The following is a 136,523-nucleotide window of genomic DNA, read 5'->3' as shown; positions in this document are numbered from 1 at the left end:
ATTTATTAACTGTTTTTTTTATATATATTATAAATAGATATGCTAAAAAAATTTTAAATCCATCACTACTTCTATGAGAGGAGTTTTTTACTTTTTTCATATTGTATTAATCTAATTCCAAATTGGCTACCAGGGTCAAACCAAAGTGCAATTTGAATTCTTCCCTCTTGATTAAAAAGTATCATTATATTTCCACATTTCTTATCTGGGATAAGCTCCAGAAATATGCACGTGTGGTTCACGGGTATGTTTTCCTTGGCTAACACAATCCTGCTATCCTTTAGTATGGTCCATAAATTGCATTGTTGTCTTCCGTTTAGATTCTTATGATCAAGATTCTGGCCCGTGTGGCAAGGGATCCAATTTTGGAAATTAAGGTATGTCTCCTGAATAATTAATTAATCATTAATCTACTAAATCATAAAGCAGAAACAGTTTGGCCCCTGCCGTTGTGTTTGAGTCTTCGAGTTCGGTAAGCACTAATACTTGTTATACTTGACCGCGCAGAGACACAACCTGAGACATAGCTTGCCTTTGTAAGATATGATACAATAATATAATATAAAAAATATATAATAAATTATTATATATTTGTATAATAATATTTTTTATTTTAATCGTATAATTATATTTAAAATATAATATTATATGTGTCTTATTCATATTTTATATGTATTATATGCTTAAAACATAATTAATTAATTATATTTTAATTGTATTATCTTGTTAATATGTATAAATGATACATTTATAACTTGAATATAATTGTATTTTAATATTTTTATATATTATCATTTTAATTTAATTTTAAATTATTAATTAAATATTTTAATGTTAATTATGTTTAATTATATTAATCATATATAATCAATTTAATCATATCTTATCGTATTATATTATTTATTTTTAAAATAAATTAAAATATATTAATAATATCATATCACGTATAATATATATAATAAATATATTATATTTATATTTTAATTATTTATATTATTTATATTATTTAAATATTTTTATAATATATATATCAAAATAATTCATATCATATTTAAAATCATATAAATTACGATAAGATAATATATATTAATAGATCTATTTAACAGAAGCCCTGGAGCTTCTTTTCTTTCCTTAATTAATTTTATCCGTCCTGAAGACTGGAGAGTACTTTAGCGGAAACCAAATGGCTAAAATGGGGTCCCAGCCTGGAATAGAGATAGGAATTCAGAATTTTTAGTGCCATGTCGGATTACCATCAAACTTTCTTTTTTTTTGTTTTTTTCTTTTACACAGAAGGAAAAACAGGCTACTTTTTTACTTGTATATTTATACTATCGTAACAAGACTTCACATTTCTTCTTCCTATTGTTTCTCTTATAATTATATTTTCCAAAGTTCCAACATTCTCGTTTCTTTTAGATGAAAATTGAAAGGAGGCAAACACAATAAGATTCGTTTAGGATTTGATTTAATTATGTTAATAACATAAGGCTCTAGCATTTATTAAGTCCTTGCCTCACTTGTTTTAATTTATTGATCTATAAGGAATTTTTTACACAGGAAGTTATAGTTGAATATAATAAAAAAATTATAAATTATAAATTTTAAATTTTAAAATTAAAATTATTAAATATTATCTTTTAAAAAATTATTATTAATAAAAAATTCTTTGAATATTCAAAATTTTAAAAAATAAACCCAAAGCCCCAAACCAATAATATCTTGGATGGGTTTTAATTTCATTATGCTTACATAACCAAAAGGAAAAACTAAAAGAAGAAACTAAAAATGATTTACCAAAAAAGGTCATTTAATGTGATTAACTTTAGAATAAATTGGCGTAATGTTAAAATTAATGTTTAAAAATTACAATTTCAAAAAAATTTATATGTATAATGTTATTTTTAATTAAATAAATATAAAGATTAAAATAATTCGATTAAATTCTTTTATTAAAAAATTCAATTAACCATGAACACGTGTCGGCAATAACACCCTAATTGTTGGGGAAAACAAATAATTTAACAGCATCTTTCTAATCGCAATAGTAAAAAACAAAAAAAGCACTAAAAATTCCAATTAGCCAGCAAAAGGTTCATGACACCACAGCCTTAAATGGTGCCAATTTTGGTCGGATAGAAAGTTGCGATCTCTTACCAAAAAAAAAAAAAAAAAAAGGTTGCGATCATCTGGAAAAATACAACGTCTAAGCAGATGAGGCAAGAAATCATATCTCTAAATAGACCCAACAAGTGTTGGTAAAAGAAAAAAAAAAAAAAGACCCATCAAGTCCTTATCAAGAGATACCCATGTGAAATATAAGTAAATTTTGCCCGTGCATGCACGGAATTTTTAATTATATTTTTTATAATTTTTAATTTTAATTTATATTAATTTTTAGGTTTAAATTAGAATAAAATTTATATTTTTTAAAATATTTAAATAAATTTAAATTTTAAAATTTTTAAAAATTAAATAATTGATTGAATAAAATTATTTATAATTATCCTACATGTTAATAATCTAAATTGTTTACCTAAATGTTTACATTAGTAAACCTTATCAAATTTTTATATATATTATAACATAACATTATATATGATTTTGACGTCTTAACAATTGGAAAACAAACTTTTATAGTATTTAACTTCTAATTAAACACAATCGCAATTAGCATGCCACACCCTACAAAGGTTAAAAAGTTAAAAACAAAAGTTAAAATTTGGTCGCGATTAACATTAAGCCACCTTTTGTCGAGATTAAAGGTACCTTAATTAATCTAACACCATGCTTGTGCTCGTATTTATTTATTTAAATCATGTTCATGTTAGCTAAGGATTGGGTAAATTTTGAGTATAATGGCCGACAGTCAAGATAATAATCAAAGGTAAACGCAATTAGAACCGTAAACCGTTTGCTCGATTTTGGAGAGAATTTTTTTAGTACTTTCTTTTAAAACTTTAAGCTTTTAGAGAATTTGTCTAATTAAAGCACAACATTTATTGGGGGAAAAAGTGTTTTTATCTCTACTCGTATTCGTTGACTTTCAAATTTATGATATGTTTGATCCGTTAGAGCTTCTATAAAAAAAATTGTTTTGAGTAAAATTATTCCAAAAGTTTTATAAAGAAAAATTAAAATAGCATTTGACAAATTTAATACATAAATATTATAAAATATTAAAATAACTATTTGATAGTATTTTGTATATTTTTAATCAATAAAAAATAAAATAATTAATTTTATTAAATTAAATTATAAATTTTTAGGTTAAAAATAATAAAATAAAGAGTTATTTTTGTAATTATAATAAAAAAAATAAATGATTTCAATAGGAAAATGAACAACATAAAAAAAATTGTAAAATAAAATAATCTTTCTTGTAATTTTGTGAATTATTGAAGAGTAAAATAAGAATGTAAATGTAAATATCCCATTTGATCCGGAGATTTTTCCGATGTTTATTAACTTTGAATTTTGCTTTTATAATGGATTATGCAATTGTGCAATTGGACTTTAAATATAAGATGAGATTTTTTAGCCCAAGATCAAAAGCCTAAAATTGTATTTCAAATTATTTTAGTTTTTGTTTTAGTCATTTTTTTATTTTTATCTAAAAAAAAGAAAAATAGAAAAAGGAGAGATTTGAGGGAAATTCAATTTTTGGAAATCCAAGCCAGGGTTTAAGAATAATAGACACATTTCAATTTTGAAAATACTTGAGGTATGAAGGTCATAAAGTAAGGATCCCAGAAAAAAATTCTATATAGATTCGATGGAATCAAAGGTTTTCAAACTTGAAAGGGATTTAATCCCCATATAAATTTCACAATCTATAATCAAACCAACAAGCAATCAATAGACAATCAAGCAATTTAGCACACACTACACGTAGCTAAATCACTAAAAATTTTCTCAGTTTTGGTTTCCAGTTATGGGGATTTAGTTTAAGTTTTTTGTTATTCTTGATATTCATTTTGATCTTTGGAATTTCTAGGCTTTTAGTTTAATTTCTAGGTATATTGGGAAAATTGTTTGATTTTTGGATTTTATGGACTTTTATGAGAATTCTAGTTTTTTGGGGGTTTTTTTTTTATTTTTGGGATTCGATTTGAATTTTTTGACAAAAATTGAATTTTCCAATGAGTTTCATAGTGGTCGATGGATTTTGCAGTGGCCAATTTCTAAGTTTTTTGAATTCTCAGGTGGGGGTTAAATTTTTTAACGATTGGATTTTGGGAAAAGTCATAGGATTCTGGGTTTTTTTAGCTAGACAGTCGAATTTCATGGCACGCTTTTAAAGAGAAGATAAAGAGAAAAAAAGGCTAAAGAGAGAAGGAAAGAAGAAATTTGGAAAAAATGATTTTTTTTCTATTTTACGTAGGAGTAAACGATGTCTTTTAAAGGGGCTTAAGATCCATATATAACCCACGTGCGACCTATGCACTGACTTACTCCTATCCTACTCTGTCATATTTTTTCTTTTTTCTTTTCCTTTTTTTTATTTTTTTATTTTAATTTTATTTTGTTTTATTTTTTATTTTTTTAATTTTATATTTTTTGTTATTTATTTGTTATTTTTAGTTGTAATTGACTTAAATGTGATTAGGAAAAAAAAAAAGAAAGAAAAACTTTGGTAAGATTTTTATAGTTTATTTCGCATTATTTTTTTTTATGATTTTTATTTGCATATTTTTTTATAATATTTTTGCATGAATGATTAATATATATATATATTTGCATGATATTTTGCATGGATCAAATTTATATGCATAATTTATTAGCAAATATTTTATATTTATTTTATTTCCATGATCATGATTTCTTTGCATAACTTTTTGCATGACATTTTTATGATATTTATTGCATGATATTTTTGTATGATTTTTTGTATGATTTTTATATAATATTTTGGCAAGACTTTTTATATTTGCTTGATTTATTTTGTATGTTTTGATTATAATATTATTACATGATATTTATGATTTTTCTATGATATTTTTTATAGTAGTTTTGCATGACAATATTTTATGAATAAATAAAAGCAATTGGAATTGAAATTTGATAAGATATTTAATAAATCCGATGACAAAGCCCTTTCAAATAAATAATGAGCTTATCTTGAATACTCTTGAGATAAAAAAAAAAAATTTGGTGAAAGCCTAAGGATTTTTTTTAATATTTAAATATTGAAATTAATAAAAACCATCTTTGATTAAGGATTAAACAAAATAACATGTAATTAATTTGGTATCAATTTTGAACATTATAAGGGTACCAAAACCTTTTTTGCAAGTAATTAACCCCCAAACTTAGTTTTATTTATGTAGACTAAAACCTATTCTTTTTAGAAACCCTTAGTCAAGTTTAAAATAACCTTAAAATGAATAGATTCATTTAGGTAGCCAATCACACTTAGGTAAAAAAGATTGGTAGCGACTCCATAGTTTTGTGTCTAATGGGTAGGTTTTTGAATTTGAATATTATGATAATTTGATGACTCCACTGGGCATTAGAGAGTCCAACCATTAATTAGTTGTGTGTTATTTTAAACCTTACTTTGATGGTTTTATTATGTAATTATTTATGATTTTTCATGGGTAGTAACCTATTTGTTTGTTTTGTAACTTATGATTTTTTTATATATTAATTTATTTGTTTATTTTGTAGACTTTGACTTTTTATGTGTACTAATTTATTTGATTATTAGGATTGGCATGTCCTTTTGCACATATTACATGTGCATTTATGCATAAACTCTAGACCTAAGTTTTATCTTTTCTTAGGATGGAGCAAGTACTTATACTCTTATAAGGTGATAACCTCCATATGAGTTAGCAAAAACTCTAAACTCGAATTGAACAATTTCCATTTAAGCTTATAATGGTGGGGGAGGATTGTGGTACCTTACTAATTTATAAAGAATGATGATGTAAGGAACAATATAAGGGCCTTTAGATTGTCAAAACTTTTGAGCTCAACATATAAATAAACCTTAAAGATCCAAACTTAAGTTAGAGATATGCCCTTCCTTTTGTATAAAAAATCTCAAAATAAGACAAATAAAAGAACATCTTTTACCTTTTATTTAAGAATTGTATTTCTTTCTCTTCTATATTTGTGTATATATTACATACACTAACATATTTTTTCAATTACATATTTATGCATCATCATAGTTCAATTTTTTTATTATGTTACGTCATACTCGTTCATGCATATTGACTTATAATATGGTGCCCTAATTATGGTAATAAAAGTTCAAAGATAACTTAATCTTAAAATAATCTTAGGCTCTACAGCATTTAATATCAAGCTAAAATCATGAAAGAAGAGCACACTTTTCGTTTCCAAAAATTAGAAAAGGCATACAAGAAACTAAAAAGGCAATTGAAAATTATCATTAAATTGTTAAAAAAATCGAATAAGAAAGTGCTGGAAGATATGATTATCTAGAATAAAAGTGATCTATTGTATCACATTGGTTTTGGCCCATATTCAGTATAAACATTTCAAGGGGCCCAACATCAAGTGCCATTTTCTGGAAACTACCCCTATATGCATATTGACATACCTTCAATTGTTGCTCCTAGTCACATTGCTCTTATTCTTAATATCAATACATCAAATCCAACCCAACTTCCTAACCTAGATGATCTAAAGAAGTTAAAAAAAGTTGAATATAAGCTTCATAAAAAACTAAAAACGGCTCTAGATCTCAACAAAAGATAGACCTCATAGAAAAAAAGTTCAATGCTGTTGAAAAAAAGGTTCAGAGCTATTGAAGAGATAGATTTTTATAGAACAATAAATGTTGCTAGACTATGCTTAGTTCATAGTGAAATGATTTCACCAAAATTCAAGGTTTTTGAATTTGATAAATATGATGGAATTAAGTGCCCTATAACACATATCAAAATGTATTACCATACAATGGTTGCATATGCACATGATGTAAAATTGAATAGGACCCTACCTATGGCTGGAGAGAATTAGCAGGGCTTTCATTGCCCAATACAAGCACATCATAGATTAGGCAGTACAACGTCTATTCTTATAAAGCATGAAAAAAAAAGATACTGAGAACTTTAAAAAATATGCTTAGAGTTTGAAGGATACTACTACCCAAGTTCAATCACCATTCACTGAAAATGAGACTGCTGTCCTATTTGCCAATGCTTTCAAAGTCCTATATTATGAAATGATGATTGAAAATGTCACTAAAAATTTGTTGATATGGTGATTTCTAGGGAGATCAAAGAGAATACAATCAAGAATAGCAAGTTTAAAAGTAGTGATGCAACAATGTAAAGAAATGAATTATATTGAAAAAAAAAAAAAAAAAGATACTCAAATTGTAATTTATGAGGGGCAACAAGTTGGAGGCTTCACCCCTTATTATCCCTATCCGATGTACCAACCTTATAATCTAGCCATAAACAATATCTCTCTAAGTTTTTATACTTATCAAGTAATTATGTAACCCATATTACAGACAAATTTTTAGGCACTTACACCTAACCCTACACTTATAAATTAGTTGGCTATTCAACCCAAGAACTAGGTGAAAAGAGAAAAAGCTCACATAGATCCAATCTCTATAACATACATTGAATTACTCCCTGAACTCATTAAGGGTCACTTAGTTGCATTAATCTATTTAGAGCCTTTAAATCATTTTTTATCTTAAGTGGTATGATGCTAATGCTACACGTGACATCATAATTGGATTGCTAGCCATTTTATAGAAAATTGCACAGAATTGAAGTATAAAGTACAAAGTTTGATCAAATCTAGTTTGGTGAATTTTGATTAAGAAGTAGGGTTGAGCGTCATTTGAAACCCTTTCCCTAACCACACTGAGGCATAATTTTGAGCAAGTTTTTATGAATACCTGTCACTTTAAAAATTTTAAGAAATAATATAAGTATTTAAATACTTATGAATATTTGAGAGTTCTTTTATGTTAGTCTTTTGTCTATCTTTTATCATTTCAATAAAATGACAGATGTATTTTCATCACATTTTTTTATTCCATTGTCTTTATACATTCTTTCATATTTTACCTTTTTTACCCATTTTTGTATTTCAAATAATGAATGTTCAAACAATCATAATAATAATTTAAGATTCAATTTTGAAAGCATCATTCATATTAGTAATTTAAGACTTTTAATCTATTGGGATTACTGAAGTAAAATAGGGCAAATTTTATAAAATAAGTCAAATCTAGCAAGGAGTTTCATCTATTGGGAAAGATAAAGGTAATATGTGAGAATTTCATGGTGGACTTTTAGAGAGAAGATAGAAAGAAAAAAAAAAGCTAAAAAGAAAAAGAAGCAAGAAATTTGGAAATAAATGAAACTTTCTTTTTAGTACTTGTAAACGATATTTTTAAAAGGCCTAAAATTAGCATGTGACTTGCGCATCAACTAGCTCTTGACCTAGCTCGATTGTAAGTTTTTATTTTTATTTTTTTGACTTTATTTTGTTTTAATTTTTTCTATTTTTTATTTTTTCTTTATTTATTATTTTTAATTGTAATTAGCTTAAATATGATGAGGAAAAGAAAAAAAGAAAGAAAAACTTTGGTAAAATTTTTATTATGTATTTTGCATTATTTTTTTATTTTTTATGATATTTTTGCATGAATGATTAATATATATATATATATATATTTGCATGATTTATTAGATAATATTTTGTATGGATTTTATTTGCATGATTATGATTTCTTTACATAACATTTTTGCATTATGTTTTTATGATATTTATTACATGATATCTTTACATGATTTTTGGTATGATTTTTATATAATATTTTGGCATGACTTTTATATTTGCATGATTTATTTTGCATGTTTTGATTATGATATTATTGTATGATATTTATGATTAGTCTATGATATTTTTTATAGTATTTTTGAATGACAATATTTTGTGAATAAATAAAAGTAATTGAAATTTCACTTTGATAAGATATATAATGAATCTAACGACAAAGCCTTTTCAAGTAAATAACGAGTTTATCTTGAATACTTTTGAGGTAAGAAATTTTTTTTTTTTGTGAAAGTCTAAAACTTTTTTTTCAATGTTTAAATATTGTAATTAATAAAAATCATATTTGATTAAGGCTTAAACTAGATAACATGTGATTAATTTGTTATCAATTTTGGGCATTGTGAGTATGCTAAAACTTTTTGTATGCATAATTGATCCTCGAACTTAATTTTGTTGATGTAGATCAGAATCTATTTTTTTCATATTCCTTATTCAAGTTTAGGATAACCTTAAAAAAGATAAATTCATTTATATTACTAATCATACCTAAGTAAAAAAAATAGGTGGTGACTCTATATTTTTTTGTCTAATGAATAGGTTCTCGAACTTGAACGTTATAACATAAAAAATTTTCGTTAAATACTTGTTATTAAAATTAGTACTTTGGGAAGAATTTTTTTATTTATAGCTTCACTTAAAAGCTCAAATTTGCGTTCAACAATGCAGTTCATCCAACAATAAACCTAATCTGAATTAATTATAAAACTATGACACAATCAAACTTGAATGAACAAAATGTTAAATTGAATCGTACCAGTCTCTATTGGGGTTATTACTCAATTTTTTAATTTTGAAAACCAAACATCTAACTTTTGTTTTTACATTAGATACAATTTTTTATAAGCTTAGCCAAACTCTTACTTAAGCTGTAGTATTTGTAAAAAGTTAGAGGGATTGTAGGGTTAGCGCCTTAACGGCTTAAGTAGATTGGATGAAGAGTTCTACGGGAGGAGCTTGGAGAAAGATCAAAAGCCTTTAGAGGAATAAAATTGTATTTAATTTTTTATGCTTTGAATAGTTTTTCTTTCTTTATCTTGGGTTCTGTCTTTTGCATTGTTGTCACTTTTAGCATTTGGTTATACTAATTTTAGCTATACGTTGTTTCCATGTGGATGATTTGTTGGAATATTTTTAAAATATAATGGGAGATAATTAATTAAAATTGATGTTTAATCCATGAAATGAGAACTAGTAGTTAGAAAACTATAACATAGCTTTGGTTAAAATGAAATCGATTAGTCATAGAGAATCAATTACCGAGGTACATGATTATAGAATGAAAATTTAATTATGTTTCAACTTTACTCTATAACAATCGACTGCCTAACTTATCAAAAATAGTCGATTATCATATTTTGGAAAGTTAGACAATCGACTAATTAGGAAAGTCAGACTACTAACGTGAAAAACGTTAATCAACGTTTTTTTAGTTCGTTGTGTGGCCTAGGAACTTTGGACAACATTGGCAAACAGTGTTGTTGACAAGTCGCTTAACGTGTTAAAAGGCAAATTAATCAAGCATTGCCCAAACATTGTTGCATAATACCCAATTTAAGGCAACATATTAACAGTTAAGAAGTAGAAAAAGTTGAAAGCCAAACAATGCAGCCTGGCAGCTCTATTGAGCCGAAAGGCCAAAGGCGACCTCGAAAAGGACTGTTTCCGGTCAAAAGTGGGAAACGATTGTCTATTTGTCTGAGCCATTTTAGGGGGAAAAGCTATCATTTTTCCACAGCATTATTCCGGAAGACAAAAGTGGAACTGCAACAGCTTGGAAATTGGAATGTGTTGGCATATGTTTATCATCACCTAACCCCATAATTCCTATAATCTCATTACCTTTAGACCTAACTCCAAGATATTATTAAATAATCAGTTGGAATATAATCTTATATATAAAAAGCGGGATTAGGGTTGTGATTTGTGCTCCATTATACAACTTGAAGTTTTGTTCTTTAAGTAGCTTTGCTATATTTTAGCAAACAAGTTTGAACCAAACTTGGGAGTCATATGATTAACTGAAATTAACTGTACTTCTTATATTTCAACAACAAAATTCATAAAAAAGTCAAAAGATCTTGGGCCTTGGCTTCCCTGCTTATGCTTCCAGCAGCAGTACGCTTCTCCCATTCCTCCTATATGGGTTGGATAATTGGATTGAACATACAGTCCGGCCAAGAAAAAAAGTCTAGTTGTGCGCCGTGCGCTGTGTGGACTTCTTTTATATACTTGAACCAAGTCTTGAACCTAGAATCCTCGAAGACTTGAACCAAGAATCCGCCAACTGCTAACAAATCGCATCCTAGAGTCAGTGCAGCAAACCCTTTATTGCTTCGGCTTTTACATGACCAATTCGGTGGTAAAAGTAAGAAATTATGATGACAAGTTACAAGTACAGGATTCATGAATCATCTTTTAGCATAAAATCCTTTTCTGCTACCCACCAACATGTTACCCCTGGTGAATGGAAGAAAAATTCCTAAAATGGAACAATGTTTTACATGTTTACTGTGGCAATTGTTTATGCAAAGGCTATTAACGTTTCATTGGCCGTGAAAATCCCGGGGACCCAGATTTGGATTTTGAATCGAAACTAATTCAAAGTGGATATAAGTTTTCAGCAGGTTTCCCATGTCCGAATAAAGTGGGTGATGATAATGATGATTACCCCGAAGACCAAATTCAAGAGTAATTATCCTAAATTGAATCAAATGGTAATAAACTGGAAAGTATGTTGTGCAAAACTGGAGTCTAATCGAATGGGTCTGATTGATTATGAACCCCATTTAGTCATCTGAGAGAATTAGTTTGAGGTCCTCATCATTCCAACCCAAAATAATGGACACGAAGTATTGTTCAAAAGCCATCTGAATACTGCAAATGTGTATAATTTTAAAAGGTTAATAGGTTGATGTTAGCATCAACTATTACAAGATCAATCAAGATAGATTAAAAAAGAACATATTGGTAATGTTGATACTTTAAAACAGACAGAAAAGTTTTCAACAACAATGACATATTAAATCTCATATTTCATATTTTAAGGTCGGCTATGTAAAATTAAATAAAATATTATTTTGATATTTTATTATGATTTGATTATATTTTAAACTGATTGACAACTTGTAACAACCCTCCTTTATTTAGGTTTGGGATTGATAGTGTGACAACACACAAGCATAGTTAAAACAAACAGAAAAGTTTAAAGAGAAAAACAAACCAATAAAATTAAAGCACGAGTGGTGGTCTAATCGCTACATTTGGGTGATTTATAAGAGGGAGATCACTGTTTTTTCGCATAAAATCTATTATTATGCTTTGAATAAAAAATTTTAAATTTTGAAAAATTTTGAAATATTAATATTTTGAAATTTATCAATTCAAATTAATAGAATTTGTATTTTTATTATTTAAATAATTATTTTTTAGAAAGAAAATTTAAATATTGAAATTTGATGAAATAATAAAATAATTAAAATAAAAATAATGATTTTAAATATAAAAAGAACAAAATATTAAAAAAATAAACGTATCATTAAATTTATAAAAATATAAAAATATTACTAATAATATAAATTTTAAAAAAAATTATAATGAATTTTTTATAGTTAAATTTGAAGAAAATAAAAGTTAATGAAAAAGAAAGAAAAAATAGTAATGTTGACTTTTTATTTTAAAACCAAAATTTTCATAAATTCCACTCAAATATGAAAAGAAAATTTGAACTCTTTAAAATCCATATTATTCAAATTCAAATTTTAAAAAATTTAAATTTAAATTTAAATTTTACCTAACAAAATAATTTTATTTTAGAATTTTGAAAGTCTTTGCAAATGAAATTCTTCCTGCACCCTTTGAGAAAGTTGAAGATACAGATAAAAGGAGAAATCTAAGTGTATCGTAGGTTCAAGCCATGAACTACACTTTTCCGCTTCACAACCGATGACAACAGAGGCAATGACACGATTCTACTAATTAAATGGGAACAGTGCGGAAATCCCCCATAATAAGAATATAGAGAAAGCTCTGAAAAAGATTGTTAGTTTCGGCCGAGCCAGCTTGAAACGGTTTCAGCTTGTAGTTGATGGCTTAGAGTGCTAGTTAATTATATGCACAAGAAGTCTCTTACCCAAGTATAATCCAAAAATCATTGATGTTATCGATTAAAATAATTAAACCACTCTTGGTTTATCTAAAAAAAAAAAGTTGTAATTCGTTTTTTCAGCTTATAAGTGTTGGAAATTTTGGAACAAAAAGATTGAATTAAGAATGTCCATGGCCTGGTAACACTGTTCTTAAAGATAAATTTCACCTCTTGATCGGAAAATGAAATTCAGTGCAAAAGGTTCAAGCCATATAACCTCTAATTAAGATACAACAGAGCTTTTTTAATAACTTGGACTAGCAATTAAGAGTTACAGGAACAACATAAACTATAAAACCCAGCAAGGGAAAAAGTATAAGAATAATGGTGAGATTGGGAATGGAAATAGGTGTCTCTATTTGCAGGCCAAGGATGGATGGTTGGGGAGAGATATCCGAGAAAAAAAATTTTCGAAAATAAAAAATATTTTTTAACATTTATAAATCAAGGGTTATAATATCTAACTATACCGGTCATAAGATAATGTTATGAAATCTAATTATAACAGTCAAAATTTTGATCGAATCAATAAAAATTATTAACCAAAATATCTGATAAAAAATTTTCGAACTTTAACCAATTAAACTTAAATATCTGAGAATAAGATCACAATTATTTCAATGTTGTTGGTTTAAATAACCCAATTGGATGGTTAAATTAGCATTATTATTAATGTGAATTAAGAAGGCTGGCAAAAGGAAATGGCTCGACTGCCACAAAAAATGGAACTAGTGGGCAATTAGGAGGATATGGATCGAGCTGAAAAAGTTTGAAGATGAGCACGAGTTAGTGGAGATACTGATGCAACCCGAAAGAAAGACGTCTCCAATAATCAAAGTAATGCACCAAGGAAAAGCAGTCTCAGTATTCGTCCTTTATCATACATGTTTACCTTAATAGCCTTGATTGTCACAAGATTTTCAAGAGATCCTTGTTAATCGAAATGCAACGTGAATTACCATTGAGATTGTTTTACCAATTAAGCCCTTATCAGTAGGATCGTTTTAGAATCTGACAGAATCTATATTGAAGCCTCTTGGAGACTAGAAAAGGTTCAAAATTGCTGATTCAAATTGAGTTTTTCGACACAATTTGCTCAGACATTTGCAACAGGTTGGTGAAGGGTAAGATAGTCACCTAATAAGAGCAAGGCATAAACAATTTGAAAGCTTTCCAATCACAAAGCAACTTTTCATGGTGAAATACTTGAAAAGAAAAAGGGTAAGGGCTGCTTTGGATAATGAACACATGACTTATCAACTTCTACTTCCGAATACGGTCACTAATTCTCAAATCATCAGCTATTTAAAGCCCACTAGCAGAAGGCAAACTCCCACTAGCCTTTGGGGCAGCCTGGATAAGTGGATATCATATAGTACCAAAAAACCAACTTATCAGTTTCTTGAAACTGATAGCTATGGTATTATTTTGACAAGAAAGGAATCCATCCATGGGGTCTTAATAAAGCATGGCGCAGTTGGATTTTGGGATTCCTCATCCTCCAAGAATTAAAACTGTTTGCCTGTGCTTAGACAATAGCTCAGCACCGACGCTCATGGAAGAGGATCCTATAGGGTAGCTAGCTAGCAGAAGCTTTTGGCTAATGCATTGGCAAACCGGCAAGTCACAGAACGGCAATGGGCTCAGTCATGAGTCTTTTTCTGGCTATATATCGTGTTTTATTGTATTGTATTGTATTGTATTGTATTGTTTTTATGGTTGCTGAAATGTAATAAAAACTTGTGCGCTTAAAGCAGAACCTCACCCTTTGTGTCAGGTGCTGCGAATGAATCGAATAATAATTTGATCATCTGTCTCTCTTCAAGTCTCTTTGATGCATGATTTTGAAAAAGTTTGAGTTGCAAAGACACGCGCATGTGTACTAGTCTCATCATTCCAAAATCATTATTTTGAGTTACGCTACTTTTTGGATCTAAACTGCAAATACAAAAGCAAAAGCAAAAGCAAAGCTCTAAATCTAATCGAGGAAGTCTGGAGGGAAATGATGACTCAATGATTGAAGTAAAGAATAAATAGAGTAGCAAATGTGGATTTCCACTAAAAGGTAAAATCTGGTTTTTCCTTCATGTATTTTAACTGGTGCAGAATAAGCGTTTGCTGCAACTCTAGAAGAAAGCAACTCTAGTGCCCGAGAGATCTTACGAGTGAAGGAAATACCTATAATTTAGATGCAAGCATGTAGATTTGTTGTCTGAAATATGGTAGCATGAAAAATTGGAGGCACATTCTTTGGATGGGAAATCCAGCAGAAGCAACATGACATATACCTTCTTTTTAATTTTTTCCTTAAAATGTTTAAAAGTATAGAACCACCTCTGGATAATGCAACTATAATGTATTCTATACCATCTAAGCAAAGGGATAGTCTGTAACAGGAGTTATGCTCCCCTCTATTATTTTTCTGTTAATTACGTTTCAATACAACTTTATGACTTTCACAATTCATGGTCGAGTACAACAAATGTAAATGGTAGTAATGAGTATATTGAAAAGTAATAGGAGGACAATCCCTATATCAGTCTAAAACTTTCCAAATGATCCTGTTGCGCGCATAACCAAGTTCTGAGATAAACAGAGAAAAAATATTAAAAACAGCATATATAAATATGTACGAGTCACCAGAAAAATCTTCTAATTAATTTGAGGTTGAAATCTTGCCTTCGGCTGCAGTCTGGTATAATTCAAGGTTTTTCTCTAAACCTGCAACCAGTGGTAATGTCAATGCAGTAGGTACTTCATATCAAGAGACAAAAAAATTACAGAACTTTACTGTTGCAAACATGAAATTCAATGTAGAACTTGATTAACACTCTACATTTGCCTTCTTCACACCGACTCAATATGCTATTTTGAATATACTAAACCCTTGAATACATCCAAATTACAGGATATTTCTAAAAGAATAACCAATTGGGTCCTGTAGTTTTGTATATAAACATTGCTCAATTTCTTCAAATTCCCCTTCCAGCCTTCAGCAGTGAAGCATATAACAACTCATTCCAAGTGTCGGGTACTCCAGGCAAGCACCAACGACTGCAATCTTGTACTCTCACTGCAGCATTCCTATCTTTTTCTGTCTTATATTCTCTTCTGTAAATAGAAGGATGCGCGTCATTCCTGTAATCTCTAAGCCTGCTTATGTTTAGATATATAACTGGGGTTTTGGTATTTTGAAGTACATGTACTATAGCTCTCATTTTGGCAGGGTACTTTGTCAAGTAAGTTTCATTAGAGATGGGCTCAGTTTCCTGGTGACATTTTCCTCCAGAGTTCCACTGGCCACACCTGCAACCACATTTAAATGCTTTAGATGGTTCTTCTTTATGGCACATAGGATGTCCCTACATGGAATGAAGGTAAAACTTTGGCATGCCTTATTTCTGGTTTTAGCCTGTTAGTTGAAAGCCTTTAGTTGATTTGAAAAGCCAGAAAAGCAAAGATCCAAAGAACCACGAAGGTTCATTTGAAACTATTGGGTTACTTGACAAGTGGCTTTGAGAAGCTGCATGAAGGTTTATAATTACTAATCAAATAAATTGGAATGACTTGGCAGCATTAGGCTATTTTAACAACTGATGCAAAGAATCATCTCATAAACCTGGGCTTGCTGGAAAGACCATTGTTTTCATACTAGCTTGATTGGAGTCTGTTGTTTTTCTTCTTTTTGAACATGGTAAGAGCTGGAGAAGCAAAGGGAAGGTCAGAATTGCCAGGCCAATTTTGAGTTTGCACACCACTGGCAAAGTATCTTTTGCATATATTTCTTTCATAATTTTTGCCATAATTTTAGCAGATTCGCCTTTTCCAATATTTCAAGTTATCTTAACTAATGGATCTCATGCTTCTTAGGGCAGCCTTAGCCATGTTTAGCAATCAGCTTCTACAACTAAGAGCTTAATTCAAGGAAAATGCTACAGCTAGGTTGGCAAACGTTGGGTACAATTTTACAAGACTAGGAATGCATGACCATCTGGTTTTCCTCACCTGAAACGTGCAAAACTTTAACCACTATAATGTTGAAATTTTCATATTTGTTATCTAGAAAAGCTAACCATCAGAGTCAAACTAAGAGTAACACAGTACGTTCAGTCATGAAGATGTGAAGTAGAGCAGAGTGACATTGCTCACATTAGCACACACATTATATGATACATGCATATATGTATATATAAAGAAAAGAGGCCCCCACCAGAAATGGGTAACTGAATATCCCATCAAGAAAACCTGAGTTCGACTGCTATCAACATTCTTGTCTAGCCATCTGGACCAGGTTGTGAGTGCCTTCTGATAAGCTTTCAGGAATTTGAGTCGTGGGTAAACATAGTCACCTTCTTGGTAATAGTCTTCTCTGCATAATCACAAAATGAACAGAACTGTATAAATAATTTGATAGCTTTTTTGGCAGCATAGCTCTTTGCTTTTGTTTGTTTTATTTGTTTTTTGAAGAAGAATTATATGATGGTATGCCAGAACGTTCAAAGTAATGACCCAAAAAAAGAAACATTTTGCTTTCCCTTACAGACTGACAAAAGAGATAATGGATAATCACATAACATCAAAACACAGGGTGTGAATGTTACAAGTACTCTACAAATAGAGTTACTGGTACTCACCCTTTGGAAGTTTTCTCATGGATCCACCAATGACCTGTATTGAAGACCATGAGGTCAGTGTCACAGACTTAAAGAGTAGTCTTGAATCTCACATCGAACATAATAAGAATGTCACTGGAATATATAAGAGTTCATACCATCTCCGCCTTGTGAGACGCCTTTTGTAGGATAAAACCGTGAGGTCAGGAGGGCCAGAGCGGACAATACTTCACAAAAGTGTGAACCGTAGCAAGTAGACTGATTTAGGACGCCGAAAAAGTGAAAACCCAGATCTCGGAATCGCGCGAATTCGGAACTTGAGTCTCGATCCGTGACATCAGCATCATGATACATTGAAGTTGCTGGACCCATCAAATCGAATCTTAGTGTCTCAATTGATCCATTTTCTCGCTTGAAAGATGATTCTTTAACAAGAAATGGAGCAGCAACAAAGTCCACCAAGCAATTATAATCCTGTAAGGACATCAAATACATGTTCTAATGAGATATGCATTTACAATAGGTACAGCTTTTGTAACAAAAACATAAGGATCTCCAGAAACTTGCCTCAAACCTGAATGAATAAAAACCCTTCATTTGAAAATCACTTCCAGAAATTTCACAAACTCTTTTCTTTCTCTTGACGCTATGACGGAGAATACACACCATAGACTCCCACAGGTTCCTATTCAAGGAATCCCAAAGAAAACTAGCCTCTTTCCTCTCAGTCTCTTCAGAAAATCAGTTGCATTCAGCCTGGATGATATCATTGATCAAGAAAGAGTTAAAGAGTTGTTTTGCATAAGTACACTGAAAATATTCAAAATTCCATTCAAGAGGCTGGTATTCGTAACTTCATAGCTGGAACATATCCCATATGACAGCCTTAATAAAATTATGGAACATTAGTTAATTTACCTATTAATACAGTCCAGAAAAACAATATATCCATTTCAATCAAGAAAAGTTCAACTACTACAATTACAAGACTTGCCAGGAAAGCACATTTCACACTACTTTAGTCGCTTAACAACTGAACTAGACTTTAAAAAGTTCTTTAACGATGCCAACATTTGTTATAATTACAAAATGCAACCAAAATGTAAATCAGAAGCTATGTCAATCTTAACAACAGTTTGAAATCAATCTTTGGCCCATTAACATTTATTTTGCAGAACTTTATGTAAATTAGAAGCTATATATGATCCTTGCATCACAGGTGAAAAAAAGGAGAGAAATCTATAATTAAGGATAAATGCACATCAAAATAGATCTTACCTTGGTATGCCACTTCCATTTGGCTACCATTTCCATTTAATGTGGCCATTATCAGGCCTTCCATTGCGCTAACAATCAAAATCTTTATCAATGTAAGGACAAGAACCTGGACGATAATATGGCTTTGAATGATCATTCCTCACCCACCTACCATCAAAATGATCAAAAGTCTCAATAGAGCCATTAGGTTATTTCACAGAATGAGGATCATCACCAGGAGAGTTGAGGGCTTTATTTTCCTCAACCAAATTTGCTTGATCATTCAATCCCATAACCTTCTCTTCTCCAACAGGAAGTCCAACAACTTCCCAATTATTTGACAAATTGCCCACATTGTTGTTTTCAGTGGTCACTTTATTAGCATCAGCAGGATTATCAACAAATTCCCCTTCAATAGCATTATTGGCATTCACATTTTAACCAACCCTAGTTCCATTATTTACCGTCTAAGAGGAATTTCCCAACTGGGTCTTCTCCAAAATCACTCCATCTCCGTTTGAGCCTAAAAGGTTTCCAGTTTCAGGAACAACTGAAACATTTACATCTTGGGCTAACTATTGAATCCTTCCTTCGTCTTCAACACCAAAGTTTCCAGTTTTGGCCCCCTCATCGGAATTCTCCAACTGGGCCCCCTTTATATCAATATCCACCCCATCCTCTAAATCCACCTCATCACCCTCATTCTCACTCTCCTCCAAAAAATCGTGCTTTTTAGCAACCTTTGACGCTTTATCAATTTCAATCCTTTTCTCAGTGTCCACAGGATTCTGCAGTTCCTCAGTAGCATTACTACGGGAAGGTGGAAGAGAGGAATGAGGCGAAACGGTAGCATTGCCAACCGAATAAGACCCTTGGAACAAAGACCCCACAACAGGACCTTTAAGAGAGTTATTAAGCAATAGGCCCGTGATTATAATAAGAGACGCTACCAACCATCAGCCAAGCCTGGAAAAGATTTTTCGCCGGCTGATAATTGCTCTGAAAAAAACATGTTTCTTTACATCCATCGAACTTGAGGAAAAAAAAAAAAAGAAAGAAAAGAAAAATGCAAATGCTTCCAGTTTCAGTAGAGAGACAAAAAGAGAAAGAGGATAAAACAGGCGAACAAGTTGTTTGGTGATGTGAGGTGGTGCTAAAGAAGAGAGGATACCGTGGTCCGGAAGTAACAAAGAAAATGGAGAATGGGCAGCATGGTTAACGTCCGAACAATTTACTCATGTATGGGTCTAAGATTTGGACGGTAAGAGACCTTCTCCTTGTTTTGTTTTGAAAATGGTTAGAACTAGGGTAACTCGGTAAAAGAGTAAGAGGCTATGAGAACGGTGAAACAGAGTTGGAAGTGTGAAAACAAAATTTCTTACTTGTTACTTCCTACGGTTGAGTTTGGCAGTTTCGCTTCACTGCAAGACAAACAAAGATGTTGGGCATGAAGGAACTGTAAATTCTGAGAGTTCGCTTTTGTGCCAATGGTGAATTGAGGAAGTTACAGGCACACGCCATTTTTAAGTTTGGAGTTATTCCTATTAAAAAGAGAAAATGCCTTTTTTTTTTTTTCCCTTGAGCCAAAAAGGACATGCGTTAATTATCAAATGTAACGCAAATATATAAGGAAGTCAATTATCAAATTGTTTTAACAATTTCTTTCATCAAATTTTTAAATCATTGCTAAATGTCATGACAATTTTAGCAAAGAGTATTACTAATACTAATATATCGTAAATCCATTCCGAATCAATGAATTAAGCTTTTTCTCTTTTTAATAATTGAGATTGTTAAAGATTGAATTTTTAGAAATTAAAATTATTTTTTAATTTATTCATGAAATTTCATTAAAAAAATATTGAATTTATCAACGCTAACAAATAGTTATAAGTACAAAGTAAGGTTGTTTAAATTGATCCACATTCTTATAGTCACTGATTAAGAATGTTTAAAATGAAAACTTTAACTAATATCAAGTGATATTTAAAAAGAAAATTTGAAATTATTGCATTATTCTCTTTTGAATTTGATGAAAACAGTACATTGATAATACATTATTTTCATCAAATTCAAAAATTTTTAAAAATAAATTAATTATAGTAATTTTTCTTTAAATATCACTTATCTTATCTATAAACACAAATTAACATTTTTTTAAGTTAAAATTTCTTTTCAAAAAATATTTTTCAAATTTAATACATTATTTTTATTAAATTTAAGAAAAATAAAGCATTAATTAATAAATTCTTTATGTAAGTATTGATGGCTCATGAGTGATAATAATGAAAAAAAGAACAAAGAAGAGGCTGTGAAAAAGTGAGAAACAAATGAAGTACAAGCACAAATTTGACAGATGAAGCAATGACTTTGTGAATCCATACTACTCTCGAAGGTAAAGGTAAATTTGCCCAAATGCTGGAAACAGTACTGTCTTGCAGAAAGTATTAACTGTCAAAAGATCGACCTCTTACCTTCGCCGTAATCTTTCTCACGCTAAGCGTAATGAATGATATATTAATATTTATAAATTATTTAAATTTAATTAAAATAAAATTTAAATTTAATTTAATTATTATCAAATTAAATTAAAATTAAAATAATTTAATTTATTAATCAAATCAAATTTAAATATTTTTATATCTAATTCAAATAATTTATAAATTTAATCAAATTTTTATATTTTAATTATTTTAATCAATAAAATATTTTAAATTTAAATTTGAATATAAATAATCAAAATTTTTATTAAATATAATAATTAATTTATTTTTATATATTAATCAAATATAATCAAACAAATTTAAATAATTTAATTTTTATTTTAAATAATATTCAAATTAAAATTTTAATATTTAATTAAATTCAAATTAAATTTTAAATATCAATTTTTAAATTAAATTTAAATCTAATATTACATCGATTCAAACTTTATCAGTTGTACCTTTAACATTAACTTTCGCGAATTGACCCCACGAAAAGCACACGAGTTAAATGCTCTCGTTTATTTATTTAACCATGCCGCATACGAAAAGCCGGAGCTCATTCGCCGCCGACACTGAATACAGACACGTGGTAACGTCCACAGATACAAAGTTTGATCGTTATAAGGTTGTTTCGCACGCCGCCCGTGCTGACATTCCTCTCGTGAAAAAAGATACGTGGCAACCGCTAACCTTTCAAATGATCACAAATGTGACAACATAGTATTGGTTTTACGCATTTGTAAGACAACATTGATTATTCCGGTTGCAGCTTTACCCCCAAACAATCTAAATTTTCATTTTACACCCTCTCTTTGTTTTTTTGTAAATAAAATCGTTTAATTATTTTTTTTCATGAGTTTTGAATATTCGTTAAATTTTATAATTTATCAAAAATAAATTTTCAAAAAATTATATAATTTACTAAAAATGAATGATGTAGATGAAAGATTAAGGAAAATTATAAAAAAAATTATTAATTAGTGTAATATTATTAAAAAATCAAAAATTTTAAAATTAATAAAAATAGGTTAATTTTACTATTTTGATAAAAAAAATTTTATAAAATCTTAATTAAATATTTCGTTTCTTAATGTTACAAGAGATAATGAAAAAACTAATAGATTCGATCAATATTTAAAAATTAAAACTCTTAGAAATTGCATAAATAATTTTATTAAATACTATATAATTTTGTCAAAATTAAATATATAAATTGGAGAAATTCATTGTGACAAGTGGATGGAGAAATTATTTTAAGTTATTTAGTTTAGTTAGAATTATTATAAAATTTTAAAAATCGATGCCAAAAAAATATTTTTATTAAAAAAATGATGAATTTTAAATTTATAAGAAAATTGTATTTACTATTTTAATTTTAATTGAATTAAGACCTCATAAGATTTTAGTTTTTCTTTAAAATTAAAATATTAAAATTAAATTTTTTGTTAATTTTAAAATTTATGATTTTTCAATAATTTTTTTCATTACACTAATTAATAAAATTTTTTAATAAATTTTTTTGTAATTTTTTAAACTTTCATTTTCTTTCATTTCATAATTTTATTTTTAGAAAGTTATATAACTTTTTAAAAATTCATTTCAAATAAGTTATATAATATTTTGAAATTCTCTTTTCGATAAGTTATAAATTTTATTAAATAAAAATATTTAAAAAATAATTAATAATTTTACTTATAACTTTTTTTTTTTAAACGAGGATGTTAAAAAAAATGCATTTAAAAGCACCCATTCTATTTTAGATCTACTTTCTCTCTCTCTCTCTCTCTCTCTCTCTCTCTCTCTCTCTCTCTCTCTCTCTCTCTCTCTCTCTCTCTCTCTCCTTCTTGCTTCTTGACTAGGGGTGTAAATGATACATTAGTACTCGTAAGTTACTCGGGTTCGATTCGAAAAAAACTCAAATTCGATTCGATTATTGTCGAGTCGAACTCGAGCTCAAGTAGCTCGACTTATTGATCTAGCCGAATTCGAGTATTTTTATATCTGATTCGAGTAGCTCGCGAGCCTAATCGAGCTTTTATATTTAAATATATTTTTATTATTTTAATTAATAAAATATTTCGAGTCCGAGTTCGAGTTCGAGCATGAATAATCGAACTCTTGTCGAGTATACGAATCGAACTTATTTTTACATATTAATCGAGCTTAATCGAGCGAGCTCCAGTAGCTTGAATTCGATCACGAATCGAGCTCGAGCTTGAAAAATAAAACTCGATCGAACTCAAGCCTAGTATCGAGCCTCGAGTTGTAAGTCGAGCTCGAGCTCGAGCTTCTCACTATTCGGCTCGGCTCGTTTACAGCCCTATTCTTGACAAAATGTTTTCTTAAAAAAAAAAAAAGGTATCGTCAAAGCAACAATTTACGGAAAAACATCTCGTCAAAGCAACAATTTACAGGATACGAGGAAACTATGTCGTTTGCCTGAAAAGTTAATGCCTTGTGTCTACCAAAATGACCTTCTAAAATTTTAAGCAACTTCTAAGATTTCAAAGAAAAAACGAAGATATCTAAAAAAAAAAAAAAAAGAAAAGAAAGAATTAATTAAGAGGTTAAGGTTGTTAAGAAATTTTATTAGTAAAAATTTAGAGACCAACAATGCATATGTTATTATACATTATGAGAGTAAAATGAAAAAAAAAAAAAAAAGACCAATGTTGAAAACATTTTTAATTTTAATTATAGTTTATTTTTTTTTAATTTTTAACTTTTTATCAAATAATAAATAATAAAAATATCAATGACACGAATCTTAAAATTTAGATTAGAATGCGGGTATTATTAGGTAGACATGAACTTTGAGTTGATGGAACCAAGAATTGTGGCCATGGCATAATAGAGAGATTAGGTTAGAAATGTCAATTAGTTACAACGAGGTAGCCCAGACCCTGATTCATCGACTTAACTCCTAATATAAACACCGGAGCCCACATGTTAAAGTTTGAGCCTTTTTAAGGCTACGGTTAGCAAGCCCACTTCAAAAATAACGCAAACAAATTAAAACTCCGCTCTGCTGAAAATATTATTGGTGTACTGCTAAAACTATTCTACAGGCTATTATAATCACAATTACACCAAAAACCGCTAACTTTCCCAGTTGTAGAGAGGCCGATGGAATCAATCCATCACCAACAGAGGGCCAACATAGTTTTTGGCTCAAAATGTCTCTCCCCCCCCCCCCCCCTTTTTTTTTTTTTATTGAAAGGCATAGTAATGATAATAGTCAAGATGTGTAAGTGCGGAGTTTCTTAAGCCTCTGCCTTTTTTTTCTCTTTCCGCTGACAATTGGCAATTCATTCCAAAGGTGGATTTGGACGTAACCAGAGGAATCAGTCGTAATAAATAGATGGGGAGACCTTTGTTTAATTAGAATTATTATAAAATTTTAATAATTTATACAAAAAATTTATTTATTAAAAAATATTAATTTTAAATTTATAAAAAAATTAAAATAATAAAATTAATTTTTATTAATTTTAAATTTTATGGTTTTTTTATTTTTTTTTATTACACTAAGTAATAAAAATTTCTAAAAGTTTTTTTTTTGTAATTTTTCTTAAATTTTCACCATCAATCATATGACTTTTCAAAAATTCATTTTAAAAAAAGTTTATAATTTTCCGGAAATCTATTTTTAGAAAATTATGACTTTTTAAAAATTTATTTTTTAAAAATTATAAAATTTCATAAAGTTGTGATAAGGATAATTAAGTAATTTTATTTAAAAAAAATTTGAAAAAAAAATAAGGATGCATTTAACCCCACTAAAAATTTTTGGGTCTATTATTTTGTGATACATAGTTTAAAATCTAAATTGCCCATACTTTCTATCTTCTCTTCTTCTTCTTCGTAGCTGGCTTTATAGTAATTAAAAAAATGCACCAATTTTGTTGCGAGTTTACATGTTTATATAATGGTGTAAAAGTAAATATTTTTCAGTGAAATTGTTAATTAAATTTAACTAATCTAATTATTAAATTTATATATGTATTATTATTTATTCAAATTTTAACCTTTCATTGTCAGCAAATACAAACCTATAACCAAAAAAATAGAAATTGTTAAGGAAAAAAATTTACGCACTAAAAAATCTCTTCAAATAAAACTTATATATGAAACCTAAAAATGACAAAAGTAAAAACAAAAATATAAACTGTAGTATATTATTTCATCAAAGGAAAAAAATCCATTAATGAAGATTACCTCAAAATAAGTGTACCACATATTATAATGCATAAATTTATAGATTTATCGTTAAACATGAATTTAAAAAATCATCATCAATGTTATAAATATTATTATTTATAATTTAAGGAATCACCACCCAGCCATATATGACTTTTCAAATTTTCATTTTCAAATAGGTTTATAACTTTTCATAAATCTATTTTTGGAAAATTATTTGACTTTTTGAAAATTCATTTTCAAAAAGTTATAAAACTTCATAAAGTTGTGAAAAGAAAAATTAAATAATTTCATTTACAAAAATTTAAAAAAAAATTAGAATATGAACAAAAAAAAATAGGGATGCATTTAGCTCTACTAAAGATTTTTGGGTCTATTATTTTGTGATGCATAGTTTAAAATCTAAATTGCCCATACTTTCTGTCTTCTCTTCTTCATAGCTAGCTTTATAATAATTAAAAAATGCACCAACTTTGTTGCAAGTTTACAAATTCAAATTTTGACCTTTCATTATCAGCAATTACAAACCTACAACAACAAAAAAATAGAAATTGTTAAGGAAAAAAATTTAAGCACTAAGAAATCTCTTCAAATAAAACGTATATATGAAACCTAAAACCCAATGACAAAAGTAAAAACAAAAATAAAAACTATAGTGTATTATTTCATCAAAGGAAAAAAATCTGTCAACAAAGATTACCTTGAAATAAGTATACCATATGTCATAACGTGTAGATCTACAGACTTATTGCTAAATATAAATTTAAAGAATCACCATCACTATTATAAATAGTATTATTTATAATTTAAGGAATCACCATCCAACCATATGACTTTTCAAAAATTCATTTTCAAAAAGGTTTATAACTTTCGAAAAATCCATTTTTGAAAAATTATATAACTTTTCAAAAATTTATTTTATTTTCGAAAAATTATAAAACCTCACAAAGTTGTTAGAAGGATAATTAAATAATTTCACTTACAAAAAATTAAAAAAAAATAGAATATGAACAGAAAAAATAAGATGCATTTAGCTCATCTAAAAATTTTTGGGTCTATTATTTTGTGATGCATAGTTTAAAATCCAAATTGCCCATACTTTCTATCTTCTCTTCTTCATAACTGGCTTTATAATAATTAAAAAAATGTACCAACTTTGTTGCAAGTTTACATGTTTATATAATGGTGTAAAAATAAATATTTTTCAGTGAAATTGTTAATTAAATTTAACTCATCTAATTATTAAATTTATTTATGTATTATTACTTATTCAAATTTTGACATTTCATTATCAATAATTGCAAACTTACAACCAAAAAATTAGAAATTGTTAAGGAAAAAAATTTAAGCATTAAGAAATCTCTTCAAATAAAACTTATATGTGAAACCTAAAGCCCATTGACAAAAGTAAAAAATAAAAATAAAAACTATAGTATATTATTTCATCAAAGGGAAAAAAATTTATCAACAAAGATTACCTCAAAATGAGTATACCACATGTCATAACGTGTAAATTCATAGACCTATCGCTAGACATAAATTTAAGAAATCACTACCAATCTTTTTTATTTAAGTGTAATTGGGCACTTAATTGAATTTGTCTCATTTTAAATAGAAGTCTCAAATTTAACTTACGCATTTTTAAATAGTAGATTCTAGTCTACAAACCAGATTTAGATTCAAGAGTACGAGTACGCTTGAGGAAGGTTATAACACCTTCACAATGCCCATTCAAATGATGGTATCAATTCGATTTCAAATTATCGATGCCTTAATACATCATTTTATTTTATCAAATAATTTAAATATTGAAAATTGAACCTAAAACTACTCCAATTGCTTGATAGTAATTTAAAATAATTTCATCACATCAGAAATATTCTTGGAGACTAGTGTTTCACTCTAAAGAGGCTCGTTGTCAGATTCATTTAATTTTTTATAAAAAAAAATTATTTATGATAAAGAGATTTAGAATCTTTGTATCGAAAATTCTTATCTAAATTATCCAATATGTCAGTAAAATATAGAAAAGATTTTCTTACCTAAGAATCTACATACAAATTGCTATTTACTACACCTTTAGTAATTTCATCATCTGAGATTCATAATCTATTTTTTTATAAAAATAATTTATTTTTATAAAAATAATTTATTTTTAGAAATATCTTTCAATTTGTTGGTAAGATTTTTTGTTAAACATTATCTTCCAATATGTTGATAGGATTGAAAATTTATTTATTTCAAGAAAATTCTTTAAGTTCACTAATAATTTGGTAAGATTTTATTCAAGATTTAAATCCTCCAATAGTTTGGTAAGATTAAAAATTTATTTTTTGAAAACCTTTTCTAATTTTGAAAAAAAATCAATAAACAAAAATTATCAAGCAAAAATTATCATGCAAAATAATATCATACACTAATATAATATATCATGCAATAATAATATAATCATAAAATAATATAATATATCATATAATTAAGATAAAAATATCATGCAAATTAATTAAAAATCATTCAAAATTAAATAAATAAAAACATCATAAATAATCTTATCAAATTTCTTTTTTTTCTTCATTCTCTAATTTAATCACTCAATTAGAATAAATAGCAGAAAATGAAAATAACAAAAAAAAATAAAATAAAAAAAAAAGAAAAATCTGCACTCTGGTTCAAGTTACTATGTCGGTTTACACGCTGGTCAGTTGGGTCACGTAGATCTTAGCCTATTCCCAAACGATGTTGTTTCAATATTGCATAAAAGCCAAAATTTTTTGTTTTTTCTCTTCAGACCTACATTCTTCGCTTTTTCTCTAGCCCAATTTTCTCTCTCTTTCTCTCTCTAAAATTCAATTGGCAACTTCAAGTAAATCTAAAAAACGATGAAAATTTCAAGAACCTACAGTAAAAAATTCGATCAGTTGTCGAAAAATTCAAAAACTTAGAATTGCCTAAAAACCCAGAATCCGACCACCATAATGCTTTCCAAAAAATTGAACAAAAATTTCAGAATTGCCCAAAATTCAAATCCTACCTATAAAAAAACCTAGAATTCAACTAGAGAAGAAAAAAAAAATCCAAACCCAAAAAAATCCCAACAAACCCAAATTTCAAATCAACCTCAGAAATTCAACTTAAAACTCAAAAATTAAAATCAAACCCAAAAAATTCAAATTCCAAAAGATAAAAAATTTCATAAATTCAAGACCAAACCCAAAACACCATAATTGAATTCAATAACTCATGAACTTCAAAAAAAATTCAAATTTACCCAAACCCACGTGCAAAAATTAAATCCCAAAAGACTCATAAAAAATCCTAACTTAGAATAATTCTTAAAAATCACTAGAAAGTCAACCTGGAATAAGAAGCCGAAAACCAAAAAACCTTTTAATTGCTTTTAATTACCCCCTCCCTTATGATTTTTGTATGTCCTTCTGTGTGTTGCTAATTGGTTCTTAATAGGGATTGAATCTTTTTTAATTTGAAAAATCAATCAATTTAATTGGATCTTCATTTCTCTATGAATTGATTTAAGTTGATTTTGTTGAAAATTAATTCTGTGATTAAGCCTTAAGAATTTTCCAAAATCATCAAATCACTAATTCCCAAATCCAAGATCTTCACCTTTTTTCTTTTGTTCATACTTTCCACTTTTTTTGTTACTTTCTTATCTTTTTTTTTCCTTTGACTTTTTTTTCTAACTTTTTTAAACTTTTGACTTTGACTCCAACTTTGACTAAATTTAAAATTAAAATTAAAATCCAAGAATCAAATTTTAAATTAAAATTAAAATCAACATTAAAATTGTGGCCTTTTATCCTTTTAGGCTGAAGTTTTCCAATTGAAGCCCAATTTATTCTCGAAAACCTATTTAAATTTTGGATAAATTCTCAGATAAAATAAGATGTCTATAACTGTCCCTCTTTGTGCATTTTTGTGAAACAAGAATTGTACAAAGATCAAAAGACATCAATTTTGTTCGAGTCGAAGAAAAATTGAAAATTAAAACATTCTTAACTTGAAATCCAAATATTTACAATTTGAAAATTCAAGGGTTTATCATTAAAATCAAAGATTTGCAAAATTTCAAAGTTTCACAAGGTTTCAAAGATTCATAAGAATTTAAAGATTCACAAAACAAAGATTTACAAGACACAAAAATTCACAAAACTTTCATATTCATAAGAACATAGATTCACAAGAATGAAAGATTTGCAAGATTTTTAAATTCACAAGAACTTATATTCATAAAAGTGGAAGATTCACATTATTTTTAGATTTGCAAGAATGAAAGATTCGTAAGAACTTAGATTCACAAAATTGAAAGATTTGCAAGAATTTAATTCATAAAAATTTCAAATTTGAAAAAACTCATATTCGAAAGAATTTCAAACTCATAAGAACTAATATACACAAGAATTTAAAGATTCGTAAGAATTTCAGTTTCACAAGAACTTTCAAATTGGCAAGAATTTTCAGATTCACAAGAAATTTAATTTCACAAGAATTTCAAATTTACAAAAATTTTAATTTTTCAAGAACTTTCAAATTCATAATTGTAATTTTTTAGGAATCTACATCCAAAATTTTTAAATTCACTTATAGGATTCAAAGATTTGCATTCAAAAGATTTTTGTTAGTGATTCACATCCAAATTTCAAAACTTCATATTTGAAAAATTCATGGATTCACATCAAAGATTTTAAGGCTCAAATTCAAAATTCAAATATTCTCATTAAAAAATTTTAAAGATTCAGACCCAAAAGTTAAAGATTTTCATTCAAAAAACTTAGAGATTTACATTCACAATTTTAAAGATTCACATTCGAAAAACTTTAGTGTTTCATATCCAAAATTTTAAATGTTCTCATTCAAAAAATTTTAGGGTTTTACATCCAAATTTTAAAGATTCTCATTAAAAAAATTTTAACGATTATGACTAAAAGTCTTATAAATCATGACTATTTTTGAAAAACATTCCTTTAAACAAAGGCTCTATAACTTTAACAGTTTGAAATGTTTTCCTTGTCCAAAAAAATATCATCATGAAAGATCTTTCTCATTCGAAGATTTAACAATCAATCTCCCAATAAAGTCAAAATCTTGTATGTGATAAATGTCATGCTAATAATGCAATGCCTTTTAAATTATGCAAATACAACAATCCATATTCTCACTAAATAATACAAACAATAATACAGATGACTCAAATATTCACTGTATAGTGCAAATGCATGCTCCAACCATGATACAAAAGTAATTATCAAAACAAGAATTCAAATATTTATCAAATTATGTACATGTACTTGTTCAAACAAAAATGCAAACATAATGTATGTAAGGCAGATGTCACTAAATCAATGCCATGAAATTTCAATTGTGGTAATAAAGTTCTCAATACTCTACCATCTCATATATTTCTTCTTAGCTTCTTAATCTCAAAACAAATTTTGTCAATTGATTCACGTTATTTTCCTCATCAACTCACAATTCAAAAGTTATTTGACCAACCTTTCACTGTATTCATCATTAGGTCCCCTATTTGCCCTTTTCAAATCATCTTTTTAGGCTTTTTTCACTTTCATCATCTTGGATTTCTTTCAAATGAATGGAAGAATTTTTTATGGATATTATCATTCACTTATTAATCATCATTCTAGCTCATGACAAATGTGATACATTTCTTCAATTCATTCAGAAGATCACACTCGGTAAAGAACAAAAAAAATAGGTATTTATTATTGAAAGAAAGTTTGGTCAAGAACAAATCAAATATGAATAAAAGCAAAATACTATAACTATTTAAATGAGATATAAACATCTAGAATAATGATTGTTTAGACAATTGAACTCTAACTCATAATTTTCTTTTAAAAACACATTATATTGATATTTTTAATCTTTGAGCCAAATATTATCCATATCCCTAAGATCCTCAAATAAAGTTATTTTTCCAAGTCTTTATTTTTTACTTAAACTGCCTTTTTAGATTTTTAGTTTAAATTTTCCTTTTTTTTTCTTTTTTTTTTGCTTGCACTTCTTTTATCCTTATTTCTTCTTTCCCATTGATCCATCAGCAACATTTCGATCAAAATCTTAAATAATCCAATTGTAAACCTACCTTAGTTCAATTCAAGATTCTTCAATTCAAGCATTTACATTTGATCAAAATGAACTTTTTAAGGTATGTAATAAGTTTCAAAATGATCATTTCTCATTTCAAACATAAATGCTCTCAATGAAAATCATTTATTCATCAAAAACAAAGATCACATACTACATCAATTTCATCTTTCAATGAGCAAAATTTTTTGCCAGATTTATCTTCTTTTATTCAGCAATCCCAATAGATTAATAATTTCAACTTATCAATTATATCAACATAAACAATGCTTTCAAAATCGAATCTTGATTTTGTCATGACTATCTGAACATTTATTATTTGGAATCTGAGAATGGATATAGAAAAAGATACGATGAGGTAAACATATAATTATGATTCACACAAAAAAAAATGTCTTGAAAATGCATCATATCTGTCACTTTTATTAAAATAATGAAAAATAAAATGAAATTCTAATACATAAAATAGATCATTATTCTAAAAAAAATCCTAAGCTAACAAGTAGTTTTAATCAGCCTTTTTATAACCTTCCCAAAATTATGCTCCTAGGTGATCAAGTAAAAAGTCTTTATTGACATTTAGCTCCTCTAATTTGTTAAAGCTTACTGATCATTTTCGAATCAAACTTTGCACCTTATGCTTGAAAGTAATGTAAGTTTCTATAGAGTGACATATATTCTTATTATGATAATTACATGTAGCATTAACATTATATTATTTGGGATATAATGGTTTCCAAATTAATTGGAGATACCAAGTTGTTCTTAACCAATTTTAAAAATAGCTCAATATATGTTTAGGTATATGATCAATACGAGCTCTCTTTTGATTGTTCCTAGATCTTCTCAAATCACTTGTTTGGTTATTAGGCTTTGAAACTGGTGTACTGACAAGACTAAGCCCATATACAAGTATTCAAAAGGCTGGTTGGTAAGTGGATTGGTAAACTGATTGTGGAACAAGTTGGTAAGGGAATATTATTAACTGTAGGGTAGTAAGCAGAATGAAAATATGGTGGATATGGAACATTGCTTTTAAATTATTGCCCCTTAAAACTCATAGCTTGGGTTTCAACTTTTTTCTTAGTACTACTGGTTTTTCAATAATCTCCCATGAGATTATCATGTTAGTAAAGTTTTTATTGTATTGCCTATCATATTCTCATAATAGGATACATTCAGGGTGCTAATGAACAGTATTGTAGTATCCTTTTCAGTAAGAGATAGTTGAACTTAAGTAGCTATAGCCCTCCATCATAGGGCATATTCTTTGGAAGATTCTATTGCATTTGTTATAATGGTTTTGGAGACTGCTAGATAAATTTGAAAATAAAAAAAAGTCATCACCAATCTTTTTTGACTAGGTGTGATTGGCCACTTATTAAAATTTATCATTTTAATAAAATTTTAAAATTAATTAAAATTTATTTAAAAAGATAATTTTTGGGTCTATGAAAACAATTTGGATTCGAGAGTTGATTACGCGTGGGGAAGGATTAATGCCTCTATAGGGCCCGTTAAAAATGGTACTAATTAATTATGTGTTATCTTTCAATTTTAACAAAAAAATGTCTTAATTTTGATATTTAAAATTAATTTTCTTAAATTTTTTATTGTAGAAAAAACATATTTTTTATTTGTTTATTTATTAAAAATTTTTCAAAAATATTCCAATACTTTGGGAATATTTAAAAGAACTTTTTCACCTAAGGATCTCTTAAGAATCACTACTCGAAATTCTCAAAAAAATTCATCATCGATAGTTCATACTTATATTCAATATTTATATTTAATTATCATATTGTAAAATATGATATCTATAATTTAAAATCAAATAATATTTTCTAAAAATTCATTTCTTTTACTAAACCAAAAAATTATTACAAAAAATTATTCTAAATACTCCAATACATTAACATTATTTTAAATAAATTTTCTTACCTAGAGATTCATAAAGAATCACTACTTTAATTTCTTTAGGATCTCATCCCTGAAGATTTCATTTATTATTTTTTTTAATATGATGCTTATGGATTAATTTATGATGCTATTGCATTATAAAAAAGTTCATTTTTAGAAGTGAAAAGTAAATAAGAATTTTTCGTATTAAGAATCATTCTAAATATTTCACTTCTTTGGTAATATTTTTAGAAAAATTATTTCACCTAAGGAATTTTCGGGAATTACTACTAGGACTTCTCATTAGCTCATCATTGGAAACTCTCATTACTTTCAAGATTATGCAATGCCAATGATAAAATGCAATATTCATACAAAAGTTTTTTTATTTAATATTTATATATTTTATTTTATTTTATTTTTATTACATATTATATATATTTAAAAACATATTACTTATCTTCCTTATATTATATTTCTTTATTACTCATTTTAATTTTGTCTTAATCACCTAATTATTTCAATCATTATTACTAAAAAAATTTTAGAAAAGAAGAAATAAAAAAAAATCATTTTTATCAAAAATTTTTCTAGATATCCCGATACTTTGACAATATTTAAAAAAAAAATTTCTCACCTAAAAATTTTTTAAGAATCTTTACTTGGACTTCTTTGGAATCTCATCCTCAAAGATTTTGTTTACTTTCTTATTTTTTTCATTTGATTTTATTCTAATTTTATTTTTTTATTTATATTATTAGTTTTATTTATTAATACCTAATGAGAAATGAGGATACGTAATCATTATATTCAAGAATCATTATATTAATTTCATTATTAAGAAGAGTGATTTTTTCCTTTTCAATATTTCCTTTTATTTAACATTTTTGGGTTTTTCAAGGGATGCCTTGAATAATCCCCTCATAAAAATTAAATGGGGATCACACTTTTTTCTGAAATCTATGATTCTGATAACAAATGCCCTCTAATTTTTTTCCCAAATAAAAGCCAATAGTTTTTTTGTTTTAAGCTTATATTGGCAGTTACATTAATAACCGTCAGTATATAACATATTTATTCTAACGGATAGTCATACACCATCAGAAAAAGTTTATTTATACCGATAGTTAAATAAAGTATTAGTATAAGTATGATATATTTTGACAGTATTAAAAATCCGTCAATAAAAATCTCTATTACTGAAATAATTTGACCATCAATATAACCAAACATTAGTATATAGAAAATTTTTTGTAGTGACTATAGTCTTCTTTTAAAAACGAAAAAGACAAAAAAAAAAAAAAAGAAAAGAAAAGGCAGTATTAAACAAAAGGCTTTGAACTTTTCAGAAGTTGAAATTAAAATTTTCAAAATGCATGTAGTAATTATGAAAACCAAACCAAGAAATAAATGGTACTACGGAGAAAAACCTGGAAAATCATGAGTGATCATAAATAGTAAGTTACCAAAGATGAATTGAGAAAGTAAAAATTAAATTGAGATGTCAGGTATATATTGAAACAAATAAACTAAAAAAAAAAAAAAAGCAAGGTGATATAAAGTAGCCTCCATCACAAAAGCAATTGCTGCCACCATTATTTGAATATATTCTGAGGTTATGCTAGATCATACCTTCTCTTTTTTGCCTTTTTCAGGTTAGAAGAAACTTTGAGGAAAAGACTCAACAACATTTAGATGGTACTGCAGAATCTTACTTGGTTGATTACATTTGACTATGATTACTTAATCTTATAATATATATGAATTTAATATGTCAACACTTGCAATTTTAGGTATCAAATAATATTTCTTTATCTTGGTTCTCAGTTCATGTACCTCATGTCATCGCTCTTGACTTGTTGCTAGTGAGCAGAAGCCAGCATGTCTGCCATATTAGTGCCATGGAAATGCTGTAAATACAATCTTAAATAAAACTGAATTTTTGACCTAAATGAATGATATATTCCTAATAATTAATGTAAGGTGTGCATGACATAAGGCGTGGGTTTGTTCTTGCACATCACTACATATGACTAAAAATTTTCTAATACACATCACTATAAACTCAAATATTTGTCATTAATAATAAAACTCATGAACAACCTTAATGGTATGGAAATCTATCTAATCCCAGCAAGAACTATATTAAACTAGATCTGGAGCAAAATGGATATTATCGGTTTGCCTATCTGGGTGGTCTTAGTTGCCAACATGATCCATTTAATAACCCACATCAATCTCAACACTTCATTTCATCTACTCCCATTTGTCAGACATGTTGTCTTCAAACTGCTCAAATGCTTAGTACCTTAAAGCTTAACCGGTGTTATTGTATTTCCTGTTAAACTTATTGAGTGTCGTCAAGGGCGCTAGAACCCTTATATTGCCCGAGGCGCAAGGCATAAAAAGGTACTTACATGTATACATGTGTTTTTGTATGTGTCTCTTATATATATAAAATAAGCTTACGATATATAATTATGATAATAAACTCTAAAGAATGTTCCAGTTTATCCTACAAAACATGTAAAATATTCTTTTCCTTTTGTTAGCTAATATGCATGGCTTCCTGATGATCCCATGTTTGTTGTTGAATACTCAAACATTGAGAAATAGAGAATTTGATATTGTCGCCTCAAATAAAAGAGAAAGCCAATACCTGCTGCAGGAGCCAACGCCGGGAAGACAAGGAAGGACGATGGAACCCACAGGAAGACGGCCGACGGCACGGGGAACAGACGAGACACTACGGAAATGAAGGGAGAGTGGCGGAGATGAGGGTCGGGGAGAAAGAAAGTCAGTTTAGAGATTTTGTATGCGAGGGAGAAAATGTCAAAATTAGAAAGGGATTTGGGGATTTCATTTTTATCATGCTTATGGACCAATTACCACGAAAATTATGTCAGTAAACTAATTTGTTTTACTTCTTTTAATTTTTTTGTCAAAATTATTTATGGATGGAATAATTCGTTGGCAAAGATATTCCTGATGGATTATTCTATCAGTATTTTTCACACTAAATTTTTCTTTTCTCGTCAACCATTTACTTATGGAATATCAATGGAATAGTTTCGGCAAATTTTATCAATATTTTATTGATATTTTGTCCGAAATTATTGAATTAATTTATAATTATATTCTGTTGATAATTCATCACAAATTTATCAATAATTATTGAAAAAAAAATTTTACCGATAAATTTTCGTCGATGTTGAGCAAATTTTTTGTAATATTAATTGTAACAATAATTTTTATCACAAAAGATAAATAAATTAGTCATTTACTCATCTACATCTATAAGCTTCACATTCTTTTTTCCTATTCATAGGAAGAATTATGTTAAAATAGTCATCATCAAAAAAAATATATATATATGCTTGGAGATTCAAGTAAGTTAAAAATAAGAAATCAAATTATTGACTACATTAAAAATTAAAAGATAAGAAGAAGAAGTAAGCCTAACCCTATAAAAGTGATTATTTGGAATAGTTAGATATATAAAACATGTAACAGAGAAAAAGGGAAATGATAGATGCAGAGATTTGATAGCCTGAAGTTTCTTCTTAGCTCCAACGAAACGAAAAGCCCAAGGACTGCTTAAGGCACTTTATTTCCATGCCTAAGATGACATGATTCAAGTAACTATCTTTAGGTCATACACAAAAAATGACCTAATGTGACATAGCAAGAGGAAAAGAATATATTATGTAATTTTTCCAAACATATATCAACTGAATGATTTATACATGTTCTTTAACTTCATCTGATATGTCAAGATTCTTACAAGAAATTCCACTCAAAGCTAAACCAATCGAGCTATCACTTCATGAAATCTATGCATAATTTACTCATTCTCTTAAACCTATAAGTAGAACAAAATTAGAAACAGTCAATAGTCAAATGCAATGATAAACTAGTTCACCCACATATTATTAGTTTGAGTTAAAAATTGTTACTTAAAACATAACTTGATTTCCAAACAGTTACTTTTAACAATAAATAAATCTAGCAAAAATTAAGGATATATCATAATATTGATTCAAAAATAGATAACATAAACACCTTCCCAGATGGTTATAAACTCAAGGCTTCTCATTCTAATTATAGAGTAATCAAATATTAGAATATTTAAAAAAAAAGTACATATCATTAGCCATTTTAAAAGATTGATGTTCTAAGGGTGCCTTTGAATTTCACTCGACCCCCGATTACAATTGGAGTTTGTGTCAATTTCACTGTAGAGTGTAAAAATTTTTATTTAGTTTTTATTGCCACAGCAGGATTTATACTAATTTTTCACTATCCAATTTCGGTCCAGTGGCCAACGGAGCTTTCATTTGTTTTTTTTTTCCTTTTTTATCCTTTAGTTTTTATTGTAAATACAAAATCACCTTTATAATTTAATTCTTTTCTTTTCTCTTTTAATTTTTATTCAAAAATTTTGAAATAATTTTAATTTAATAATAAATAATATTATTTGATATATTATTATTTTTATTAATTTTTAATTATTTATTGATTTTATCAATACTAAATAATTTAAAACTTTTATTATATATATATTTTTAATCTAATATCTTTAATAATCATTTTTTATTATAATTCATCTTACCATTATCGTTATTTTTGTATTCAAAGACATATTTTACCATCAATTTTAATTTTATCGTAACAGTAATTAATCTCACCTCTATTGTTATTTTCAATCTCATCAAAACTGATCTCATCATCCATCTAAATGGATCCTAAGATCATAATTTACTTACAAGACATGATAATCAATCTTAACACAATGTAACGTTTCGCACTATTCAACTCAACGATGAAGCCCTTACCATAAAACTTCAGGAAAAATAAAAGCCAATCCTTATCACACAAAAAACATAAACACAAACATCAAACAATCAATAGTACATAATCAACGTTTCCGATGACAAGTTTGTGCCAATTAACTAATTAACTATCAAACAAATAATAACCATCTTCTCAACAACAACAAATGAATATACCTTGACTCAGGCACGAATGATAGGAAAGCAAGCTATATTGCGACAATAGAAGTACTTGCCCCTTTCTTACATTCGTGCCACTCCAAAGGATGAGTTCGGACGATCTTAAGAACAGTGCTTGTGCACATCAATTTTTATCCCAAAATAAAACAAAATAAAAATAATAATATTATAAAATATGAAATACAAAAAAATATATCAAAAATAATACAAAATACAAAACAAAAATACAAAAAAATACAAAAAAAAAGAGAGAACAGAAGACAAAAAAAATCAAGGATGGCAGTGGTGACCCTACCCTCCACCCCTCTAATTATTCCTTCCGTTGACAAATGTCAAATAAGACAAAAATGAATAAAAGAGGCATGGGGCTCGTGTTTACATCCTGTGACCAATGTCCATGCCCTTCCTTCCAAACACGTATGGCTGGAGCTCTATAAATAGAGCTCCTAGCAAAGCCAAAACAAACAGAGAAGAAGAAGGGGGAGATTCTGTCAAAAACAAAAAAAAATCATAAAAAAAATCAAATAGTCCTCTCCACAATAGGAACCCAGCGTCGAGAGCCCATGCACAAAGAAAAAAACTAAGTCAGTTTCAAAAAAAAAAGTCAGAATACAAAAAAAAAAAGATCTGACCGAAACTTCACTAGCAGATCTAGGAAAGTGGGGACACTTTTTGGTGAAAGGGACCTCAGATCTAAACTCAGGAGGTTGAGGAGAACATTTTGATATTTTTTGAGAATTTCCCGACCACCGTTAACGGCGGTCGATGACCGACGAACGACGGCAAAGAAGACAGAAAAATGGTCGACCGACCATCTGTATTTGGTCGGAGAGAAAAAAAAACTAGAGAAAAGAAACTTTTTTTTTTTTTAAGAATGAAAGGAATGAATGAAAAAAAAATTTTTAACTTTTATATAAACTGTCAATAGCCAAAACGACGTCGTTTCAATAAAAGCCCAAAACAACGTCGTTTAGACCAAGGAAGATCCACGCGTTGACCCGAACCCGACCCGGGGTCCGTACAACCGACTCGTTAACCCGGCTTCTCAGCGGCTCTGAATCGGTTTGATCAGACCGGATCGAACCGCTCCTTGGACCATGCCTCATCCGGCTCAACCGAACCATCACTAAACCGAACCTTTTTCGATCCAACCGAACCGCTGTTGACTAGTCCGGTCTAAGTAAAAAAAAAATTTTTTTTGAATTTTCTAATTTTTTTATATAATATTTTTTTGTTATTTTAAGTATTTTTTATATGTTTATGCATGATAAGTTTTAAATTTGTTAGGATAAATTTTTTTTTTCTAATTGTTTTAATAATAATAAAATGAAAGTAAGTAAGATAATAATTAAAAATATATATTAAAAATGTTTAAGATAATAATAACAATAATAATAATAATAGAATAATAATTATTATTTTTTCTATCTAGATGTTAGAGGGAATAAAAAAATATTTTTCTAAAAGAAATGATTTCGCCTAGATGTTGAAAAATTATTATTAATAAATTTTCATAAAAAAATATATAAGAAAATTTTAATTACTTTTCAAAAATCGTTAAAATCGAACCTGCTTCGAAAATCCATCTAGATGTTGGGGATTTTCAGAGATGTTCATATTTTCTTAAAAAATGAAACCCCTAAAAATCCCAATCCCTTAAATTCAAAACTCCTAAAATCCGAAACCCCCAAAATTCAAAACCTCCAAAATTTGAAATCCCAAACCTTTAAACTCTTAAATCCAAATCTCTAAAATCCGAACCCTTAAATTAAAACCTCAAACCTTAAATTTTAAATCGAAACCCCAAAATCTTTAAACTCTAAAATCAAAACCCCAAAACTCCCATATCCTAAAATTCAAGCCTTAAAACCCTCTAAACCTTAAAACCTATCCTTTAAAACCTCTACCCAAGCCTTTACTCAAAACATCCTAAAGATCTTAAAGACACGTGTGAAAATTTCATTTGGAGTAATTTGTTTTCGAATGCCGCCTAGATGATGGGGTATTTAGGAAATTTTACTTCGTTAAGTCTTTTCACACAATTTCTTAATTCGCATTAATAATAAGATTAATGAATAAAAAGTATAATAATAAAATTAGGATCTTAAATATAAACAGTTGCACCTAAGCTCTGCCTAGATGTTGGAAAGTAGGGGTGGTCTCATTATACTTAAGAATCCAACTCTTAAATTGCATTTCATTGTAAATGACATTCATTAGCATACATACGTTAGCATGTTATCATCGATAATTGATTACATTATTCTCTCTTTAATTTGCTATTCGATGACAAAATATTTTATAGTAAAAAAAAAGAAATAATACTTTAAAAAAAATCTTTTTGTGATATTATAAAATAAATTAAAAATAACATTTCGAAAGAAATAAATTTTGGTACTCTATCTGGAATGGCTCCTCGATCTTCACCCATTACAGGCTACTAAAGGAATGGGTTTAATCTGAGTGAAAGTGTTTCGCTAGCAAATGCAGAGGTTATCACCTCACGAGAGCGTAGCCACTTCGCTTCCTCCTAAAGAGGTAGAGCCCGGGTCTAGAGCTCATGCATGAATATGCCAAGTGTGTGCAAAATAATGTATTAATCAAAATACCATAAACACAAAATTAAAATAAAATAACAACTAACATACAATTTATCTTATTCATTAACACATATTAAAAAAAAATCAGTCAAAATAATATATCAAAATTGGAAGCCATTTGGAAACAATGGAGAACAGAGAGAAAAAAATCTTTTTCAAAAAAATATGAGGATGTGGCACTGCTTATGTCAGTGAAGGTTGATGAACAGTTGATGAGAGCCACAATACAATTCTGGGATCCATCTTATCAATGCTTTGTATTCAACTAAGAAGACTTGGCCCCCACGATCGAAGAATATTCTTCTTTACTCCGGATAGAGTCTACCAATCAAGATAAAATCTATTAGAAAGAGCATAAGACTACCAGATATAGAAAGAAGTTAGCCAAGATCATGCAAGTAGAGGTTAAAAAGATACACAAGCATAAGAAAGAAAAGAATGGGTGAGACCATTCCATCAGCTTTTTTACTCGAGTACACAAAAAAGTATATTGATACTGATCAGAGGTTGGATGTGTTTGCTTTGGCCGTCTATTGATTGATGATATTCCCTAAGGTTTTAGGACATATAAAAACATCAGTGGTAGATTTCTTTGAGCAATTAGATAAAGGTATAAACCTTTCACTAACTATTTTGGCAGAGACTATTAGATCACTTAATTTTTGTAGAAGAAAGGGTGAAGGACAATTTATGGGGTGTGCTCAATTACTTTTTATCTGGCTCAGAAGCCATTTTTGAGGAAAAAAAAGACATCATTTCGACCATTCTCCGTTCACTTCAGTCCTATATTGCTAAAAAATGAAGAAAAGATTGGACAAAAGGTCAATGGTTGGCATTCTTTCTAAAGCTCACTAGCGATGATGTAACATGGAGGGCACCATGGATGCTTTCGATGGCCATCTTATATAGTTGTGGAGATGAGTCATAGGTACCTTTATTAGGAATATGAGGGGCAGTGAGTTACGTGCCTCTTATGGTTCAAAGATAATATGACTCATAACAGTTTATCCCTATGACTCATGGACTCAGTTCACTCGAGTTTGATTATGGGACACCCAGTTACGTGAAAAAAGTTCATGAAATCATCAAAGCATGAAAGCAAGTCAACCGAATGAGTCCAGCTATATTTACAAATAATGTTACAGAAGGTTACCTTGCCTGAAGGATAAAAAAGGTTAACAAAATTAAGTCTCTACCAATCGATGTTTCAGAGAAGTTGCCAGCTCATATTTCAGTACCAGTATTATCACTCAACAAGAGTTTAAGATTAAAAAAAAAAGGTTAAAGAAAGAAAAGATGGCTATGATGGATCAGGTTATTCAATTGAGATATGATTTGATGATGAGAGATGATGCAGTATAGAAGTTGACTAAAAAATGAAAAGATTGAAAGAGGATCTGTAAAATTTACGTCAAGAAAATAAGAAATTGAGATTGGATAGTAGACCTTTGAAGGGATCCAAGAAAGATATGAAGAAACTACGAGATATGGTGAAATATTGAAAGAACAGAGCTCGAGAAAACAAAGAAATAATCTCCACACTCACCAAAGAATAGCATGAATGGAAAGAAAAACTTTCAGGAGCTTCTGAAAAGGTAGCAAGGCATCAAAGAGAAAGTGAAAAGCTAAAAGCTGAACTAAAGAGGGAACAAAGTAAGAACTACGATTTGCAAAGTGAGAAAAAAATCTTAGAGCATGCATTAATGAGCTTGAAACTTCAATTGACAAGCAATCAGAGTCACATAGATAAGATTTTGACTGAGTGGCAAGATAGAGAAGATTATTGGGCTCGCACTTGCAATATAGAGGTAGATGCTCGAGAGATGTTGAGAGCAAAAAGTTTAAGGAGGTAGTAATACATTGAACATCTGACTGCTCAAATCTACAAGGCTGTTCGAAAAGCAAGCAACATGGTTGAAAAGGTGAAACCATTAGAACGAAATATTGTACCAACCCAAGGCCACAGTCAAAGATTATTACACTTTTTGTATGAAGCTAGGGAGCAATATGCTCAAGTCAAATATTTTTATGACTTTAATGCAAGAATGATCGGATGATGTATAAAAACTCCCATGGTTAATGAAAGTTTCTTTTTATTTCGATCGATCCAAGATGATACCCTAATTTGCATTTCATTCATTTCATGCATTCATTTTCATACTAACAATAATATCAATGACATTATATCATGCGATCTAATTCATGGTTAATAAACTAAGGTTCAAGGATAGCAAAACTAAGGAACCAAAATCCGTTAATTTCGTATAGATATAATACTTGTTCTCAAACTTGAGCCATGAAAGAAGAGAATACAGCTAGATTTGAAAGGGTCGAAAGGGCACAGGAGAAAATACGAGAAAGAGTGATGAAAATACAACAAAGCATCAAAGCATAAATGACTGAATTAAGACAACTGTTGTTTGGTTCAATGAAAGAAAAAAGAGTCACTGACGCATCAAGGATAAGAGATGAGGTTAATATAGAAGAGCCATTGTACCTTTCGGGATTCATTCCGCCTCAGGTTCAGGTTCAAGTTCCTCAGGGTATACACATACAACCACCAAGTGCATAACTTTACCCCTATGTTAATCATTCTGTAAATCAACAACCAATCCACTTGAATACCAATTCGAGACCCATCTCAATTGATCCCATCATGGTACCAAATCTTGACGACCTGTTGAACAAGAAAAGTCTCACGAAATGTCAGAACCTGTTATAAATTTAAAAATATAAGATAAGTATGACCAACTCGAAGAGAGGCTCAAAGCGGCTGAAGGTAATAACATTTATAGGTTATTGATGCCAATGAGCTCAGCTTAGTGCCTGACTTGATTATCCCACCAAAATTTAAGACCCTAGATTTCAAAAAATATGATGGGACAAAGTGTCATTCTACTCATATCACCATATTTTGTAAAAAGATAACAGGTCATACCCATAATGATAAACTATTGATACACTATTTCCAAGATAGTTTGATTGGTTCAATAGCTAATGGTATATGCAGTTAAATCGAAGTAGGATCAATTCATGGAAAGACTTGGCCAAAGTTTTTCTTGTCCAGTATAAGCACGTCTTGGATACAGCCCCTGATAGGCTGTCATTGTAAAATATGGAAAAAAAATCGATGGAAACCTTCAAGGAATACGCATATCGATGGAGGGATGTAGCGACCCAGGTTCAATCACCACTGACAAAAAAAGAGATAATCGTGTTATTCGTCAATACACTGAAGGTTCCGTATTACGATAGATTGGTGGGAAATGCCATGAAAAACTTTTTCGACATGGTAATCTCATAAGAGATGATAGAGAACGCTATCAAAAATGGTAAAATTGAAGAGTCTGAAAAGAAGATAGCAACTTTAAAGAAGAAAGAGCAGGAGACACATGCTGTCACTCATAAAAATTCTCCACACCATCCTTTTGTCCCATATAATCTATATCCCCCTTACTATCCTATCACCAATCAAATATCTTAACAACCATACCATTATCAAACACCCCAACAACCACTACCCAGACCAAGTTTTAGCCTCAATTATCCAATTACACCTTTGCACCTTCAGCTCAACCATTTACCCGATCGACTTACCCAAACAACAATAAAAAAAACTCATAGAATAATAATAATCGAAAAAGACCTCATTTTGACCCAATTCCCATGTCTTACATCGATTTGTACCCTCAATTAATGAAAGGTCACCTTGTCGCTCCTACTTATGCAAAACCATTGAGACCACTTTACCCAGGTTGGTATGACCCTAACGCCAAGTGCGATTATCATTACAGAGTTACAAAACACTCTACTGAAAATTGCATGACATTTAAACACAAGGTGCAAGGTTTGATAAATGATGGGCTTTTATCTTTTGATACTAAATTCAAGCCAAGTGTCAGTGGAAACCCTTTGTCGGATCACACCGAAGGAAAAATCAATATGGTGGGTAAAGAAAAATATGTGAAGATCAAAAGATGCACGAATAATGTGATGACCTCTTTTGAACGGGTGTACGACTGTTTATATGAGACAGGTATGATTCAACCGTTATTTTTGGATGACAATGGCAGTTATGAAGACCCTGACCATTTTTGTAAATATCATGAAAAAATAATTGGACATTCGATTTAAAGTTGTGAGGTCTTTAAGCAAACATTACAGAGCTTGATGGATAAGGCCATCATTGAATTTTATGATGAATATGATGGAAATAGTGTGAATACAGTGGGTGACGAGCGTTCTAGCAAGTCTTTTATCCCTAACCCCTCACTATTTACTATGATGAAAAACCAGAGCCTCTAACTGAGAAAACTATCTTCTCTCCCAGGACATCAACGACCATTCATGTCCCTAGTCCATTTCCTTATCAGACCAATAAAGCAGTCCCATGGCGATATAATTATGATGTAATGATACAAGGGCCTAATATGACCTTGAATAATCCAAGCGCGGAGAATATAGTCAACATAACGAGAATAGGAAGAATGACTCAAAGTGGTCAAATTTACACTCTTGAAATGTCAGAAAGGGTCAGAAAAGGGAAAGGTAAGATAGGAGAAGAAGACTCAAAGGAAAGCCAAGATTTTTAACATGTGGTAAGCTCAAAAGTTTAAGTTAACAAACCAGTATCAAAAAAAGAAGCTTGTGAGTTTCTAAAGATCATCAAACACAGTGAGTACAGTGTGATAGATCAATTAAATAAACTGTCAGCTCGTATTTTCTTATTGTCTCTACTACTGAATTTTGAGCCGCATAGGAATACTCTGCTGAAAGTGCTCAACCAAGCTTATGTCGAGCATAACATTTCTGTTGAGAAGGTAGACTACATGGTTGAAAATATTATAACCCTAAATTTTATCACATTCAATGATGATAAAATACCTCCAGAGGGACGTGGTAGTGTTAAGGCCTTACATGTTACTGTCAAGTGTAAGTCTCACACTATGGCCAAAGTGCTGATTGATAATAAATCATTTATCAATGTTATACCTTTGACGACATTGTCAAAGCTTTCAATGGATCCTTCTCACATACGAAATAGCCATAAGATGGTAATTGGCGATATAGAGATCCCGTTACAAATTGGTCCTTGTACCTTCAATGTCATATTTCAAGTAATGGACATAACTTCAGCATATAGTTGTCTACTTAGAAGACTTTGGATTCACATGATCGAAGCTGTACCTTTATTGCTACATCAGAAGGTAAAATTCATCATAGAAGGAAAACAAGTCTGTGTGGATGGTGAGGAGGACTTGTTGGTAACAAAAACCTTAACAACTCCCTATGTTGAGAGAGCAAAAGAAGTAATTGAATGTTCTTTCAGAGCTTTTAAAGTAACAAATGTTACTTACATAAGAGAAAAGTCAAGCATGTTGATCTTTCAATTGTCAAAAGCTACCAATATGGTGATCAAATAGACTATTAGTAAGGGTTAACGAGTCAGGCAAGGCTTAGGAAAAGCTCTACAAGAAATCATAAGAGCACTATACCTGATTGAAAATAAAAAAAGATAGGGGTTAGACTATAAGTCTACAGCTGTTGATAAAAAGAATATAATGCTAGAGAAGAAAGAAAAAAGAATGGCACACTTCAAAGGATAAAATTCAATTAATGGGAAAATAATGTTCCCTTATTTGTATGAAACCTTCCGTTCAGTCGGGCATATCTATCCTGGGTCGACAAGAATTGAACAAAGAGGACTGGTAATGGGATTAGAAGAAACTTTCTCACGACTTCAAGTGGAAGCGAATGAAGGAGTCATGCAAGATGAAGAGATCTTTTTTTCTTTTTAGGAGACTCGAAGAATGGTGTACCATTTTTGTTGTCCTTGAACCTTTTAACTTAAAAATTTCAATTGCTTCTGCCCAAGAGCATGCGGAGGTTAAGTGTATGGGCTTATTTTCATTATCTTAAAAAAATAATAAATGCAATGTATTTCACTTATACCATGTTCTCTATTTTTCATTTTTTTTTCTTTCTTTACCAATCTCTCTGCCCTTGCCAAAATCAATATATATTTCTTTATGATTATACCCATTTTCAGGTTTTTTAATAATGAACATTATGGATGACCAAAGCAATAACACCATGTTTGATTTTGAAAATTTGACTCACATTAACGAGCTTGATAACGATGTTGATTCAAAAAACTATGATTTACTTCATGATCTACTGAAATGGATAGAACAAGAGAAAAAAATTATAGAACCCCACCAGGTATCAACTGACCTATTAAATTTGGGATATGGTGACAATAAGAAAGAAGTCAGGATCGATACTTCACTATCATCGATTGAGAAGTAAAAGTTGATGAATTTACTGTAAGAGTACATGGATGTATTTGTATGATCTTACCAGGATATGCCAGGACTTAGCATAGAGGTAGTTGAGCATAGGCTACCTTTAAAATCATAATGTCGACCAGTACAACAGAAGTTAAGACGTATGAAGCTAGAAATGTTGCTGAAAATAAAAAAAGAAGTAAAAAAGTAATTTAACGTTGGTTTCTTAGAAGTAGCCAAGTACCCTGAATGGGTAGCCAATATAGTCCCAGTTCTTAAAAAAAATAAAAAAGTTAGAATTTGTATGGACTATCGAGATTTAAATAAGGCTAGCCTAAAGGATAATTTTTCATTGCTACATATTGATACCCTTGTGGATAACACTGTTAAGCATTTCACTTTTTCATTCATGGACGAGTTTTTTGGCTACAATCAGATTAAAATGACTCGTGAAGATATGGAGAAAACTATATTTGTGATAATGTGAGGGATGTTTTGCTATAAAGTTATGCATTTTAGGCTAAAGAATGCTGGTGCCACGTATCAAAGAGTAATAGTCACTCTTTTTCATGATATGATGCATAAGGAGATAGAGGTATATGTTGATGACATGATAGCTAAGTCTCAGGAAGGGGAAGATCATGTTGTTAATCTTAGAAAGCTCTTTGAAAGATTACGAAGATACCAGCTCAAGCTAAATCCAGCCAAATGCACCTTTGGTGTTAAATCTAAAAAATTGTTAGGGTTTATAGTCAATGAAAAAGGTATAGAAGTAGACCCTGATAAAATTTGAGCCATTCAAAAATTATCAGCACCACGTATGTAAAGGGAAGTGAAAGGCTTTTTGGGGTAATTGAATTATATTTTTCGCTTCATATCCCAACTTACCTCGAAATGTGATCCAATCTTCAGGTTGCTTCGTAAAAATAATCCTAGTGAATGGGATAAAAAATGCCAAAATGCATTTAAAAAGATTAAAGAGTATTTGATAAGCCTACCAGTGTTGGTTCCACCAGTTGCAGAAAAATCATTGATTTTATATCTAACGGTTCAAGAAAAATCGATGGGATGTGTATTGGAGCAAATAGATGAAACTGGCAAGAAAGAGCATGCTATATACTATTTGAGTAATACAGAGTACGAGATCAAGTACCCCCAAATAGAAAAAATATGTTGTGCCCTGACTTGGACTACTCGTAGACTCAGACAATACATGCTCTACCATACGACGTGGTTAATATCAAAATTAGATCTTCTCAAGTACATTTTTGAAAAACCATCTTTATCAAGCAGGCTAGCAAGATGGTAGGTCATGCTCTCAGAATATGATATTGTGTACGTGACATAAAAATTCATAAAAAAAAGTGCAATTACTAATTTTCTTGCTGATCGAACTACAGAAGATTATGAACCTATGAAGTTTGACTTTTTAGATGAAGATTTGATGGCAATCTTGCAGAATGAAGATAAAGAGCCTATAAGAGAAATATGAAAAATGTTTTTCGACAGGGCATCCAATATAATAGGGCATGGCATTGGAGCAGTGCTAATATCCCCAGAAGGAAATTATTACCCATGTACCGCAAGGTTAGATTTTAATTGCACAAATAATGTCACTGAATATAAGGCATGTGTCATAGGGTTACAAATGGCCATTGAAAAAAAAATTGAAACACTAGAAGTATATGGGGATTCTGCCTTGGTAATTTATCAACTAAAAAATGAATGAGAGACCAGGGACTCGAAACTAGTGTTATACCAAAAACACATAGCTAGCTTGAGGAAACATTTTCAGAAGATTCAATTTCAGCATGTTCCTCGAGAAGAAAACCAGATTGCTGATGCCTTGGCCACTTTGGCAATGATGGTTAAGTTAAATAATGGTGTGGGAATCCAGCCCATTAGAGTACAAATAAAAGTTTCACCAGCTCACTATTCAAATGTGAAAGAAGAGGTAGATCGACAACCATGGTACTATGACATTATACAGTATATCAAGTGTCAAAACTACCCAGAACAGGCCTCAAAAAATGATAAGAGGATCATTAGAAGATTAGCAGCAGGTTTTATGCTTGATGAAAAAATCTTGTATAAAAAAAGTCAAGATCAGATTTTGCTAAGGTGCGTCGATGCTGTGAAAGCAAGAATGATACTTGAAGAAGTACACGAAGGGATTTGTGAAACACATGCTAATGGGCATATGATGGCCAAACAGATCATGAGAACTGGTTACTACTGGTCTACAATGAAAAATGATTGCATCAGTTATGCTAGAAAGTGCCATAAATATCAAATTTATTCAAATAAAATTCATTCCCTTCCAGTCCCGTTACACGTCTTGGCACCACCATGGCCTTTCTCCATGTGAAAAATGGATGTGATCGGACCCATAACCCCTAAACCTTCAAATGGGCATCGATTTATCTTTGTGGTAATCGATTATTTTACAAAATAGGTAGAAGCAGCTTTGTATGCTAGTATTACGCGATCAGTGGTGTGTAGATTTATAAAAAGAGAGATAATATGTCGATATGGTCTCCCGAAAAGGATTATCTCAGATAATGCTAACAATTTAAACAATAAAATGATGAAAGAATTGTGTGCACAATTCAAGATCAAGCATCATCATTCAGCACCATATCGCCCAAAAATGAATGGTGCAGTAGAAGCTGCGAATAAGAACATCAAGAGAATATTAGGGAAAATGACTGACACATATAAAGATTGGCATAAAAAATTACCTTTTGCTTTGCTTGCCTATAAAACATCAATCCGAACCTCCACAGAGGCCACCCCATTTTCACTAGTGTATGGGATGGAAGTTGTACTACCAATTGAAGTGGAAATTCCTTCTCTGAGGGTGTTGATGGAGACAAAATTGGATGAGGCAGAATGGGTTCAAGATTGTTTCGAGCTGTTGAATCTTATTAAAGAGAAAAGGCTCTCAACATTCAGTTATGGACAAATGTATCAAAGAAGAATCATGCGAGCACATGACAAAAAAATACGATCCCGATGCTTTCGTGAGGGTGAATTGGTTTTAAAAAAGATTTTGCCATATCAACATGACAATAGAGGAAAATGGACGCCCAACTGGGAAGGTCCATATGTGATAAAAAAGGCTTTTTCTGGTGGGGCTCTGATCCTCACAGAAATGAACGGAGATGAATTGCCAAGTCTTGTAAATTCAGATATTGTCAAGAAATATTTTGTTTAAAAAAAAAAGAAAGAGAAAAAACTATAAAAAATATAAACAAAAAACAAAAAAAATGAAAAATGAAAAAAATGAAAAAAATGAAAAAAATGGAAAAAATAAAGAAAAAATGAGAAAGGAAGTGATTCAGATTGAAAACTAGAAAAAGGCGGTTTGAGTCAAAATGGGGTCATTTAAACTAAAAACCTGTAAAGACGACTTGAATGAAGGTGAAACTCGGAGAAAGTTTTTTCCATAGAACGAAGGAGTGGCACCGAATGGACGAATTATCACCAAAATTAAAAGAAATGACTTTTAGGGGGCAAGTTCTCATTAGTCACAGATGTGGGGCAAAGATTGGTCATATGAAATCACAGGTGACAAGATCACAAATGTAACGAGTTTTTGGGAAAAGACCTGGTCCGAGTAGGCCGAGGTCGTGCAAATATTCATTATTTAGAGAATTGATATTCAATTTTTGAAATACTTTTGAATCAATTGTTTTTTATGTCTCAAAAAGCTTATCTTTCTAAACTCGAAATATCCTATTACTGATCGTATTGCACACCCAACTTTGAACTTGAAATCATTGCATTTGTCATTGAAAATTAAGATATTGATTGATAAAGTTCATAATAGACCAATGCATTGCTCGAAAAGAGAATGCAATATGAAGATAACAAAAATAGTAACACGGGGGCAGAAAGAATGAAAAGAAATCGATTGATTACTGAGGACAAAGAGGAAAAAGAGGATAAAAAAAAGATTTTAGAGTGACTAAAAGCCAGATGGGTCCATCACGAGACAAAGATTTCTGATCGAAAATTGAAAGAGTCAAAAGGACGAGATTACTGAAAGCGACTTTTAAAGTTTGAAAGAATTGAATCAACAGTTGAATTAACTTGATGAAATGTATGATATAATTCGTTGACAGCATCTTTGTCTTTTCATTCATCACAATCATTGCACGTATTACATGCCTCTCGATAAGTTGCATAGAAGGTTTCTTTATGAGATATCAGGAAGAATCAACATTTTTCTTTCTCGAAACAAAGATGATGGCTTTGAAGATGGTATGTTAGCACAATTTTTAAAATTGAAACTGTTGGTTTATGAAGTACCCAATCTCTTATTTCTCAACTCACAGTTCAGTCTTATATAGTTTCCCGACTTACGGTTTAGTCTCAGTCATCTTTATCTTTTGGCTCGTGATTTAATCTCGATCATTTCATTATTTTTCTGACTTACAGTTCAGTCTCAGTCATCTTTAATCTTTGACTCACAATTTAATCCCTGTCATTTCATTATTTCTCTGACTTGCGGTTCAATATCAGTCATCTTTAATCTTTGACTCGCGATTTAATCTCGATCATTTCATTAATTCTCTGACTTGTGGTTCATTCCCAATTGTCTTTAATCTTTGACTCGTGGTTTAATCCTGGTCATTTTATTCTCTGACTCGCGGTTCAAGCCCAGTCATCTTTAATCTTTGACTCGTGCTTTAATCCCGGTCATTTTATTAATTTTCTTACTTACGATTTAGTCCCAGTCATCTTTAATCTTTGACTCATGGTTTAATCCCGATCATTTCATTCTCTGACTTACGGTTCAATCCCAATCATCTTTAATCTTTGACTCGTGGTTTAATCCCGGTCATTTCATTAATTTTTTGACTTGCAGTTTAGTCCCAGTCATCTTTAATCTTTGGCTCGTGATTTAATCCCGATCATTTCATTTATTTTTTCGACTTGCGGTTCAATCCCAGTCATCGTTAATATTTGATTCGTGGTTTAATCTTAATCTTCTTATTCTCCGATTCGCGGTTCAATCCCGATCTCTTTAATTTAAAATCGTAGTTTAATCTCGATTGTTGTTGTTATCTTCTGACTCATGGTTTAATCCCAATCTCCTCATTTTTGACTTGTGATTCAATCCAAGTTCAATCCTGATCTTGTTATTCTTTGACTCGCGTGTCGTCCCGATCACTTTCTTTATTATTCGACTTTTGGTGTTGCCTTAATCGATTCTTTGTTTGTCAACACACAATGTCATTTTTTTTATCACTTAACTTGATCTAAAAAAAAAATCTGTTTGGATTCTGGACAAAATTATTGTCTTTGTCTTTGCTCTATTACTGATTATCAGTAATGTGCAAAGAGGGACAGCTGTAGATATCAATTTTTGTCCCAAAATAAAATAAAATAATAATAATAATATTACAAAATATGAAATACAAAAAAAAATACCAAAAATAATACAAAATACAAAACAAAAAAATAAAAAAATACCAAAAAAAAAAGAGAACAGAAGACAAAAAAAATCAAGGATGGTAGTGGTGCCATCCCCAGCACCACTGCCACCAGACCCTACCCTCCACCCCTCTAATTACTCCTTTCATTGACAAACGTCAAATAAGATAGAAATGAATAAAAGAGGCATGGGGTTCGTGTTTACATCCCGTGATCGAGCTCTATGCCCTTCCCTCCAAACGCGTATGGCTGGAGCTCTATAAATAGAGCTCCTAGAGAAGCCAAAGCAGACAGAGAATAAGGAGGGGGAGATTCTGTCAAAAATAAAAAAAAATCATAAAAAAAATCAAACAATCCTTCCCACAATGAGGAACCCAACGCCAAGACCCCTGCACAAAGAAAAAAACAAAGTCAGTTTCAAAAAAAAAGTCAGAATACAAAAAAAAAATCTAACCGAAACTTCACTAGCAGATCTAAAGAAGTGGGGACATTTTTTGGTGAAAGGGACCTCAGATCTGAACTCAGGAGGTCGAGGGGAACATTTTGATATTCTTTAAGAATTTTCTGACCACCGTCAATGACGGCCGGTGACGGACGAACGACGACAAAGACAACGAAAGAATGGTCGGTCAGCCATATGTATTTGGCCTGAGAGAAAAAAAAAACTAGAGAAAAGAAACATTTTTTTTTTGAAGAATGAAGGGAATGAATGAAAAAAAAAATTTTAACTTTTATATAAACTGTCAATAGCCAAAACGACGTCGTTTCAATAAACCAAAACGATATCGTTTAGGTCAAGGAAGATCCGTTCGTTGACCCAGACCCGACCCGAGATCTGCGCAACCGACCCGTTAACCCGGCTTCTCAGTGGCTTTGAACCGGTTTGATCAAATCGGACCAAACCGCTCTCTGGATCGTGCTTCAACCGGCTCAACCAAACCATCGCTGAACCGAACCTTTTCCGGTCCAATCGAACCGTCGTTGATCGGTCCGGTTCAGGTGAAAAAAAATTTTTTTTTGAATTTTCTAATTTTTTTATATAATATTATTTTGTTATTTTAAGTATTTTTTATATGTTTATGCATGATAAGTTTTAAATTTGTTTGGATAAGTTTTTTTTTTAATTGTTTTAATAATAATAAAATGAAAGTAAGTAAGATAATAATTAAAAATATATATTAAAAATGTTTAAGATAATAATAATAATAATAATAATAATTATTATTATTATTATTATTATTATTATTATTATTTTCCCTGGATGTTGGAAGGAATAAAAAAAATATTTTTCTAAAAGAAATTATTCCGCCTAGATGTTGAGAAATTATTATTAATAAATTTTCATAAAAAATATATATAAGAAAATTTTAATTAATTTTCAAAAATCGTTAAAATCGAGCTTGCTTCGAAAATCCGCCTAGATGTTGGGAAAAAAATATTTTTCTAAAAGAAATGATTCCGCCTAGATGTTGGAAAATTATTATTAATAAATTTTCATAAAAAGAAATATATAAGAAATTTTTAATTAATTTTCAAAAATCGTTAAAATCGAACTTATTTCGAAAATCCGCCTAGATGTTGGGGATTTTCATAGATGTTCATATTTTCTTAAAAAACGAAACCCCTAAAAATTCAAAATCCCTTAAATTCAAACCCCTTAAAATTCGAAACCCCCAAAATCCAAAACTCTCAAAATCCGAAATCCCAAACCTTTAAACTCTTAAATCCAAATCTCTAAAATCCGAACCCTTAAATTAAAACTCCAAACCTCAAATTTTAAATCGAAACCCTAAAATCTTCAAACTCTAAAATCAAAACCCTAAACCTCCTATATCCTAAAATTCAAGCCTTAAAACCCTCTAAACCTTAAAACCTAACCTTTAAAACCTCTACCCAAGCCTTTACTCAAAACATCATAAAGATCTTAAGGACACGTGTGAAAATTTTATTTGAAGCAATTTATTCCCGAATGCCGTCTAGATGATAGGGTATCTAGGAAATTTTACTTCGCTAAGTCTTTTCACACAATTTCTTAATTCGCATTAATAATAAGATTAATGAATAAAAAGTATAATAATAAAATTGGGATCTTAAATATAAACAGTCGCACCTAAGCTCTGCCTAGATGTTAGAAAGTCGATGTGGTCTCAATATACTTAATAATCTAACTCTTAAATTGTATTTCATTGTAAATGACATTCATTAGCATACATACGTTAGCATGTTATCATCGATAATTGATTGCATTATTCTCTCTTTAATTTGCTATTCGATGACAAAATATTTTATAGTAAAAAAAAAAGAATAATACTTTAAAAAAAATCTTTTTGTGATATTATAAAATAAATTAAAAATAACATTTCGAAAGAAATAAATCTTGGTACTCTGCATAGAAGTTGGAGAGTCACTAATAATTATTTTCTATAAAGATTGTTATTTCATTTTAAGGATTATTGTGTTAAATCTTAGGCAAAAAGAGTTATTTTAAATTCTACCTAGATGATGGAGAATTTTAAGATAATTCTTTAACTTAAAGGTTTTTTCAATAGTTCTAAATAAATATTTTAGCAAAATTTTATTTTTTTTCAAATGAAGGGAATTAGTGTTAAATTTCAAATTAAAATTGTTTTTATCCAACACCGAAAATAATGCATAATTAAATTGTACAAATTTATGGGCATTGTGAGGGTGCTAATCCTTCCCCACGCGTAACCGACTCTCGAACCTAACCTGATTTTTCGTAAATTAAAATTTATCATTTTGATGAACTTTAAATCCGTTTTTATAGTTTTATTAAAAGGATAAGCTTTTGAGTGGCCAATCACACCCTAACAAAGATTGGTGACGACTCTCCTCATTTATTTCGATTTTAAAACTCGCTTTACGTCTGACGGTCTCAAAACTGTTATGACAGTACTCAACAATCAAAGAGTCAAGTTGCAAAGGAACTGCATTAAATAGTCCATTCAAGGACATAAACCTATTAATTATCCTTTAATTTATCCTATTTTTAGTAAATCAAAGCATAAAACGCATAGTTAACTATAATTAATATCATTATCACCCTCTTTAAAAAAAAATAACAACTTACTGATGATCAGAAAATAAGGTTATTCTTCTTAAAATTGTCTTTGGAAAAGGAGGACATTTTTTTAAAAAAATTGTCTATGGGTAAAATTATTTATCGATGTTTTTTAGCATAATTTTACTTATAAATAAAATTATATTAATATATAATATATTAATAAATATTATTATATTAATTAATAATTATTATAATAATATATTGATAAATAATATATTATTAATAAATATATACTATTAATATAATATATTAATAAATAATATAAAGAATAAGAAATAGTTTTATTTTAAGTATTTTTATATTAACATAATATTTTAATATTAAATACTATTATTAAAATATAATTATTTTTTAATATTAATGATTTTAATAATAAATAATCTCAATATACTTTAATAATAATTTTTTTAATATTTTAATAGTTATATTATTATTATTTGAAAAAAATATAGATTTTTCAAAAAACAACCAAATAACGAAATATATTTTTCATTAATTCATTCAAATAACAAAAAATCTCTTTCAATTTAAAAAATGTAAATATTTTTCATAAATTATTTTTCGGAAGTCATTTTCTACAAAACAAATAAAGACTACGTTTTTCTCCTCTCTTCCCCTATTCTTCAACCCTTCATTTTCACATTAAAAAAAAAATAAAACAAAACAAAACTTAGATTAAATGAGATTTGAGAAAAAAGAGATGATGGATTAGGTTGTGGGTAGGAGAAAAAAAAAGCAAAAGAAAGAAAGAAAAAGATTAAAAAAGAAAAAAAAATGAATGTTCTTTCTCACCCATCCCTCTGAATTTTTTTTTTTTTCAAATCAGAAGATTTGTTAATGTGGGAATGAGAAGAGAATGAACATTTAAAAAAGTTGAAGGGGTGCTAGACACACTCTTTCTTAAAAAGCTCAATATTTAATGTATGTATTTCATAAAAAATTATATAATAATAAAAGGAATGAAAGAGAGCATGTGAGAGAAGAGAATTGAGATTTTGCTTTGCTCAAATGTGAATAGAAAATGAGAGTGAGATTAAAGATGACGTGGGGAAGAAAGAAAGAAAAAAAAAATGAAATAGGAAATAGGTAATTTTTAGGATGATATGTCTTAATTGAAAAATCAAAATTAATAAAATGAATAATATAAATAAATGGATAAATTTTAATATAATAATACCAATATCAAATTTATATTCTTGAAAATTGAATCTTTAGCATTTTACTAAAGCATATCTATTATACATGTACAAGTATCAAATATATACTTAAATTCGATTACTTAGCAACTAGTTAGATTTATTTGTATTCAATATATATTTTATTTGTTTTTTAAATATGATTTTTTATTTAAGATTATTTGTTAAAAGATAATAATTATTTATATTTTTTATTGTCACTTAAAATTAGATTGTCTTATACAAGACTAATTCATCTTATTAGGTAAGGTTAATCAAATCAAACTTCAAAGTTTAGTTTCTTAAAAATCTCTTCATGTATTTTTTTAATGTAAAAATTTGTAGTTTGGGAATAAAGGAATGTGTAATAAGTGTTGGACTTTAAACTTTTAATCTTTTGAATATTAATATTTAAAAATAATTACAAAAATCAATTGAACTTAAATTTTAAATTAAAAAAAAAAAAACTCTTATTGTTTATTGATTCGTGGTTTCAAAGCCAAACATAAAGTCACCCACTTGTCAAAGTAAAAAGTACCGTAAGAAAGATAAAAGAAACTTTGTTTGCTTCCAAAAATTTGTTCACAATTATTAATAATAAAAAAAAAATCTTAAAGCTGTTAAAGATTTTTTTTGTCGAATCAAATAACTATAAAAAAGATGTTTTAAATTAGAATTTGCCAAAAACTTGGAGGCCATGAGAAAGAATTTAATAATCTTGTCATTATTTTAATTACAATATCAAATACTTTTAGTTTGAAAGCATGTCTTTGTTAAAAGAAATTTGATGATCATGCAATTGAAATGCTGATAAAATAATAAAATTATGTACTGATTTTATACAAGCTAATGAACAAATAGTTTTAAATAAAAGATAAAAATACTAAAACAATTTTAAATGATAAATAAAATAGTAAGATAAAATTCAATTAACTATTAACTAATCCAACCTTATAACGTACGAATGAAGCGTATAAAAATATGATTGATGACCATTATTTTGTTGAAGTTGATTAGAAATTTCTTCTACACCTAAAAAGGGCATGATCCCTACGGGAACAATTTTTACTAATTATAGCTTTAATTGGCAAGGCTCCCGTCATCAATGCTTTAATAATATAGAAAAAACTGCTTGACTAAGTTCCAGTTCGAAAAGTCTGTTTGATTACAAATTAATTTATTCATCCCAAGATACAATACCTTAAAACCTCCTTCCAATCCGATTTTTTATTTTTTTTAAAAAATTATTCTTATCAAATCGATTGAAATTCAAATTACTTTGTTATCCGTATTCACTCCGCATACGTCATCAAAGTTTTAGTAAATATAAATATATATATGAGAAAAAAAAAAATACAATTTACACCATGTTATCTCTTTAAGACTTACACATTTCATTGATAAATCTAAAAAATGAAAGAAACAAGAAAAAAATAAAAAATGATTTCATCTCAGTTTCCTAAATTTATTAAAATTAATGGTTAAAAAATATAAAATTAAAAAAAATTATACTCTCTCTCTCTCTCTCTCTCTCTCTCTCTCTATATATATATATATATATATATGTACTTGCAAAATGCATAGTATCAGATTGATTGGAGAAAACCAACTACAAGTGCAGAAGCTACATACTATATATTTCTAACATACTTTTCCAAAATTTCTTGATAGAATCTTTAACTGACTCAACTCTTTTTCTAGTAAGGAACAATAAACTTATACATGACTTTCAATTTTTTTTTTGTTTTCCTTTTTACAGATGAATACAAGCATCCAGCAACTATCAACACCAATCACATATTTTTCACATTTCAGATCTCTGCAATTGAGTAGACATCAAAGTTTAAGGCAAGAATTTTTTACCTTGGTCCAGAAAGCTCCATGGCTTCTACCATCAGTGAAGATTCTTCAATAAAATCGGAGTATCTTTGCGGTGGGTTATCGCATGATCGGAACCTTGGTGTCTCAACCTTTTGTGAGGCCTCCCATTTCTCGGCTAAACCATCACCTTCTAGCATCCTTAATACTTCAGACATCCTTGGACGGTGTAAAGGATTAAATTGAGTGCATAAAAGGGCAACTTGAACAATTTCTTCCAACTCAATTCTGTCAAAATTGCCCCTCAAGTCCTTATCCACCAGCAGGCTCTGTTTACCTTCCTGATGTAGCTTCTTTACCTGTAACAAAAGCCAAACCAATTAAGAGAATATTTCACCAAAAGACGAAAAATATAAAGAAGGTGGGTGGGAAACAAATGTGACAGCATAGTCCTCTTAGTTTTAGGAGGTAAACAATAGAATTTTCAATAAGGGTTGCAACGATGGAATCTCATCTAAAGACTGAGGTAAATCAGATGCCTTCCAATGCTTTGTGGAATAAAATATACATATAGTGAACAAATAAGTAAGGAGAGAAAGACAATCATTCATGCAGCTAAATGCATCGTATGCACTTCACATGCAACATTCTTAAATGCCAAGAAATCTACTAGTTAAGATTTATTCCATGTCAATTTACGTTTTAATTGCATGTATTCCTCCATGTACCTAAAATGTACATTAAAACAGAGAGAAAGAGAGAGTACCCAATCAAGCATTACACCCTTCTGGTTTGCTGCTCTTCCAAAATCCAAGGCCTTCTGACCTGTGATTAGCTCAAGGAGCAGGATTCCAAACCCAAATACATCTGTCTTTTCTGATGACTGACCTGTTGATAAATACTCAGGAGCAATGTGACCAACAGTACCACGAACTGCTGTAGTAACATGAGAATCTCGGTGATCTAAAAGCTTTGCTAACCCAAAATCTCCAACAACTGCCTCAAAGTCTTCATCCAACAAAATGTTGGCAGCTTTGACATCTCGATGAATAATTTTAGGGTCACACTGTTCATGCAAATAAACAAGCCCCCTAGCTGTCCCTAAGGCTATCCTCTTCCGTCTAGCCCAGTCTAAAGCTGGCCGACCATGAACGTGATCTGATAGGAAAACCCAAATTTGAAAAAAATATTATTATAGTGTAGATGCCAAATTCTAGCAAGATTTATAAAATAGTAATTACAAATAAACAGGAGGATTCGGATCGTCATTTAATTTCCAAATTGGATAACTCTTAGAATATAAAAGTAGAAAGAAAAATCAATCTGGTTTAAACTGTTAACAAGTACAGGAGGGGCAATTTACACCGTGGTTGAATGCATCACATTTGATGCTACAAGGTTGGTTTTTAAATTCTACCAGAAATTTATGTTAGTTCAAAGTTTATCCATACGATGATCATGTTGTTTACTATTTAGTTCAAAGCTTATCCATACGATGATCATGTTGTTTACCATGAACTCTTTAAGGACAAGTTTTTGGTTGTCCAGGGATCGACTTGAATAGCAATTATTACCAGTCTATAAGATCCACAGAAGTTGAAAATTATTTCCCTGTGATGATTACACCAAGCTCTATATGGCGGAGTTAAAATGAAAATGGGCTAACTGTCACCCAAATCTATATGCTGCCCAAAGCTGCACACAGCATAACCACAGTTTCAAGAAGCAGCACAGAGGTGCAATAGTGCACCCATGGCTATTACAGTGACTCGTAAATGGCAGTTCTGCAGGTGGCAGTGATGCCATGATGCCGCCAGCCATAACTTTTGATGAACCTAGTAGCATATCTGAAAGCCCTGAATAAAAGAATGGTAACAACTATTGAACTTCAAGTAAACTAACCTCTTAGTCTGGATGCTACACTGCCATTTGGCATATAGGGGTAAACCAGGAGCCTTTCATTCTCAGTTGTGCAGAATCCAGAAAGCCTGAGAAGATTCCGATGGACAGCTAAACTTATTGTCTCTACTTCTGTCTGAAATTGGATTTCACCACCAGCTATATTATAGTCCTTGAGCCTTTTAACAGCCACCAAAGACCCATCATTCAAGCATCCCTTGTACACTATCCCAAATCCACCTCTCCCAAGAATATTCTTCGAGTTGAAATGGTCAGTAGCAGCCCTAAGCTCCTTGAATGAATACCTTTTCAAATGGCCCAAGCATACTTCCGGATCGTATTGTTCTGGCATGCAACATGCAAGGGCTAGGAATTAGAGGATAACAGACAAAAGAAAAGAAAGGAAAAAATTATTCTATATGCTCACTTGTGCTTCTAAAATTCATTTCTACCTCCTTATTCAACTTATCTTTCTTTCATCTTACCAAATAAATTTATCAAAACTACAATGATGAAGCTTTAACTTCATATATCTGAAAATAACGCTTCTAGTACACACTGTACATTGAAAGCTTCAAAATAAAAGATATTAGAACTTGTATGGTTTAACATATAAAAAAAATCATAAATTCATCTAAAAACGTGTTTCATTGCAAATATTGCAAAGAATATCACCTGTATGACTACATAACTTATTACTTTTGGAGAGAGTTCAGAAAACATGAAAACATAGACCTTGCATGGGAACATTCAAGCATAAATTTTTCCCTACAATAAAACTATTCCGACAAAAGACAATGCAATGTGCAAAGAAATTTTTGTGGCCCTGCATGCAGAGTTCCTAAAAACTGATGCCATTAATCATAGCATCACTGCACCAATAATTTCCTGGCAGCCGCTTATACATATGAATTAGGAGCCCTAGCCGATGATGAATGTTAATATACCATTGTAGGTACACCACAATTTCTCAAATTTATGGATGCTTAAAACTTATACAACCATACTGCATCACTGACAATAATACAAAATTTAAAATAAACAATAAAGTAATAATAAGATCAAGAAAGTTGAAGCAAACCATTAACATCAAAGAAAATCTGCTGGTTGTGTCTATATCGCCACCAAACAAGTAATCCTATAAACAGTATGATGAAAAAAGCAGCACCAAAGCTAGTACCGAAAGCTACAGCTACACGATGGCCCTTTGATCCAGACTCTGATTGAGCTAAGAAATCAAAACATGAAATCAAACTGTGTTGAAGAAGAGAAATGTCAAATATTAAAAAGAAAATGCATCTATAACACAGTGATAGTCACCTTTTAGACCATCTGGTGGGAGAGAAAGAGGCTCCGGAGAGACAGCAGAACAGTTGTTGCCCCCTTTAGGTCCACAAATTAAAGGGTTGCCAATAACTCTGAGAGTAAAAATGAATCCATAATTAATAAACCATAATAACATGCATTATAAGCATTCACAGAACTAGGGAAAGAAATAGCTCACTTGAAGGTCCTTGCTGATATTTTTGGCAGGGAACCACTCAGATTATTATAAGATAGGTCCCTATAACAAATATCATACACAATGGGTGAGTCAAAAACATGTGGAATAATGTAACAAGATTCATTTAGCTTTAAGGTTTTTCACATTGCCTTTCCAAGAATAATTAAAATGGAGGTAAACACGTCCAGATACATACACAAGACTGAGACCTCCAATGTTTGACAAAGAATTTGGGCAGGCTCCAGTAAGGCTATTGTTGTTTAACCGCCTGACATGTCCAGCAAGCATAAAAAACATGTAAGAAATCAAACCAATAGAAAGAAACTCAACAGGCAGCTCCAAGATTCAAAAGCAGTAAAAGTTCTGAAACTTACAAATAGTTTAGGTTTTTCAAGTCTCCCAAGGAAGCGGGTATTTCACCACTGAAAGTATTGTTGGAGAGATCAAGAGTCTCGAGCTTCTCTAACCTCCCAATGGTACCTGGAATTGGACCTGAAATAGCATTATTCTGAAGCAACCTACACGAGAAAACAAACAAAGACGTAATTACTTCACAAAAATGCAGGAACTGCGGGTCAAAAAATGAGGAAAACCCAACAATACAAGAATAAAAATTAGTTAAAATTATATTCCACATTAGTTACATAGAGATAATAACTTACACTGACTGCAAGTTGCTAAGGTTCCCAATCGATGGAGATAAGGTCCCGGATAAGCTCTGACTAGGAAGTCCCCTGTTCAAGGTTATAAAGGAGCACTAAGCACCAAATACAAATAAACGGCCTATGGTAGATTCTCAGTTTTTGTTTATCATTTACCAATATCTATTAGAAATAGGCAAAAGATATGAAGAGAAGAAGAAAACTTACAAAGCAGAAACATAGCCATCTGGAGTGCAAGTAACCATCCTCCAACTACATGGATCAACAGAATTCAAATCCCAATTCTCCAGAACATTATACGGGTCGTGTAGATTAGATTTAATGGCCATTAAAGCAACCACTGCTCAAAAAGCAATCATAAATGAAGAGGGAAAATAACTGAACTAAATCTATTTTCATATTAAGCGAAATTGCGGTAAAACTTTGGAAAACAAGGAGAATTTTGAAGCCAAAGCTGTCCAATTAGAAAAGACTTGAACAGCAAATGTGTCACTATGCAGTTATATCAGTATTATGGCACGGGGCTGTTCAGACATTCTTGCAGCCCATCAAAGCATTTACTCCCCCCCTCCCCCCCCCCCCCCAAAAAAAAAAGAACCCATGAAATTGGATACCATCAATCATTTTAAGAAATACTACAAAGAGAAGAAAGTGATTAATGAATTTCACAACACCACTTGAGAAATAACAAAAAAAAAAAGAAAAGCCCCGAGTTTAAAGTTTACAGGCAGATAACAAAACTATAACTTTTAGCTAGTAAATTGGATGCAGAAGGGAGAGAGGGGGAGAAAGGAAAAATTTTCAAAAGAAACTAACCTTCATAGTTTATACCAGTAGGAGAAAGAGTAGCAGAGGAAATCCCCATCAATGCCAAAACCAGTAAGCCCAGTCCAAACAGCATCAAACTCTTTATTTCCATACTGTCAAAACTCTACAGTCTCTCAGCTCATTCAAACTCTACTTTCTCTGAAAAACCAAAATACCCTCTGATCAACACAACCATGAACAGCATCATTCGCGTGAAACTAAAGTCTCTATCCTTGCATTATCCAAAAGATGTCCCTTTCGGAATCAAAACCACATAAGCTGAACCCACCATTACCCTTTAAAAGAACTTCCTTTTTTCTTCTTCTTTTTTTAAACCCTTTTCACTTTAAAAACAAAATCAAGACTGCTTCTTGATTAATATCCGGGTGCTAAAAAGACTTTTATCTTGCAAATGACCGAAGCCCAGATGGAGAAAATATGAATCAGAAGGTTAGTAGTAGGTAGAATGAGAACCGAATGAGCTAAGACAAAGAACTAGAAAAAAAAAAAAAAAAGAATTTTCTCGAGAAACAAGCAGACATCTTTTTCCCTTAAATTCTGAGATCCTAGAGATCTGAGAATGCGGGTGCCTGATTTCTATATGTTTTGGTTGATCCCCACAAATTCCATGTGGTTTTGCTCTTGGTTTATAGCTCTGCCTTGCTCTTCACTATTGATTCCACTACCATTATCTTTACGCAACCCTTTTTTTTCTTCCTCTGCTTTCACCTCGTTTAATTCTTTAGAACAACACAAAGCAAAAAAAAAGAAAAAATCAATGAGAGAAAGAACCAAACAAGCACAGGCCAAAACAAAAGGCCAAAGTCGACACAGATACAGATGCAGACACGGTAGCAAAAAACACTGTTGTTTTCCAATGTTTTTTCTTTTCTTTTTAAAACAGTGAAAATAAAAATTCATTTGAAGTACACTACTTTTAAAAAAAATATGAAATTTGGATATTTTTATAGAGGGACTGTTAAAAATTCGGTGATTGGACTGAAGAGATGCGTGGGATTTTGATCAGAAATGGAACGAGGGGCAAAAGCAAGGAAAAGAAAGAAATTTTCTTTTTTTATTATTGTTTTGTTTTTACTTTGCAGGTCAGTTATTTGACAGGTCACGTGCTTGGATTGTCCTGGCCTTTGTTGGTTTTCGGCTTAAACTTTTCAATTTAATTTAAAATATTTGTATTCTGTTAAAGTTTTTGCACACATGGCCCACCTTGCTAAAATGCGCAGGATGTTTTAAAAGAATGTTTTGCTGAAAATATCCATTTAGTCTAAATTATGATAGTATTCAAAATAATTATATAAAATCACACTTAAATAAATATTAAGTGAAAACTTTTGTTGACCATCAGACGATTCAAATTAACAAAACTAACAATAATCAAAATCCAAAAAATAGAAATACTTTTATTCAAAAACTTTTTGAAATCTAAAATTATTCCCAAGGCATGTAAAAAAATATCATTAAAAATCCAAAAAAAAAAAGTTAAATAAACTGAAAATAAAATTCTAAACATTATTTTTTTAAAAATAGATAAGATTTAATTTTATCATTTATCCTATAAATAATACAATTTATCATGATATTTTTTAATTTAATCAAAAAATAATAAAAAATTAGGTTAAAAAAATTTAAACTTTTGATATATATTTTTTGAAAACAACTTGTGATATTTTTTAATCAAAATAAAAATATAATAACAAATTTACAATCATCCAAAAAAAATGATAAATAAATATCATACTAAATAAAATAGAATAAATAAGTGATAAATTTATATCATACATGAACTGACAGCTGTTGGCTGGTCCAGCAGTGGTAGTGGTGTTTAAACAAATAGACTTATTGATGAAAACAGAGGTCTAATGATTACCTTAATATCAGTCGAGTCTCATCAACGGTCATGATCAATTAGATGAGTCTCATCGACGGTCATAATCAATTTTAGTCCAACACTCTACCAATGTCATACCCACTTGCCTCGCCTCTGCGTTTCAGTCACTTTTGCACTTTGCAGGACGGCCCCATGTGCTACCTGTTTCCGTTTTAGGATTTGGCTTCTTTTTTTTTTTTTTAAGTATTTTATGTGTAAGTATTTTCGATTTTAAGTAATTTTTATAAGAAAAATATAAAAATTACTATTATCTTGCACATTATCAATAATCAGTAAAATTTTAAATTTAACAAATAAAATTAAAAAATTATCACGTATTTTATAAAAATATATTTAACAAATTAATAATTAATATAATAAAAAGAAAAACATACTACAATAATATTCTAATATTATCAGCTGAATATGAATTAAAAATAAAAAAAAATACTTTATCCGACTTATATCAATGTCCTAATAGTAAATAATAATACTAGATGCTCAAGTGCGCCGAGGCAGAGGTGCGTGCTGTAAGTTTTGCAACCTTTGTTTATTCTTTGTTGGATACCGTGAGAGAGAATCTCAAATATCCGGCCATCCAACCCAACACCACAAACATGCCCTCTTTCCTATACTCCCTACTACACGACTGTGCCACTAGTATTTATCTATGCTCAATTTTCAATTTTCTTCTGTAAAAATGACCACATTAATCATAAATGAATCCACTAATAACTTTAGCACATTAATATGTCAAATGGTAAAAAGATAATCATGTCAAATCTTTTTTCTTCCGGTGTTAATGAGTGCTATCTGCTTTGTTTAGACTTGAGTACTTTTTTCCCACCTTTTGCATATGTTAGTGGCATATATTTCTCATTCTCTTAGTTCAATTTTTCAAATTCGGTTATTTTTTTTAAAACCTTTTAATTAAAAATAATTTAATCGAATTAAATTAATACATTATCAAACTTAATTAAAAAATTATTTTAAAATTTTAAAATATTCCGATTAAACTTGATAAAATTATAATTATTAATATTAATACTATATATTATATATTATTTATTTATATTTATTAGTATTAAATATGTTAAAATTAAATTTTTAAATAAATTCAATTAAATTTAAAAATCTTTTGAATTAAATATTAAACTATTCAAATTTAATATAATTTATTATTTGAGTCTAAGTAAATATATAAATTTAAATTTGACTCAAAATAAACAAATTCAACTCGAATTTTTCTCAAATCTAAACTAAAATAATTAATGAATAACTTGCTGATTATAATTTTATCTCTGATGCATATTTTTTAAGAGAAAATAAGAAAAGTTTTAGTTAGATGTCACGCAACCATAAAAAAAACACAATAAGATTTTCTGAAAAGCAAAGATCAAACATATGTAAGATCTGACGTGGCAAAGATGATGCGCTTACTATATTAATAATTGGTAGAGTAAAATATACTTTATTTGAACTTCAAAATACTCTTGGACTTTATTACAATTTACCACCATTGAAGACATATAAATCAGTAAGGGTAATATTGGCATTTAGCCAAGGAAATTTACAGTAGTTGTGAGATTACTATTACTATTATGATAATAAAATAATAATAATTGCCTTTATGTGCACTGAGGTAAGGGTAAGTTAGAACCCGAAAACCCAAAAGCATTTTTGTCGCAATGGGAAAACTGAATATTCTGTACCAATTGATTTTTATTTTTTATTTTTGGGTAAATCTGCAGGGGAGAGTGAGTGAGAGTACGTTCATATGTTGGCTGGAGCTGTGTTTCTACCTAAGCAACGCATTATACATCGGGCTTGGAAAGGAATTCCGAGTGACGATGCTCGAGATACCCCATTTCCAAGTAGAGGTATTTTGGTCGTTTTGGCCTTTGGGGTTCCCAACCCCATTCTACCTTTTACTTGTTGCATATTTATTTCGGAGGCTGCTATATTTTATAGGACAAACAATGTATTGGTGCCTTTTTTCTTAACCTCTAATTTGTGTAGATTATTATGCAATAATTACCTATATATGTGTTTTTTTTTTTATCGTTACAGTTAGTCAAACACGTAAGAAGTTTTTTTTTTTTTGTAAATCCAAAATAAAAGTGCTCTTAGAATTTAAAAAGCGAAATTTAATCATTTTATGCATTCACATTCTGTTATTTGGATTTTAATATTGTTAAGTTACTCTCACATGATCTTTTTCTTTTTTGTCTTTTCTGTTGTTTTTTTTTATTATTTTAGATGCATTGAAAATTTTGGGAAAAAAAATCTTTTTATTTAAAAGCTAACTTGACCCACAATTATATTTTCAACTCAATTTCTTCTTAAATTTCTAGATAAAAATCACATATACGCCTAGGCCCATAAAATCAATGAAACCCCATTAGATGAAAACCTTCAAAACTCATCTCCAGAAGAAAAATGAAAATCCACCCTTCCTATACCGATTAAATCCAAGACCCATTCTATTTCCTCTACAACAAACCCCAACATCGAACACCAGAACCTAAAAACACAAAAGATAGTGAATATTAATTGATTAGCAAATCAATATTCTTAATATGTATATGAATTTGTGAAAACAAATAAAAAATCACAATGCGAGAAAATAGAAAGAGGAGTGCAAGTGTGCATTAATTAAAGGGTAAACGGGAAAGGAAATAAGAGAATAGCTTCACCGTACTTGATAGATCTCTAAAGCATATGAAAGAAGAAAAAGAGTAAATAACACACATGTTCTTAAATTTTGGATCTCATTTTATATTGATTTTTAAATTTTAAAAAATTATAATCGAGTTATTAGTTGCTTAAACATGTATCAATTTAATCATTTCATCTGTTGTATCATTTAAAATTAATAAAAAATTTTGTGCGACATAACACGTAATCTTATAATTAAAGATAAATGTATTGTAGGCCTTTTTCACGTTGATTGAATGGGTGTTGCCGGTTTTCTTCAACCTAAAATGGCACAATTTGTATAAAGTAAAAAATTTCAAAGTTAGCAACTTTTGGTTTTTGTTGCAAGCTTCCCTTTTCTGTCCAATCCCTCTCTAAATTTCATTTTCTTCAAACCAAATCAATATTAATAGAACTAACCCAAAACCCAAAAGCCAGCACCTGCCACTACGAAGCTATCCACTACTTCTATTGTCTACCATTGATCTCATTAATGACTACTATTGGTCTCCGTGCTTATGCCATAAACTTTTTTCGAATCCTTTTTCTCTTCACCGATTGAGACCTAACTATAACCTAAATCTTAGACCATTCTTTTGCAATGCCTTTCTTCCTATATTCAACTTTTGTTTAATCTTAATGTGTTATGTTTTCTAGGTTAAAACTCTTAATTTTCTATAAACTGACTTACTAATAGTCGATTATTATGTGTAGTTACTTGTGGGTTGTGAGTATAAATGATATTAGGCTTACTTGCTAGTGTTGTAGGTTTCTGCTAAAGTAGAGATTATGGATTAATTTAGTGGTGGTTTTGTTATTGGTGATTTCTGGTGGATTTTTGGATATTGATGGATTTTATGTTTGGAGGCTAATTGAATTTGTTATTAAATTGTTTGAGTGTCTATGGCTGTTTGAGTGTCTATTGCCGAATTGCTTTCTCTGTGTATTGCATGATGTGTGCATGATCGCTCTTGTCTTTAATTGCTTATTATTTGTCTCTCCAATTGTTTGATTCCTCCTTTTAGTTGAGAATTTTTTTGCTTAAAATCAACGACAGAATATTAATCTTACACGTAATACAACTTTGTAAGATATATGTTATGCCACGTTTGATTTGTGTAATTCCACGTTGGATTTTTCGTCAATTTAAATGGTTCAGTAGGCAGAATGATTATATTGAATAATTAAAAATTTAATTAAAATTTTTTAAAATTTAGAGGGAAAGAAAAAAAAGTTGTTGAAATTTTAGATGGAGATAGAAAGTTGGCCAAAAAAAATATGGAGTAAAAAGAAGAAAGAACAAAAAGGCACTTTTTGGAAACGAGAAAGAAAAAATGAAATTAAGAAGAAAAAAAATCATGTGGCAAATAAGTAGCAAATTTAGTTATTGCCAAAAGTAGCAAATGTTAAGTTTAATACTAATGTAAACAGACACAAGGTCATTTAAGTGTCACAGAGACACTTTTGTTTTTTCTTAAATCATAAGGTATTTATGTAATTTATATTTTTTTTATTCGTTAAAGTTTTGCAAAAACTATTTTAAAAATAAAATTTTAAATGAGTAAAGTGGTTTAAGTCAATGTGAAAGAATGTATTCTGTAAATTACTCCAAAAAAAATTTAAATTATGACAAAACTTGAAAATAACTTCACTGTATTATTTTAAAAGAAAAATATGTGTGTTTTTTTATCCATCTTCTTTCTTCTCTCCACTTAACCTTTTCTCATTTTTTTTTTTTTTTTACAAATGTAGAATTTAATCATCTTAAAAATAACTTAAAAAAACTCAACTCTATCTTATACTAAATAGTAGTTGTTTAGGATTTTTTTTTTTTTAAGATAATAACTTTGGATCTTTTTTTTAAAAAGAAAAAAAATGCATGCATGTATTTTTCAAACCAAAACAATTTAACTTTAATTTTTTTAATAGATTACCAAAAAAATTTACTTGTTCAAATAGTTTAATAAGAATAAAAATTCTCAAGTTCAGATGGGCAATATCCATATGTTTTGCACTTTTATTTGATGTTTTAACCATCATTTTCAAAAGAATATTCCTTCGTTTTTTTTTTTTTTGGTTGGTAATAAAAATTTGGGAAGTTGATATGTCATTCCTACCCTTATGTTAAATGTTGATAATTACTTCTGTTCATTGAGAGAATAAAGAAGCATTTTACTGTAATTTTCTTTTCTATTCTCTATAATTATCTTATTAAATGTAATTTTCAATATAGTAAAAAATAATTTGAGTTGATTAATTGATTATAAATTCTACAAAATGAGCAAAATGTTAGTTAAAAAAAGCAGCCATAATTAAAGGGGGAATGATATGAACCGGACCTGTCTGTGGCTTGGCTGGTCGAAGCTCGGTTGGCTTGTTAAAACTCCTATCCAAAGCAAAATGTTTTGAAAAATATTAAAAAATAAAATATGAATATTTTAAAATATATTTTATAATAAAAATTAATTTTTATTAATTAAATAAGACTTCAATTCAAACCTAATTCAAGTTTAAGAAAATTTGTCCAATCTTAGTCAGACAAGTAACCAATCTTTAATTAGACATATCTAATTTCAGAATAAATTTTAAGATTTTTGCTTGAAAGAGAGAAAACAAGCAATTATTCCATCTTCGTGGGTTGATATAAATACATATTCACAATTTATTCTCTCCAACAACTAAGACTCGAAATTATGGTTGTTTTTTTTATTTTTTTAATATTTAAAATTATCATAAATTAAATTTTAATCATTAAAATTAAAAATATAATTTTCTTTTAAGACTTTACTCTCGCATCTCTTTTTTCTACTACAGAGAACAATTCAATATCTCACAATTTACTATTATTTAACTATGATTCAATATAAGATTAAGATGAAATTTATTATTATATTGTAATTCAATGTTAATTTTTTTATTTATTATCATATATATTATATTGCAAAATTTAAAACAATACTTGATAAGATATGACAGGTGATCATTTACATGAACAACTTATATTCTTAGATTTATAATATAATAATAAGATTGATTTTTAATCTTTATATCCAGTAAAAAAGCCTGCTCAACTGGTCATCTTAGATTTTATAATTACAAGGAAAAACAAAGTAAAAAACCTAAGAAAATGGTAGTATAAGTACCGGTAAAAAGTAAAAGATAACAATAAGCAAACAGCAATCTTTTCAATGAAAATCATGAGATAGCATCTCAATTATTCGATTGTAATCAGTGAAACGAGGCAGGGGCCCCTCATTCCAAATCTGTGGTTCTATGGATTTTATTTTCTTTTTTCCTAGAAAATCGAAAAGCGTTTGCCATCTGAGTGAAGTTAGGTTCCAAATGAAACACGTCAATATTGACCTTTTATCGTCTTTTTAGTTTTATCTTTAATTGCAAATATATATATATATATATAAAAGTGCATTTGGTTAAGAAAAATTTATAAATTTTTTTAAATATTAATGGTGAGTATTTATTTTTTATATTTGATTTATGTTAATTTGATTAAAAAAATTAAAATTATAATAATATAAAAAATCTCGAAATAAAAAATTTTAATATTTTTATAATATTTAAAGATTTTGAATAAAAAATTATCTTATTTTTAAATTTAATTTAAATAAAAAATTTATTACATATCCATTACGCTTTTGAAAAATAAATTTGAAACTCAATATTAACTTTTTTTAAAATTTATTTTATTTTTAATTCAGTTTTCAATGCATTTTTTTTTATTTTATAAATATCTTATTTGATATTTTTTCTAGAATCTATATAAAAGTATCAGTGTTTATTTGATAAATTTTTCCAACATATTTATAAATCCCATGCTTTTGTTTTACAAACATTTTATTTGATACACGATCTTTTAAAATCTTTGCAAATTATAGTAAGTCGTTATTTTTAAACAAACTCCTTATTTGATATTATTTTTAACATATTTACAAAAACAAATAAGACATTCAACTTTTCCAAACACCATAACTGATAATCTTTTTTTTTTTGTTTTAATACAATAATTATAATTTGATGTCTAGTTAAATACCGTAATTAGATATATTTAATTAAAAAAATTAATTTTTTTTATTGCTAAATACATCATTTGTTGTTTATATATTTTTTATTAAAATAAAATGAAAGGTTGCCTAAAATTTATCAAGAAAATTATACTAATTATACATAAATTAATAAATCATGATTCCCCAAACCAAATAAATAAATTTGATTATAAGATGGCTTGAAAATTAAACACAATTTTGAGTATTAAATTTTTTCGGATATCATATATATATTTTTTAATTTAAAATTATGTGAATCAAGCATCGCTAAGGTAATCATTTTTCATTTAACAGACAAGAATAATTTGAGAAAAATACTCCACAAAAAGTGTCCCATTAAATTTATTTTAAATATTTATATATTTTTGACATGATATATAATTAGTAAATAATATTAAATTTCAATATAGATATCCAACTTAAAATATTTTTTCAATATATGTTATTAGTAATTAAACACTTGAATTACAAAAATGTCCATAATTGATCAAGGTGTTCTACTTTTCTAGGTTGGAAAATATCTAATAAATAAAATGCCATTTACCTTGGTATAAAAAAATTAAGTATAATCAAATTCGAAGCTACTTCTACGTTTTCTGTATATAAATGCTGCCTGCTGAGGACTCTCCCGAGTTTTCAAACCGTCCAACTCAAAACCAACTAACTTTTTTTTAATCTTTTTTAGTTTGAATGTCACTAATGAGTACTAACTACTAAGCAATTGAAATGAAATTAAATCCAAATCCTATCATCTGATTAATAATTAAAAACATGATATAATAATATATAAAAAAATAATTTCAATAAAATTTAATAAAAATTAAAAAATATATTTTATATTTGTTACATAATACAAACACTAATACATAATATTTATATAAAATATTACATAAATATTTAAAATTTAAAATTTTATATAATATAAATACATATATTATCAATTTATATCCGTTAACTTGCCGCTGGTACGAGTGGCAAAAGGGTAAAGAACTGAGATTGGTTTTTCACCGATCAACAAGATCAGAGGCACAGAACAAGATCTTTGACGTATTTGCTTTCGTCAACTGAAAGCTCCTCAAAAAGAAAAGTGATCGATAGACAAAAAGTGCATGGGCCCCGACCAAACACCAAACCCAAGAAGATTAGAGTGAAATGGACGTTGATCAATATTGTAATGTACTCCAATGTTTATGTGTCAAATTCAGATTGGATAAACAGCCTACAGATTGATGTTGCCCTAGCAATTAGCATCATTCTTTTCAAACTTTTTCTTTTGCATTTTAAAAGGATAGAGAAAAAATTTTTGATAAGGGTTGAAAAACTATACTTCTACTACTACCTTTGATAATTTGATTGGATTAATAGCCTACAGCTACAGATTGATGTTGCCCCAGCAATTAAAATCATTCTTTTCAAACTTTTTCTTTTATATTTCAAAAGCCTAAAGAAAAAATTTTTGAAAAAGGTTGAAAAACTATACTTCTACTACAACCTTTGAAATTGCCATGGAAAAACAATTCAAACTTCAAAGCAGGCATCTGCTGCTACCTTTGAAATTACTATGACAAAACAATTCAAACTTCAAAGTAGGTAGGGTTTTGGAAATTGGAATTTTTTGACAATTTTCGGTGGCGCATATAACTGTTGAAGAGTTTTTTTTTTTTTTTTAATTTGATAATTAAAATGTGATATAATAATACAAAACAAAAATATATACAAAATGAATAAATATGAATTAAAATTTTAATTAAAATTATGTATAAATTTTTTTAAAATTTTTTTTATATTTTTATGTTGAAACAAATTATAAAATTTAATTTTTATATAAAATATGATATAAATATATTAATTATTAATATTTTATATAAACTATAGAATTATTATTTTATTTTATTGTTTAGTTGTAAATGATGATTTTATATGGGTCCATTTTTAAGTGACATTGGTTTATTTATTTAATTTTACAGGTAATGATTTCCTTGGTTGTGGACCAACAACTAAAACCAACTAAAGCTATAGATATATGCATTTAAAAATTCATCTAAGTTTATTATGTTACATGATTTCCCCCAACTAACTAAAGATAGGTGACATAGTGTTGACAGCGATTGTTCGTCACGTTTATGGTGTAATTATTAGCATGTAATCTATCTACTGTGCACATAATTGTACGAGGAACCATATTCGATTCAACTCACGATCATGGGTCAGAATCCAACCAATGTTATCGCTTAACAGATTTGATCTTAGTTTACTCTCGATATATTTATAATTATTATAATATAATTAATTCAATATTATATAAGATTTATAAAAAAAATTTATGTGAAGTTTAAATTTTTAAATAATAAATTTATATATAATTTTTTAATTATGATTGATTAATTATAAAATTATAGGTAAAATATTCAAATAATTATATATTTAAATAAATATAAACCAAGCTTGATTTATTATTAATATATCATTTTTGTATTAACTTTTTCACAACTTTGAATTCAGTTATTTACATTCATAGTTCTTAAAATATCCAGTAAAATGTTGCGATCACTCTTTTTTTTTTTTTTTTTTTTTTTCAGTTAGTTGGTATATGATTTCTTAAAAAAAATAAGATTATGTTGAAATTAGTTGTTCGTTATCTTATTTACTATAATTAATATTTTGTGAGTAGTTATTTTATTGATGGATCCTTCAGCATTTTAAAGTTTTACTATAAATATGTTATTTTATTTACAGATTGTATCAGGGTAAAAGGTTGTAAGGCTCTCAAAAGTTGAGTATGATTTTGTGTAAAGATTTGAGTGCGGTTCAAAGAACGTTCATGGAATCTAGTTAGGAAATCTAGTTTGGATAATAAAAATTATGTTATTGCCTGATAATTTTCATAAAAATTATCAGTTGACATTTTGTCAAATTAATTAAAAAAAATTATATTTGATATATTATTAATATATAAATTTTGTATATTAATAGTGAATAAAATGATGACAATTAATTAATGAATAAGTATCTATCTTTAAAATAAATATATAAAAATTAATATTAAAAAAAATTATTAATAAAATATTATCATTTGAATCATTTTATTAGTAAAATAGTATCATCTTATTTATTGCATTAGTAATTTCACTCACCAATGATAAAAAAATAAAAAATATGATTTTAGGTTGTGACCTTTTTATGGGCAAGGCCTAATATCAAACAAAGACCAACTAGCTTTGGAGTTTGGACTAATATTAGCTGTTGGTCACACATCCTATATACAAAGCTCTAAGGCCCATCCAGGCCTATCCAAGCCTACGCATGAGCAAAGGTTTTTTTTTTTTTTGCTACTTTTTAGATTTTGGTTCGTATATTGGCAAAGATTTGAATTTTGTCCTACTAGCTAAGCTTTATTTTTATTTTCAAGATTTGAATCTAAATTTTCAAAATGAAATTTCAAATTCTATTTTTTTTTTTGGAGCATCCAACTGTTGAACACTTTATGTTTTTTTGTCATAGGTTTTTTTATCCAATTTATTTTTTTGAGGAACATAGAATTTTCTTTGAAAAACTTAAACAAGAACATCATCCATAATCTCTTATTGTAATGAAGCTCTCGATATACATGGAAGAAATAGAAAAAACCACATGAAGAAGCCGTCTCTACCACTATCGGTAAGTTCAGCCAACATATATTATAGTAGACAATGAAAAACATAATAAATAATCTATGACACCAAATACTAAATACACCTAAAGTTTTAACATTGAGTAAACAAACAAACAAACAAATAAATAAATAAATAAATAATTGATGTATATAGGGCAATTAGGCCAAGGTTTGGAATTTGTAAATTTGTGTGCATGCTTGTGATTGTGCCATACCCGAATCTCTTTGGTAGGAAATGCTGTGGTTGAAAGGATAAGAACCATTCCTCATTTTCTTTTAAAAAAAGGGAAATGAGGAAACTGTTTCATTCTTGGCTTTTGTTCTTTCTACCAAACACATTACAGATGTATGTGCATTTTCAATTGGATCGAATCTCTAACTTACGTGGACCGTATGTATTTCTGTTAGAATGGATAAAGATAAGACCTAGCTTCAAAATAGAGCTCCTTGTTAAGATATGCACAACTTGTTCTTGCTTTTTAAAAGAAAAAATAGTTTTTTTTTCTCCTAAATTAAGAAAGAATTAATATACCGAGCATTTCAATTTGTTGCATGATTTCTTGCTCAAAAGGGGGTTTGAATCCTGCTTTCTCTAATAAATAATAATAAAAAAAATCAATTACCATTACCATTACCATTACATGATTTCTAAACAATTGCAGTAAGAGCGAGGCGATAAGAGTGAAGAAATTACCTTTACATTTTTGTTACAAAAGAAGTTGTAATTGGATTAAACTTTAAATTCGAAATTATCATTGCATTACATTACATCGTGTGGAAGTTGGAAATGGGAGATGAAATTTACGTTGAATCCGTAGCATATATTATATGGTGAAAAATAGGGCATCATCGTCTAACCCTTCTGGCACTGGCGGGCTAAAGAGATCCTGTTTGGCTGTTTCCTTAGCAGACCAGTTCAAAGTCACCGGCTACAACACCATTCACCAAACTTTTATATCGAGTTGGCTTTTAAGCTAGTGGGATTTAATTAGTTTGGCTGTTTTCACTATCATCCTAAATGATTACTCTGTTCAAAATCCATACGTTTTGGTCAAAATAATGGTCTTAGAATAAATTCTTTGGATATTATCATATTTGGACTTTCAGCATAGCAACAATATCCTAGAAATTAATTTTTCTTGCCCTAAATTAAGTCAAATACATAATAATTATAACAAGATTCCAAACCCAACCTTACAAATTATGCCTATTAATTAATTAATTAATTTATATGACATGTATTTATATATATTTTATTTGATACAAAAAAAGATAAGATATGAGGATAGAAAAAAAAATACAAAGTATTGAGATTTAAATTTTAAATATGTTAAATATAATTTTTTATCAGAATAAATTAACTAAATTAATTTAAAATTTACTCATATCCTTTTCGCTGCTATATATACTTACATTCAGGATTACAATACTTTAATTCTTGACTGAAATTTAAATTATGCTTGAACAATATAATTAGCCTTATAAGATGTCCAAATTCTGTAACATGTCAAATCGACACTTAATGTTAACCTCCAACCCCAAGGAAAAAAAGAGTCTCCAATAGCTACAAGATAAGAATTGAGGTAATTATCTTTTTAAACGAGGGATCCACCAAACAAGATAACTCTTGGCCTATGATTTTGTCTATTTGCTAATGCATGCCTTCTAATCAGAAAGAGAATGGATAGGTTGATTAATTGTTTCAAGTCTCAGCAACTACTAATTTTTCAAGCTGAGTTGATTTTTATTTTTGTTAGAGAAATGATGTGAAGGTAATGCAACCTAAATGAAAGGTACTAAACTGCTAAAGTCCGTTGTCTTCTTATCATGTTTATAATCTTCAAACAAAGATTTAAACACTTAAACTAAAATTTCCTACACATTCTATCACTGTAAATATGCCATTTGCAAGACCAAATGAACGAATACATCCGGATTTACTACTGATTGTATATACCAAATTCACTGCCAAACACATGATGAATGTCAAAAAGTTCAAAAGATCAATGAACAACGGTAAGAAAAAAAAAAAGAAAAAAGAAAAAAAAAAACAATGATTAACATCTTTAAGAATTTGTTCAAAATTGTTTCGAATTGTCTATTTAAATCAATTTAATTTAAAATTAATAAAAATAATTATTTAATACAAAATATTACCACGAGTTGAACTAATTATAATTTTGAATTTGAATATTTTTGTCTAGGGGAAATTCATTTCCAAAAAATTTAATGAATGAACCATTCCAACTAAACCCTAGATTTGAAAAATAAATAATCTTTTAATTGGTAAGAAACTAGATCTCAAAAGTAATTGTTGCATTTTTATTTTTTGAATTTTCTAATGTATCCCTAATCTTTTTTATTTTTAATGTTTACTAGACCAAAAAAGATTATATGCATATGGACTTGTTTAAACATGTAACCTCCAACCGTCAATAAAAACTCATGCCAATTGATCTAAACATAAGTCAACTTATTGCTTCTCAATTTGCAATTAATTAAGGATAGGAGAAGTTTGTATTTTTGTAATTCTGTTGACGGAGCATTAATTAATGTCGTGGATTAATGGCAGTCCCACTCCCGTAGCTTACACGAAAAAAGTACTGGTCTGCAACAATTACTATTACTACTACTAATGCTGCTCTTCTAATTCAATAGCAATCAAGCAATCCAAGCAAAAATTATGAGCTCCAGAGGCCCCCGTCCCACTCTCTCTTTTGTATAATTTTTTTAAACGTTGTTGTTTCTAAAATTCGAGGGCATGGGAGTCATTAAAATCAAATGATTATGAATGATCATTTTCAACAAATCACTTTCCGAAGGGAAGTGATTTTGCACATCACGTTCTATAATATCGAAATTGTGTTTCCTTTTCATCATCCGACGTTATTATTTTCCACTAGTCTCTTCAATCTACTGAGAAGTGTTGAAGATATACAGAATGGAATGGACCAGTCATCTCCGCAGGTAGGTGAGCCTTTTCCCCAACTAGAAAGATGAATTTAGTATATATATTCAGTTCTCATTATTATGTTGATGTAACCACCAACAAAATCAACAAATTATAACGTGGATTGGATTGATGATTACAATTTAAGTAAATGTAAACACACAATATTAGCATTTGTAGAGTACTGCTTACCGGTTACCAACCACTGAATAAGAAGAAACCAGATGCCAGCCAATGCTTTCCGGAATGGGTCTAAAGGAAATAAGTACAAGACCAACTACCACAGTGGATAAAAATTATTTTCATGTTAGAAGTTAGAACTAACTAGATATTATAAATGAAGGTTTTGTACAATTATCCCGTTAAAAGTTAAATTTAAATTTGTAAGACAATTTATCTCTAATTTATCATAGCTCTAGAGTTTGATTAAATTAAATCATATAACTATGGACATCTTTTTTTTACTTTTCTTTTAAGATAAAAAATCTCATTTGCTGAAGAAACACGATCTCGTATCTAATAATTAAGGATTGAATTATGGCTTTATAAGCAAAGTTACTTTTTTCCTATATAGATGTATTTTCTTGAAAGATAAAATCTTGAAGGCAGGATTACAAGCTCCTAAACTGGACAATTCCTCAAAGTGAATATATTTTCAACAATGTTTACATCATGAACAGTATTCATTCATTGTATCAAGATCATCTAAATGCGATTGGTAGTACAAAAATAAAAAATAAAAAAATCCATCATCCGATGGTAGCATCAATCCTAACTCCCAAAACAATAAAAATATAAAAGAAAATCCTGTGACCGTCTATATTCTATTATACATTCACCATTTCAAACATAGCAGCAGCGTGCTAAACATGTCTTTTAAGTGGTCAACTTTTGCAAAACTTAAAAAAAAAAAGCTTTAATGTGCTTTGTTTAGCTATGAGTTGTTTTTGATGGCTATGTCAAATTAGACATTATCTGTTATAATTGTTAAGAAGACCAAAGAATCAACCCAATCTACTAACTTTATAGTATTTAATTCCATTAATGTTATAACGTGGCAAAGATGGAGTTAAAAATTTTGCTATTAATAAAAATTAAAACTTTTATATTCAATTATAATTGTTAAAAATTTTATTGTTCTTGATGCAATTTCATTATTTAGAAACATTATATAATATATTCATTATCAATACTTTACTGTGATGATTATATATAACTTAAATATAATTATGATTTAAATAGCAAAAATATCCAAAAACGATAGAAAGGTAAATAAGATACGACTTTATTTTTTATACACTCTTCAAAATTAAAAAATTATCATATGTTATTGTGCTAATTTTATTCGTGAAATTTAAAAATTTTAAAAGTAATTTCCCGACAAGATATATCGCAATAAACGAACAAAGAGCGGCAACAGCGGCTCAACAAATGTTCAAACCATGAATAAAACAATTAAAATCACAGTAAAATCCCATTATTAACAATACTGAAACTCCCTTTCCCGGACGCCATCGCTTTACCTAATTCACCCAACCCCACAGCAGCACACGTCAGCACCATCCTCTCCGCCACCCTGCTCCTGTCACTCACCGCCACGTTCTGCAAACTTCCCCACCGCCGAAGTCCCTCGTCTCTAATCTCGCACACCACCAATATGTCAGGCTCTTCAGGATTGTATATATACAAAAAATCACCCATCAAATTTATTTTTATTGAACTTAAACTTGTATGTTCCGCTTTCAGCTTTTCCACCAACTCTTTTGGCATCACCCCGATTTCTTTGCAAAACTCAAATGATTCTTCCTTTATTTCCCACACTTTGACATCTCTAACACTGTCGGAATTTCCAAGTAACCCCACCATAATCAAGTTGTCGCCCAAAATTCCAATCACCGAAAAGTAAATGTTCTGATCATGACGCAGATCAAACGGTCCAGACCAAATCCTGGAGCTGGGATCAAAAGAATACGTAATAGCAGAAACTTGCTCCATTGCATACAATTTTTTTGTATTGGCTGCGACGGAGAGCGACGTGGAAGCTGCAGAGTCTTTGAGGATTGACGGCATGGACTCACCGGTGTCCCACCTGCGAGTTTCGAGGTCGTAGATTTCAACTGAAAGTGGATCATCCTCGAAATCGCAGGTGCCTCCAGCGACGACAACGTGGCGACCCACAATGGCCACGATTGGGTCGATGCGCCAAACGAGGGGTGGGTCTACGTGGTGCCACGTCAGGTGGAGTGGGTCTAAAGAGAAGGAGAATTTAGAGATAGACAGCATGTAGAGGAGCGTGGAGTTTGAGGAGCGGAGAGCTGAGACACAGTCAATGGGTGGTTTTTGGTTGATACGCAGCCAGAGGTTAGAACGTGGGTCGTAAGCGAGGGCAGTGGTGGCGTAGGGAGGGCGTGAGCTCTGACAGTGGACAATGAGCCAAGGTTTGGGCTTGTTGAAATGGCGAAGGGAGGAGAAGACGGCGTGATTCCATGATTTAGACACATGACTAGCTGGGAGGAGATGGATGAGAGGAACGTGACAGAGAATGGATTCTAAGACATCCCCTCGAATATCAGCTCCTTCTTCTTCTTCTTCTTCTTCTTCTTCCTTATCTTCATCGGATCCATATCCGTATCTCAGCTTTTGTACTTCGGTCATCGTAATTCGTGAAAGCTTATTGTATTTGGCTGGTTTAGATTTTAGAGGGTAAGGAAAAGTGGGGCAATTTATAAAGGCTAGATATCTTGTGCCGTTTACCGTTGGAAGAAAATAATGGTGTGCTTCGAGGTTCATGATCATGGCTTTATTTATTTATTTATTTTTTTAGAGTCATAGGACTTGATCATCACATAGCATTAGATATATTCAACGACGGATTTACACGTTCATGAATAAATTAATTAGTTCGTATTACCGTTAAATCAATAATTACATATCAAATTAGAGTATAAATATTAGACGTAATGAAAATCTGAGGGGGCCTCCCCTAATGTTTGAAACCCCTTTAATATGAATATATATTTGTATTAAATACATTTAAATTAGTCCTTTAATAAAAAAAACTTAATTTTATTATTTTTATATTTTATAAATTAAATTTATATATTATAATTTAAAAAATATTTAAATTACATTTAAATTTATTTATTTATTTATTTATCCAACAATTATTACTTATAAATTCTCACATTTATTTTTTTTAACAACTGCTTTTTTCGTATACTTTTTACCTTTATTTTTACTTTATATCTCTATCACATGATATAATTCTTTAAAAAAAATTTATATTTAAACTATTTTATAAAAGGACAGAAAAACTCCGAACTTATAGTCTTAAAATTTTATCTTCATTCTTTTATAAATATATTTAATTTTTTTGTTTTGATAAAATATTTAATAGTTGATTTATTCATACTTTTTTTTTTAGTATTAAATTATAAAAAAAACAAAAAATTCTATATAATTAATAATTCAACAGTTAATTGTAAATCATGTTATTATTAAAAGTATAATATTGTCATAGTAATATTTTTGTTTTATAATTTTATTCTCTTATCATATTTTTATTAATATTTGTCTATATAAATTAATAAGTATGATAAAAATATCTTAAAAAAAAAGATAAAATATATTATATATTATTAATTGATTCTCTCTAAATTATATGTCAAGATCTATCACTGTTTAGAGCACATATATATTTATTATTATTTATGTGGTAATTATTTCATGTTCTGACATTATCTTTCTTATTTATTATAATCAATTATAATTCATAGCTAATTTTTTTATGGTTATAATCGTAATTAAGTATTATATCAATATAAAAAATCATTAAATAATATAAACCAATAACAAATTAGAATTAACGTGACAAATTCAACATAAAATTGTCTAATTTAACACAAAGTAAGAATTACTGTTTAAAAATCCAAACAAACCAAATATTTATTTAAATTTTATGTAAATAAAAATAAACACAAAGGACTATTTGATCTTTCCTTAACCTTATAAATTCTAGTAATATTTCTATCTAAGACATATACAACTACAAAGATGTCAAATGAGTCAATTATAAAAAAAAATTAAAATAAAGCGGTTTTAAATAAAAAAAGAAAAAATTATAATACAAACGATACAAAGTGTTTAGTCTTGTACAAGTTATTTAAAAAAAATCAATTAATAGTTCTTATGAATTGGATTAAAACTTTACTGCTTCAATAAAAAAAAAATAAAGAGTAGGATCAAGTAATATTTGACTGGAATTGTTGATTAAAAATATAACTAATAAAAAAATTAAATGACATTTTGAAGGTATGTGATAGAGAGTCTTTTATTCATCAATAAAAAATTCCAATTCTACTATCACGTGTAAAAGAACAAAATAAAAGTTTAACTATTTGTTTTGTTTTGTTTTTCTTAATTTTTTGAAAAAAAATTGTTTACTCAAAATAAAAGCTTTTTCTATACTGTCACAATTTTAAGATTTATCATATTTAAAAAAAAAAGAGAGAGAGAAAACTCAGTCCAAAGATCTAGACTGATTGCTCAAAATGTGTTATTTTCCAACATAAACATCAATAATAAGAAATTATTAAATACATTTGTAGCTTTTTAATTTTGTAAGTGAGATTAATAAGCCAACATATGTCCCTTAGGTATTATTTAAAAAATTTTAAAAATTAAATTTAGAAAAGTGATATATGTGTTATTTTGTTAATATCGCTTATATAGTTAAAAAATTGAATTGATAATATATCAAATAATTTCTCATAAAGTATTGGCTTAATAGTGTTGATTTTGAACCAGAATCAATTTAAACGTGTAGACTCTGCATGATAAGAATGATAAAAAATTTATTAATTAAATTGTTAAAATTTATAATCAATTTTCTAATTTTATAACTTAATCATTAAATTAATAAAATTTTCACTTTTAACCCCTTCTTCATTTCTATGAAACGAAGCCTTGCACTATATTTAGTAGGAGGAAAAAGGACATTAAAATTATTTTCTTTTCATCCTTTACTTCATTTGATAGAAGAAAAAAAATTACCATCCATATTTTGATAGAAGACAACCCTTATTTTCCCATCAAATACCACGGTTAAACATTTTGTTAGCAAATCATTCTAAGAGTAGATCAAAAAATGGATGATTGTATGTGATTAAAATCTTAATCAATATAAATTTGAAATTTAATTTAATTGGTTCATTCAGTAATTTTTAAAAAGTGGCATTTATTAAATAATTTAAATTATATCATCTAAAGTATTTTATTTTATCCCCAAATTGCAACCTTTTTTTTAAATAAAAAAAATTCAAAAGAAATAAATTAATCAACATGCCCTTGCCTATCAATTTATGGTTAGCGTGACTATTACAAAATGCTTATGAATGCGCATTACAATTGAGAAGTTGGGCGTCCAACAAGCCCAATTTTTCCATCACAATGACGACTTCATTGACTTTGCTGCATTCTAATTTTTCAAGCGAACTTGGGCCTTCGTTCAAATTGGGCTAATGTGGCCTTGTTGAATTTGGGTTTTATAGACGTTCATTTTAAAATTTTTTTCCTGTAGATGCTCCAAAAGAAATATTTTTTGTGCGGTATATTAATATTAATTTAAAATAGGAGCTATTTATCAGGTTCTAAATATGTAGCTGAATTATTACGCAAAGGGGAAAAATCTACATATCTATATACTTATATACTTACTATATATTAAAGTAGAGTTTTGGAAAGTTGGAATTGACTCATGACAGCTTAATTGCTCTTCATATATAAAAAACAAACCCCATTTTTTTATTTTTAAAAAGAAAAAAGGAAGAAATAAATAAATAAGAAAATTGAAAGAAAAAATGAATTTTTAAAATTTTTATTTTCATTTTTCAGATAAATATTTTTTAAGCATTTTAAAAAAAAGAGAAAAATATAAATAAGCCTAACAATATTTTCTTTTTTTTTTTTTTAAAAAGAAAATCTATACAGCTATGTACAAAATGAGGGTTTTGGGCTATTTTTTTAACACATGGTAGTTTTATAAAAATGTAGCTTTTTTCTTTAATTTTTCAGATATTTAAAATATAAAAAAAATTAAAAATACTTTTATATTATTTGAACATTATATAAAAATTGAAGTTGGATGGATATTGAATTTTTGTTTTTATAATAGAATTTTTTTTTGTTTTTTTATAATTGATATATATTTTTAAAGATTGATAATAATTTTTGAATTAAAATATTATTATATAGTTAAGTTTATTGGTTCTTGATTTTTATAAACGTAATTTAATGATGATTTTTATGGTAAATTGATGTTGGATGGGTATTAGAATTTATATTTAATTTGAAATTTTTATATTTAGTATTTTCAAAAATTTAATAGTAATTGTTGAATTAAAAATAATTACTATGTTGATAAAAGTTAAAATATTGAATGACAATATAATTGAAGTAGATTTTTTTTTTTAATATTTTAGGCATTGAATCAAAAGAAAATTATTATGACAGTTAAATGGTAGGAAAAAAACTATGTTAAATGATGTTATAATTTATGGGTTGTTTTATAATAATAATAATAATAATAATAATAATAATAATAATAATAATAATAATAATAATAACATTATTATTCTCGATATGTATGATGGATAACAACATAGTGTAAATAAATTAAATTTGATTTCCATCTTAATTTTGTTTTACATATAAGGTAATTTTTTGTAATACTAAAATATAAATGTATTTAAATTTCAAGTATGATTCTTAATTTTATACCTTTGTAGTTTATGGATGAACAAAAATTAACCCAAACGAGGGGACCAAATCATATTTAAATATAAATGAGATGAATACTAAAAAGGGGTAAATAACTTTAAAAACCCTAAATTTTAATGTAATTTACCCAGAGCTAAGAAATATAACTAGGGATCAAAGTTAATAGGGACCTTAACAAGGCTTTGGGGCTAAATGGTATTATGTTTGAAGGTATTATTTGAAGCAGCTTATGATGGTTCAAGTAAAACTTTGTTTATAAAAAAAATGTTGACACAAAGAATAATTTAGAGGTAAAGATAAAAACAAATAAGGTAAACAAATTCAATACTGTAGAAAGGTTAAAGCAAACAAAGTATACAAATTTAATTCCGTACCAACATTAAATTGAAATGGAAAAAATGAAAAAAAATCATTGTTGAAGACTTCCGGATGTGCCAATGAGATTTTAATTTAGTGATAAAGAGGAAATTTTAAAACTTTGAGGTTCTAAGTTCAAATTTTATTGTATATAAGTTTACTTATTTAGTTATATTTTAATTTATTAATTAATTATTTAATTGATTATATGAATGTAATTTTTTATTATGATAATAATTAAAAAAAAAAAAAACTACGGTCGCCTTCCTTAAAAGATCATTAATACTTGTCTTCATTTTTTTTATGAACCAAATTTGTTCTTTTCATTTATGAAATATCAGTAACAATGGAATTGTTATTGAGGATTTCAGGGCATTCATCAATCCAATACATGTCCTCAGTAACAATAAGCCCATGTTTCGCTAACATATGTGCTTCATTGTTTCCACTTGTGCTGGTGTGCACGAAATAGCATCTTGCTAAAAGTCTAGAACAGCTCTTGGCTTCATCAATTATGACTCCCACAGTGGATAGATCTAGTTCAGTTGACTTTTGTCTTTTAATTACTCCCAAATCATCCCCCTCAATCTCCACAGATTGAATACCCAAATTCACTTCCAACTCGACCGTCTTTGCTGTTGCTATATTGTCCACCATAAATGGATCCAAAAGCCTGTTTACCGTAGCAGATATTGCTCCCATAACCTCGCCTTTTGAGTTTCGTGCAATGATACCGATCCCGTTCTTCTTCCTTTCTTTATAAAAGGCCCCATCGAAGTTTAGCTTGTAATACTCCTTAAAGAAGCTTTCCAGGTCCCCGTAGCTAGTGTGGTGCATTGCTTTCAGCAGCATGTGCTTTGTTATAATCATCTATATACTGCATAATGAAGGTTGCCACCACTAATGCTTCTCTACTTCCTTCTCCATGCAGTTCTTTGTTCCCCTCGTTCCAGATTGCCTAAAAGGGATTCAAATAACGGTTTAATAGCGGAATAACGACCATAAAATTACGGTAGTGCACCCTCCCCCACCGTTATTAAATAAAAAGCAGTTGAAAAATTCATTCACAGCAAAAACGAAAAGTAACGACCGTAAAATAATGACGTAACGGGCAATAGTGGCAATAACGGATCGTTATTATCGCTATTCTGTTTTTCTACTCACGAATCTAATAGTTCAAGAAAAAAATAAAACTTTAAGTCTGCAGAATAAAACAATAAACCTGCAAAAGTAAAAATAAAAGCCAAAGCAAAAAATAAAGCTCACAATCTAAAGCTCACAATCTCAGATCTTTATCATCAAAATAAATTTAAATCAAATTCAAGATCAAATAAGGTAAGAAAAGAAAGTTAAATTACCTTTTTTTTTGTAAAATTTTTGTAAAATGATATGTTATAAGAGTTTGAAAGATGAACGAGGTATCTGTAATACTAGGTAAGTCAGCAAGTGATAATGATAAAAAGATGCGATAAAAAATAAGAGATAAAAAAAAAAGATAAAAAAAAAAATTCTAAAAAGCCAAGGAAAGCAGCACAAAAAAAAAGATGAACAAAAGAGAATATTAGCGTTTCTAAAAGGGTTTGCCGTTTGCTAGAAAAAATTAAACAAATTTGGGATATTAAGCACGTGGGGAGAGATTGGATGGGGTGGGGAAGGATTGGGTGTGGTGAGGCGTTTGGGGGAAGGTGGGGAGGGATTGGATGGGGGTGAGGAGGGATTAGGTGTGGTGAGTTGTTTGGAGGGTGGGATTGAATTTTTTTATTTAATTTTGTAATTAATTTTTGAAAATTTTTTAGATAAAATTTAATTAATGGTTTTGAAAATTTATAATTAAAAAAAGAGATTAATAATTTAATATAATATATAGAGATTTTAAATGAAAAATTTTGATAAATTTTTTTGTATAAGTTAGATGAAAAATAATTAAAATTAAATATTATATTTTGATTGTGTTATATATTAATTTATAATTTTGTATCTGAATTTTAACATTTTTTTTGTTGTTTTGATATTTATATTATTGTCAATTCTTTTGATATTAGATTAATTCTTATTATTTTTGTGTAATTATTGAAGATTGTGTTTATTATATAATTATTAAAAGTTGCTCGTGATAAAAAATTTTTATATCAATTAGTGTATCAAAAAAATTAAGTTACTTAGCAAATTTAGCATTTTATGATTTATTACTCTTATTAAGATTAAAAACTAAAAAATAAAAAATATAGGTTTGAAAATTTTATTAAAATATAAGTTTGAAAACTTTTAATTTTTGAAATTTTTTTAGATAAAATTTAATTAGAGGGATTGAAGATTTATAATTAAAAAAATTTAAGAGATTAATAATTTAATATGATATACATAGATAATGTACCCTCCACTACAAATGTATCATCCTCAAATATATCTTTCACCTCAAATGTATCAAGAATAAAGGCCTCAAGAATGGAGATGGAGTCAACTTGGCTCTCAAAGTGAAGATAGAGAATCTGATCATACTTGTCATTCTACCATATGATAAAATTTGAAATATATATCAATAATTGTAGTTGATGGAATTTGAAATTATTATATTTTTAAGTTTGTAATTTTATTAAATTAAATGCTTGGTATTTAATATATTATGTTTTGTTAATATTTGATTTGTCTAAAATTAATATTGAATATGAACTTGACCAAGACAAATTTTATGAATAAACCAAATATGAATGCTTTTTATAATCTAAATAATAAATAATTTTTTTAGAAAATAAAAAACATAGAGTGTCATAAACTATTTTTAAAATCATTGAATAAAAATTTTTATAATTATAATTATAATTATAATAATTATATTTTATAATAAATTATGCAAAAAAAAAATTCACGATCGTGATGATCACAATAACCGTAATTATTTTCGTTATATCTAAAAATACGATAAATGTTACGTGACCTAAAACGTGACCGCGACCGCTATTACTGCTAACTGCCGAGTTGCTTATGAGTCAACGTGTTTATGGCCTTCAAAATCCACTCATCGTCTTTTTCCTCTGCTGTGAAAATGTCCCAGTTAAAATGGACATGTTGCCAGACTTCACTCGCTTTTGGACACGTCCTCGAAGCATGTTGGATAGTTTCTTCTGTTTGGTTGCATCTAGAACACACTCTCAACTTGCATTTTCCTCCTCACTAGGGTGTGTGTTATGGGTTAATACCCATGACAAGCTTTCCATAGAAGTATTCTGATCTTGCTCGGCACTTTTGCTTCCCGTATATTCTTCCACTGTACTTGTATGTCGTGGCCCTATTTCCTAACGCCGTATCCCCGTCATTGTAGAGCAACCAATATCCACTTTTAACCGTGTACATACCGCTATTATTGAAATGCCATACCATCACGTCTAGAGAGCCAATTCTATTCATTGGTATTGTGCTTATTATCTCTGCCACATCAGCAGAGAAAGTGTTTTGGACCAGCTCCATTTTCCACTGCATGGTAGTTTCATCTATGAAATCACTTACAAGGCAATTCTCGTCCCACTCGTCCCTTGTAGCATCGTGTAGGCAGTTGTGATTAGATGGCAGCCATTTATCTTTCCAGGTTCAGATGGTTTTGGCATTTCCCACCCTCCATCGAACTCCTTGTTCCAAAACTCTTTTTGCTTCCCAAATGCTCCTCCATGTCAGTGAGGGATTGCCACCCAGTTTAGATTCAACAAGGATGTACTTGGGAAGTACTTTGCTTTCAATACCCCATAGGCCAATATGTTTGTGTTTGTCAACAACCTCCAACCTTGTTTTGCCAACATTGCCTTATTGAACTTAGCCACATCCCTGAATCCCATTCCTTTTTCTGTTTTTGGCTTGCACGTCCGTTTCCAGCTCATCCTGTTGATACCTGCCCTCGCATTTCCATGCTTCCACCAATAGTTGCTGATTGTACTATTTATTTCACTGCACATTGTTATTGGCAGCCTAAAGCAACTCATTGTGTAGGATGGGATGGCTTGTATTATTGCTTTAATAAAAACCTCTTTCCCGCCCATTGAGATAGAGCTTTGCTTGACCAGCTTGCTAATCTTGAGCTTATCCTGTCTTTCAACCCTCTGAATGCACGTTTCCTGTCTCTCCCCACCATGGAAGGCAGTCCCAAATATTTCTCTGGGTTAGAAGTGATTTGAACTCTAAAGACTTTTCTAATCTCTTTTTGTTGAGTCTCTGTTGTGTTACCACTGAAATACTGTGCGGACTTGTTGAAACTGATTCTTTGGCCAGAGCTATCTTTGTATTGCTGTAGCACATGCTTCACCCTTTCGCTTTTGCTCCTATTTGCACGAGCAAAAAGTAAGTTGTGATCAGCAAAAAACAAGTGAGCAACTCTGGGTCCAGATCTGCTCGTCTGCTCATCTGCGCGTTGATTTTTTGTTAGAAGTGCTGAGAGACCTTTAGTACAGATCAGGAAAAGGTAAGGAGATAATGGGTCACCTTAGCGAAGGCCTCTTTTAGGTTTAAAAGAATCAGTTATGCATCCATTAACCACAATAGAATAAGAAATAGTAGTAACACAGTTCAAAATAATATCCACCCACCGTGAATGGAAGCCTATTTTACCCATCATCCCATTTAAAAATTTTCATTCTATCCTATCATAGGCTTTGCTCATGTCAAGTTTTAGTGCGAACATACCCTCTTGTCCCCTTCTTTTCTTTTTTAGAGCATGGATCATTTCATAGGCAACCAAAATGTTGTCCGAAATTAACCTCCCAAGAACAAAAACGTTTTGTGATAAATTAATACATGTGGGAAGGACATTTTTTAATCCATTGACAATAATTCTAGCTATGATTTTATAAATGACATTGCACAAGCTAATTGGGCGAAAATAGGTAACATTATTAGGATCTTTTATTTTTGGGATGAGGACTATATGGGTATGGTTTTAGTTAGCTGAGCTTTTCCCCTCGTTCAAAATTCAAGACAAGTATGGACAAAATCATTGCCAATAATGTGCCGAAATTTTTGGTAAAATAAAACAGGCATACCATCAGGGCCAGGTGCTTTTGTGAGATGCATCTGTTTAATGGCTAGGATGACTTCCTCAGCTTTGAATTCTGCTAGCAGCAGGCCGTTCATCTCATCTGATATGTAAGGATCTATTGCTTTGAGAACATCTACAAAATGACTGGTTTTTTTGTGATTGATAAAGGTTTTTAAAGTATCCAGTGAAAATTGTTTGAATATCATCGTCCTTTTCACACCAATCCCCAGCTTCTGACATTAGACCTCGAATCTGGTTCTTCTTCTTTCTTTGAGAAGCTTGCGCATGGAAAAAGGTGGAGTTTCGGTCCCTTTTTTCCAATCAACTAATTCTTGATCTTTGCATCCAAAAAGATTTCTCATTTTCTAGTAATAGGTTCATTTCGTCCTTTCAGTTGTCATTCCCACCTTAACAGATAAAGGACTTTGTTGGATGTTTTGGATCTTCCTTTTTGCAACTTCCATTTTGTTCCTTATTCCCATGAACTTTTCCTTATGCCAGCTCATCAAATTATGGTTTGTTGTCATCATTTTCTGTTGCAATGTACCTTGAGTTTCTTCAAATCACGAATCATGAACAATCTTTGCACATTCATCCTCCTTGGCCCACATTGATTCAAACCGAAATCTTTTTGTCCTTTGTCTTGCCCGTTTCCGTTTTCTCACCTCTGTTTGCAACAAAATGGGTGTATGGTCTGAAACCGAAGACGTTAAATGTATAACACCATGGTTTGGGAACATCACACACCGGGGATTTAAATATAACGCCATGGTTTGGGAATATCACACACCAGGGATTTAAATATAATGGTCACATTTTTTATCACGTCGCATTTATCATGATTATAGATATAATGAAAATTTTCACGGTCATTACAACTATCGTTATTGTAATTTTTTTTTAATTTTGTTTAATTTATTATAAAATATAATAATTTTAATTATTAATCATAAAAGCTCTTATTTTATGATTTTAAAAATAATTTATATCATGTTATGTATTTTATTTATTTTAAAAAAATATTTATAGTAAAATATTCATACTTAAAAAATTACTCATATGATAATTAAAAAATAGCGAGAGATAAATAAACATGTAAAAATAAATAATCACAACGAATGACATATTTAATTATTTAATTACTGCATTCATCAAATTATTACTAAATTATATTACGCATAAATCAACTAACAAGTGATTAGATATTAATAAATTAATAAAAAAAATTACTATTTATAGGCCAAGATAATTACTTTTTATGAGCCTATAGTAAATCAAACTTGATAGTCTCCATGTTGAAGGCAATCTTCAACAACAATAGCCTTAAGTCAACTTTCTCTGTCTCTTGATTAAATTGTATAAGCCCACACAACTTCTCATGTCCTAATCTTACATTCAATAATTTTTTTCTCTAGACCTTCATCCTCATCACCATATATTAGCTCTCTTTTTTTTTTTTGGTGTGTGTTATCTGTTCGTCTCCTTCAACCGTAAGTCTTACTTTCATTTCTTGTCTCTCGTTTTATGTCCCAATAACTCTTGCCCCCTCCTAGTAGTGCATCATAGCCCAGTCCTATCCCAAACACACAAAATCATAGCAAATTTAAAAATTAAAAAAAAAATAATTTGAATGCTAAATTAATTGCTTACCTTAAATTGCATGTGTTTGATTTTGATTGAAGTTGAATTTGAGAGAATTCATATATCTAGAAGTTTAAGTTTTGTAGGGTTTTTTTTTTTTTTGAATTTGTAAATTTATATTTATTTTCTAACTTGCTGTTTTTATTTTAAATTTTTAATCAAAGTTAAATAAAAAATTTTTTCTTGAATTTTTGAATAAAAAAAGTGTAACGAGTAATAGCATACAGCTATTATCACTATTTAATATTACGCCGTAATTTGTAACCATGATACGTCATTATAGATGAGATTCAATTTTTTTTTATTTTTTTTAATAACGATGACGGATTGTGATGCTATTGCAAAATAGCGGCCGTCCAATCCTATTTAAATCTATGTCTCACACAAAGCCCTATTGGCAACAACTTTATCCAATCTTTCCCATACGATAGTTTCAACTTTTTGACCCTTTGCCTATGTGAAACAAGGTCCATGGAATCCCAAGTTTCCAGCTCATAATCTTCTAGTGTTGCCCGAAAATCCATAATTTGCCTTCCTCTCCTTAAACAGGTACCCGTTTTCTCGTTTTTCCACATTATTTCATTAAAGTCCCCGAAAATGAGCCAAGGCTTAATTGTTTTGTTCTGTAAGCTGACGTAAAAGTGCCCATGATTCACTTCTTTTGCTAGTTTCTGGCTCTCCACAAAACCCTGTGATTCGCCAATGATCTGAGTTTGGGTTCACTGCAACTTCCATGTCAATGTGGTTTTTAATTAAACTCAAGAGCTTAAGATCCACCTCACTTCTCCAAAGCATAGCAAGAACACCACTTCTACCCTCTGATGAAACACCTATACAGGCTGCCATTCTGCATTTTCTTCTAATCCTATCAAGTTTCGTTGCATGTAGCTTTGTTTCACTGAGAAAAACTACATGAGGATATTTTTTATTTATCAGCTCCGTGAGAGCTTGAATTGCCTATGGATTTCCAAGCCCGCGGCAATTCCATGCTAAGCAATTCATGGTCATCGGCGAGACTGATGATCAGTCACAGTCGCTTCTTGTTCTACGTTCTTCCCATCCCTGCTTTTCTTGGTTTTTGTGGCCATTTCCTCTGCTTCCCTGTTGTGCTCTTCCTGCATGTTACAAAATTTATGCTTTCCCATTGCTACAGGACCTCTTTCATTTTCAGTTGATACTTCCCTTACCAGCTTTTTGCACCTTTTGCATGCATTGGTTTTTCCATATTTAATTTTGCCATCTTTTGCATGTCGCACTTTACGTTACTTTCTCCATCCTTGGTTCTATGTGTACCGTTATTCGTGATATCTTCCTCCTCCAAATGTGCTTTAAAGATTTTTTCCACGTTGGCTTCATTCTTTTCCCCATCATTCTCCACGTCCTTGCATCCTTGTATGCATGTTTCCTCACCTGATTTTCCTTCATTAATTTTCCTGATTTCTTTCCTTTCCGTGCCAGCTTCATTACAGACCATGGTTGACCCCGAAATAGTAGTAGTCTGTTTATTATGTATGATCTCTTGTGATCTGCCATTATTAAAAAAACACATCCCTGTTATCACTTGATTCCACCGAAATTATAGGATCTTCCATTTGTAACTTCTTGTTCGGTTTCCTACCGCCTACCTCCGAGCTGCCCCGTTCTCCACCGCCATTGACACCTTTCTCCGGCCTTTGGCCATAGCTTAGGTGGTAGTTGTATCTATTGTATGGGACTGTGAAGGCGGTGTATCCTCTCTTCGGTAGGGAGACCCGTAACTAGTCCCCATATTGTCGTTCAGTATCATCTTCGCCTTCTTTTCCAGCATCTAATTTGCATTCAACCTCATTGTATCCAAGCAACCCGCATCTATAATAGAAAATGGTTAACCTTGCATACCTCAATCTTCCCCGTATCACATCTCGTCCTTTGGCAGCGCTAGTCAATGCCACAAACCTTCTTAAAGGCTTCGATATGTCAATATAAACCCTTAAACGAAGAAAACTTCCACTTCCCTGATTTGAAGTGTTTTTATCTGCCAATAGAAAATATCCTATCTTTAAGCCTATTTTGTCTGCCATTTCAGTATTCATCATGTTCAACGTCAGCCCGGATACTCTTACCCAGAAGCTAGCTCTGTTGAAGACATAATCGGTTAACCTCAAATTCCCATCATAGTTCTGAAACAACACAATGTTTTTACTAAAAAACCACGGTAAATTCTCCACCACCCTTTGCTTGTCCTTTAGTGTGGCAAATTTGAAAAGGAATAGGTTGGTATCCAATACTGTGGTCACAACTTCTTTTGACAGTTTCCAGACCACCCTTAATGTGCTGATCATTGCATCTTTGTTCAAAGGACGATTTGTTAATAGTTTTGCCACTAACCAGTTCTGACTTTCGGTTGAATCTTCAGTTTCTTTTACCCCCATCGGCTCTAATCCCTTCTCTTTCATCCTCAGTGAGTACCAAGTTTCTCCAAAAACCCTCTAACTCATCTGCGTTGTCCATGTTTATGCTACACTGAGTCCCTTCCCCTGACCGATATATCACTGGAAACTTTAACTGATAATCCCTAAAGACTAATCCAAAAAGAAAAAGTCCTTAAGACTAGATACTTGCAAAAGACAAAACTAATAACTACTCCCATAGAACAAAGCTGAGGAGACTCATTGATATGATAAGGTTCAGAAATAGAAACATACTTGGCTTCATTTAATTAACTGTATGTTGGATGTACATCATACTTTAAATTGGTTAAAGTTGTTAAATATATATAAAAAGGATTGTGAAATTTAAAAGCTTATTTGAAGGATAAATTAAATGAATATATTTGGTTTTCATTGTAATGAAGTTATAAAAAAAAAAATTCTATATGTATAGTCAAAAGTTTATATGCCATAATCAAACATGGTTCAGATGAATATATTTGATTAACTCTTAATAAGTTATTAAAATAACGAAATATGCCAGTCACATACTCACAGGAGAATAATAAGAGGAAGGAATCGATGTAACTTTTAATCAGTTAATTAACATATATCTAATGGAACTATTTGCCAATCAGTTATTTTTCTATTTCAAAGAATTAAAATGAATGTTGCATTGTGATATTTTATATATTGAAAATAGTAAACAATTATGTAGTTTATGTGCTTTTTTTTTTTTTTAATTATATATACAGATAATAAAAATTAAATTTGGCAAAAAAATTTGAAACCAGAAAAAAAAAATACAAACTGAATAGCAAGGAGAAAAGAAAGAAAGAAAGAAAAATGAGAAGTAGAAGGAGATGATATAAATATTTTAGAAATAAAAATATGATATAAAAATTATATGTAAAAAGTGCATTTTAAAATAAAAATTGCATAAACAAAATTTAACTAGAGCCTGCGTTGTAATGATTGTTTTGAAAGAGGAAAAAAGTCTTTCCACGTCAATAAAACTAAATTAAAAACCACTTAGTATCTATTTCCTCAAATATTTTAAATTTAATTATTTCAACTCCAATTTAAAGTCTCATTAAATTGTTTCTGATCTATTTTGAATTTTTCTATTTAACTAACGACATAAGGCCGTTTCTACTTTTTCTAAATTTACCATTAATTAACAACGTGTAATGTTTTATTAAAATTAATATAATTTTATTATTTATTAACAACATATAATATTATAATAAAATAAATAATATATTAAATTTAAATCTTTTAAAATATAAAATTTTTATTGAACAGATAAAGTAAATTTAATTTGAGTATTATTATATTACATTTAAATAATAAATTTAAATATGAAAATTAAAAATTAGATCAAAATATTATAACATTATATATTAAATCCATTCTCCTAATACAATATATATTAAATCCATTCTTCTAATACAAAAATTAAGTAAGGCTTATATGTTTACTTAAATCATATTATTCTTTATTCAACCTATTCTTTCAAGACAAATGAGTAAAATCTGCATGAATGTTGTTAATTTTGTTTTGATACTGATCATACGATCGATATGCTTTAATTATATCAAAATGCAATACTTAAAAGTGATTTTTTATATTAAATTTGATACAGTGAATTTTAATGGATTAATTTGTTTCGGTTAGCTCATAAATGTAAAACATGTTGGTAACTTTTAGCTTATTTTTTGTTGTTTTACTATTTTTAACTTAATAAAAAAATTAATTGACAAAATAACTTTTGAAAATCGTTCTTTTTTAATCTTTTACTCTAACTTGTTGTTTTATATTTTATTTTCTAAAATTAAAGTTCATAAGTATTTCATTCTCTTTTAAGCTAAAGTTTAATAATTTTGAAGCCAAAGTTAATTTTTTTCATCTGTTTGATGTTATTTTTTATATTTTTAAATTTATTTATTTGGTTTTTGAATGTATTGAATATTTATTTTATAAATTATTAATAGTATTATTATGTACAAATTCATATATATATTTATAAATATATTTATATTAAATTAAAAAATTTGAAATAATATACTGAAATAACTAATATTAGCATATATAATTTTTTAAAAAAATAAAATGTTATTCGAATATTAACAATATTTTTATATGGTAATTAAGGATCAAACTTATGATTAATTATATATTAACAAAAACAAATTTAAAAAACATTAACAAAAACCAACTAATTAAACGTGAACAAATGAGAATAATGAAATCTTAAAAACAATTAATAAATGTATCCAATACGATAATCCTAAAGGTCAAACAAACAATCCCTTAAATAATTGTTTTAAGATATAGCATTAATGGCTTTTTTTACTTGTACTCCATTCCAAAAAATGATCCTTGATTTATCGAACCACGTGTCATTTTCAAATTCTTTTCCAACTGTAGTATTTTTGTCAGGGAATTGTTTTAATATAATGTATACATCAATTACTTAAATTTTGGTCATGAACGAATGAATACTAATGATCAAAACCCAAGCCACGTGTTACCTTAATTTTTTTGCTTTTTTTTTTATTTCTTTGATTTTTTTGCAAATTTTAAAAATTATTTTTAAATATTAAAGTGTGACATGTCAACCCATGATTGGTCCCATTTTTCCTTTTTGTTTTATTTGATTTTTCTTTTTTTTTTTTACTTTTTAAAAAATAATAAATTTTTTTAAAATTATAAAAATATATATATTTATAAAGATTATATTTTTATGTGTAGATCTACTTATATCAATTTTTTTTTTGCTTTTCCTTTTTACCATTTTTTATTTTTTAAATATAAAAAATAATTAAAATTTTTTTATTCTTTAGGAACTTGCTTGAATGACGTGCTTTCAATAATTCTGTTTCCTTTTGGCTATTGCATGTCATTTTTTAGATTTTGCTTTTTACCTTTTTTTTTCTTTACTTTTTTTTTAAAAATTATTTAATAAATACTTTTAATATTATAAAATTATATTTTTTAAAGATTTTTTTTTATATTTGAGACTGACTTATATCAAACTTTTTTTTTTCTATTTTACCTTTTTTACTTTTTTGTAATTAAATTTTTAAAAAATATTTAATAAATTTTTTGAATTAAATTTTTTGTTAGACCTACTTGATATTAATAGTATGTCGTGTATTTATTTTTTTTACCCTTATCATAATTGGCCAAAATTATTATAATATCTCTTTTTTCATAATTACAAAAGTGCCCCTCAAATTATTTTGGCTAAAATTATTGTTATACCATCTGGCCATAATTATAAAAAATATCTTTTTGATTGTCTCATATGATATCTTTCCTACCATAATTAGAAAAATACCAATCATTATAATTAACTGAAATTACTATAATGTTTTTTAAGCATAATCACTAAAATACCCTTTTAATTGCTTTAAGATTATGCATTAAATTTTAACATTTATACAATAATATGAAATTAATCCCCTTAGAATTGACCATAATGCCCTTTTAATTATTTGACAATTGAATTACATGCATCCAAGTTAACAGTAGTGCCTTTTTTTCTATGATTAACTAAAATTACTATAATGCCCTTTTAACATAATTACTAAAATGCCCTTTTTACCATAATTGACTGAAGTTATTATAATGCTTGTAGACAGCCTATTTTGTCCTGATTGTGAAACTTTTTTGATTTTCGAGTCTCGAAGTTTTCTTTTATCAATTGATTAAGACTTTGGACTTATCTAATTGGACTTGGTTATTGGTTTGGGTCTTAAACCCAAATAATTTATTTATTTATCTAGTTTATTTGTTTGTTTTATTCATTTAAAAAAATGAAAAAATCAAAAAATAGAAAAAAAAGTTTGGGAAGATCGAATTTATCCTAGATTTTCTTTAGGATTAAAAGGCTTTTAATTGGAATCAAAGTATGAGCTTGAACTAAAATGGAATTGAAATTTTTTTCAATCTAGAGTTTTGTTAAATTTGAAATAAGATCCCTATTGAAACACCCCATTTTGTCTTGGGTTTTGAAATTTTATTTTTAAGATTAAATGTTTTAATAGGATAGATTATTTTATTTATTTATTTATTTATTTATTTTTGGGGTGATTTTTGTTAATTAAAAAAAAAGAGTGTTTGGCTAAGAGTAAAAGAAAGGAAATAAGCAGGCTTGAAAAGGATTTGATTCTAATTGGGGTGGTTGAATTAAAAGTGTTTCAATTGAAAAAAGAATGTATTTAGGTTTTTTATGAGGGAAGGACAAGGATTATAAGTCTCAAATTGAGTTTGCTTAAGAGAATGCAATTAAGAAAATTTTATCATTATGGGATTAGGATTGAAAGGCATATAAAAAGTTTACATTAACAATTGTGAAAAAAAATCAAGAAATAATAAAAAAAGGTAAAAAAAAAAAGCAAGAAAAAAGTTGTGAAAGTGTAAGGCAATAAAAAGGATGAAAGTGTAAGGCAATAAAAAGGACTTTTAGGAAATCAATTTTTTGAAGTACTTTGAGGGATATTTGAATTAGTTTTGAAGTTGGGATTTGATCTAAAAAGGGGTTTAGAGGACTTAGAATCATAAAAAGAAAAAAGAATTGAAATCTAGTTTCTTTTCTTGGAAAAATTTGGGTTTTTTTTTTTTTTTTTCCAAATTCCAGCAAGAACTTGAAGTTTTTTATCACGTTTCCAGTTAGCTCTTGAAATTTTGATGGTATTTGTAAAAATTAACTGGTGTTCAAGGGTTTTTAGAGAAAAATCAAAGGAAAGGGCAGTAAGAGATAGAAAGTCAAAAAGAAAAAGTGAAGAAAAATGCAACAAGAAGCCTTATATACCTCACTTAAACGATGTTGTTTAGGGTTTAAAAAACTTTCAAAGATTCACACTTGACCCTATTTCGACCCGCACATCTACCAAGTTAAGACTTGACCCGTTTCGCATAAAATCCTTTTCTTATTTTCTTTTATTTTATGTTTGGATTTTTTTATTTTTTTATTTATTTATTTTGAATCATTTATTTATTGTAATGTGTATATTTTTTAATTAATTTGTAAAATAAAATAAAATAAAATAATTAGGAATGAATAAAATTTCATCTAATGATGAAATTCTAATGAAGTTATGGACATGTAATTTTTTTAAAAATTTCTAAGTGAAGGAGTTTTTTTTTTAAATTCTATCAAGGCATTGGAGGATTTAGAAATTGATCTTAATATAAGAAATCTTATATATTTCTAATTTGGAAAAAATAAAATTGAACATAAATTATGGTGATTTAATTGCATGATTAATTATTTATTAAATTGTGATTACATGATTATTATATTTTATTGAATTGTGTATTTTATTTATGTTTTTTTTATTGGATTGTGTATTTTACTATATATTAAATTCCATAAAGTACTTAATAAATCCAATGAGAGAGCCTATTTAAGAAAATAAGTGTGTTACTTGAATACTCTTAAGGTGACCAAAGTGTTGAAAAAAAACCTAAAAATATGTCTAATATTTAAATATTGAAATTAATAAAAATAATAAATAATAAGAATAAGTTAAGACCACTAAATTAAGGCTAAAAGGATAATTTATGATTAATTGGTACCATTTTAGGAAGTGCATTGTTGGGGTACTATAATCTTCCCTACATATAATTGAATTCCAAAACCCAATTTTGTTTAAAAGACTAAAATCTATTCCTTTTATGGACTCTTAGTCAAACTTAAGATAACTTTAGAAAGGATAGATTCACTTTGATGACCAATCACATGTACTTAAAAAAGATTCGTGATGACTCTATGTGTTGTGTCTAATGGGTTAGTTTTATGACATACACATTATGACACCTAAAAAAAAAACACCACAAAACCCAAGAAAGAGAAAAAGTTTGGCAGTGAAGATCTAAGGACAAAAAATTTTTGAGGAGGATTACAATCAAGAATTGATCAAGGAAAAACAAAAGATAAAAAAAAATTAATCCAAAAAATCAGAAAAGGAAAAAATGAGAGTAAGAAAGATTGGTAGGTCAATGGGTAAAAAAATTTTCGGTTTCTAGCAATGTTGATTTTTGGGAAGTTTATTAGTTTGATCTTGAGATCAATTATGGTTTAAGGGGTTTAGATCTAGGGAAACAAAAAAGGAATTAAGTTATGAGTTTATCAATTTTTTTTGAAAATTTTGAAATTTTTTCTAGCTTTTTCTAGGAAAACCTAGAATTTTTTGGGTTGAGTTGAATTTTTTGATCAATTTTTCAGTTGATTTCGTCACTAGTTTCTAGAATTTGTTGCCGAGATTTGGGTTGGGTTGAACTTTCTAGCTGGCATTCAAATAAATCCTAAAGAATGAGTGGGTAGAGAGAGAAAGCCAAACAAAAAAGTGAAACAAAAAAAATTATGGCTTTTATATTCACACTTAAACGGCACCATTTTAGTCTTAAAAATTTTTGAAGACCCATTCCTGATTTGACTACAACTCGCGTGTCTAGCCAAGGTATGATCCAACCCGTGTGCATGATTTTCTTTTTCTATTTTCTTCGTATTTTTTATTTTGATTTTTTTCCTATTTTGATTATTTAGTTATTTTTTGAATTATTTATTGTAATATTTATATATATTTTTAATTAATTTGTAAAATAAAAATAATTAGAGGTAAGTAAAATTTTTTTCAAAAATGAAATTCTAAAAAAGTTATAGACGTGTAATTTTCTTAGAAATTTCTAGGTGAGAGAACTTTTTCTAAATTCGATCAAAGAGTTGGAAGATTTAGAAATTGGTTTCAATATAAGAATTTTTATTTATTTCTAACTTGAAAAAATAAAAATTGAAAATAAATTATTGTGATTTAAATGCATGATTAATTATTAGATAAATTGTGATTACATGTAGTGAATTTTGTATAAATAAATTATACTGTGTATTTTATTTTGTATATTTAAATTAATTAAATTTCATAAAATATTTAATAAATTCTATGACGGAACCTCTCCAAAAAAATGAGATTATTACTTGAATGCATTTGAAGTGAAGAATATTTTTAGGAGGTCACCAAAGTGTTGAAAAAAACCTAAAAATATGTCCAATATTTAAATATTAAAATTAACAAAAATAACAAATAATAAAATGAATTAGGAATAAGTGACCATTTTAATAAAGGCTTAGACAAAATAATTTAAGATTAATTGGTAACAAATTATAGGCATTATAAGGGTGCTATAGCCTTTTCTTCATGTAATCAAATTTTTGAACCTAGTTTTATTTAGAAGATCAGTACCTATTCCTTTTAAGGTTCTTTAGTCAAGTTTATGATAACCTTAGAAAGGATAAATTTATTTAGGTGACCAATCATACTGAGATAAAAAAGATTGGTGGCAACTTCATATTTTTTGTCTCTAACGGGTTAGTTCTAAGACATATACATTATGATAGTTGGCAGCTCCACCAGGGATTTAAAGCGTCTAGCCAATTTTTAATCTTAGATTATTTCAAGCCTTATTTTGATGGTCTTAGTTTAATTATTTTTGTTATTTTTTTCATGTATATTAATTTGTTTGTTCTTTATGTTTTACCTATTAGTTTGAATAGGAAAGTTTGTTAAATTATTATGTTCCTTGACACACTACATATGCATTTCATACATAAGATCTCCATCAAAGCTTAGTCTTTTGTTAAGAGGGAACAAGTGCCTACACTATCATGAGGTAATAACCTCTGTGTGAGCTAGCGAAAACTCTCATTTAAATTAAATATTTTTCGTTTGAAACTTATCATGGGTAAGGATTGAGATACCTTATTAGTTTGTAATGGATGATGATATAAGAAACAATTTGTGAGTCTTTAGATTGTCAAACTTTTGAACCTAGCATGTAAATAAACCCTAAGCATCCATACCTAAGTTAGGAGTCATACCTTCCTCTTTGTATAGAAAACCCTAATTTATGACACATGAAGAAAATATCTTACCTTTTACTTAAAAATTGTATTTCTTTCTTTTCTTTATTAGTGCATACATACTAACACTTTTTTTTATTGTATATTCATACATCATCATAGTTAAATTTTTAGATTGTACTGCATCATACTCATTCATGCATATTCACTCATAATATGATGCCTTAATTGTGATAATAGATGTTCAAAGGTAGCTAATAATATGAAGTAATACAACATTTGGGATCAAGTTAGATTTATGCTAGAATAACAAGCTCTTTGCTTCTAAAAGATGGAAAGGCATAAGAAGAGATGAAAATATGAGTAGGAAATATGGTTGAATTGTTGAAAAATCTAAACAAAGGCAAAATAGAGGCTAAACATATTGATGATCCACTCTACCCATTTGGTTTTGGCCCAAACCAAGCTCAAACATCTTAAAAGGCCTAACCTTAAATGTCATTCATTGGAGGATATCCATATATATATATATATATTCTAACATGCCCTTAACAACTACCTAAGCTCACTTTCAAAGATACATGCCTTATGTTCTTGATATCAAAACATTTGATTTGACTAAAATACTTGATTTAGATGATCTAAAAGAGTAAGAAAGGCTAAAAACTAGTGCATTGATAACTAAAAAAGACTTTAAATCTTAGCAAAAGATGGATTTCATTGAAGAAAGGTTTCAATTTATTAATGGGATGGATTTTTATGGTTCAATAGATGCTACTAAACTATGCTTGGTTCTTGATGTGGTTTTTCAACCTAAGTTTAAGGCATCTGAATTTAAAAAGTATGATGAAACTAAATTCCCCATAATGTATGTTATTATGCACTACCACAAGATAGTTGTACATGCACGTGATGAAAATTTACTCATTCATGTTTTTCAAGATAACCTGATTGGATCTGCTTAAAGATGGTATGTTCGATTGGATAGGTCCCATATCCATGGTTGGAAGGACATAGCTAAGGCATTCATTACACAATATAAGTACATTATAGATTTAGCTTGAGACTATTTATCCTTACAAAGCATAGAAAAGAAATAGACTTAAAGTTTCAAGAAATATGCCTAGAGATGGAAAGATGTTGTTGCCCAAATTCAACCATCGCTTACTGACAAAGAGACCATAGTTATATTTGTTAATATTCTCAAAGCCCCTTATTATGAAAGAATGATTGAAAATGCCACTAAGAATTTGACTAACATGGTGATTTCTAGGGTGATGATAGAAAATACAATCAATAATGTCAAATTTAAAGAAAGTAGTACAAATGATGCAAAGAAAGATAATGCACCAAAGAAAAAGGAAGGAGATGCTCAAGTTGTGATTTATGAGGGCCAACAAGTTAAAGGCTCCACCCAGTTGTTAACCTTATCTGATGTATCCACCTTATTACCTTTCTATAAACAACTTTTCCTAAAATTTTTATTTTTGGCTTTTATGCAAATCCTTATCCTTAAACAACTATCATTCAATTTGCTACCTAATCAGTGAGCAAACGAAAAAGATCAAGGAATAATCAAGAGAGAATTCCAATATTAATTCCTAACCTTTTGCCTTTACTAATAAAACACTAGTTTTTTATCCTTGTGCCTTTGAAAACAGCTCCAAATTTATCAACAAGGAGCTATGTCTGAGTGATAGATGTGATTATCACATGAGGTAATTAGACATTCATTGAAAAATACAGGGAATTGAAAGAAAAGATTGAAGAGCTCATCAATAATGGCACTTTGATTATAGAGCTTATGGAGCAATGCAAATCTATTATACAATAGTTTTTCTTTTAGATAAGAAGTATCAAATAATTTGTGAGAAGTTTATAGAATTTTGAGATTTTTGTCTTAGTTTTGCTTTGACATATGTATAAGTTTTTGCCTAAGTTTTGCTTTCAATGTTGTTTGCTTATGAATTCTTGCATTATATGTGAATATAATCTTAAAGGAATTGGTGATTATTGTCAAGAATGAACGTATCAAATTTAACCAATTTATATTTCAATTCAATTGAGAATTACACTATTTTATTCCAAACACATCACTACTCAGGTTTTCCTTCCAAATGTTGATAAAGCCATATTTTTATCTATCATCTTAACCTTCATTTCCACCCATTACCCTTTATTCACATCTTGGGGCATATTTACCAAAATGTCAAATTATTTGATGCCCCTAATATCTTTTATCATAATGTATAGATCCATGGACCAACGATAGACATAGACTAGAGGAGTTGTTATCAATATTTTTTTTAAAGGTGTGATTGGTGACCTGACAGAATTTGTTTCATTTAAAAATGAGTCCTAAGATTAATATAAGTATATTTAAATAGTAGATTCTAGTTCACAAAACCAAATTTTAGGTCCAAGGGTACGATTATGCATGAGAAAAGTTATAACACCCTTACAGCACCTATCTAAAAGATTGTATCAGTCTATTTCTAATTATCCAAGCCTTAAAACATATTTAAAATTTACCAAGTAGTTTAATATTAAAAATTTTCCTTAAATTAATCTAATATGTTGGTAATAATTTAAGAATATTTTCTCACCTCAAGAGTATTCAAAAAGATTATTTGTCATGCTTTGAAGAGGCTCCATCGTCAGATTCACGTAATTTTGCTTCAAAAAAATAAATACCTATGAACCAGATTTATAGTCAGAAATATTTTCTAATCTATTGGTAAGACTTTTTGGTGAAAATTATCCTCTATTCTGTTGGTAAGATTTTATACAAAATAAAATAAAAAATATTATTTTATTATTTTAAAAACTTGATTTTTTAAAAATTATAAAACTCTCCAATATGTTGGTAAAACCTTATTTTGGAAAAAAACATTGACCCTCTAATATATTGGTAAGGCTTTTTATTTTTATTTTTTTTTAAAATAAAAAAAAGTTATAAAGTTTTCATTATGTTAGTAAAATCATATTTTTTTTAAAAATAATTGCTTTCCAATTTGTTGGTAAGGCTTTAAATATATTTTTATAAAAATATATTTAAAGAATAATAGATAATCGATTGAATAAATAAATAAATAAATAAAAGAGTTAAATAAATTAAAATAAAATAAAATACCTAAAGTCAGCTTGGCTAAGCAACTTACTGGAATAAATCCTTATAATTTCGTTAAACAACTTTAAAAACTTTAAATAAGAAATGTTAAAAGACATCCATTCACCCAGGTTTAGAAAAATTTTAGCTTGAAATCCAAATATTCAGAATTTGAAAATTCAAAGGTCCATAAACAACAAAGATTCGTAAGGTTTTATAATAAAAATTGAAAATTTCCAATACTATAAGGTTCACAAAAAATTCGTAATGATTTGAAAATTCACTAAAAGTCAAGATTCGTAAAGGTTTACAAGAATTCCAAGTTTCGTAAAGATTCCAAGAGTTTGTAAATGATTCAAGATTCTTAAAGGTTCTAGATTCATAAAGATTTTCAGTTTCGTAAAGGTTCTAGATTTGTAAAGATTCTAAGTTTCGCAGGGGTTCTAGATTACCAAGTGTTTCAGATTCACAAGATTTTTCAGATTTTCAGAGGTTCCAGATTCGCAAAGGTTTTAGATTCACAAAGGTTTCAACTTTCACAAAGGTTTCAAATTCTCAAAGATTCCAAGTTTCGTAGAGGTTTAGGTTCTCAAGAATTTAAGGTTCGCAAGAATTTAAGGTTTGCAAGAGTTTAAGGTTCACAAAAATTTAAGGTTCATAAGAATTTAAGATTCGCAAGAATCTAAGGTTCGCAAGAATTTTTAGATTTGCAGGAAATTCAATTTCATTGTTGTAAAGTTTCACAAATTGTAATTGTTTTCAAGAGGTTTTTTTTTTTTTTAGTGATTCACATCTAAAATTTAAAGTTTTATAAAAAATTATGGATTCACATAAAAGATTTTAAAGCTCACCCTCGGAATTCTAATACTTTCATTCAAAAATTTTATAAATTCACAACCAAAAGTTAAAAATTTTCATTTGAAAAATTTAAAAATTCACATAAAAAATTTCAAAGATTTACATTCGACAAATTAGAGATTCACATCCAAAGTTTTAAAAGTTAACATTCAAAGAATTTTAGAAATTCCCATCCAAAATTTCAAATATTCACATTCAAAAATTTAAGAAATTCCCATCCAAAATTTCATAGATTCTCATTCGAAAAATTAATGATTCACATCCAAAGTTTAGAAGGTTCTTTTCCAAAAACTTTATGGCTTCACCCCCAAAGATTCTCATTTGAAAAATTTTAGGATTCACATTCAAAGTTTCAAAGATTCTCATTCAAAAAAAAAATTTGGGTTTCACATCCAAAGTTTAAAAGATTCATATTTGAAAAATTTTAATATTTCATAACCAAAATTTCAAAGATTCTCATATGAAAAATTTTTAGGTTTTATATCCAAAATTTCAAAATTTCACATTCAAAAAAATTTTGATATTTCATAACCAAAATTTCAAAAATTCTCATCCAAAAAATTTTTGGGTTTCACATCCAAAATTTCAGAAATTCCCATTTGAAAAGTTTTTTTAAGCAAAGCTTTATAACTTTAAAAGTTTGGAAAGTTTTCCTTATCCAAAAATCTCAACATGAAAGATCTTCCTTATTCGAGGATTCAAAATTCAAAAATTTTTTCCAATCAAAGTTAAATTTTTTAATGCAATAACTGTCAATGCAAATATCTTCTATATGTTGCAAATATAACAATTCAAATTCTCACTTAATGATGCAAATACATATCATACACAATAATGCAAATGTCATACTATAATTCAAATGTTCTCTACATGATGCAAATGCATGCCCCAATCATGATGCAAATGCAATTATTAAGAATTTAAATACGATGCAAACACAATATATATAATGCGAATGTCACTAAATCAATGTCATGAAATTATAATTGTGGTGACAAGATTCTCAAGACTCTATCATTCCTTTTTAGCTTCTCAATATTAACAATCTCAAAACAAATTTTATCAATTGATCCATGTCATTTTCCTTATCTGGTCACAACTCACAGGTTATATTGACCAATCCATCATTGTATTCATCACTGAGTCATCTCATTTGCCTTTTCAAATCATCTTCTTAGACTTTTTTCATTTTTCATCTTAGATTTTTTTTTCAAAACAATGAAAAAATCTTGTACGAACATTGACATTCATTTATTTATCATCATTCCAATTTATGACAAACATGATACATTTCTTCAATTTATTCAGAGGATATACATTTGGTAAAAAACAAGAAAAATGGGTTTTCATTGTAAAAAATAAGTGTGGTCAAGAATAAATCAAAGATAAATGAAAACAAAATGCTATAACTATTGAAATGGGATATCTACATCTAGAATAATGATTGTTTAGACAATCTTAAATTCTAACTTAGAATTTTTTAAAAACAAATTTCATTAATATCATCGATCTTTGAGCCAATCATCAACCATATTACTGGGATTCTTACATGAAGCTATTTTCTAAGTCTTTATTTTTTTAGTTAAACCACTTTTTTGGGTTTTTAGTTTAAATCTTCCCTTTTTTCCTTTTTTTTTCTATTTTTTTTTACATTTTAAAATTTTTTTTTGAACATCTTATCTTCATCTTTTTTATTTCTTTTCCTTATGATTTATCAATGACACCAAAATCCCAAACAATCCAATGACAAACTTGCCTTAGCTTAATTCATAATTTTTCAATTCAAGCATTCACATTCAATCAAAATGGACTTTTAAATGACATAATATAGGCTAAGGTGAAAGGTTATAAAAGAAATGGATAAAATAAACCCAAACTATATTTGAAGGGTAATCAAAACCAATAGTCATTTCTTTTCATGTAGGGTACCTTGATATTTTACTCCATCAATTTCTTTTTCTTTATTTTTTCTTGTCATCATTTTTCAAGAAAAATTTAAGCACAAAAGGGCTTTGACCTTAAAATCACTAAAGATAAACAAGCTTCTCAAACTTTGTCCCTAGTGTGAGAGTGATCTTTAGTTAGGGTTCATTAAAAAAAATTTCACCAGACTTAAATGAGGTAACAAAAGATAATTTTACTCTTTTTGTGAAAGGTAGAAGAAAAATGGCCATTTATCATTTCAAACATGAATACTTTCAATGAAAAATATTTATTGACTAAGAATAGATTTGTGAATGTACAATTGTAAAGATCATGTATTTCATCACTTTCATTTTTCAATAAGCAAAATTTTTCACTAGATTTATCTTTTTTTATTCAATTGTCCACATGAATCAATAATCTCAATTCATCAATCATATCATTATGAATGATATTTTCAAAATCGAATCCTGAATTATTGTTATGACTGTCTAAACATTTATTATTTGGAATGGCAGAATAGTTATAGTGAAAAGATGTGAGAAGGTAAAAGTATATAATGGAGATTCTATCGAAAGAGGAAATGTCATGAAAATGCATCAAATCTACAACTTTTATTAAAATGATAAAAAATAAAATGAAATTTCAATACATAAAAGAAATCATTATTTTGAAGTAATCCTAAAATGATAAGCTGTTCTAATAAGCTTTTTGTAAAATTTTACCCTAGGGTGATCAGGCAAAAAGTCTTTGTGGACATTCAACTCTCTTAATTCGTTAAAGCTCATCAAAACTGTTCAAATCAAACTTTGCACCTTGTGTTTAAATGTAGGGTAAGTTTCTATAGAGTGACCTACATTCTCATTATGGTAATCACATGTGATATTAACATTGTACCATTTGGGATAGGGTGATTTCAATGGTTATAAAAAAACTAGAGACACTAGGTTATTCTTGACCAATTTGGAGAATAGCTCAGTATAGGTTATAGAGATATGATTAATACGACTCTCTCTTGGTTGCCCCTGAATCTTCTCAAATCATTAACTTGATTGTTAGGCCTTAAAATTGATGTACTAACAAGATTAGGCCCATATGCAGATGCTTAAAAGGCTAGTTGATAAGGACTTAGGTAAATGTTATTCATGGTTAGAAAATGAGGCTAGTAATGAACTTGTACAATATTATTGGTTATAGGGTAGTAAGCAAAATGAACAAATGGTGGATATAAAATATAACCTCTGAACTATTGCCTTTCAAAACTTATGGCTTGGGCTTCAGCTTATTGCTTCTTAGGCATATCACCTTTCTTAGTACTGCTACCTTTTTTTTTTTTTCTCAAGTTTGCTACTTTTAATGGCATTTTCAATAATCTCCCTTGAGATTACCATATTAGCAAAGTTTTTTGTTGCATTCTCTATCATCTTTTTATAATAAAGTGCTTTTAAAGTGCTAATGAACAGTACTATAATTTTTTTCTTAGTTAGAAAAAGTTAAACTTGAGTAGCCATATCCCTCAATCATTGGGTATTTTTTTAAAAGACTTCATTACCTTATTTTTTATGCTTTGTAAAGAAAGGCAATCATGGGCCAAGTCTATAATATAACAATATTAGTTGATGAAATAATGGGTCAAATTCTTTTAGGATTGGATGCGAGTCCTATCTAACTAGACATACCACATAGCAACAGAACTAGTTACACTATCTTAAAATATATGTTTTAGTAACTTCTCATTATTGGCGTAAGCTATCATCTTACGATAGTATATTGTAACATACGTGATAGAACATTTTATACTGTCATATTTTTTAAATTTTGGTACATTAAACTTTAGAGGTATCATTACATCTGGCATCAGAAAAAACCCAACAGCATCCATAGAACAGTAAATGTCAATGCTTTCCATAACTTGTAGTCTCTCCTCAAGCATATTCATCATGTGATCAGTTTTAGAGTCTTTCAAACTTTTAATCACCTTTAATTTTAACTTTTTATTTTCATTGAGGTCATATAAGTTAAGGATTAAGATTGGCTCTACTACCTTTTCAATGAAGATAGGATTAACAAAACTTTGAAATTGTACCTAAATTGGTGTAGATGACGTTCCTGTATAAGTATACCTTATAGGGAATGTGAATTATTGTGATGAAGTACCTTTAGTGGACTGGGCTAGAGGTAGGCCATAACTAGGAGGATACAGAGGATAAATAATATCTTACAATGGATGATCATTAGGTCTAATATCTTCTTCTACAGTCTTTCTTTTATTCAACTTGCCTAATATTTTAAGGATTTTGTTCAACTCTCTTTTGATTTTTTCTTGAGCCTTCTTTAACTTCTCGATGTAGCTTACATTTTCTTGTCCCATTTGTCTGACTCGAGCTCAGGTGATATATTGGTGGTAAGTTGGTCGAGCCATCTTTAAACCTAGGTTTACCATAATTAGGGTGCATATTTAGACTGATGTTTATGGAACCATCCAATTATGCTTGAGATTGAATGTAGAAAAGCATGAATACGATGAGAAAGATTTAATGATGTAAATGCATGCATATACAATAAAAAGATATGATTAGTAAACACGATATACATACAAAGAATAATATATACAAAAAATAACATAAAGGGTTATTATGCAAATATAAAAAAATATATAAATTTACAAGTAGAAATGTCTCATCATTTGTCCAATTTAGGATTTTCTAACACAAGAAAAGGCATGGCTTTAATTTAGGTTTGAACCTTTAGGGTTTATTTACATGCTAGGCTTAAAGGTTTGACAATCTAAGGGTTATCAAATTGTTCCTTACATAATTGTCCATTATAGACTAGTAAGGTACCCAAATCCTCACCCATTATAGGCTACAAACAGAAATGGTTCAATTTGAGTGGGAGTTTTTTGTTAGCCCATGTAAAAATATGAAATGTTACGAAGGTATAGGTCTTTGCTCTTTCCTAAGGGATATAACTTAGGTGTAGAGCTCACGTTATGTATGTGCAAATGAATGATAGATATATCAAATGAATAAATAAATAAAATACAAACAAGAAAGAAAAGAAAAAGAAAAAAATCTTAAATTTATTAGGTTAGGCTTAGATAACAAGAAATCATTTACTAGACTAACTTTCGATCTCCTTAGTGAAGTTGCCAAACTATCATAATGTATAGATTTGTAGACCTACCGCTAGACATAGACTAAAGGAGTCATCACTGATCTTTTTGTTAAGATGTGATTGATGACCTAACAGAATCTATTCCATTTAAAAATAAGTCTCAAGATTAACTTAGGTATCTTTAAACAGTAAATTCTAATTTACAAAACCAAAATTTAGGTCCAAAAGTATAGTTATGCATGAGGAAAGTTATAGCACCCTCACAACCCATCTAAAAAATGGTACCAATTTGATTTCAAGTTATCCAAGCCTTAAAACATATTTAAAATTTATCAAAAATTTAATATTAAAAATTTTTCTTAAATTATTCCAATATGTTGGTAATAATTTAAGAATATTTTTTCACCGTAATAGTATTCAATGAGACTATTTATCATGCTTTGAAAAGGCTTCATCATCATAGTTATTTAATTTTGCTTCTAAAAATAAATACATATAAATCGGGTTTATAGTAAAAAATATCTTCCAATCTATTAGTAAAACTTTCTGTTGAAAATTATCTTCCAATTTGTTGGTAGGATTTTATACAAAATAAAACAAGAAATGTTATTTTATTATTTAAAAAACTTGATTTTTTAAAGATTATAAAGCTCTCCAATATATTGTTAAAACCTTATTTTAGAAAAAACATTGGTCCTCCAACCTGTTGGTAAGTTTTTTTATTTTTATTTTTTTTGAAATAAAAAAGGTTATAAGGTTTTTCAATATATTGGCAAAACCCTATTTTAAAAAAAAATGATTGCTTTCCAATCTGTTGCTAAGGTTTTTATTTAAATATGTTTTATAAAAATATATTTAAAGAATAATAGATAATCAAATAAATAAATAAAATAGTTAAATAAAATAAAATAAAATAAAATACTTGAAGTTGGCTTGGCTAAGTGGCTTACTAGAATAAATCTACACAATTCCAGATTCTGTAAAGAATTCCAAAAAAAAAAACCCTACTACTAAAAGTCACATCTTTTTTTTGAATGATTTTCCTCTCCTTTTTTTCTCCAAAGTTTTCATATAAATTTTTTCTCCATCCCCGTTCTTTGTTTACCTTGAACAATTTATATGGATTTTTTAGTAAGAAATTTTAGGATTCCATTGATTGTCAAGGATTTTCAAAGATTTTTTAAGTCCCTTTAATTTAGGTAAAATCAATTTAATAGAAAACCTAGCTTTGATGCTCTGTGATCCTTTTTGATTTGATTTCCTATTTCATGTAGGTTAAGAAAAAATCTAAAAAATTTCTCTTTGTCTGATTCTTGTATAGGATTTTTGAAAAATTTTGTTTGATTTTCTTTTCTTTCCTTATTTATTTATTTAGTTTTCATTAAAGAATAAACAAACAAATAAAAATAAAATATTTGTTGGGGGTAAAGCCCACATCAAAGTAACATACATTGAGCTCAAAGCTCGACAATTTCAATAAAATCAAAACTGAAATTGGGATGCATGCCACAGACGAAATGGGGGTGTCTATATTCTTTTTATTTATGCAATAACGATTAGGCTTTCATTTGATATGACAAATTGAGATGATATTTGAGTTGCAAAATAAAAAAAAAAATTATAACATCATACATATGAGGCATTAAAAAGATTCAAAAAATAATGAAAAAATATTTTTCTTGTGAATTGATTTTCAATAGAGGTATCCATATTTAATATGATAAATGGTTATATTTCATATTTCGTTCACAAAAAAAAAAAAAATCCATTTGCTACTCCTTTTGAACTTATTAAATTTTTTTTAAGGAACCTTAACCAAAAATCACCCTTTACATTGGGGTGCAAGTATGGAAGAGATTTATTTGAAGAAACATTAGATCTAAAGTGAAAGACAAAGAGAGAATGCCTACAGTCAAAAGGCAAGTTTTGAATTTTGAACTCAATTTGTCAAAAGAAAAAGCATGTAAGAAAAAAATGAAAAAGAAATGAAAAATGAAAAAAAAAAAAAAGAGATGAAAAAGAATGGAAAGGAAAATTCCTTGAGAAAACAAATGATCCTTAGTTTGATGACCCTTAAACATATTTTTGGGCCTATTTATCATTTCTTTTAGAATCCTAAACCCTAGCCTACATTATATCATTTGAAAAGCTCATTTTGATCAAGTATGGATATCTAACTTGAAAAACTGTTCTTTGGGAAATCACGATTTTGGATGAATTTTGAGTTTTCAAATACATAATCGAATAATAAAAAAAAGTGAAAAAAAAGATTGAATAAAGCTTTAGGGTGAAAATTTAAAAAAGCAGTCTAGAGCAAGTTTGAAATTTGAAAACAACTCAAGCAATTTTATTAGAAGAAGCAATTTTGAATGAACTAATGGTCATTGGAGAACTTTGAGAAATCCAAGAAGATTAACCCCTGTCTGATAAAGCCTTTTTTTTCTCAAAAATTTTGAACCTATCACAGTTAGTCTTGACATTTGTTAAAATGTCATATTAAGAAATTAAGAGAATGCAAAAATGGATTGTGCTTTAAAAGATAACTTTTCATTTGTCAACCTAAATAAAAAAAAAAATACTAATTTGCTTTTTCTTATTCAATGGTAAAATCTCCTTTGATACTTATGGTCTTAATGTGATAAACCATTTCATCCTTTTAGAAGGACCAAGTTGCTATGTACTTTCATCATTTTATGCAGTAATGACCAATTTATAAGAGATTCAATAATATGTTTTAAAAAAAAAATCCATTTTTTTGATAATGGAATAGTTATATGGGATGATTTCTTTGGTTGTCATAAATTTAAATTGACATGAATTGGTGTGGATAAGAGATAGGTGATTTTTAGGTTATTATGATAAGAGTGATTTCTTCTACAAAGAGAATGTTTGAGGAAAAAGACTAGAAAGGATCTATAGATAAGAGAAATGGTTTGAAAAATGGAATGCTTTAAGTAAAAAAAAAGGGGTAGAGGACTGTTGTAGAAAACTAGCTTATTAGCCATTTTTAAGCTCTGCGACAGAAAATGAATAAGGGCTTGAGGGCCTATTTACCACAATTAGAGATTCATGACATTGATTTTTGTATTACATACATGACATTCATCTTATTCATTACATATTCAGTTTTTGCTTTGGATTTTATTTTGAAAGGCTGAAAATTTGAAAGTATGAAATTTGACCTTTAATTGAGGATAATTTTTTGAATATAAGATTTCAATTTTTGATTGAGGAAAAATTTTCATGATGGAAGTGTTGAGTTTTGGGTTTAGAAAATTTTCAAAATGAGATTGGTAAAAATGTTTAGTCTTGATTAGGAAGTGAAACTTTTTCTAAAATGAGATGGTTTTATTTCAAAAGAAATGATTTTTATAGTTACAAAACTTTTGTTAAGAAGAAGCTTTTTCAAAGATTAGAAATAATTTGTAAGACCTCTAGACATAATCTTTAAGATCTTCGGGCATACTTTATAAGACCTTTAGGCATAATTTGCATGATCTCTGGGCATAATCTCTAAGATCTTTGGGTATAATCTATAATACCTTTGGACATAATCTTAAGAATACTAAAGTTTGAATTTTGAGGTTAAATTTACAGTTTTATGGCATTCATTGCATTTAATTTGATATGGAAATTCTAAGAGTTTTCACAAAAATTTTGGACTTGACAATTCTTAATTGAAAACATGTTGAAAATGTTTGACATAATAAGATTAGCTAGCACATGGTGAGATTTAAGCTAACAAGGTTGGCATATGAAAAAAAAATGTTGACTTTTTTGTAAGATCTCCAAGGGCATGATCTCTAAGACTTCAAGGCATGATCTTTGACACATCCAGGTATCTTTTTTAGATTTGATTATTTAAAATTTCAAACCTTAATTGTGGAAAGAGTGTTTTATTTAAAGTTTCAATACCTTAGTTGTGGGGATTATTTATTTATTTTTTTTTATGTTCAAAAAGTTTCAAAAGCTTTTGTCAAGGAGGAGTTTTTGTAATTTTCTTTTTCAAATTTTTTAAATTTGAACAAAATAGGTGTCTATGTCTTTGTACAATTCTTGTTACATAGAAAATGTGCAAAGAAGAACAATTGTAGATACTCTATTTTATCCGAGATTTTGAAACTTTTTCAATGTTCGAATCCTGAAGTATTCTTTATCAATTAATTAAGACTTTGGGCTTGTCTAATTGGACTTGGTTATAAGTTTGGGTCTTAAACCCAAATAAGTGTTTTAATTTATTTATTTATCTAGTTTATTAGTTTTTTTTTCATTTTTGAAAAAAATAAAAAAATAAAAAATAAAAATATAGAAAAAAAGAAAGTTTGGGAAGATTGAATTTATTCGAGATTGGTTTTTTTAGGATTAAAAGGCTTTTGATTGGAATCAAAGTCTGAGCTTGAACTAAAATGAAATTGAAACTTTTTTCGATCTAGAGTTATGTTAAATTTAAAACAAGATCCCTATAAAGAAAAAAAACCAAAAAACCCAAAAAAAGAAGAAGTTTGGCAATGAAGATCCAAGGACAAAAGAATTTTAAGGGGGGACCACAATCAAGAATCAATCAAATAAAAACAGAAGATCAATTAGAAAAATTAAAAAAGAAAAAAAAAGAGTAAGAAAGATCGGTGGGTCAATCGTAAGAAAATTTTTTGTTTTTAGCAGTGTTGCTTTTTAGGAAGTTCATTGGTTTGATCTTGGGATCAATTGTGGTTTAAGGGGTTTAGATCCAAAGTAACAAAAGAGGAATCACATTATGAGTTTAGGAATTTTTTTTTGAAAATTTTGAAATTTTTTCTAGGTTTTTCTAGGAAAATTTGGAAATTTTCTAAGTTAGGTTGAATTTTTCAATAATTTTTTGGCTTGGTTTGAAGATTTTGTTAGCATTTTCTGGAATTTATTGTCTAGATTTAGGTTGGGTTGAATTTTTCAGCTGGCATTCAAAGAAATCCTAAAGAGAAGTAAGAGAAAAAGTGGTTAAAGAGAGAAAGCCAAACTAAAAAGTGAAACAAAAATTTTTTTGGCTTTTATATTCACACCTAATTGGCAATGTTTCAATCTTAAAAAATTTTGAAGACTTGTGCTTGATCTTATCGCAACCCGAACGTCTACCTAAGGTATGACCTGACCCGATTACATAATTTTCTTTTTTTATTTTCTTCATATTTTTTTTATTTTTTTCCTATTTTGATTATTTCGTTATTTTTTGTTGAATTATTTATTGTAATGTTTATATATTTGTTTAATTAATTTGTAAAATAAAATAATTAGAGGTAAATAAAAATTTATCTAAAGATGAATTCTAAGAAAGTTACAGGTGTGTAATTGTTTTTTATGAATTTCTAGGTGAGATAATTTTTTTAAATTCAAACAAAACGTTTGAGGATTTAGAAATTAGTTTCAATATAAGAATTTTTATTTATTTCTAACTTTAAAAAATAAAATTAAAAATAAATTAAGATGATTTAAATGCATGATTTGTGATTACATGTAGTGAATTTTGTATTGAATAAGTTGTATTGTGTATTTTATTTTGTATATTTAAATTAATTAAATTTCATAAAATATTTAATAAATCTTATGACAAAGTCTCTTCAAGAAAATAGGTATGTTACTTGAATACTCTTAAGGTGAGAAATAGTTTTAGGAGGTCAACCAAAGTGTTAGAGAAAACCTAAAAATATATCCAATATTTAAATATTAAAATTAATAAAAATAATAAATAATAAAAAGAATTAGGAATAAGAGACCATTTTAATAAAGGCTTAGACAAGATAATTTAAGATTAATTGGTATGAATTTATGGGTATTATAACATTCTTTACGTATAATTAAACTCTCGAACCTAATTCTGTTTGGAAAACTAGAACCGAATTTTGTTTGAAAAACCATAATATTCTTTTTAAGAATCTTTAGTCAAGTTTAGGATAATCTTAGAAAGAATAGATCCATTTAAGTGAGCAATTATACTTAGATAAAAAATATTGGTGATAACTCTATTTTTTTTTTATCTACTAGGTTAGTTCTAGTACATGTGTGTTATGACAATGCCCTTATAATTATAATTACGTAAATGCCCGGCTACCAACATTTATAAAATGACTATAATGCTCTTCACATTATAATATATTAAAATTATTATAAAACACTTTAACCAAATTTATGAAAATATCCCTCATATTATAATTGCTAAACTTACTATAATACCTTCTAACCATAATTATAAAAAAAATTATTTTTATTTGCTTCATATAATGTTTCTTCAACTATAATTACAAAAGTATTCCTCATATTATAATTGATTAAAATTATTATAATACCCTTTAATCATAATTATAAAAATATATTTTTGATTACTTCATAATTACGAATTAAATTTTAATATATTTATAAAATGTATGAAATAAATCTCCTTATAAATAATTATAATTCTATTTTAATCACTTAACAATTTAATTATACGCATTCAAATTGATTTTAATACTATTTTTTTATAATTAACTAAAATTATTATAACGACTCTTTTAATATAATTATTAAAATACTCTCTAATTGATCAAAATTACGATAACATTTTACAATCCGAATGTAGTCAGATAGTTTTTCTAATATTCAAAGAATAGTAGTTGGAGTTTGAACTTTCCAACAAAAGAGGCTGCCCTTTTCATTTGGCAGTATTAGAAAGAATCTAGACATATTTTAGACACCTAATACGGTCAGATAAAACGAAGTTCAAGTGTCACGGATGAAAAAAAAAACAGACGAGGATGACCTTGGACTTGCAACATGTTTTTTGAGTTGAAAATGTGAACATCATGACACAAGCATGTCCCAAGCTACTAATTAAAGCAATTCAAACTTTGAAACCATTACTGAAATTTGTGAAAAATAGGTTTATTTAAACACGTGTCAATTTCCCCTTTGACCTTTCCATCAACATGCACCTTATACTAATATACGCAAAGGTCATTGACGGCATTAAGAAAATAAAGGTGGGGCACAAAGATGCTCAGCACATTTCTAAGCTCTTTATTGCTGACAAACGCCATTTGCCTGAGATATCATATTCATTCTCAGCAAACAATTATAGATGGTTTGGTAATATGAACTAACATTACTTTGTGAGGTTTCTAGTACAATGGCAGTGGAAATCAAACGAACATGTCCCACTGGAAAAAAAAAAGGGGGTAAAACAACCAGAGATTGGATTCAAGAACCAACAACCTATGCAGCTGCAGTGATGTACTGGATTGCCTCCTGGCATATACCGGTCATTGTAGCTTCAGGACCATAAACCTATGAGAGAACCACCGAAACAAAAATACAAATATCAGAATTTTTTTTTTTATTCTGGAGAATAATTTTATGAGTAATCATCATTTACATCTCCAGGTTTATAAGTAGTTCTGTACAATATGTATACCTCAATCGGGATGCCAATTTCCTCTCCAAGTGCCCGCATTTTTGCAAGGCCCTTCTGGTAATTTGGACCTCCTCTCCTCACATATACGTGCATCTGTGCAGCTTTGAGCTTTGACTCCTGTATAAATTTGCATATCCAGTTATTCTTATATCTAAATAAATAAAGGATGACAAGAAAAGCAAACACCACTACAGTTTAGCTCACCTTCTCCTTCAAGGCTCGAATTATGCCGTTAAATGTAGCACCCACATCAGTAAAGTTGGCTATTCCTCCACCAATTACAAGGGCTCTTTTGCGACCATCAGGGTCGGCAGTTGCACACTGTAGAAGAATAATGAAATTATTTGTACAGCCAAAATGAAATAAACTAGTTTGAGGATGTGTGCTAGTGAGCACTGAAAATGAATTGTAAGAGAGCTGAAAGGTTAGTTTACAGCATTTTTGCATCTGGAATTACTCAACAAATGTTTCATAGCATCTTCAACAAAAGTTAGAGACAGCAATAGCTGGTCAAGTACAAGACCCACAGTTTCTACTCTAGCAAAATTATAAGGACCAGAATTCTTACATCAATTACTACTCTGGCATACTGCAACACTTCCTCTTCATTGGGTGCTCCACTGTATTCTGCATAATTTCCAAGCTCAGAAGCAAAGCCAAGATCTCCAACCTGGTTGGGCAACAAATTATATGAGTAAATTAAAAGCATGTCCAATAATTCAAAGTCACCAGGTTTTAGTCCTATCCCGAAAACCCTAAATGTAGAAAGAAGAGAATCAACCGTATCAGCATAAATGACACTTGCACCTCCTCCAGCAACCATTGTCCAAATGCGTCCCTTAGGGTTCAACACTGTAAATTTCAAAGATGCACTTGTCTGCAAGATTTTTTACTTTTAAAGTTAATACTATACTTGTGGATGAAGCTACTAAATGAACTGCAACATAGATTACACCACCTTAATCAGAGAAGAGTTCTTATATTGTAAATTGGATAGTAAAATAATCATTAAGACTGAACCGTAGATGGTAAAACAATCATTAAGACTGAACCAAACATTCAGGTTTACTTTGAGATAATATATATGACGAGGTGACTAGTAAAAACATTGTCATATCTGCCATATCAGAAACTGCTCAAGTTTCTCCTGCAACTGGGTAATTAGCAAGTAATAGATTTTGAATAGAAGGCCAACCATCTATTAAATTTAGTATACCTTCTCATCTAGCCCATGAATATAGCTTTCAGTTGCACTCATTACTCTTCCAAATGGCATTGGAAATTCAATACGACCCCACCTACAGAAAAATGAAATTGCAATCAGATGGTGTTTATCCCTACCCCATATTACATTGAAACGATAAATAAAGAAAACTATTGATAAAAGGGGATATACTTCTTGAAGTTCTTGAAAGAAGCAGTGTCATCCAGCTCGCCTCTCATATCCAAAGGATACGGCTTTCCATCAACCAGTGTGAAAGGGTTCATCTCAAGGAAAGTGAAGTCAAGATCTGACATTTTTAAACTTGAAAAAGTTAATGATAAGTTCCAAATGTTAGTATGAATAGTTTTAGATTCAAGATAGATATATGACATACCTTGAAATAGAGTAAAAATCAATTTGATGAACTCCTCAATTTCTCCTTTGATCTATAATTAGAAGGTGTATAATTTGTCAAAGATTCAGAGTGGATCTTATTGTATGCATATATATTAATTGCTGATGTATTTAGCAAATCCATCTCATAAGGTTGTCCGATCAAAGAGGAATGTATGTGCTTATGTTATGAAAAGGAAACTCTGACACTGGAAACTAATGACCTAAAAATACTAGGGAAACTACAATCAAGAAGCAGAAACAGCTCATAAAATAATTAATTATTAGGAAAAATTACCTCCAAGGGAAGGGTTGCAACAAGCGGAGCACAAGTTTCTGATGAGAAAGATGAACCGGTTGGGACAAATATGGTCTTGACCTTTTATTAAGGACAACTCCATCTTAGTTAAGGAACTACAAGGTAAAAAAAATACAAGAAATTAAGATGAACTGATGAAGAGTTTTAGTTTATCTTACAGTACCTTATCCCAGTTCTCTTCAATTTCAATTCCACCACACTCTGAAAAGCTAATGCTGCAGCCAAGTCGCTCAGAGACGATGTTAAGGTAAAACTCGTCATTGTGAGGGATGAAAGGTTCGATGATGAATGTTGTAACAGGTCCTTTACATCCACTCATTTCCACCTGTATGTCATAGATATAAACATTTAGTTGAACCCTCGACCTTAATAATAATGTCAAATTAAAGGCACTAGACAACAAATAGAAAGTGAACCTCTTTGCCAAGACGCTCTTTCACAAAAGCAATAACTTGAGCGAAGTCCAGATTTAAACCAACCAAACCACTTTTCCCTCTCTTTCCAAACAACATATCAGGTTTAACTACCAGTTTCTGCGACGAAAGCCATGGCTCCTTCTCTACTAGCTCATTGAAATCAGTTGACTCCGTCACCTAAACTCAGTAACACAACCAAACAAATCACTGGAAATTCAATACATACAGTAATCATTAATCAATGAATCAAGGAAGATCAACATCTTCCAAATTACATTCAAAATTTCCTGATCTGGAAAGACCTTTTTCTCTTTCATAAAACAAAGACTAATTGAAGCAACTGAACCTTCTAACTTTACTCTAATCCGGAAAATTCAGACCGGAATCAGTTGAACTTACTCAGCAAACAAATACAGATAAAATCAGACAAAAAAAAAAGGGAAATATTGAATGAAAAACGAGATCTAGAAGGAGAAATTGAACTGACTTGTGCAGATTTGATTGGTAAATCTTTGCCGGAAAGCCTCTTGAAATGCTCCTTCAACAATCTTTTGGAATCGTACTCTCTGATCTTCTTGCGTGCCATTTCTTTTTTTTTTTCTTTTCTCTAAAAAAAAACTCCAACCAAATCAAAGCTGAAGCCTTATTCAATTCAGATCTAAACAAAAATCTAATGAAAATGTGGAGAAAAACGGAAAGAGTACCGTTGAAAGAGAAGCCAAGTGGCGGGTTGTCCAAACGCGAGGCAGGCAGAGGTAGTTAGAGCTACTGCTTTAAAACTTCAAAATGTGTTGTATCCGGTTTTGTTTGGTGTATTTATAGGTGTGAATTTGGTTTTTCTATTTTTCTATTTTAGTTTTTTAACATAAAAATAAATGTATTTAAATTTGAGAAATACAAAAAATATTGAAAAAATATTAACTAAATTTCCACATAAATCTTTATCTTAATTGGATAACTAAACATTATAGTAAAAAAATTATAGATAATACTCTCCCTTCAAGGAGATATATTAAGTGATGTTCCTTATTTCAACGTTTTAAAATTTTTCCTTAAAATTGATTAAATAAACAATATTTGAAATTTAAAACCTCAAAATTGATAGACTTTAATGAAAAAAAATAGTAATAAGTAAAAATTAATTAAAATAGAATTTATGTACAAAATATAATCAAAATATAAAAATCTTGTTAAATTTTTTAATAAAAATACTATTTAAATAAAATAACAAAATATATTCACATGTATTTTGTTCGTGGAATTTTTTATTGATACATGTCATCTTTAGATAAGAGGTAGTGTTTCTTTTTTCTTTTTTTTAATGTTTTTGTTTTTAGTATTACAAAATTCACTTGCATGATGTGCATGTTTACACTATTATTAATTAATAATTTTAATTTTAATTTTATATTACATAAATCTAACTATTTATTAATTTATGTATTCATAAACCCATAATATTCATAAACATAATTAATTATGAATAAATGTATTTTGTGCTCCATTTAAATTTTGAATCTACATTCATATCTACTATTAAGTGTAATAAATAATTATGAATTAAATTCAAAATAAATGAATACAATTATTCATGAATTGAATTATTCATAAATTGATGATATCAATTAATTCAATTAACTACAAATGAATATATTTATTATTATTCATGAATTGAATTATTCATAAATTGATGATATCAATTAATTCAATTAACTACAAATGAATATATTTATTATTTAATATGATTTAAATTTAATATCTATAGTTTTTTTTTTGTTTTATTACGTTGTAAAAGTATAAATTATTAATTTTAAATTATTATAAATTAATTAATTATTTTTAATTTATGCATCAATAGAATTCTAATTAAATAAATTTATTGATATTAAATATTATATTATAAATATTTGTTATTTTTCATATTAAAAAAATGTGATCCGAGCATACCTTAACTCGAAATGAAGTGAAGATAGTTTATTAGTTCTTTCTATTTTAGATAAGATTAATTAATCTATTAATTAATTGATTAGCGGGAAGTTATTGGAAACCGGAAATCAACGCATGCGGCTGCCTAACCTCTCCCGACCAAAGTTTCCACCTTCAATAAATAATAAAAAACAATAAATTAATAATAAAATGAATGTCATTGAAGATGATGACCGAAGGCTATTCCAGTCCAAAGTTTGGAACTTTAAATGGAGCGTTAGTTTCAAATACTGCACTTGCTTATATTATCAAAGTAATTAAATGTTGTTATTCTTATTCACATTATCCAATTAAAGAGTCTGAGTGATATGTATTTTACATTTTTATTGCTTCATAGTTTTTATTTTTTCCTTTTCACAAAATATATTACATCGTTTTTTATTGTTTGTTATTTATTTAGTAGTATGTTTTTATTTTTTAAAAAGAAGTATATAGAACATTATATTTGAGGATTATTTTATGCATTAATTTCTTTTATAACAAAATATCATAATTTAAGAATAAAAAGAAAAGATAATTTTTATCCTCAAATCGTTGTTTGTTTTATGCTCATGTACCTCTTGATATAAATATATATATATATATATATACATATATATTCATAAAAACTCCAAGTTGAGCGGCTGCCATTTTGACAATTGTATTAATATTAATATATGTTAAGCTTAATTTCCACTACAAACTTGTTTTACGCTAAAGATCAGCCCCTCTCTCTCTCTCCCCCCTTTAGTCGAACTATATATTGGTTGTTATGGAGGCAAAATGAAAAAAAAAAAGAAAGCTTATTCTTAAAGCCACCATTATATGTTTGTCCCCTCTTTCTTTAGTTAGAACTTGGAATCATGCATGTGAACTTTGGTTTGGCATTGAAGCTACCTTAGAACTGTTGGTCTCTTGTCACGATTTTGAACATTATATATATTTGATTGATAGTATTTCTTTTTCATGATCATTATATATATATATATATGTGTGTGTATATGTATATGTATAATAAAATTTATAAGTTACGTGGGATCAGCTCCCAGATAAAAGAGTTAATTAGGATATATGAATATTAATTATATAAGAATTTTCATTTATTAAAATTATCATGATTTTAATAAATGATGTATTATGTTTATGAAATATATATATTTATTATATTACTTTTGAATTGTGAGTTAGTTGATCGATTGTAATATAATGTTATGTAGTATAGATAAACTGTTCAAATAGAACAAATTGAGAGATAAGCTGCCTAATTGCCTATAGATTAAGGCAGAATGACTGATTTGAAGACAAAGATGTATGGCCAAAAATTAAGTCAGCAAATTAATTAATTGGAAGTAACGAAATAGTCAAACCTAATCAATGTAGTAGTATTTGATTTTATTTTATTAATCATGTATTGTATATATTGACTAGCTATCTAATAAACTTGTTCTATTTACTTGAACAAATAAATATTACTTTCAAAATTTATTATGAACTTGTTTAGACTTAATTATTTATGGCAAATGGCATTGGCAATATTTTTTATCCTATGCATTAACTTATTCAAGTGTCTCACGGATTTTAGTTTGCTATTCATTGGTCGTTTTTACATTAAATTTATAATTTAGATTGTTGATATGTCCATTTACTTAAGTCAACGACGTCAACATTTTAGGTTGCCTAATCGGCTCACGTCCAACTATCACATCACTTCCTTTCAAGAACTAACTCGTCTCTTGTTAAAAAATGGCTCACCTAACATCTTCATTGTGTCTCGTCAAGACATCGTTTCAGAATTGAACACTTGGCCTTCAACTTGTTTAGGATCATTAAATGTAGTCTATGTTTAATTGAGATCATTAAATGCAATTCGTAGTCACTCATGTGAACTCTCATCGAGCTCCACATAAACTTACCATCAACTGTTAACTATTTCAATTAAGTTATTGCCCTTCATCTCATATATAAAATAAGTGGTTTATGTACATAAAACTTAAGACTTAAGCATTTTCTCTTCATTATAGCTTCCTCCACACATCCTACCTTCTTCCTATCTTAACCTTAAATACCTTATCGACTTAAGCATCGAAGCACATCCTAAAAAACTAACTCCAATGCCCTTTGACCATATTTTTTGGTTGTAGGTTCAAGCTACCTCACCTTCAACCTTTCACTAGTTCCCTCCAACTAAGACATCAAAAAATACCATCAACAATTTATGTTGTTTGTGAGAAATAACAACCATGTCTTACCATCCTTCATCTTCTTAAACATCAACACTTACCATAAATATAACTAGCCAACCTATAGTCATCTCTGATGCAGCACCCATGCTACCAACCTCCCTACAAATTCCATTACCAGACCTTTACTTATGGAATCCTAGGTATGACCCAATCTCTCCATTCCTAGTAACCCACTATCATTAAATGCATGGATTGCACAACCTCTAAGATACTATCAAAACTTGATGGGAGTTTTATCTCTAAATATGACATTGATCCCACTATTGGTCCACACCACCGTTATAGAACCTTCAAACCTAGCATCCCAATCACCTCCTATACAAGTCCAATATTCATAACCCATTAATTTCACTCATTGGCAAAACATTCTCTTTGTAATATCTACCATGCATGTTTCACTTCTTACTTCTCAAATCCCAATATACCAACCAAACATGCAAAAACCTTCCCTAGACTTTCACCAAGCATTAATGACCCAAATCCAACTTTTAAATGCCTAAGTAGCCATCTAACAAAGGTTACTTCAATAGTGTCAACAAGCTACCCAACAATTTCGTAAAAAAGACCACATCCAAGAGAAAGTTCTGCTTACTCTTTTTAAAAACCACTACAAAACCTTACCCACCTTGAAAAAAACTACCCACAACCTATCCAAGACAGTATTTACCCTAACGATACCATTACATAAAACAAAACCCCACCAACCCTTACCCAAATAGTAAACTAGTTGTGCAAGTGGTTGCCTTACATAAAAAGTTTGCTGACCTTTAAAAGGAAAATAACAAAGACCTCTAACAACTAGAAGATGACTATAACCTTCACACCCCTATCATCAGATAGGTCGATATCTCTATTTCCTTAAAACTTATTAAAGAATCCCATAATAGGGCCATTGATATATAAGACCACTTAGATCATTTTAGAAATTTCATGGATTTACACAGCACTTTAGATGTGGTAAAATGTAGAGTTTTTCCTATAACTTTACAAGAAATAACCTGTACGTGGTTTTACTCCATGGCCCTAGCAACTATCGATAGCTTTGACACATTAAATTAGATAGTTTTTGGACCATTTTCTAAGTAATAAGGTTATGGTATGCTTCTCTACAAGCTTGCTAGTCGTAAAATAAAAGCCTGATAAAACTTTATAGCAATACTTAAAGAGATTCAATGTAGCAACTTTAGAGATTAAGGACCTTAACACCGAGTGGGCCATTTAGGCTTTCACTTCTAGGGTCAAGCACGAGCACCTCATGTGTTCTTTGATAGAAAATAAGCTTGAGTAGTTGTACTAACTTTATGAAAAGGCCCAAAAGTTTGTTGAGATTGAGGAAATCATGGTTACAGACAAAGTTGAAAGGTGTGAACAATGTCTTGAATGTCCACAAGTGAAAATAAGCAAATAAAAACCCCTAAACAATGATTTTATGACAACTGCCAAGCTACAACCAGTCCAAAAGAAGAGATTGGCAGAGTAACACCAATCACACCTTTCAACTATAGCCTAACCACTCCAAACTTCCAACCAGATCCTCAATGCCATCATTTAGTGGTCTACCTAATAAACCAACCAAAGAAAAGTCCTGCCCCTAAAAGACTTGATAACCAACCTCTACAAAAAGTACAACTGTTGCTTGACTAGGAGGCATTCCATTGATGAGTGTATAGCCCTCTAAAAGGAGATTAAAAGTTTATAGGGCCTGATTAATAACCAACCTACTCGCTATGATGAGAACTAGAATAATCCCCTACCTTGCTTGTTACGAGATATGCCTACAAGTTAAAAGAGCAAAGGTTCATATTGTCAAAAAGATAAGACCCACCAAACGAAAAACAGCTAGTAAATGCCTTGTCCAATGAATAATCCATTTCATCATAGGGGTAATAAAGGACTAGGCTAACAGTAAATCAAGGCACAAATCCCACTTGTGCAATGTAATTACCATTGACATGGCACCCAAGAGGTAGAAAATTAAAGACTGATAGGTGTAATTCTCAAAAGATGATACAGACATCTTGATTGATAATAACAATGGTCTTATAGTACTCTTGGTGACCATTATCAATTACCAAGTAAAAAAAATTTTAATGGACAATAAGAGTATAGTAGATCTAATACAATACCAAGCATTCATGCAAATGAAATTGTCAAATGCTGATCTAAGCCCATCAAGGCCCTTTTTTATTTTGTAAACTAGCCCATCATCATGAAAAGATCCATCACTTTGCCATTCATTATGGGAGATTACAAGTATAAGCTCACAATATTGGCAGATTTCTTGAAGGTGCATTGGCCTTAAGCGTATAATGTTATTTTTGACAGGCCATTAATGAATAAAGCAAAGATGGTTACAACCATTTATTTCTTAAAAGTCAAATTTCTCACACCTACAAGGGTGAGATTTATGAAAATAAATCAAGTTACAGCTTGCTAATGCCATCTATTAAGCCCTAAGCTAAAATAAAAAAGACAAAAAATAGATATATCATGCCCACCAATAGAAGAACATAAAACACAATATAACCCCTACCCTCAGTACATCTTATCAATCCTTCCCTTGCCCAAACCCTTAGTATAGATAGCTTAGACATTTACGATGAAACTAAAGAGTCCAAGGCTCACCTTATTAAGCAAACAATACTAGTTTAATTGTACTTTCCAAATCTAAAGTTGATCACCCAAATAGGCTCTTTGTCAGACCCTAAAGTAAAAGGTACATTCAATCAATTTTTATAGCTTAACCCAACCTTCGAGCTAGTAAAACAAAAGAAAATATGCTTAGCCCCTAAACAGATATAGACAATTAAAGAAAAAATTGATAAATTGCTAATGGCTGGATACATTAGGGAGGTGAAATACCCAAGGTGGTTCGTTAATTTTTTCATAGTGAAAAAGACAAATGGGAAATGACAAATGTGTTTAGACTTTATAGACTTGAATAAGGCCTATCCCAAGGACAACTTCTCTTTACCTTCAGTTGATCGATTGGTTTACTCTTCTGTGGGTCATAAATATTTGAATTTTATGGATAATTTTCCAAATACAACTAGATCAAGTTAGCAAGGTCTGACTATGAGGTGACACTTTTTATAACTGAAGATTGTCTATTTTGCTAAATAGTTATAACCTTTGGACTTAAGAACACATGAGCTACTTACCAGAGGCTGGTTAATAAGATTTTTAAGGAGCAAATTGGGTGATCCTTAGAAGTATATATGGATAACATATTGGTTAAAAGCCTTTTCTTAAAACAGCATATACAAGACTTAGTAGAGGCTTTCTTTATCTTGTAACAGTACAACATAAATCATCGTAACAACAAAAGAGATACAAAGACTGGCATAACGAATGGTAACCATTAATTGGTTTGCATCCAAGTTAGTTGATAAGTGCTTACCCTTTTTTAAAGTTCTTCGAAGCACTACCAAGTTTAAGTGAGATAGATAATATCATAAGGCTTTTGAAGAGCTAAAGTAGTACCTTCACTCACCCTTTACTTGTCAGCCCTATTCTTGACAAACCACTATATGTCTATTTGGCAACATGAAATGAAACAATGGCCAAATGTTAGTCTGAGAGGCAGATAGAAATCAGATCCCAATATATTATGCTAATAGGGCATTACAAAATGGGAAAGTTAACTATAGATGGTTGGAAAAGATTATTTTTACACTAGTGATAGCTACTTGTCGACTAAGACAATATTTCTAGGTGTACGCCATTATTGTGCAAATAGACTAGCCACTTAAAGAGGTTTTACACAAGATAGACACTCCTGGTAGAATGATGAAATAGAGTGTTGAGCTCAGTGAATTTTATATTGAGTATAAGCCTAGGAAGGCTATAAAAGCTCAAGCTCTAACTGACTTTTTTATGGGGTTTTCTTTTACACCTGAAGTTGAAGCCCTGTTAAAATAAAATAAAAAACCCCAACTTCAACCTCAGCCACAGCAAGTTCCCACACCACCCCCAACTCATTCAATGTCCCTAATATCAAGCCTTTACCAGAGCAAACTTAGATGTTGTATGTTAATGATTTCTCAAAAAAAGATGGCTCTAGTGCAAGAATCTTATTGCTGAACACTTATGGACAAGAGTGACAATATGGCTTATCGTTTGGTTTATTTATCTCCAATAATGTAACTGAGTATGAGGCATTAGCTATAGGGTTGGAATTGGCAACTAGCCTAAATGTAAAAGATTTAATTATGCACATGAACTTATAGCTGGTTGCCCACTAGGTGAATGGTAAATGAATATAAAGTCCAAAATCCCTTAATCATCAAATACCATGCTATTATCTGCCCACTCAACTAAATCTTTATTGAGATAAAAAGGCATGGGACAATATTGTTGGGATGTGTAAAAAGCTCTATTACTTAGAAGTCCATTCGTCTTGTGTATAGAAAAAGAAAACACTTGGATAACCCCTGTCAAAGCTTACATCAAAGGGAAGCATTCTTCGGACCTTGCATAGTGTAAGAAAGTCTAAGAGAGAGTAGTTTAATTCATTTTATTGGGGATACATTATATAAGAAAGCTTTTTTAGCCTTTTTTTCTTGTCACCATCTAAGATGGAATATATCTTAAAAAAAATTCACGAAAGAGTGTATGGTCACCACATACAAGCAAACATTAGTGCAAAAGGCACTACGATAGGTTATTATTGGCCTACCATAAAGAAAGACATAGTTAAGCTGGTTAAGAAATGTGATAAATGTCAAAATTTTATCAAAGTCCCTTAATAGCCAGTAGAAGCATTTAACAAAATTTTAGCTTATGGTCATTTGCACTGTAGGGCATTGACATCTTGGGTTTATTCCTTGTGGCATCACTCAAAAGAAGTTCATGATTGTAACAAATGACTATTTCACCAAGTTAGTCGAGGCAGAACCTGTGGCTACCATCATTGTCAAAACAATGAAAGACTTTGTTTAAAAGTATATAGTTTGTAGGTTTGGTTTTCTTCACACCATTATGGCAGACAGTAGGAAACAGTTTCAGGTGAACAAATTAAAATGGTTCTACCAAAATTTTAACATAGCTCTTGTTCACAGCTCTATCCCTATTTCCAAACCAATGGCCAAGTCGAATACACGAATTAGAATATTTTAACTGTATTAAAGAAAAAGCTTTACAAGGTAAAAAAGAGCTAGGATGGAAGAAGCCATTGGTAAATTTTAGGTAATCAGCACCATGAACCACTCAACAATAGAAGAGATGACATTCAAATTAACCTATAGGACAGAAACAGTGATACTAGCTAAGATGGGCATCAATACATTTAGAACAACACACTTTGATTTTAATCAAAATAAAAAAGCTATGAGGGCCAACTTTGACTTATTACAAAAGACTAGAGATTTAGCTAAGGTCAAGATAACTGTCAAGGCCCACCATGTTACCAAATATTATAACTCTTATATCAAGCACAAGCATTTCCAAGTGAATGACTTGGTACATAAAAACTGTAAAGCCAACAAGCCAGCTTGGGAAAGGAAAAAGTTATCACCTAATTGGGAAAGACCATATGAAATCTTTGCTGTCATTGAGTTTAGAGTATACATACTAGAAGACATGGCAAGCAATCTTATACCAAAGATGTGCAATGCTATTCACATAAAAAAGTACTACAGTTGACAAATGCCCACCACCAAGCCTTTTAAATTTACAAAGTATTCTTTTTATATTTGTGCTTTTTTTTATATATATATTTGGGTTTCCTTAGTCCCCTTTCTTTTATAAAAATTATGTATAGAAAAACTCTAATAAAGAAAGATAGCATTCTATCGTCTTATTCCAATTAAGCTATACAACACAATGAGTCTTGTACGCTTCATTACTACATTAAGGCTCTCGCACTAACATACCCAACATGATAACTCTATAAAATAGAGTTATTTTTAGTACTTAATTTTATGAACTTGCTTAGTTCTTGGTAAAATAATTTAATTTCCTTTCCTAATTTGTTTAATTTGTGCATGTGTAGGAAAACTTTTGGAAAAATGGAAAAAGATTAATTTTGAGGTAATTTGACTAGATTTTGGAGTTAAAATGCATAAGATATAATGATATTGTATGGAAGAAGCAAAATAGAATTAAAATTTTATTTTGACCCAAGAGATCGAAATCAACAAGAACTCTTTAGAAAGTCATTTTTCATTTAAGGACTCTACTTCAAATTGAAGAAACATTTTATTATCTGTGAAGATTACAACCCTTAGGATTATTTATCTATAAATAGCTATATGTTGTTTAAGGAAATGACATATATGGTTAGGGTGACAAACCAAATTATCTCTAATGTTCTTGAGCTTTTTTGTTCTTGAAGAAGCATTCAAGAACTCTACTTAAAATCTTCAAGATAGTTATTTTTCACAGCTTCATGGCTCATCCTAGACTAATGGTCAAGTTGAATACATGAACCAAAAGATTTTAACCGTATTAAAGAAGAACATAGGTAGAAAAAACTCTTGGTATATTTTGAGTAATTTGAACCATGAACCATTCAGTAATAGGAAAAACACCACTCAAATTGACTTGTCGGATAAAAGCAGCGATACCAGTCGAGATGGGCATCAACTCACTTAGAACAATGCATTTTGATTCCAATCAAAATGAAAAAGCTATGAATGCCAACTTGAAATTATTGTAAGAGACTAGAAACCTAGCTGAGGTCAAAATGGTTGCCAGGCCCAACAAGTTGCCAAATATTATAACTCTCACATCAAGTACAAGCATTTCCAAGTAAGCCACCTAGTATTTAGAAATTGTAAAGCTAGTAAGCTATGTAGGGAAAAGAGGAAGTTATCACCTAATTGAGAGGGACCATACATAATCTTTTTTATCATCGGGTTTCAAGCATACAGACTAAAAGACACGGGATCAATCTCATACCACGGATATGCATGTTATTCATCTTAAGAAGTACTACATTTGCCAAATGCCCACCATCAAGCTTTTTAAATTTATGAAGTATTCTTTTTATAGTTGTGTTTCTTTTAAGATGTATATTAGGGTTTCCTTAGCCCCTTACCCTTATAAGAAATTATGTATAAGAAAATTTTAATAAAAAAGATAGTGTCTTACTACCTTATTCCAATTACATTATACAACCCAAAACGTCCTATGCACCTTTATTACTACGTTAAGGCTTCTACAGTAACATGCCCAACGTGATAATTATATAAAATAAAGTTATTTTTAGTACTTAATTTTATGAATTTTACTTAGTTCTAGGTAAAATAATTTCATTTCCTTCCCTAATTTGTTTAATTTGTGCATTTGTAGAAAAAATTTTGGAAAAAGTAGAAAAAGATGAATTTTGGTGCAATTCGGTTAGATTTAGAGTTAAAATGCATAAGATATCATGAAATTGCATGGGAGAAAATCTAAATAGAATTAAAATTATGTTCTGATTGAAAAAATTAAAATCAACACAACTCCAAGAAGTTATCTTTCATCGAAGAATTCTACTTCAAATTAAAAAAGCATTATACTCTCTATCAAGATTACAACCCTTAGGATTCTCTATCAATAGCTATATTTTGTTTAAAGAAAGTAAATATAACGATTAAGGTGATAGACCAACTTACCTTTAGTGTTTTTTAGCTTTCTTATTCTTGAAAAAGCATTCAAGAACTCTACTTAAAATCTTCAAGATAGCTATTGTTCATAGCTTTATGGTTTATCTCCAGTCCAATGGCCAAGTTGAATACATGAACCAGAAGATATTAATCACATTAAAGAAGAAGCTTGATGAGGGAAAGTGGGCTTTGGTGGAAAAATATCTTGGTATACTTTAGGCAATTAGAATGACAAACCACTAATCAAAGGAAAAATGCCATTCTAATTGACTTCTAGGATAGAGGTAGTGATACCTACCGAGATGGGAGTCATCACACTTAGAAGAACACACTTTGATTTCAATTAGAATGAAAAAGCTATGAAGGCCAATTTGGACTTATTTCAAGAGACCAGAGACCTAGATGAGGTCAAAATGGCTGCTAGGGCCCAATAGGTCACCAAATATTATAACTTTTATGTCAAGTACAAGCATTTCCAAGTAAGTGACTTGGTATTTAAAAATTGTAAAGCCACTAAGCCAGCTGGGAAAGAAAGAAGTTGTCACCCAATGAGGAGTGACCATACAAAATTTTTACTATAATTGGGTTTAGAGTATACAGACTAGAAAACATGGAGGGCAATTTTATACTAAGGATGTGCAATACTATTCACTTGAAAAAGTATTACATTTGACAAACACTTACCATAAGGTCTTTTAAATTTATGAAGTATTCTTTTTATATTTTGTTTCTTTTAATATGGAGGGCAATCTTATACCAAGGATGTGTAATACTATTCATTTAAAGAAGTACTACATTTGACAAACACCTACCACTAGGTCTTTTAAATTTATGAAGTATTCTTTTTATATTTTATTTTTTTTAATATGTATATTTGGGTTTCCTTAGCCCATTTTCTCTTATAAGAAATCATGTACAAAAAAATTGTAATGAAAAAAGATAGCATTTTATCGCTTTATTCCAATTACACTCTACAACCTAATGTGTCCTATGTGCCTTCATTACTACATTAAGGCTCCTATACTAACACATCCAACATGATAAGTCTATGAAATAAAGCTATTTTTAGTGCTTAATTTTATGAATTTTGCTTAGTTCTTAGTAAAATAATTTAATTTCCCTCATTAATTTGTTTAATTTGTGCATGTGCAAAAAAAATTTTGGAAAAAATGGAAAAAGATGAATTTTAGGACAATTTGGCTAGATTTTAAAGTTAAAATACATAGGATATCATGTGATTACATGAAAGAAACAAAATAGAATTAAATTTCTATTTTGACCCAAGAGTTCGATATCAATAAAAACTCTTCAGAAAGTTATCTTTATTCAAAAGCTCTAATTTAAATTGTAGAAGCATTTTGCTCTCTATCAAGATTACAACCCTTAGGATTCTCTATCTATAAATAATAATATTTTGTTTAAAGAAAAGACATATAATGGTTAGAGTGACATAAAAACTTATTTTTAATGTTTTTTCATTTTTTTGTTCTTGATAAAGCATTCAAGAACTCTACTTAAAATCTTTAGGTAACTATTGTTCATAGCTCCATGGCCCATCCCTAGACTAATGGTCAAGTTGAATACATGAACTAAAAACTCTTAACTACATTAAAAAAGAAGATGTGGGAAAAAAAGCTTGGTTGGAACAAACCCTTGGTATACTTTAGGCAATCGAAACAATGAACCACCCAAAAATATGAGAGATGCCATTCAAATTGACTTATGAGATAGAGGTAATGATACCAGTAGATATGGGCATCAACATGCTTTGAACAACATATTTTGATTCCAATCAAAATAAATAAGCTATGAAGGCCAACTTGCTTTTTTTTGCAAGAGACCAAAGACTTAGATAAGGTCAAGATGGCTGTCAGGGCCTAATAGGTCACCATATATTCTAAGTCTTGCATTAAGCACAAGTATTCCTAAGTGAGCAATCTGGTACTTAAAAACTGTAAAGCCAATAAGCCAACTAGGAAAAAAAGAAGTTGTTATCCAATTAGGATGGACTATACAAAATCTTTGCTATCATTGGGTTTCTAGCATACAAACTAAAAGAAAATGAAGGGCAATCTTATATTAAGGATGTGCAACACTGTTCACTTTAAGAAGTACTACATTTGACAAATGCCTACCACTAGATCTTTTAAATTTATGAAGTATTCTTTTTATATTTGTCTTTATTTTAAGATGCATATTTGGGTTTCTTTTGCCCTCTGCTATTGTAAAAAATCATGTATAGGAAAACTCTAATGAAGAAAGATAACATCATATTGCCTTATTCTAATTACGCTCTACAATCCAAGGCATCCTATGTGCCTTTACTATTACTTTAAGGTTCCCATGTTAACATGCCCAATGTGATAACTCTATAACATAGAGTTATTTTTATAGCTTTATTTTATGAATTTTGCTTAGTTCTTGGTAAAATAATTTAATTTTTTACCCTAATTTATTCAATTTGTGCATGTGTAGAAAATATTTTGAAAAAATGAAAAAAGATTAATTTTGAGGCAATTTGGCCAGATTTTGTAGTTAAAATGCTTATGGTATCATGAGATTGCATGGGATAAACAAACCAGAATTAAAATTTTGTTTTGACCTAAAAGATCGAAATCAACAAACTCTCGAAGAAGTTATCTTTCATTTAAGAACTTTACTTCAAATTGAAGAATCATTCTATTTTTATCAAGATTACAACCCTTAGGATTCTTTATCTATAAATAGCTATATTTTGTTTAGGGAAAGAACATATAATGGTTATAATGACAGACCAACTTATCTTTAGTGTTTTTTAG

General features: G+C 29.1%; 4 protein-coding genes and 2 pseudogenes across 7 annotated transcripts; all 6 read right to left on the bottom strand.

Annotated features, from left to right (window-relative positions):
• Positions 1-15,664: 15,664 nt before the first annotated feature.
• On the bottom strand, positions 15,665-19,811 carry LOC111317426 (protein trichome birefringence-like 2; annotated as a pseudogene). The gene is made up of 9 exons (XR_016333049.1): positions 19,432-19,811; positions 19,320-19,360; positions 19,152-19,264; positions 18,877-19,064; positions 18,166-18,354; positions 17,935-18,072; positions 17,620-17,699; positions 17,196-17,354; positions 15,665-16,291 (listed from the first exon to the last, which is right to left on the bottom strand). The product of XR_016333049.1 is annotated as a protein trichome birefringence-like 2 (transcript).
• A 38,922-nt stretch (positions 19,812-58,733) lies between these two features.
• Positions 58,734-64,634, bottom strand: LOC111317890 (protein CLAVATA3 INSENSITIVE RECEPTOR KINASE 1-like). 2 transcript variants are annotated; one of them, XM_022920398.2, is made up of 11 exons: positions 63,864-64,634; positions 63,255-63,387; positions 63,048-63,119; positions 62,760-62,903; positions 62,582-62,653; positions 62,386-62,445; positions 62,202-62,299; positions 61,963-62,109; positions 60,885-61,226; positions 59,749-60,140; positions 58,734-59,341 (listed from the first exon to the last, which is right to left on the bottom strand). In XM_022920398.2, exons 1-11 carry the CDS (start codon positions 63,964-63,966, stop codon positions 59,024-59,026), a joined length of 1,881 nt encoding a protein of 626 aa, XP_022776133.2. In that variant the 5' UTR covers positions 63,967-64,634; the 3' UTR covers positions 58,734-59,023. The 2 variants fall into 2 exon arrangements, with proteins under 2 accessions (XP_022776133.2, XP_022776134.2); XM_022920399.2 differs by having other exon boundaries at positions 61,963-62,100.
• A 15,734-nt stretch (positions 64,635-80,368) lies between these two features.
• On the bottom strand, positions 80,369-81,907 carry LOC111317425 (F-box/kelch-repeat protein At1g23390 pseudogene; annotated as a pseudogene). Its single transcript, XR_016332156.1, has one exon. The product of XR_016332156.1 is annotated as an F-box/kelch-repeat protein At1g23390 pseudogene (transcript).
• Positions 81,908-86,560: 4,653 nt separating this feature from the next.
• LOC149520138 (uncharacterized) lies at positions 86,561-87,070 on the bottom strand. Its single transcript, XM_089753344.1, has one exon. The coding sequence runs from the start codon at positions 87,068-87,070 to the stop codon at positions 86,561-86,563; it is 510 nt and encodes a 169-aa protein (XP_089609470.1).
• Positions 87,071-94,651: 7,581 nt separating this feature from the next.
• LOC149520137 (uncharacterized) lies at positions 94,652-95,305 on the bottom strand. Its single transcript, XM_089753337.1, has one exon. The coding sequence runs from the start codon at positions 95,303-95,305 to the stop codon at positions 94,652-94,654; it is 654 nt and encodes a 217-aa protein (XP_089609463.1).
• A 23,861-nt stretch (positions 95,306-119,166) lies between these two features.
• LOC149520136 (ATP-citrate synthase alpha chain protein 1) lies at positions 119,167-122,718 on the bottom strand. The gene is made up of 13 exons (XM_089751988.1): positions 122,633-122,718; positions 122,416-122,535; positions 121,929-122,105; positions 121,676-121,837; positions 121,492-121,572; positions 121,195-121,246; positions 120,993-121,107; positions 120,813-120,894; positions 120,378-120,473; positions 120,165-120,266; positions 119,801-119,917; positions 119,597-119,713; positions 119,167-119,469 (listed from the first exon to the last, which is right to left on the bottom strand). The coding sequence occupies exons 2-13, from the start codon at positions 122,512-122,514 to the stop codon at positions 119,398-119,400; spliced, it is 1,272 nt and encodes a 423-aa protein (XP_089608114.1). The 5' UTR covers positions 122,515-122,535; positions 122,633-122,718; the 3' UTR covers positions 119,167-119,397.
• Positions 122,719-136,523: the final 13,805 nt, after the last annotated feature.

This window comes from Durio zibethinus, chromosome 2, assembly GCF_047325235.1.
Source record: "Durio zibethinus cultivar Kanyao isolate XHJ-2024 chromosome 2, ASM4732523v1, whole genome shotgun sequence".
Taxonomy (NCBI): Eukaryota; Viridiplantae; Streptophyta; class Magnoliopsida; order Malvales; family Malvaceae; genus Durio; species Durio zibethinus.
The sequence above is the reverse complement of the archived record's forward strand: the minus strand, read 5'-3'. Positions and strand labels throughout refer to the sequence as shown.

Bases quoted from the DNA above. Each gene is read 5' to 3' on its own strand.
- LOC111317890 (XM_022920398.2), bottom strand. From the start codon at position 63,966: ATGGAAATAAAGAGTTTGATGCTGTTTGGACTGGGCTTACTGGTTTTG. The intron at 62,654-62,759 runs GTAAGTTTCAGA...TGGACATGTCAG, and splicing joins TTGAAAAACCTAAACTATTT to GCGGTTAAACAACAATAGCC. The intron at 59,342-59,748 runs GTACTCTCTCTT...CTTTTGTTACAG, and splicing joins AGGGTGTAATGCTTGATTGG to GTAAAGAAGCTACATCAGGA.
- LOC149520138 (XM_089753344.1), bottom strand. From the start codon at position 87,070: ATGCACCACACTAGCTACGGGGACCTGGAAAGCTTCTTTAAGGAGTAT.
- LOC149520137 (XM_089753337.1), bottom strand. From the start codon at position 95,305: ATGGGGGTAAAAGAAACTGAAGATTCAACCGAAAGTCAGAACTGGTTA.
- LOC149520136 (XM_089751988.1), bottom strand. From the start codon at position 122,514: ATGGCACGCAAGAAGATCAGAGAGTACGATTCCAAAAGATTGTTGAAG. The intron at 121,573-121,675 runs GTACTGTAAGAT...CCTTAATAAAAG, and splicing joins TTGAAGAGAACTGGGATAAG to GTCAAGACCATATTTGTCCC. The intron at 121,247-121,491 runs GTAATTTTTCCT...TTCTAATTATAG, and splicing joins TTGCAACCCTTCCCTTGGAG to ATCAAAGGAGAAATTGAGGA.